This window comes from Papio anubis, chromosome 3, assembly GCF_008728515.1.
Source record: "Papio anubis isolate 15944 chromosome 3, Panubis1.0, whole genome shotgun sequence".
Lineage (NCBI taxonomy): Eukaryota > Metazoa > Chordata > Mammalia > Primates > Cercopithecidae > Papio > Papio anubis.
Window position 1 is genome coordinate 114,536,246 of NC_044978.1, and position 144,179 is coordinate 114,680,424.

Consider the following 144,179-nt stretch of genomic DNA (forward strand, 5'->3'; position numbering starts at 1 on the left):
CACCACACCTGGCCAGAATACTGGGTTTCTAACCCAGCTCCATCACTTAGTACCTGGGATTTGGACAAATTACTTGATCTCTCTGTTACTCAGTTTTCTCATCTAAAATGGGGATGATAGTACCTACTTTGTAGAGTTATGAGGATTAAGTGAATTAATGTATATAAAGCACTTAGAACAGTGTCTTTTAAGTGTTGGCTTATAAATGATAAATTAATATCTTAAGTTAGGGAGGAAAGGGTAGCATTGGATAAGCACATGAGTTACAGAAAATCTAGGACAGGGCAAAAAGAGAGGACATGAAGTTAGAGGTTGAAAGTATTTGGGCTGGGCATGGTGGCTCACACCTGTAATCCCAGCACTTTGGGAGGCTAAGGCAGGTGGATCACCTGAGGTCAGGAGTGCGAGACCGGCCCGGCCAACATGGTGAAACCCCGACTCTACTTAAAGTACAAAAACTAGCTGGGCATGGTGGCATGCACCTGTAATCTCAGCTACCCGCGAGGCTGAGGCAGGACAATCACTTGAGCCCAGGAGGCAGAGGTTGCAGTGAGCTGAGATTGCACCACTGCACTCTAGTCTGGGTGACCAAAAGACTTAGTCTCAAAAAAAAAAAAAAAGTTTTTGGTGTTCAACCGGGCATGGCAGGTACCTGTAGTCACAGCTGTCGGGAGGCTGAAGCAGAGGATTGCTTGAGCCCAGGAGTTCAAGGCCAGCCTGGGCAATATAGTGAGATTCTACAAAATAAATTTTTAAAAATTTTCAAGAAAAGTATCTGCTGTTTTATATCAAATCCCTGCTATATTCGGAGATTATATGGGGGTAGGGAGAGACAATAGATTGACAGATGGATTTGGTAAGAAAAAAATTATGTTTTGAAGGAAGAAAAATCTTCCATTTAGAAAAGTGGAAAAAAATATGTCATATATTCCTTTAGAGACATCACAATACTTTATAAATATTATTCATTTTGGAGTAGCTAGGATGTAGATGGTGCTATCCTATATTATAAACATAAAACATGACTTTGATGTGAGTTAATGGGAAAATAAGTTGTTGGATATAATATTTACATCTTTCAAAATTTGTTGTTTTTATTTTTTGAGATGGAATTTTGCTCCGTCGCCCAGGCTGGAGTGCAGTGGCGCAATCTCGGCTCACCTCAACCTCCGCCTCCCAGGTTCAAGCGATTCTCTTGCCTCAGCCTCCTGAGTAGCTGGGATTACAGGCTAGTGATGGGGTTTCTCTATGTTGGTTAGGCTGGTCTTGAACTCCCGACCTCAGGTGATCCACCAGCCCCAGCCTCCCAAAGTGCTGGGATTATAGATGTGAGCCACTGCACCTGGCTGTTTTTTTGTTTTTGTTTTTGTTTTTGTTTTTTTTGAGACAGTCTTGCTCTGTCACCCAGGCTAGAGCAGGCTAGAGTGCAATGGAATAATCTAGGCTCACTGCAACCTCCGCCTCCCAGGTTCAAGTGATTCTCCTACCTCAGCCTCCAGAGTAGCTGGGATTATAGGTATATACCACCACACCCAAGTAATTTTTGTATTTTTAGTAGAGATGGGGTTTCACCATGTTGGCCAGGCTGGTCTTGGACTCCTGACCTCAGGTGATCCGCCCACCTCGGCCTCCCAAAGTGCTAAGATTACAGGTGAGAGCCACTATGCCCAGCCTCATCTTTCAAAATTTGTATGTATATTTAACAAACATTTAAAGAGCACTGAGATGTGCTGGGTACTGTCATTGGTGCATGAATAAGTTGTTAACCAATGTGATAATCTTTGTAAAAATTCACTTTGTGAAGTCTGGAGAGCTTCATGGGTAAGAGTTCCAATAAAGTAGATTACCGGTAGCAGGCATCAGTGGAAAGCAACAACAACCTGTTAGTTTTATGGCAGTATATTAAATGATAGGCAGCTATGAAAAATACAAAATATTAAAAATTAAAGTAGAAGAAAACATCAAATTAGTGATCCACTAAATAGCTAGTGATGCACTTACTCTGCCACTAATCAGCTGACTGGCTTTGGGCCAGTCAATTTCTCTAAGCCACAGTTCTTACCTATATTCTTATCTACGAAGAAGTTAAATAAGATCAACATGCCACTTTAATTTTTGTGTAGAAATAGATTTTATTCACTTCTCAGACCTCTAAGAACTACCTAATGGTCAAAGCTTCTGGCAAACTGGAAAATTACTTTTTGTGATCTAAAAGATAAAATCTAGCTTACATAATTTGAATAATTAATTTTATTCACATATCTTACACAAAGTATTTAATATATCTGAAGAATGGATGGAGTTGCTATGAAATAAAAGAATTTTAAGTTAACATGTTAAATTATACAAGTTAATATTACCAGAATAATTCAGGAAAAGTGGAACTTAGTATGCTTTACATCTCGGAGATCACAATGATGAACAGGTATTGAACAGGAACACTGAATTATAGATGTTACCAAAAAAAATCATGTTTCTAACTAGAATTTGAAATCACACTGGGCCGGGTGCGGTGGCTCACGCCTGTAATCCCAGCACTTTGGGAGGCTGAGGCGGGCGGATCACAAGGTCAGGAGTTCGAGACCTGCGTGGCCAACATGGTGAAACCCCATCTCAACTAAAAATACAAAAATTAGCCGCGTGTGATGGCCCATGCCTGTAGTCCCAGCTTCTCAGGAGACTGAGGCAGGAGAATCGCTTGAACCCGGGAGGCAGAGGTTGTGGTGAGCTGAGATCGCACCACTGCACTCCAGCCTGGGTGACAGAGCAAGACTCTGTCTCAAAACAACAACAACAACAAAAATCACACTGAAAAAAAAAAGTTGCTTCAGCTAATCACATTACTTTTTTTATTCTTAAAAACAAAATTGTAATTTGCCTTTGAAAATTTAAAAAACAGACACAGGCAGAGTGCAGTGACTCATGCCTGTAATCCCAGCACAGCAGGAGGCCGGGGCAGGCAGATCACTTAAGGTCAGGAGTTCGAGACCAGCCTGATCAACATGGCAAAACCCCATCTCTACTGAAACAAACAAACAAACAAAAAATCAGCCAGGCATGGTGGTGCACTCCTGTAGTCCCAGCTACTCGGGAAGCTGAAGCAGGAGAATCACTTGAAACTGGGAGGCAGAGGTTGTAGTGAGCACTCCAGCCTGGGCAACAGAGAAAGACTCAGTTTCAACAATAAAAAAGAAAAAAACAGTATAGAAACTTAATACTCCCCCATCAACAAATATTAGTCTGTATTTTTTTATTTTGTTTAAGATACAGTTTCTCATAGCTGAGTTTTTAATTGGTAGTTACTTTAGCTATGTATTCCAGATGATATATTTTGATTCTTTCAGCTATTCTTAAAAAATAAAAACAATGATTTTACATTTGCTTCAAAGCAGTTTTAAATGACAGCAAGTATCAAGAATCAACATTTGTTAAACTGCAAAGCAAAAAGACATGGAGGAAACTAGTAAAATGTTCTGCTTTAAGAAAGCCAATAGGGCCGGGCGTGGTGGCTCACGCCTGTAATTCCAGCACTTTGGGAGGCCAAGGTGGGTGGATCACCTGAGGTCGGGAGTTAGAGACCAGTCTGACTAACATGGAGAAACCCTGTCTCTACTAAAAATACAAAATTAGCCGGGTGTGGTGGTGCATGCCTGTAATCTCAGCTACTTGAGAAGCTGAGGCAGGAGAATGGCTTAAACCCGGGAGACAAAGGTTGCAGTGAGCTGAGATTGCTCCATTGCACGCCAGCCTGGGCAGCAAGAGGGAAACGCCATCTCAGAAGAAGAAAAGAAAGGCAGTAAATGGAAGTGATTGGGAAAAGTTTAGCCTCCAGAGCCAGATTGAGTTCAAAGCCCTGTTTCACCCACGTACCATGTGTCTTTGGTCTACTTAACCTCTCTGTATCCCAATTTCCTCACATTGAATAATATATAATAGTTAATAGTTTAAACAGTTCATGTAACATCAGTTTAGAACACTTGACAGGTAGTAAGTGCTTCATGTTCGTTACTATTTTTTTAAATCCAATTTTGAAAAACTGGCCGGGTGCAGTGGCTCACGCCTGTAATCCCAGCACTTTGGGAGGCCGAGGTGGGTGACTTATCTGAGATCGGGAGTTTGAGACCAGCCTGACCAACATGGAGAAACCCAGTCTTTACTAAAAATGCAAAATTAGCCGGGTATGGTGGTGCATGCCTGTAATCCTAGCTACTCTGGAGGCTGAGGCAGGAGAATCGCTTGAACCCAGGAGGCAGAGGTTGCAGTGAGCCAAGATCATGCCATTGCACTCCAGCCTGGGCAACAGGAGCAAAACTCATCTCAAAAAAAAAAAGAAAGAAAGAAAAACTGCCAGGTGTGGTAGCTCACACCTATAATCCCAGCACTTTGAGAGGCTCAGATAGGAGAACTGCTTGAACCCAGGTATTCAAGCCAACCTAGGCAACATAAAACATTTAAAAAATTAGCTGGGCATGATAGCACACGTGCCTGTAGTACCAACTTCTTGGGAGGCTGAGGTGGGAGGACTGCCTGTGCCTGGGGAGGTTGAGGCTGGAGTGAGGCATGATGGCCCCACTACACTCTAGCCTGGGCTGCAGAGTGAGACCCTGTCTTAAAAAGCAAATTTACTCCACTTGAATGAGTTAATTTTTCTTTGGTTCTACCATAATGGTTCTTTTGTTTGTTTGTTTTTGTTTTTGAGATGGAGTCTCGCTCTGTTGCCCAGGCTGGAGTGCAGTGGCGCAATCTCGGCTCACTGCAACCTCCACCTCCTGGGTTCAAGTGATTCTCCTGCCTCAACCTCCTGAGTGGCTGGGACTACAGGCGCCTGCCACCACACCCAGCTGATTTTTGTATTTTTAGTAGACAGGGTTTCACTGGATGGTCTCGATCTCCTGACCTTATGATCTGCCTGCCTCGGCCTCCCAAAGTGCTGGGATTACAGGCGTGAGCCACCGCGCCTGGCCAACAATAATGGTTCTTAAACCAGAATCTCCAGGGGTCAGTTGGTAAGTGTCAAGTACAGATTCCTGTGCCCTACCTGCACAGATTCTGATTGAACTGTCCTGGTGTTGGGTCCAGTCATCTCTATTTTAACCAGTATGCAACATGATTCTGATCCAAATGGTCTACAGAATACGTTTTGGGAAACATTGCTCTGGGTTTTTCTCAGCTAATAACATTAGGCATATGAATGAAGTTAATTACAGGAGTGAAAATATGATGTGGCATTACCATGGGACTTCTTCTTGAGAATCTTAAAAATAATAAGCCTCCCCACACCCCACCCCAGAACCATAGCATAGTCCTCATCACATTTTGCATATGACAGTGGGTTCCTAGACTCCCTGAAGCCAGGAGTCCATGGACCTCAGTTAGAAAACTTTATGCTAGCCTGGGCGTGGTGGCTCACGCCTGTAATCCCAGCACTTTGGGAGGCCTAGGAGGGCAGATCACGAAATCAGGAGATGAAGACCATCCTGGCAAACATGGTGAAACCCCGCCTCTACTAAAAATACAGAAATTAGCCAGGTGTGGTGGTGCACTCCTGTAATCCCAGCTACTCAGGAGGTTGAGGCAGGAGAATCACTTGAACCCGGGAGGCGGAAGTTGCAGTGAGCCGAGATCGTGCCACTGCACACCAGCCTGGCGACAGAGCGAGACTCCGTGTGAAAAAAAAAGAAAACTTTATGCTAGAAGGGCTGTATCTTTTACCCTTGTGCATTGTTTTATATGGCCTGTTTTAATATATATAATAGGCAATTTTGCCATGGTGGGGTGAGGATTATTCAAATTAAGTAGATGGCAGAATTTAATTAGCACCTAAAATTTTTTCACATTTATTAAATGACTTCTTTTAGACATACTTACAGTTTTATTCACACCACACTTGAGCATACATAAAAAGGGAAATATAAATGTAAGCTAAATAAGTTATTCCTTAAGCTTCTTATTCAGTCCAGTTTTTCTAAATTGCTTTTATTCAGATACCCGATGGTCACAGAAAAAAAGAATTTTGATGTGATCTTAAGAAGAAAGAGTCTTACAAATAAATGAGGCTGGGCGTGGTAGCTCACGCCTGTAATCTCAGAATTTTAGGAGGCCAAGGTGGGCAAATCACTTGAGCACAGGAGTTCGAGACCAGCTTGGGCAACAGGGCGAAACTCTATCTCTACTAAAACTACATAAATTAGCTGGTATGATGGCGTGCGCCTGTGGTCCCCGCTACTGGTGAGGTTGAGGTGGGAGGATCACTTGAGCCTGGGAGGTCAAGGCTGCAGTGAGCCGTGATTGCGCCACTACACTCCAGCCTGGGGGACAGTGAGGCCGTGTCTCAAAAAAATAAAAAATAAAGTGAGGGGGGCTGAGAACCACTTAGGAATAGTACAAGGAATAAATAGTACAAAAAATAAATCTTTTATGCATTGGAAAAAGAAAAAATGATGCTAACTTTGGGAAGAGGCATAAATTCATTACAATTAAAGCAGTTAACTGCTTAAATAGGATGCTATGGGACCTCAAAAATGGTATGTACCTTTCTACATGGGGAGAGCAGAGAAAATATCACAGGTTTGTTTGAGTAGAGTTTGGGAGAGGTAGAGTAGGTACCACAATATGAATAAGGCTAGACATGTTAAGCTTAGCCAAAGGCAACAAGGGGTAAGACAAGATAGGAGGATAATATTGGAAAGATAGGAAGGGGTTAGATCATGAAAGACCTTACTAAGTAGTTAATGCACTTGGATTGTATCCCAGACATAAAGAAGTGAACCCAGGTTTTTAAGAAATGATGTAACATAATTAGGTGAATGTTCAGAAAAGTAAATTACTCATTCTAACTGCTGTAGAGCAGGGCAACTGGAATAGATTAAAACCAGAGGCAGGAAAACCAGTGAGGAATCCTTTGCAATAATACTGGCAAGAAAAGATGAAGCTTTAAAGCAGAGGACGGGCCAGGCACAGTGACTCACACCTGTAATCCCAGCAAATTGGGAGGCCATGGCAGGTGGATCATTTGAGGTCAGGAGTTCGAGACCAGCCTAACCAATATGGTGAAACCCCGTCTCCACTAAAAATACAAAAACTAGCCAGGCATGGTGGTGCACACCTGTAATCCCAGCTACTCTGGAGGCTGAGGCAGGAGAATCGCTTGTACCCAGGAGGCGGAGGTTGTAGTGAGCCGAAATCGCACTACTGCACTCCAGCCTGGTCAACAAGAGCAAAGGTCTGTCTAAAAAAAAAAAAAAAAAGAAGAAGAAGAAGAAGAAGAACCTGAAAGAGCATGAGAATTACTGGATACATTCATAGAAATCTTCAGCAACATTATTATTATTATTATTTTGAGATAAAGTCTCTCTCTGTTGCCCAGGCTGGAATGCAGTGGCGTGACCTTGGCTCACTGCAACCTTCACCTCCTGGGTTAAAGTGATTCCTGCCTCAGCCTCCCAAGTATCTGGGACTATAGGCACGTGCCACCATGCACGGCTAATTTTTTTATTTTTATTTTTAGTAGAGATGGGGTTTCACCATGTTGGCCAGGCTAGTCTCGAACTCTTGACCTCAGGCAATCTGCCCACCTTGGCTTCCCAAAGTGCTGGGATTACAGGCATGAGCCACCGTGCCCGGTTTTTTTGTTTGTTTGTTTTTTGAGACAGAGTCTCACTCTGTTGCCCAGGCTGGAGTGCAGTAGCATGATCTTGGCTCACTGCAACCTCTGCCTCCCAGGTTCAAGCTATTCTCCTGCCTCAGCCTCCCGAGTAGCTGGGACTACATGTGCATGCCACATCGCCTGGCTAATTTTTGTATTTTTAGTAGAGACAGGATTTCACCATGTTGGCCAGGCTGGGCTTGAACTCCTGACCTCAAGCAATCCACCCGCCTCAATCCTCCCAAAGTTCTGGGATTACAGGCCTGAGTCACCGCGCCTGGCCAGCAACATTATTACGATAAACACTAGCTGAGTCTGGTGGCTCACACCTGTAATCTCAGCTATGCTGTAGGCTGAAGAGTCCCTGGAGTCTCTTTAGACCTGTGGAAACAATGTATTGTCAGTGATATAGAATTAGGAGAAGTCTTCTTTCTTCAATTCTCTGATCCGTAATACTCAAAATAATTGACCTATAAGTATGATATTATTACAAACTAAATATTTCTATTTATGTCCAAGGACATTATTTTAATTAGAAATCTGATAGTAAGAATAACCTCAAATTTTGGCAAAGGAAATTGTAGTAGGAACTTGACTAGAGTTTCCGTCAATGATTAGGCTATTTGAATATTGTTCTTGAACACTGTTTTTGAATATCTTCACTAACTCTGGAGGCTGAGGTGGGAGGATTGCTTGAAGCCAGGAGTATAACTGCAGCCTGGACAACAGAGTGAAACCCTCCATCTCTAAAATAATAATAATAAACACTCAAAAAAGACACAAATATGATCAGCTCCTCTTGAACTCTATTTCTCCACAGTATATACAAGGAATACAACTTTGCTGTTAGGTCTTCATAAAAAATATATAATTATGAAACTATGAATCAAAATAACCCCTCAGTGTGTTTTATTTTCTATTTAAAAGCAACACATCCATTACAGACTACTTACAAATACAGAAAAGTAGAAAAATGGAAAAATGTATCCATATGTCTGCACCCAAAGAAAACTATCATGGATTGACCTAAATATATTATTTATTTTTTTCTTCATCCCACGCGAGGTAGATAAATATATTGTTTTTACTTCTTAAGAGTATCTATAATAAATATAGAGAGGAGATATAAATTGACTAGGTGTGTGTGTGTGTGTGTGTGTGTATATATATATATATATTTTTTTTTTTTTTGAGATGGAGTCTTGCTCTGTTGCCTAGGCTGGAGTGCAGTGGCACAATCTCAGTTCACTGCAACCTCCGCCTCCTGGGTTCAAGTGATTCTCCTGCCTCAGCCTCCTGAGTAGCTGGGATTACAGGCACCCGCCACCATAACAGACTAATTTTTTTGTATTTTTAGTAGAGATGGAGTTGCACCATGTACCCAGGCTGGTCTCGAACTTCTGACCTCAGGTGATCCACCTCAGCCTCCCAAAGTGCTGGGATTACAGGTGTGAGCCACCGCACCTAGCCTTAAATACATATATTTTAAATTTTCATTATTTTATTCCCACACTACAGTGTTGTAACTAGGTGTTTTTATAATGAATGTTTTGAAAAAATAAGTAATTAAGTTACAGTCATCAAAATTTAGTAATTCAGAAGAACAATGGACTCAGAACTTTCACAATAAGGCATTATATTAATTAGTATCAATACATTTCTACATTTATTAAAATAAGTTTAACACAAAGGCTTAAATTGACTGTTTTCAAATATGACATTTCCCAAGTGCCATACAACGTAAAATAAACAGCTCAAGAAAACCATTATTTTAAAATTACAATAAATCTATATACTATACTGAAAAAGAATATCAACACTTCTCAAGTGTTATCTTCCTTTTTTTTTTTTTTTTTTTCCTTTTTCTTTGAGATGGTTTCTTGCTCTGTTGCCCAGGCTGGAGTGCAGTGGTGCGATTTCAGCTCACTGCAACCTCCACCCGCTGGGTTCAAGCAATTTTCCTGCCTCAACCTCCTGAGTAGCTGGGACTACAGGTGCGTGCCAACATACTCGGCTAATTGTTGTATTTTTAGTGGAGATGGGGTTTCACCATGTTGACCAGGCTAATTTTGAATTCCTGGCCTCAAGTGATCTGTCCACCTTAGCCTCCCAAAGTGCCGGGATTATAGGTGCGAGCCACCACACCTGGCCTGATTCACAGCTCTTAAGAAGCTTATACTGTACTAAAAATATATTCTTGTCCATAACATTGATCTTTAAAAAGTTTTTAAATTTATTTTTAAGTATCCTTAAATCACCAAAGGATTTTTTTTTTCTTTTTTGAGATGGGGTCTCGCACTGTCACCCGAGCTGGAGTGTAGCGGCGCGATCTCAGCTCACTGCAACTTCTGCCTCCCCAGGTTCAAGCGATTCTCCTGCCTCAGTCTTACAGGCGTGAGCCACCGCGCACAGCCCACCAAGGGATTTTTTAAAAACCAAACATGGATAACTAAAAATAAAATGCAGATAAAGTTGAAAAGCACCTCCTGCTTTATTTCACAAGAAAATAGAGCTTGATTCTTAATTATAGTGCTTGGATGTTGTCACTTTAAAACAGTATAGGAAGATGCTCTGTGCATTCTCAAGAAGGAGCAACATGTTTAGGCTTGTTTTTATAATCTTGGCTTCCTTAAATGTGTATAGCAGCTGAATCAGCCCTTTATGTCACTAAAGCTAATGCAGAACTGTGATTATATTATTGATTCAAAAGCTAAAAGCATTAAGAAACTAGGAACTTGGAGTACCATCCACCTTTAAAGAAAAAGTTCATAAATAGCCTTGTCTATCAATTTTAAGAACTCATATTTCAGTTGATTTTCTGTATTAATTTTACTGCCATTTAATTAATTACATAAAACATAAATAGAACTCTTTTTAAAAATAGAGGCACAGTAATCTCTTCAGCAGCACATATACTAAAATTGGAATGATACAGATATTAACATGGTTCCTATACTAGGATGATACACAAATTCGAAAAGTGTTCTATATTTTTACAAAAAACTTTTTAAAAATAGAGGCACAAAAATCCAATGCACTGAATGATTAACAGCATGTCATTGTTTCTGTACCTGTAGGTATCTTGACTAATAAGAAAGGAGAAAGCTGGCAATTCAGACTAGATAATATTTCATATTTTAACTTGGTGACTTCCTTGGTTGATTATTGGCCTTTCTCAAGAATGATCTGTGAGGACTCTGCTCTCATTTCTTCTACCTGCAGTGGTTAAGTGTAGATTCTTGTCAAATTCTTTACCAAAACATTGCAAAACATCTCTGTGAAGGAACCTGATGAGAATATAATGTTATTTTGGAATTTCTGCATGTAAAAACAAGATAAAGGATCCAGTTAAGGGTGAATGTTAAAACCATATAATACATCCAATCTTTCAGTTTTTCTTTTTTTTAAAATTATACTTTAAGTTCTGGGATACATGTGCAGAACGTGCAGGTTTGTCACATAGGTATACATGTTCCATGGTGGTTTGCTGCACTCATTAACCCATCAGCTACATTAGGTATTTCTTGTAATGCTTCCCCTCCCCTTACCCCCACCCCCCAACAGGCCCCGGTGTGTGATGTTCCCCTACCTGTGTCCATGTGTTCTCATTGTTCAACTCCCACTTAAGAGTGAGAACAAGTGGTGTTTGCTTTTTCTGTTCCTGTGTTAGTTTGCTGAGAATCATGGCTTCCAGCCATCCATGTACCTGCAAAGGACACAAACTCACTCTTTTTTATGGCTGCATAATTCCAAGGTGTATATGTGCCACATTTTCTTTATCCAGTCTATCATTGATGGGCATTTGGGTTGGTTCCAAGTCTTTGCTATTGTAAATAGTGCTGCAATAAACATACGTGTGCATGTGTCTTCATAGTAGAATGATTTATAGCCCTTTGGGTATATACCGTTAATGGGACTGCCGGGTCAAATGCTTTCAGTTTTTCTTATGAAGGTATCATACAGTTAGCAATTCCTAAAAGACAAATATGTCTTCCTATTGAGATTCTCACCTGCACCAAGAGTTAAGGCCCAAACCACCTTAAAAATGCTAAAGATATAACGAAAAGGCTTTTTCCCCCAACTCAGTATGTTTTATTATTGTAGCTTAAATGCTATTTTGCCAAAATGATAAAATATCCCTAGTAATAATTATTTTTTAATATGGAACGCTTCACAAATTCGCGGGTCATCCTCGTGCAGGGAAATGTTAATCTTTTCTGTATCGTTCCAATTTTAGTTTATGTGCTGCTGAAGTGAGTACTACTACTACTAATAATTATTATTACTTATTTATTTTTGAGATGAAGTTTTTCTCTTATTGCCCAGAGTGCAGTGGCACAATCTGGGCTCACTGCTACCTCCTCCTTCCGGTTTCAAGCGATTCTCCTGCCTCAGCCTCCCAAGTAGCTGGGATTACAGGCGCCCGCCACGACGCCCAGCTAATTTTTTAAATTTTAAGTAAAGACGGGTTTCACCATGTTGGGCTGGCTGGTCTCGAACTGCTGACCTCGTGATCCACCCGCCTCGGCCTCCCAAAGTGCTGGAATTACACCGCGCCCGGCCTTAACAATTATTATTTACCCCAATGTTAAGTTGTATTTTAAAGGCTTTATTTCTATTTCTTATTTAGCCCTCACAGTATCTATGAATAATATAATCATTTTACAGAGCTGGACAAATAACTTATTCAAGTAGGTAGTAGGACTGGGATCAACAGGTCAGGGAAATGCCAGAAACCAAAAAGCTAAGACATTTTCTAAGACTGTTGAAGTTATCCTGTAAACGTTTCCTTTTTAAAAGCTTGGAAAAGACTCAGCGAAAAGTAGTATTGCAAGTCTCATGGTAATTGAGAGTAGTAATTTCAAGAGTGATTTACAGAGAATCACAACAGCAATAAAAATGTTTAATTTTCCTTTCAAAGAAGTACAACTTCCTCTACCTCTACACAAGGAAAGGCTGAACAGAGAAGAGGAAAAAGCAGGTGGGCAAAATGTTACACAACAGTGATTTTGAATTATGAGTCAACATGGCTTCTATGCCAGCATTAAACACAAGGCTAATCAGCTAGGAATTCAGGATAAAGAACCATGAGAGTAACTGGAAATTGTCTTTATTGCCGAAAGAAATGTTTACTTAAGGGAATTACTGGATCAGTAATCATTGATTCGAATACTCTAAGCAACGGTGGCTAATTACTAGCGAGACACGGGCACTGTGAAAGAGAGAACTGTCGACCTGTAATTGACATTTGTCGTATAAATTCTAAGCTGTTTGATTTAAAATGCACTCATGCGCACCCGCGGCACTAGAAAACCAGGGAGTTAAAGTCAAAGCAAATACAGGATTTCAGTACAGCGCACAAGACGGGAACAAAAGAGGTGGTGAAAGGAAGACACCCACCTTTGGTTTCTCACATAAAGAGCTCATTAATCAAAACAGTGAATCAACGGTTGAAGTTCCAGTGTGTGAAAGGCAAATGGTACAGTTTAATACCCGGGGGCACGGAGGTGCTTTTTAAAAATTAGCTTTCGCCTCTTCTTCAACCCAGATCTTTGTGCCTTCGTGTTACCGATAAAAGTTGGCGGTTACACGACAAAACGCCGCCAGGTATTTCGCCAGGTCTTCCACCTTTCAACCACCAGACACACCTGACCGCCTCAGAGGGCCGAGCGGGGGCGGGTAAGGACGAAGCCTAGGGCCGGAGGGTCGGGAGGGAGTCAGCCCCGCCGGAGGGAAGCGGAAGGTGAGGAGTGGGAGGAGGAGGACGCTGCCCCCTAGGGGAGCCGAGTCACAGGCTGGGGGCCGGGACGGGAGGGGCTGGAGTAGGCGGCCGGTAGCGAGGCCAAGCCGTCGGGCGGGGCGGTCCCTCCAGCTGGCTCGGACCCTGGCGGGGCGGGCTGTGGGCCGAGCGGAGCCCAGGCGCCAGCCCGTGGCTGAGGAGAAAGGTGGCGGTGGCGGTGGCGCGGACGGGACGGGGCGGCGGCTTCTCGCCCTGACCCTCTGCTCCCCTGCCCAGGCCCGGGCGCGAATCGGAGGCGGCGGCGAAGGAAGGAGTGAGCATGGCTGAGACCCCGCCGCCGCCCACCGCAGGTGCCGAAAGTTGCAGCGAGGAGCCGGCGAGGGGCGGGGAGTGGCGGCCCGAGGAGCTGCGCCGCGCTCCCGCCGGGGGCACGGACCGAGAGGGCGAGGTGGGGCCGCCGCCGGCCTCCCCCGCCGGGCAGTCGGAGCCCGATTCGCCGGTGGCCGCCCCCTTCTTCCTGCTCTACCCCGGCGATGGAGGCGCCGGCTTCGGAGTGCGCCCGCCGCCGCAGCAGCAGCGCTCCTGGAGGACCCCGCCGTCCCCCGGCTCCCCGCTGCCCTTCCTGCTGCTGAGCTACCCGAGCGGCGGCGGCGGCAGCGGCAAGCACCGTGAGTGGCGGAGGGGCATGGGGACGCCCGCGGGGAAGGGGGCATTCGGCTGGGGAGGGCCGTCCCGGCCTCCGCGGAGCTCCGCCTCCGGCAGGGTGACCCGAGCCGGGCGGCCGGGAGGCAGGGGCTCTAGGGGCGGCCCTCGGGAAGCTGTTGTCCTGAGGCGCCCGGTGAGGAGGCAGCGGGACGACCGCGATTCGGCCGCCGGATTCTACCTCCGCGTCTCCCCAGGCCGCGACTCCTGCCTGGCCTGGTCTCTCTCCCCTCTCCGGCTGGGCGCTGGTCTTTGCTGGCCTCCCACGTGCTTGGGCGGGGGCAAGAAGCGGCCCGCCTGCCCCTCTCCACCCGGGGCGCCCTGGCCCTGGCGCTGGCCCTGCCCCGGGTCCCGGGCTGGGAACCTTCCCCGAAGGAGTCGAGGAGGGGGCGGCGCCCGGAGACCCGGTGGTCCCTCTGCCCCTCCTTCTTCGGGCTCCCGGCTCCGCGGCAGCTGAGTAGGTGTGGTTGCTGTGCCGCCGCCGCCAGTGCGGCCTTAGTAATACTAGTAACTAATTTTTTACGAGCGTTCCTTCTGTGCCGGTAAATATGACAGATCCGTCCCCCGGAGTGGAAAGAGGAATCGGAGCGGTGCACGAGAAGACAGGAAGGGAATGTGTGGCTTTGGAAGGATACCTCCCAGGGTTATTTCGGTGATCGGGAAGAGGCCTCCACTTTTAAAGCCCCTGGCACATGGCGAGCGCTCTGAATACAGCTGACCCACACTCCTTGCTGTATTTTTTTTATTAGTAAACTGTTTACTGCTACTGGCAAATGAGTAGTCCCTAGAGTAGTCAATGAATATAAGGACTCTTAGAGGAGTGTTAAATCTAATTTTAAAATACAAGCTCTTGCAGTATGAAAATGTGGCTGACGATACAAGACATGCTGTAAATGCCAAATACTTTGCTGTATGAGTTCTGAAAAGGGAGAGAGAAACTTGCCTGAAGTGATGAGGGAAGGATCCTTCTCTCCCACCCTACACCCTATCTTTTTAAAGCACAAGTACAAATCTTTTAGCTGCTCTGCACTGCCAAGAAACCTTGACTCACCTTTTCTGCCCCAATCGGTCCCCTAGGAAAATGAAACACTTATTATTTCCTATGTGCATGTGCTGTGATAATCATGGTTAATACGTTTGTGTGAGCCAAATTGAAAGCCACTTTTTCAGATGAGGAAGCTCGATTTATCCCAAGTAACAGCTTAAGAGAAGGAATGCAGTTGACCCAGATTCCTTTTCTGCTAAACCCATGCTTTTTAATTTAACAAGAGATCCAAAACTGTGATGGTGGATGACAGGTTAACAGTAAGGGTCCATGGGATTCAGCTGGAGGTTGTCCAGTGTTCACGTCTCCTTATTACTGCGTAATAAGTCAGTGGGCAGACGCTGACCATTGACTGTCTTAGTGTAGCCATCGTTCGTATGTTGGAGTGGTTTACACTAATGTGCAGATGGATTGTCAGCTCATGGCAGAAGTGAGTCTTCCTATACAGGGGAGGCAAAGATAAGGATCTTCTCAAGGAGGCTTTGCTTTTGTTTTCTGAGGAATCCTTCTACTTTGTACTTTAAGCACCGCCTCTTTTTTTGGTTGTACTAAAAATGTTCTCTTTCTGTGTAATCTACATTTTAAGCATGCTACTATAGAAAGAAGACTGTCATTTCTCTGTAACAGTTATGGTACAAAGTTTGATGTAGAAGAACTTTTCAACTATTGAGCAGTATCAGTTGTGGGAATTACCTGAATTTCAGTTGATTGGACTCCCTCATTGTTAAGGGTTATCTTTATGTTCTTAATTATTGTAGAAAATAACAATATTTTGTTACTATTATCAGTTAATACTGTTGCTTAAGCATGATCAAGATCGGGACCAGAGGACTTAAAGCTAAAGTTTCATGAGCATGATCTCAGTCTCCACCTTATGATACTAGCGAATGTATGGTGTTTGTTTTTTTGTTTTTGAGATGGAGTCTTGCTCTGTGGCCCAGGAGAAGTGCAGTGGCCTGACCTCGGCTCACTGCAACCTCCTCCTCCCGGATTTAGGCGATTCTTCTGCCTCAGCCTCCTGAGTAGCTGGGATTACAGGCACCCACAGCGATGCCCAGCTAATTTTTGTATTTTTAGTAGAGACGAGGTTTCACCGTGTTGGCCAGGCCGTTTTCGAACTCCTGACCTCAAATGATCCACTCGCTTCGGCCTCCCAAAGTGCTGGGATTACAGGGGTGAGCCACCATGCCCAGCCAGTATGGTGTTTTTTGATAGCACGTAAGTTCTAATATTTCCTCATGGTCTTTATTTTTGAAATAGTTTGTTGATGTGTATGTGTTCAGAAAAGTTACTGGGAATGTGTACGTGTCCTACTTCCTCTGCTTTTAAAGATTAGTCACTGACAACATCTCATATTAGCGAAAAAAAAAATCACTGTTACATGTTTTATTTAAATATAAAATTGATTCAAAATAGTTTTTGCTTTGGACTGAGTTTTTGTTTTTACCTGTTATTTTTATATGTACTTCAGACCATAAGCATACTTACAGAAAGGAACACTCTAGATATGAATAAAAAGTTCCTTGTTACCCTGCAAAGTCCATGTAATATTGCTTTCTATAATGTAACTGGATACCAGAACTTTGATTCTCTTGACTACTCATTTAAGAAATTGGAGACCAGGCAAGGTGCTGGTGGCTCACACCTGTATTCCCAGCCCTTTGGGAGATTAAGGCGGAGGATCACTTGAGTCCAGAAGTTCAGGGCTGCAGTAAGCTATGATTGCACCATTGCATTCCTGCCTGAGCAACAGAACGAAACCCTGTTTTTAAAAAAATAAAAATAAAATACATGAAAACTAGAGACCAAACAGTTTTTGTTTTTTATTTTGTGTTTTTGAGACAGTCTCACTCTGTGCTCAGGCTAGAGTGGCTAGAGTGCAGTGGTGCAATCTGGGCTGACTGCCACCTCTTCCTCCCAGGTTCAAGAGATTCTCCTGCCTCAGCCTCCCAAGTAGTTGGGATTACAGGTGCATACCACCACCCCAGCTATTTTTTTTTTGTATTTTAGTAGAGACCATGTTGGCCAGGCTGCTGTCAAACTCCTAGACTCAAGTGATCCACCTTCCTCGGCCTCACAAGTGATGGGATTACAGGTGTAAGCCACCACACCTGGCCCCAAACAGTTTTTAAAAGACTTCTTAATTACGAGAATGGTACATGGACTCAACCTCAGTGCCTAGTGAATATTACGATAACTGGGGTCTGCCTCTTTAGCAACCCAATTTTTAACTCTCAGTAATGTGTTTGCCAAAAGTATATGAAATATAATAGCTTTGAAAGACTGTGTATTAAGATAGTATTATCTTTTTATTTTAGAAATATTGAGTGTACTTAGAGGTTTTAAAAATTAAATTTTACATATGAGTTCAGAAGTTCTGTTTTTAAATAACAGTGCTGAAGAATAGCAAAAATGTGTGCGACTTGAACAGTGGCTCACGCCTGCAATCCCAGCACTTTGGGAGGCCTAGGCGGGAGTATCACTTGAGCCCAGGAGTTGGAGACCAGCCTGTACAACATAAGCAGACTCTGTCTCTACAAAAAAAAAAAAATGTTTTTAATTAAAAATAGCTGGGCATGGTGCCACATGCCTCTGGTGCCAATTACTGAGGAGTCTGAGGTGGGAGGATGGCATGAGCTTGGGAAGTTGAGGATGTAATAAGCTATGATCACACCTCTATTCCAGTCATGGTAATAGAGTAAGACTCTGTTTCAAAAAAAAGTTTGTAAATAGAAGGTAGCCTAAACTTTTCAGGGTTTGTCACATGAATTGTTTTGTTGCAAAATCTTGCAGGATATAATATCCATGAAATCAGTAGGCTTCAATGCAGTGTGAAAGGAGACTTCTGATGTGCCCCGTTGGGGATTATGTCTCTTTCTGAGCCTTTGAGTGCTGGTAATCTGCTAGGTTTTTATACTTCTAACTTTAAATCTCAAAAAACTCTCTACCATGCCTTTTAAAATTTGATTTTATAAAAAGTACAAGTAGTACATGAATCTGTTCTCATTGTTTAAATGTTTCATGGTACAAAAGTACAGTTACAAAGTGAACTTTCCTCTTTGTGGCCCTCCAGCACCCTCCCCCCAGTTCCTTACTGGAGGATGCCCACTTTTGAGTTTGGGGAGTTTTCATCCAGAACTTTTTCAGGCATTTACAGACATGTATGTTTTTATATGTCATGGTGGCTTTATCCTCTTCGTGTATGTATGACCTTCCATGCCAGTTTCTCAGCAGCTACAATACGTCAGGAGGATCTGCTTGCATGCCATCGTGTAATACTTTTAATGCTTTCCTTTTCCGTCCTGCCATTAGAGATCATCTTGTGAACGGACAGGATAGACAAAAGATGGCTTCTCTTTAGTGTTGGATGGAAGAGGCACCCTGCTGTTTGCACAGTTACCAGCTTCTATTTAGTTATTCTTTTCTCCTTCCAACCCCCACAACTACGGCAAACACTGTTCAAGGCAATGCTATGCAAATAGCCCACATCCTTGCCCTTGTCTTTTCTCTCCCAGTTAAGGCAGTGTCCAAAAAAGTGTCCCACTCACCAAGTAGCACCTTTCTGTATTTTTAAGTGCTGGTTTGAGATAGGAGGAAGGCTAGAAGAGGAATAGAAGAAAAAGAATCTTGAAAAGGACTGGCAGCGTTACTATGACTACCCACTTCAAAGTTGAGTATACTTAACAGTGAGTGCCATGATTGAGCCCTGGATAGTGAAGAGAATGAGGTACCTAGAAGCCTTTGTCTCTGACAGATGCACTTGAAAAATCTATTGTGTGGGGAAGGAGGTTCGAAATATACATATAAACCCAGGCATTAGTATTTAAGGGGAGAAAATTTATGCTTGCACTTTCATTAACATATATACACACACAAGTATACAAATCTGTATATATTATATATATATTGCATGCATGGATATATGTATATGTAGACTGTATATGTGTTTGTGTAAAATATATATTTTTTTAGTTTATCCTCTGTGGCCATTTTTAATAGTACTCTAGAAAACAGTAAAGGCCGGGCACGGTGGCTCACGCCTGTAATCCCATCACTTTGGGAGGCCAAGGCGGGCGGATCACCTGAGGTCGGGAGTTCGAGATCAGCCTGACCAACATGGAGAAACCCCGTCTCTACTAAAAATACAAAACCAGGCAGGTGTGTTGCCGCACACCTGTGATCCCAGCTACTCAGGAGGTTGAGGCAGGAGAATCACCTGAACCTGGGAGGCGGAGGTTGCGGTGAGCCGAGTTCGCACCATTGCACTCCAGCCTGGGCAACAAGAGCGAAACTCCGTCTCAAAAAAAAATAAAAAAGAAGACAATATACCAGGTCAGGAGTTGAACACATGTTTTTTGTTTTGTTTTATTTATTAAAAAAAAAGAATTTATGTAAAGAGATTACACGCCTGTAATCCCAGCACTTTGGGAGGCCGAGACAGGTGGATAACTTAAGGTCAGGAGTTCAAGACCAGCCTGGCCAACATGGTGAAACCCCATCTCTACTAAAAATACAAAAAAATTAGCCAGGTGTGGTAGTGCACGCCCATAATCCCAGCTACTGGGGAAGCTGAGGCAGGAGAACCACTTGAACCTGGGAGGCAGAGGCTACAGTGAGCCAAGATCCTCCACTGCACTCTAGCCTGGGCCACAGAGCGAGACTCCGTCTCAAAAAAAAGAAAAAAAAAAAAAAAGTATGTCAAAGAAGAGCCAAAGTGAAAATAAACAATTTTTTAAAAAAAGAAACGAGGTCTCACTGTGTTGCCCAGGCTGGTCTTGGACTCCTGGGCTCAGGCGATCTTCCTGCCTTGGCCTTCCAAAGTGCCATGATTACAGACATGAACCACCATGCCTGGCCTCAAATACATGTTAACCAGTTCACCTGCTGTATGCTTCTTTAAACTTTGAAAAGGCAGAAGCACTTTATTGTGTTTTGTAAACATAGAGGCATCTGCCCACGCTGGAACATATGAGGGAAATGGTCAAACTTTCAGAACCCCAAAAGATTGGGCATGGTTACCTTCATACTAGTAGTTTTGGAAACAGCAGAGTGATGTGTGACTTTTTAAAACACAGATTTTCGGTATTTTCAATGTAGATCAGTGTCCCCATTTACCTTTCTGTGATTCATAAATCTGTTAGCCCTCTGCTCTTTTCAAACTGTGTTAAGAAAGTGAAGAACCATTTTCTGATCCATTAAGTGCCTTTTGTCAAATAGTAGATAAAAAGCACCCACCCACACACAAACCTCAGAAATGTAGCATCTTTCCAAGGATGTGTAACTGCCAGAGATCTGGAGTTTACGTGTTCAGTGTTTTGATGCAACTGGCTCCTTCCACACACAGCTGACATGACCTCAGACCTCCTGAGCTACTGAGGGACAGGTAGCTGGGTCATGCCCCCATTTCCTTCCTCATGACTAAACTCTGCATGCCTTCCTGGTTCTGCCTTTGTGAGCAGGGCTGCCTGAACTCTCACAGTTTTTCTTCCCAGCCAATTCTCCCCTTCTCTTCTGCCGCCACCTTTTTGTTGCACCTGTTCTTCTGGCCTGGCATTATCAAAAAGTCAAATCACCCTTTTTATTGACAGAGCAACAGTTTCAGAATATTAGATGTAATATTTGAGTCTTTCTTTAGTTGCTCCCCTTCTGACAGTCGTAGACTCATTCTTTGTAGACAGAGTTTTCTTTTTTCTTCTCATCTTAGTTTCATTCTGGACACTAGAGGGTCCTAAAAGGCTCTTCATTATATAACAATTTTTTTTTTGTAGTTCTGAAACCCAAACAATTACCAATAAAGGATGTGACTGTAAGATAATACTAATACTAGTGGCCACCATTTGTGGGATATTTTTGTGTGCCGTGCAGAGCTAGAAACTTCACATGTAATAGTACTTAGCAATTTTTTGAACTGAAGCCAGGGGATGAATTCATATTCTTCAATAACCTTCAAAGCGCGTGTTCTTAATCACTGTACGTTCCCTCACCACCAGGGTCTTAAAGAAGCTGGTTTGAGGGGAGAGCAGTAAATGTTGCTGGGTAGGAGGGATAGCAGAGGAAAGGTGGCAAAGAAAGCAACTTTGGGGAATAAAAGACAAGTATTGGCCTCAAAACATACTCACCTGACTATATTCTGTCTTGTATCTTTTCCCTTTTTTGAAAAATTTTTCATAGAAATCTACAGGTTAAAGAGGTAGGATTTATCAAGAAGCTAAGAGAACATATTTTTCTAGTATGGGCTATAGATAGTAAAAAGTCTAGATGTATGATGATGGAAGTATAGCAGAATAAACTGGATGAAATAATTTTTTTATTGGCAATATTTTTCAAAATTCCTTAAATAATTAAAAGAACTAACTAAAAAATGGGCTGCCCCTTTATCATTGCACAGTAGGCAACCTGTAGCCAACATAAATAAAAATAGAATCCCATTTTTAACGAATTTTACAGGATATCACACCTATTACATGTCTACCCAAGCCTTACTAATATTGAAATACACTCCCTACTGTGTGAAGTGGCTCAGGTTATGAGCTGTAAAATTTGTTGTGGGAAGTCAGTAGCACACTGTAAGCATTAAAAAATTGGTTTGAAGTTGCGTGAGAGGAAATTTTGTTTTGTTTTGCTTTTTTGAGACGGAGTTTCGCTTTTGTTGCCCAGTCTGGAGTGCGACGGGGCAATGTTGCCTCACAGCAACCTCCGCTTCCCAGGTTTAGCCGATTCTCCTGCCTCAGTCTCCTGAGTAGCAGGGACTACAGGCATGCACCACCACACCCACCTCATTTTTGTATTTTAGTAGAGATGGGGTTTTGCCATGTTGGCCAGGCTGGTCTTGAATTCCTGACCTCAAGGGATCCGCCCACCCCAACCTCCCAAAGTGTTGGGATTACAGGTGTGAGCCACCATGCCCGGCCAGGAAATGTTTTTAGAGTTACAAAGCAGTGGTGGTACTTGAGAAGGTAAGTGGCAATATGGCCATGCCCCCTACTGTATTTGAATAATTGTGAAAAGGTTCATAGTGCCCCTAAAACTTCTCAGGGCTGCTGGCCAAGGTGGTGTTCCTCTCTTTGCAGAGCCTTTTTTATCTGACATGCTCCCTACCAAGCGGACAAGACACTCAGCTATGTCACGGGGAGTGGTGGGGCGGAGGTGGGAAAGTTTGGAAGAAAGGTGTGTTTAGGGACTCTCCACAGGCATTTATCTACTTCTGCTGTCTTTTTCATGAACTTAGAAGATCTGATCACTTGAAGTGAATGCTTAGTAAAATTCTGACCTATCTCTCTTCCTTCCTCAAAATCTGAGAGACTACTGTAACCCTCTACTCATGTCTCCTTTTTACTTTCCTCTGCCTCTGTCCCATAAACATTTATCCTTACTGATTTTCATTTTATGTGTTGATAGGGTCTTTCCAGAACTCTCAAAGCAGAAGCACTTATTATAGTGCAGTTATGGTGACATTTACTTACTGTTTACTTTGTGCCAAGTGCCGTGCTAAGCGTTTAACTCCGAAATAGTTAATATTATTATCCACATTTTGTCAGTGTAGAAGTGGGTACAGAGAAGTAATTTGCCAAGGTTACTCAGCAGCTAAGTTGTAGACCTAGGATTCACTGTGAGCATGCTGACTCCAGAGTCCACATGCCCTGTCACACTCCTTAATTGCCTCCCATAACTGGAATCAGGTCCTAGATTGGAGGCACCTCTTCAGGCAACAGCCCTCTAGTTCCATATTCTACTCACTGATGCCCTGTTTACTAAAAATGAGTAAATTAATGAAACTCAAGAGTCATCAATCTGATAGAAAAAATAGTTGTATATGTAAAATATGCTGAATAGGTCAATTTATGACAGACATTAAGACTTTCCTGAACACCTAAAATTGTCAGTTTCTTGTCAATTGCCTTGTTATTTCTTCTGTATCCCTAGCATGTGGGAGATGCCCTGTACATGTTGAATGAATGAATCTGTTATGTACACATGAAAGAAGCCAGTGTTAGAATGACCTGTTTGTTGGGGCATAAATATAGTTTGATTTTATAGAATTTGGGGGTTTTCACAATTGAAGTAAAACATGAGGGTGGAAAAATGCCATTGCAAGGCTATATACATATCTATACCAGCAAGTGTCTATTGAGAGTCCAGTATTTGGTAGGTACTATTTTGAGTAGATATGTAAGAAGTGTGCAAAATGCGTATTTCATTGGTGGAGCTTCAGGTCTTTGTGGATCTAGTTATTTAGTTTCATTTTACAACTGAGTAAATTAGGGCAAGAGGAGGATAAATTTCCCAAGGTCACCTACTAAGTTTTTGATAGCTTTACATCTGTAAATTATTACCTACAGCCACTGAACCATGAAATCAGTTTTACTTTTCAGGGTAGAGGTTATTCTTAATCTTATGCTGGTTAATTTTAACAAGTGAAAAGATGATGCATTATAATACTTCTGGTGGTGTTTGTTTCTAACAAAGTAATGATAGCTCAACTTTTCAGGTATATCATTTTATAGTTATTGTTAACCTTGGTTAATATGTATAAAGTGACACCGAGCCTACCAAATGTGTGAACTTAAAATTGAAGAAGTCTTGAAATCAGAGGTAGACATAATAGATTGTGGTTCTGGGAAAGGAGGTGGAAGGGTGTACTGGAGCATGTGAAATAATCATGATCATTGAGTCGAAGAATCATATAATTTAACAGAAACATCTGGGCTTTCCACCAATGTCATCATGATGATGATTCATCAAAGATACCCTTTCATGGCTGGGTGCGGTGGCTCATGCCTGTAATCCCAGTACTTTGGGAGGCCGAGGCACGTGGATCTCTCAAGGTCAGGAGTTCGAGACCAGCCTGGCCAACATGGCGAAACCCCGTCTCTACTAAAAATACAAAAATTAGCCAGGCCTGGTGGTATGTGCCCATAATCCCAGCTACTCGGGAGACTGAGGCAGTGAGGCAGGAGAATCGCTTGAACCCAGGAGGCAGAGGTTGCAGCGAGCTGAGATCGTGCCACTGCACCCTAACCCAGGCAAGAGTAAGACTCTGTCTCCAAAAAAAGAAAATTTCCCTTTCATGCTAACAGCAACTAGTGAAATAGGGGGGAAATGAGATTTTTATTCTTAAATTATGAAACCGTGATTCAGGAAGCTGCCAAACAGAACTTTGTGAGCTTTACAAATTTAGTTGCACAACTTGACAAATTTTAGGAAGTTTCTATTCTGCATTATGAAAATCAGAAATAACCCAGATGCCCACCAACATGAAAATGAATCAGAAAGCCAGGCGCGGTGGCTAAGCCTGTAATCCCAGCACTTTGGGAGGCCGAGGCAGGTGGATAATGAGGTCAGGAGATCGAGACCATCCTGGCTAACACGGTGAAACCCCGTCTCTACTAAAAATATAAAAAATTAGCCAGGCATGATGGCTTGCACCTGTAGTCCCAGCTACTTGGGAGGCAGAGGCAGGAGAATTGCTTGAACCCGAGAGGCAGAGGTTGCAGTGAGCCAAGATTGCGCCACTGCACTCCAGCCTGGGCAACAGAGCGAGACTCTATCTCAAAAAAAAGAAAATAAATCAGAATGTGTGTGCGTTTTTTTGTTTTGGAGTTTTTTTGTTTTGTTTTGTTTTGTTTTTTTTGAGATGGAGTCTCTCTCTGTTGCCCAGGCTGGAGTGCAGTGGCATGACCTCTGCCTCCCGGGTTCAAGCGATTCTCCTGCCTCAGTCTCCCGAGTAGCTGGGATTACAGGCGTGTGCCACCATGCCCGGATAATTTTTGTATTTTTAGTAGAGACGGGGTTTCACCACGTTGGCCAGGGAGTCTCTATCTCCTGACCTTAAGTGATCCACCCACCTCAGCCTCCCAAAGTGCTGGGATTACAGATGTGAACCACTGCGCCCAGCCGAATCAGAAATTTTTTGTACATACGTTGGAACACTACCTTATAATACAGCAGCCAAAAGGACAAACTACATATACATACTACAGTTTGGATCAGCCTTAGAAAATACAGCATTGAAATCCAGGTGCAGTGGCTCATGCTTGTAATCCCAGCACTTTGGGAGGCTGAGGTGGGCAGATCACCTGAGTTCAGGAGTTCGAGACCAGCTGGCCAACGTGGTGAAACCCCGTCTCTACTAAAAATACAAAAATTAGCTGGGCATGGTGATGGGTGCCTGTAATCCCAGCTACTCAGGAGGCTAAGACAGGAGAATTGCTTGAACCTGGGAGAGGACGGGTTGCAGTGAGCCAAGATCACACCACTGCACTCCAGTCTGGACGACAAGAGCAAAACTCTGTCTCAAAAAAAAAAAAAAAAAAAAAATACAGCATTGAGTGAAAGGCTTAGAAAGTTTTATAGAGCATGAAACACTTTCTATAAGAAAGTTGAAAAAGACTGAAACTAAATATATTGCTTAGACCTTCATATATTTGTAACAATATTTTTGAAATAAGATAATGATTTACAGTAAATTCAGAAGGGTTGCCTTGAAATGAGAGGCAGGAGTTTAGAAGCTAGAAGGAGCACATAAGTACATGTGTTGGTCCATTTCTCCAGTTGAGCGAGGGTTTCAGGGATATTGGTTATATTCTTTAAGGATTTAAAATTATACATTGAGTTTGCTATTCTTAAAAAGTGCACAATGCGTCATTTTAGAAAATGATTCCCCCCATCATTTATCTTTTCTTATTTCAGAATGTATCAAGTGTTCTTCATTTGTCCAACTAGTATGTAAATGTGGAGGGAACTAGTGATAGAGTGGTAGTAGGGTGAACCAAGTACATAGTGGAAGCATTTGGTCTACCCTTCGTGAGCACGTGACAAAGAATCCATACTGGGTTCTCAGTTTGTCAGAATGTGCCCACTTACTAAAAGCCTGAACTAAATACGTAAGTTGGGGGGTCTGGAGGAAGATACGGGTTGTGCAGCATTAAGGTATAAAGTATGAAAGCTGATTTTAAAAAAAGTCTTCAAATCTTAAATTTGTTGAAACTCACGTTTAGGAAATTTCATGAGGAGACTTTGCCTGTGCGTATGTGTGTGTGTGCGTGTGTTTTAAATGTCTTTTTACTTTTTCTGAGTAAAATTTAATGTCCGGGGAGGAGGAAGAGTTAGGATAGAAGGCTGAAGTTGCAGAGTGTAGAAGGAACATGGACTTTGGAGGCATCTAGACAGAAGTAGCTTGGAATAACAGATCTGCTACTTGCTAATTGTTTGATCCTGGGCCAGTTACGTGGCTGAACTTTGGTTTCATTGTGTATAAAGAGAAGGTATCAGTCTCTACTTTGCGGTGTTTTTGTGAAGACTTGACATGGTATTTGTAAAGCACCTAACAGAAAATAGAAATTTAATAAATGATAGCTACTTTAAGTAATTTTTCCACAATATATAACAGAGACATTGAGGCTGTCAAGTTAATCTTTGTCTTATAGCAGCAACCGAGTACAAATATCCTTTAAGAGGAATGTAACTTCTGACTTTGAAGTGTGAATTTTATTTGCTTTGAAATCAGTCATAATGTGGAAAATACAGACTGTTTAAGCAGCTAGAACGTAGTATTTTTTGGATCTTCATTTTGGATTTGAACTTCACATAGGCCTATTAATTCTTTTAGGGTCACAGACTGAACTCCCACCTGCCTCACAACCGTCTTACAAATAGGTGCCATTACTCACAAATAGGATCAAATGAGAAAATAGTTCAATACAGCTCATACAGTAATTACTCTGTATATGAGAAAAAAAAATCAAGGTTTGAATATCTTACTGATGGCTTAACTTTATCTTTATATTCAAAGCTAAGATGTTTACTTAGTAAAGACCGAAATGTAAAAACAGTACTAAACAATATCTAGAATTTTTTTTTTTTTTTTGAGATGGAGTTTCGCAGGCTGGAGTGCAATGGCATGATCTCAGCTCACCGCAACTGCCGCCTCCCAGGTTCAAGTGATTCTCCTGCCTCAGCCTCCAGAGTAGCTGGGATTACAGGCATGTGCCACCACGCCCCCAACTAATTTGGTTTTTTTTTTTTTTTTTTTTTTTGAGATGGAGTCTCGCTTTGTTGCCCAGGCTGGGGTGCAGTGGCCGGATCTCAGGTTACTGCAAGCTCCGCCTCCTGGGTTTATGCCATTCTCCTGCCTCAGCCTACCGAGTAGCTGGGACTACAGGCGCGCGCCACCTCGCCTGGCTAGTTTTTTGTATTTTTTTTTAGTAGAGACGGGGTTTCACTGTGTTAGCCAGGATGGTCTCAATCTCCTTACCTCGTGATCCACCTGTCTCGGCCTCCCAAAGTGCTGGGATTACAGGCTTGAGCCACCGCGCCCGGCCTTGTATTTTTAATAGAGATAGAGTTTCTCCATTTTGGTCAGGCTGGTCTTGAACTCCCGACCTCAGGTGACCCACTCACCTCAGCCTCCCAAAGTGCTGGAATTGCAGGTGTGAGCCACTGCGCCTGGCTATAGAATTGTTTTTATAAGTTTCTACAAATAGTACTGTTTTCATAGTAACTTCATTGCCTATAAACAATGGATACCTGTTCGTGCTGAAGACTCAATGGTGTTTTACCTAAAGAACAGCGTAGAAGTACAGATTTTCTTGTCCACCCCTGGGTCTTATTTCTGAAATGGCTACTAACAACTCAAACTGGTAGATCTGGGAAATTGAAGGATACCAACACAGGCATGTTTTTCTTTCCTTGCCAAAAACTTTAGTTGTTTTGGGCTTGCCTCTCTGTGTCCTCTATCTGGAGAGAGGCAGGGTGGGATGTATCTTCTGAAGGAATGTTAATCAAGTTTCTTGCTTACTAACCTTGATGTTCCTGTAGTGTTGGTATGTTGCAATCAGTCGAGATCGGTTCAAGTTAGTAAATCCTTACTGGGGTGAAGAGATTGTCATGGTTTGTGACAAGGCCGAATTCAGGTTTTGGACCCCAGGCAATCACATGGCATTCAGATTTATTCATGTATTCCTTGTTCTATTTTAAGAACATATCAGTGATCTAGAGTTTTGATATCACACATACAGAGAGCTAGCTACGGCTGTTTGGAGTTGTGGTTCCAGGAATGTCCCATGTAATTTGAAGGTTTTAATGACTACTTACTATGTTTTGAAGTATTGCATGATATAAAGTGAATCTATAAACTGTTCCCTTTATTAATATATAATATGGGAATATTTTTGGCTAGAAAGGAATTGAACTGAATTAAATGAGAATGTGTTAAATGAAGGCTTGTTTTCAGTATTTGGATATGAAAACTCTGTTTCCTGGAAAAGGTGTTCCTGTCTTACTGCTGCGTGCCTAGTGCCTGGATCACTACCTGCCATGTGGAGCATCTCTTAGTGAATATCTGTTGAATGAATGAATGAATGGCTCTGGGTCTAGATGTAGGGTGATGATAAGAGAGAATGAGATAGATATAAAACCAGAAGTATTTTGCTTTCCTTAGTAACTTAATGATTTTCCCCAATTATAAATAAGCCTATATATATGCCTTCTTACATTGTGCCAGTATACCCTCCTTTTTTTTTTTTTTTTTTTTTTTTTTTTTTTTTTTTATTTTGAGACAGGGTCTCACTGTGTCTCCCAGGCTAGACTGCAGTGGTGCAATCTCGGCTCACTGCAGCCTCTGCCTCCTGGCCTCATGTGATTCTCCCACCTCAGTCTCCCAAGTAGCTAGGACCACATGTGTGCGCCACCATACCCTGCTAATTTTTGTTTTTGTAGAGACGGGGTTTTGCCATGTTGCCCAGGCTGGTTTCAAACTCCTGAGCTCAAGCCATTCACCCAACTCAGCCTCCCAGAGTGCTGGGATTACAGGCACATGCCACCATATCTGACTAATTTTTGTATTTTTAGTAGAGACGAGGTTTCACCATGTTGGCCAGGCTGGTCTCAAACTCCTGACCTCAAGTGATCTGCCCGCCTGTGCCTCCCAAAGTGCTGGTATTACAGGCATGAGCCACTGTGCCCAGCCATCCGGCCCCTCTTCCTAACAATGTGAAAATGCCAGTTTCTCTACAGAATTTGATTATTAGCATTTTTTTCTTTCAGTTCAGTCTCAAATTAGGACGAAGCATTTGAGATTTTAAGAATATTAAAGCAGAAGTTTTCTAGCTTTCAGAAATTAGCTAAATTAAGATGTCCCTCTGATAACAATCCCTAGAAAGGAATAAATAGTCTCAGGTCATATTTCTTGAATTTGTATGTTCCTCCTTAAAATTGAAACCCTTAAAGACAAAAACAAACACTTTCTTTCAAGTGTCCAAAACATTTTCAAAGAAAATTGTTATTCTTCTTCTAATTTATGTAGTTCATAAAGCAAGTACCTGCCCTTTTGCTACCAAGGTATAAATGCCTCATTGAATGATATAGGGCCGTGTGTGTGTGTGTGAGTTGATTTAAGAAAATATAATTGTCTTCAGTATGTTATTGAATGGGAGGATTTTTAAAATATAGCATGGTTTAGTCTTCTGCTTAGAAACATATTTCATGCTTAAGGCTGGGCACGGTGGCTCATGCCAGTAATCCCAGCACTTTGGGAGGCAGAGGCAGGTAGATCACGAGGTCAGGAGTTCAAGACCAGCCTGGCCAAGATGGTGAAACCCTGTCTTTACTAAAAATACAAAAATTAGCTGGGCGTGGTGGTGGGCACCTGTAATCTTAGCTACTCGGGAGGCTGAGGCGGAGAATTGCTTGAACCCAGGAGGTGGAGGTTGCAGTGAGCCAAGATCATGCCACTGTACTCTAACCTGGGCTACAGAGTAAGACTCCGTCTCAAAAAAAAAAAAAAAAAAAAAGAAAAGAAAAAAGAAAAAGAAAGAAACCTATTTCATGCTTGGTATAAACTTGGTAAATACAACAAAATCAAAAAGGGGGGAATTGCCATTAATCGGGGAAGATTTTACTTTTTTAACTTCAAGGTTTTTTTTACATTTCTGCCTAACCTAGAAGGTCAAGTTTTTGTACCTTGGAGAAGGAAATTGTAAATGCCCAAGAATAAGATATATAAATTGAAAATCTGCTTTAGCTTTTCATCTTTTTGTTTTTTTCCTTCTGAGAGCCTCAATTTTTTATGCTTTAGCTTTTCTTAAAACATAACGTTTAGCATAGTAAAGAATTTTAATAGCTATGTAGATAAGAATAAAAGAGATGAATTATGTGCTTGTTAAATTAATCTAACTGCCTCTTTCACCGTCTTTACTATAGATTATTATCCAGTATTGATTGTCCTCCTTTTATTCAGTCCTTGATCCCAAAGTAAGAGAAATTGATGAGGATATGTGCATTGTGTTATGTCTGATCACAGTTTGACTAGCAGAGTCTGGAAGTGGGTTGTACAGGATGAGAGAGAGAAGCCTAATTGCTCTCCCAGCATCAGCAGCATCTATAAAGCATCCTGGGAATTGCTTGCCCTACGTTCAGAGCAGCTGGTCACATGAGCCTGAATTTTCAGTTCAGTTCATTAGTCAGCCATTTTGGTCAACACCCTGCTTACTGCGCACGGCCAATCCTATGAGAACTCAGCATCCCATCTCATCTGAGCAGATCCTGGAAGTGATTTCTGCAGCTCAGGATTTTTTTTTTTTAAGCTACATTGAAAATATAGGTTTATTTTTTGTTCAGGTTTTTCTTTTATATTTTTTTCTGCACAAAGGAGGAGGATTTTTCACTTATTCTTATCGAGGCCAGATTTTTAAAGCCAGCTAAGGCAGCATCGGCTCTGCAGGATTTAAAGCCTATAGCTCTGCTGAAAAAAAAGGTGGGGGGCAGGGAAAGGAAGATAAAAGGAGAGGAAGCTGGGAGAAGACAAGCATCATCTTATTTTGCTATGTGGTAGGAACTGTCTATAAGATAGTGTAGAATTGTTTAGCTTGAGCAGTTTGTTCTTAAACTATAGGGTATTTTTCCTTTTTTTTTTTTAAACCTCCTCCACCCTTTTCCTGAAAGCTTTGTTTCAGAGCTTTGTATTGGGTTTTTTTGGTGAGGAGGTTGTATTTATTTTTGTGGGGTGTGTGTGTGTGTGTCTGTGTGTGTGTTGTGGTCCCAGCTGAGTCATCATGTCTGCTCTGACGCCTCCGACCGATATGCCAACCCCCACCACTGACAAGATCACACAGGCTGCCATGGAGACCATCTACCTTTGCAAATTCCGAGTGTCCATGGATGGAGAATGGCTCTGCCTGCGAGAGCTGGATGACATCTCACTTACACCTGACCCAGAGCCTACCCATGAAGGTATGGTCAGATCCTGCCCGCTAATGCCTCACCAGCATCTTCATTGTTATGGGGGAGGGCTGGGAGGATCAGGGAGAGGTAGAAAAAAACCTACACTCTCAACTGTTAACAGTCCTGAAAACCTTGCATCCTTACTTACTACCCAGCTCGCCTCCTCTTGCTCATGGGGGAAAAATAATTTTTTTCCTGCCCCTTGAGGTATCCTTTCAAAAGACGCTGGATAGTTGTTTAGAGTTCTTTGTCTTTGAGCCTCTAAAGAAAGCATTTGAGGTCACTTATCACATCTGATTCTAATCAATAAAGCTATTAATTTTGTTCATATATGAAAATGTTCATATATGAAATTGTAGTGATTTATAACACTAACTTAACACAACATGAGTATAATTATAGGATTGTACATGATGAATACAGTAGAAACACCAGGGTATCCTCACCATTATATGAAGATATAATGTTAAGCAGGTTATGACATCTAGGGAAGATTTGATAAAATATCTTTTTTAACAATATGGATTATTAGGTTAGATGAGAAAATAAGTTTCAGCATAATGCCTTGGAAAGGTTAAATATGATTAATATGGGATCCCTATATATTACAATAGAATGGTAATATTGGAATCTATTGGCCATTGCTTTTTATAAATTATTTGTGGTAACTCTTATGATCCATTTGAGATTTCCGCTGTCAGTACCTCTGAGATCTTTGTGGTCTCTTGACTTGTGACTTTTTTCCTGGACTTTTCCTAATTTATGAGAGGTTTTCTGCTTCTACCCTTTAATTCTCTTAATGCCACAGAAAGATTTATTTGAGTCATAGCTACAAATTATTTTGTTTTTAATACAGTGGCTTCTTAGCTAGGGTTTATTCTCTGTCCTTATACTGATGAAAACAAAAACGCTTGCATGTGAGGAGAAATTCTTTATAAACATCTGCCTGATAGTTAGGCACATCGACAAGACAAAGAAGACCATAGGTGAATTGTACCTAGCAGATGGGGTTAGGAAAGGTGATTCTCTGCCTTTGACCTTGAGTTGAAATCTTATCATGACTCAGAGTTTGCCCATTGTGTTTGATAAGGATTTTATCTTCCCAGTCAGCCTTAGCCTTGATAAAGTTTTAGGGATGGTTAATATCACAGAACACAAAGCAGTCATTTTGGGTGTGTCTTTAAGAACAATGTTTAAGTGATTTTTAAGACCCTTTGCATCTTGTAACAATTGGTTTGTTAATTGGACAGCTTTCTTTGGCTGTAAGTTTCGTTATGTGCACAAGTTATAAGACATCAGCTGAAATTCCATGCAATGCCAGTACTATTTATTTTTTATTATTATTTATTTTGTATTTTCATCAAAACATCGTTGCATCCAACAATTCCAGTACTACTTAAAACAGCCTCCAAAGCTTTAAAAGTCTTGACAGAAGAAAAATACAGTTTTAGAAGGCTACCAAGAAGTCTTCTGGCAGCTGCCTCAGTTTACATATTTTGTTTGAAAAAAATGTGTTCCCGTCCATTTTGAGAGTCATACAATATGAAATATTCCCTTTATTATGAAATCTAGTTTATCAGTGTCTCAAAAATAATTTTTAACAATTTTAGCACTTCGAATATATGTTTTTGCAGCAATATTCCTACGGATAAGCAAAAGTGAGCTGTTTGGTTCATGTAAGCGTTTGTAGCAGTGTCATTTGAATTCTTCATAGAGAAATCTGTAGCAACACATTTCTCAGTATGGAAAATGTGTGAGAGCTATAACCTAAGCAATAAATTGTATGTCTACTGATTAAAGAAATCATGAATACAGAGTTTCCAAGACCTTTAATCAACTATAGAGGATTTGGAAGAAAAGAGAGAAATGCTAATAGTGCATTTTAGAATTTTGCCTTAAATTGGGCAAGAAAGCCATTATTTTAAATAATTAGAAATGAAAATAAAGAAAGTATAGGCCCATGAAAGCCTATGAGTATTATTTTCTTGTTCCATTACCAAACTCTGGATATTTAAATAGTCATTTGGTCCCAAGAAATAATCCACTTTTATGTTAATACCACTGACAGTTATTATATTTAATTTATCTATAAGCATTTAAATGGTGGTCACCAGGCCTATGATTATGTGAATCTCACCTTGTTGACAAAATGAAACTCCTGATGTCTGGACGCAGAAGTATTCAGACTGCTTTCCGGGCTGATTCATAGAGGGAAAAACATGTGACCACCCAAATCCTAGAGTGAAGTCTCCTTACTCCTACAAAAGAAAATAGGCAAAAAGCATAATATTCCCTCTTAAAATGATGTAGACCGACCGTATGTACTCAGCAATAGAGGCTCTGTGGCTTCCACATTTTATTTTCTTAAAACCAGAGTTCCTGGCCCTTCACTGAGCAGTCCACAGTACAGGCCTGGACCTAGAGTTTCTGCCTACTTTAACCCTTAAATAAATGAGAAAAAAAGCATTCACTTCATTATCTCAATGCTTATTGGTGGTCAATGAGATTATCTCTCTTTTGTTTTATATACTTTTTTTTTTTTGAGACAGAGTTTTGTTCTTGTTGCCCAGGCTGGAGTGCAATGGCACGATCTTGGCTCACTGCAACCTCCGCCCACTGGGTTCAAGCGATTCTCCTGCCTCAGCCTTCCAAGTAGCTGGGATTACAGGCATGTGGCACCACACCCAGCTATTTTTTGTATTTTTTGTATTTTTAGTAGAGACGGAGTTTCTCCATGTTGGTCAGTCTGGTCTCGAACTCCCGACCTCAGGTGATCTACCCGCCTCTGCCTCCCAACGTGCTGGGATTACAGGTGTGAGCCACCACACCCGGTTTATATACCCTATTTTTAAAAGCCAAAAGCAAATCTACAACAAGTTTAATTGCAAATAGATTTCCCCTAAAGGGAAATCACAGTCCTGTGATTGATTCCACAGGAGAGGCTTCATTAAGTGAGACCTTAAAAGGTAACGAGGTGATCACCAGACCAACATAGGGAGGACATTTCAAACAGTACATAGTGAGCTGGCCCAGCCAGGGAATAGCAAACAGGAGCACAGTGGGCTTCTGTTTGGCACAACTGGGAGCAAGGCTGGAAAGATAAGCAGGGGCTTGACTAGAAATCTTCTTATTCATACTGAAAAAAGCCTGCATTTGATTCTGTAATGAAAAGCTACTGGTGCTTTATATCTGGGAGTAACATGAAATAAGATTTGTATTTGGAATGATCACTCTGGCAACAGTCTAGCGGATGGATCAGAAGAATATAAGCTCTCAGGGACCCCTAACTATAACTATTAAAATGGTCTGGGTAAGAGATGACAATCTCAAATTAAGGCAGCGAGAGTGAACACAAAAGGAACAATCCTTGGAAAAGTAGAATGTCCCCGATGACTGAAGGGCTGGGTGGCTAGAGAATGAAGGTGAGGCGGTGCCTGGGATGACTCTCCAACTTCTGGCTGCAGAAGCTGGGTTCCCTTTACCATTACAGAATGGAGAAGGAAGATAAAATTTGAGTTCTTGATGCTTAATAGATTGTGACTAACAAAAGCGCTACCATTATTCTTTTTTTTTTTTTTTCCTGAGACGGAGTCTTGCTCTGTCGCCCAGGCTGGAGTGCAGTGGCCGGATCTCAGCTCACTGCAAGCTCCGCCTCCCGGGTTTACGCCATTCTCCCGCCTCAGCCTCCCGAGTAGCTGGGACTACAGGCGCCCGCCACCTCGCCCGGCTAGTTTTTTTTTTGTATTTTTAAGTGAAGATGGGATTTCACCGTGTTAGCCAGGATGGTCTGGATCTCCTGACCTCGTGATCCGCCCGTCTCGGCCTCCCAAAGTGCTGGGATTACAGGCTTGAGCCTCCGCGCCCGCCCCCTTTTTTTTTTTTTTTTTTTTTGAGACAGAGTTTCGCTCTTAATGCCCAGGCTGGAGTGTAATGGCGCCATCTCGGCCCACTGCAACCTCCGCCACCCAGGTTCAAGCGATTCTCCTGCCTCAGACTCCCTGAGTAGCTGGGATTACAGTCATGCGCCACCATGCCCAGTTAATTTTGTATCTTTAGCAGGGTTTCTCCATGTTGTTCAGGCTAGTCTCAAACTCCTGACCTCAGGTGATCGCCCGCCTCAGCCTCCCAAAGTGCTGGGATTACAGTCGTGAGCCACCGCGCCCCGCCCATCACTCTTTCAATTAAGCCTTCCACAGGCTCCACAGAAGCATTAATCAGATTTACACTTTTCCAGATTACATATCCTGGCTTAAGTCTGTACCCTAATTTCCATTAAGAGTTGGAATCCTCACATGGAAAGGCAGGGGTGAGGATAAAAGGAGTGAGACTTAAATGGACATTCAGAGATGTGAGAATGTGGCTTACTTTCTTACTTTGCTTGTGCCATGTCAACACTAGAGGAGCAGCCTTGTTTATAGAAAAGTCACTGTGCATTTTCTTAATTTAGAGAAACATGTACCGCCATTGAAATGATCTCTGAGAGACTTTTTTTTTTAGTTTGTGAAAGCGTAGTGGGATTTCTTTTCTTCTTCTTCTTCTTTTTTTTTTTTTTTTTTTTTTTAACCAAAGCAATGTTGGAAGTATGTAGAATTTCAAAGTAAAGGAACTTTTAAAGCACCATGAAAATTTTAGAGAACATGTGTTCTCTGTTTTTCTCAAGAATGGAAGCAGAACACTTCAGTTAGACCTTTAAACATCATTATGTGAATTTCAGAAGTGGTATTATTACTGAGATAAAGTGATATGTTTTATTTTTGCCATTTTTTTTAAAGTCACATGCTCATATGTATCTGAATTTCTTGGAGTAACATTCTTAAAACAAGTTACATATAATTCTAGGATCAGGAAAATAATAACTTTTTTGTTTGTTTGTTTTTTGAGACAGAGTCTCATTCTGTTGCCCAGGCTGGAGTGCAGTGGCAAGTTCCCAGCTCGCTGAAACCTCCACCTCCCAGGTTCAAGCAGCTCTCCTGCCTCAGCCTCCCTAGTAACTGGGATTACAGGCAGGCGCCACCGCGCCTGGGTAATTTTTGTACTTTTAGTAGAGACAGGGTTTCATCATGTTGGCCAGGCTGGTCTTGAACTCCTGACTTCAAGCGATCCACCCACCTTGGCCTCCCAAAGTGCTGGGATTACAAAAAATTAGCCAGGCATGGTGGCAGGTGCCTGTAATCCCTGCTACTTGGGAGGCTGAGGCAGGAGAATCACTCGAACCCAGGAGGCAGAGGTTGCGGTGAGCCGAGATTGTGCCACTGCACCCCAGCCTGGGCAACAAAAGTGAAACTCTGTCTCAAAAAAAAAGATTTTTTTAAAGAAATTCACCAATACATGTTATGTATACACATGTCCACATACATGAAGGGCAGGCTATAGTATTACCTTCAATATTATTGAATGTTTAACAACAAAACCAACTATAGCTATGGCTCAGTTTATAACACATTTACCCTTAAAAAGTTTACCTAATTAGAAATGTATATGTTAGTAAAAGTTCTGACACTTTAAAGAGAATTTTTAAAGAATGAAATCCTGACTCATTTGTTGTCTCAAGTGATTACAGATTTCCTTTGAATTAAGATGGGGTTTTGTCCTGAGAAACTCATCCTAAGTTGAAAATACCATAAAATGAAAATGCATTTAATACACCTACTGTACCGAACTTAATAGCTTAAATAGCTTAGGCTAGGCTGCCTTAAACATGCTTAGAAGACTTAAGTTAGCCAACAGTTGCGCAGAAGCATCTGGCAGCACAGTACCCTGTAGCGTATTGGTTGTTTACCCTGATCTGAGGCTGATCGTGTGGCTGAGTAGGATGATGTGGCTGACCGGGAGATGCGGCTTGCTGCTGCTGAGAGAGGATCATGAGAGAGGATCACCTGGCATATTGCTAGCTCGGGAAAAGATGAAAATTCAGAATTTGAAGTAGGGTTTCTACTGAACTCATATTACTTTCTCACCGTTGTAAAGTTGAAATATCGTAAGTTGAATCCTCATAAGCCGGGGACCGTCTGTAAATTGAAATTAGCCTAAAAGACAGCAGTAGTATCGTATTTCAAAAGAGAAAATGTTATTTTGCATATATTGCCTTTACTCTGTAAAGTGTTTCAGACAGATTTTTTTTTTAATAGAATTTATGATCTAAGTACCATTCCTTGTTCTTAAACTAAATGTCCAGCTTTTGGTCTATTTTCTTTTTTATTCCACGTTCCTACTGTCTGTTATCATTTTTTCGATATTTATATGGTTTGAGTGGCAGGCAAGTTAAAAATTGCAATTTAAAATAATTTTTGTGTGCTTTTTAAAGTGAAGCTAAGTTGGATTTTTAAAATAAGACTTTTTTCCAATTACAAAAGGATATTTGTTGTGGAGATTTGGAAATTTCTTTTTTTTTTTTTTTAAATGAGGCCTTGAGATTTGGAAATTTCTAAGTAGAATTTTGACACAGAATTCAAAATGACTGAAGAAATCTGCTGAATACCTAATGAGTCTCTTTAGAGTTGGGTGGATATTAATTAGACTATGGAAAACTTGATCACTCTCAATATGGGATATATTTGAGAACAGTAAAGGAATTAGTACAATAATGGGGTTGATTGGACAATTGGTGTTTTAGCTACTGTGATGGTCGTTAATTTAGAGATAATATAGGATAGTGGTTAAAAGTATGGATTTTGTGGCTTGGACCTGGACCTGGATTCAGTTCCTTACCCCACTACTCAGTAGTCATGTGACGTTGCACTAGTTATCCCTTCATGCTTGAGTTGTTTTTTTGTTTTGTTTTGAGACAGAGTCTCACACTGTCGCCTGGACTGGAGTGCAATGGCGCGATCTCGGCTCACTGCAACCTCCATCTCCCGGGTTCACACAGTTCTCTTGCCTTAGCCTCCTGAGTAGCTGGGATTACAGGTGCATGCCACCACACCCAGCTAATTTTTTTGTATTTTTAGTAGAGATGAGGTTTCCCCATATTGGCCAGTCTGGTCTCCAACTCCTGACCTCAAGTGATCTGCCCACTTCAGTCTCCCAAAGTGCTAGGATTACAGATGTGAACCACCATGCCTGAGTTTTTCTCTCCTCTTAACTGGGAATATTAATGGTAACTACTTGAGAGTTTAGGAGGATTAAATGAGATAATTAATGTAAAGCACCCTGTAAATGGTAGCTATTTATATTAGTAGTTATTCATGAATCAGTAGCTGGAGCCACAGCAGTTTAAGCCATATTCTTAAATACATTGCCATTTTATTTTATATTTATTTATTTATTTATTTATTTTTATTTTTTTTTTTTTTTTTTGAGACGGAGTCTTGCTCTGTCGCCCAGGCTGGAGTGCACTGGCTGGATCTCAGCTCACTGCAAGCTCTGCCTCCCGGGTTTAGGCCATTCTCCTGCCTCAGCCTCCCGAGCAGCTGGGACTACAGGTGCCCGCCACCATGCCCGGCTAGTTTTTTATATTTTTTAGTAGAGACGGGGTTTCACCATGTTAGCCAGGATGGTCTCGATCTCCTGACCTCGTGATCCGCCCGTCTTGGCCTCCCAAAGTGCTGGGATTACAGGCTTGAGCCACCGCGCCCGGCTATATTTATATTTTTATATCTAACTTTATAGAGTAGTCTAAACAAGTTATTTATCAGACAGACTAAAGATGAACATTAGTAGTAGCTTAAACTCAAGTTTTAGCATTGTCCTTTCTTGAACCTCTATAAATAAGAAAATAATTGATTAAAAATCAATGAGTTATCAGTTATCAAGAAATATGTGTTTTTCTTTTCCTTTTTTTTTTTTTTTTGAGATGGAGTCTTGCTCTTGTCACCCAGGCTAGAACGCAGTGGTGCAATCTTGGCTCACTGCAACCCCTGCCTCCCCAGTTCAAGTGATTCTCTTGCCTCAGCCTCCCAAGTAGCTGGGATTACAGGCACCCACCACCATTTCCAGCTAATTTCTGTATTTTTAGTAGAGATAGGGTTTCACCATGTTGGCCAGGCTGGTCTTGAACTCCTTGAACCCGCCTTGGCCTCCCAAAGTGCTGGGATTACATGCGTGAGCCACCTCACCCTACCAAAATATGTGCTTTTCTATTAACCTTCTTTTAGGGATGAGGAATCTGACATTGAGAGGTGATGCACAGATGATCAGTTGAATGCAATAAAATATACATCTGGCCCAATTAGTTACTTTCTGCCAGGAATTATTTACTCCAAGTGTTAAAAATGTATTATCTCATTTAATTTTTACAACAATCTTTTGAGCCTAAGTATAGTTATTAACCCCAATTTACAAATAAACTGACATTTGGCCAGGCACAGTAGCTCACACTTATAATCTCAGCACTTTGGGAGGCCGAGGCGGGTGGATCACCTGAGGTCAGGAGTTCAAGACTAGCCTGGCCAACATGGTGAAACCCCATCTCTACTAAAAATACAAAAAAAAAAAAATGATTAGCCAGGCGTGGTGGCAGGTACCTATAATCCCAACTACTTGAGATGCTGAGGCAGGAGAATCGCTTGAACCCGGGAGGCAGAGGTTGCAGCGAGCCGAGATCGCACCACTGTACTCACTCCAGCCTGGGTGACAAGAGTGAAACTCCAACTCAAAAATTTTAAAAAGTAAAATAAACTGACATTCAAGGATGTAATAACTGGTAGAGGCAGGATTCAAACTCAGACAACCAATGGCTCAACTCATACACAACACTCCTGTCTCAGAATTCTAGAGTGCAAGTCCAACAATAGGCCTGCATTTAATAGGAGGAGTCTTCTTCCCAGTCTCTGATGACGTATTTCCAGAAGTTTTATACACAATTGAACACAGCATTGGCAACTTAAGTACAGTGAGCATCCAGATAAGGCCAAAAGCATCCCAGCTGGGACAGGCTTGGTGATTGCCATCTTGTTTGTTTGTTTTTTTTTTTTTTGAGAGGGAGTCTCGCTCTTATCGCCCAGGCTGGAGTGCAGTTGCGTGATCGTGGCTCACTGCAACCTCTGCCTCCTGGGTTCAAGCAATTCTCCTGCCTCAGCCTCCTAAGTAGCTGGGATTACAGGTGCCTGCCACCATGCCCGGCTAATTTTTGTACTTTTAGTAGAGAAGGGGTTTCGTCATGTTGGCCTAGGCTTGTCTCGAACTCCTGACCTCAGGTGATCTGCCCACCTCAGCCTCCCAAAGTGCTGGGATTACAGGCATGAACCACCATGCCCGGCCAGTGATTGCCGTCTGTTAAAGTGGAGACTGAGCTTTTTGTCCACTTGTTTTCTTTTTCCTCTTTTCGCTCACTTTTATAAAGTAAATGAAAATATTTACATAATTGTGCATATACTACCAAACAGCAAAAATAGTACACTGCTGAAACTGACCTGGCTGGCAAGTGACATCTCTATATGCTAAATTTAGCTTTCTGAAGCAGATGTACAAAAGCAATAAGAAAAGCAGTTTTGTTTTGTTTTTGTTTTGAGACGGAGTTTCGCTCTGTTGCCCAGTCTGAAAAGTGGCACAATCTCGGCTCACTGCAACCTCCGCCTCCCAGGTTTAAGCGATTCTCCTGCCTCAGCCTCCCGAGTAGCTGGGACTACAGATGTGCACCACCATGCCTGGCTAATTTTTGTATTTTTAATGGAGATAGGGTTTTGCCATGTTGGCCGGGCTGGTCTTGAACTCTTGGGCTCAAGCAATCACCCGCCTCAGCCTCCCAAAGTACTGGGATTACAGGAATGAGCCACCGCGCTTAGCCTGAAAAGCAGTTTGGGATAGCAGTAATGTTCGCCATTACAGATTGTTTGAAATAGTAGCTACTATTTCGTTACATTGTAATACATAACCATTACTCTTTTAGCCAAACATTCTCATGCCCTTCTTTGGATGTTTTTTTTTTTATTCAATGTTTTTTCAAACTCCTTTTCAGCATACTTACCTGTTCCAGTCAGACTGTGCTTCAGTAAAACCCTGATTATTCTTTTTGTTTTACTATTCCGACTTGTGATTCTTCATGCTAGTGTTATATCAAGGGTAATGGACCCCTGACTCCCTTCATCTACAAGTCCTTCTGTAACAGATCTCACACCTTTCATGTCCTGAATCAGAATCACTGGGTAGCGTCTGGGACATGTGTTTGAATATGCTGGGAATCATTCTCCAGTTATTTAATGTATGGGATTCCTTATTTCTGAAATTATATAGAAAGTTCTTCAGGGCAAACCTTTTCTTTGGCATTCTTCAGAAGGCCACATAGTACTGTGTACTATTTATGGTAGATATCCAACAAACTTCTGGTGAACTCAGTGATTCCCTATTACTCCATAAAACCATTTTAAAAGAAAGAATTTTCATGCTGTTATAAAGACACATTCACACGTATGTTTATTGCAGCACTATTCATAATAGCAAAGACTTGGAACCAACCCAGATATCCATCAATAATAGACTAGATAAAGAAAATGTGGCACATATACACCATGAAATACTATGCAGCCATAAAATAGGATGTGTTCATGTCCTTTGTAGGGACATGGATGAAGTTCGAAACCATCATTCTGAGCAAACTATCACAAGGACAGAAAATCAAACACCGCATGTTCTCACTCATAAGTGGGAGTCAAACAATGAAAACACATGGACACAGGGAAGGGAACATCACACACCGGGGATCTGTCGGGGGGCTGGGGGCTGGGGGAGGGATAGCATTAGGAGAAATACCTAATATAAATGACGAGTTGATGGGTGCAGCAAACCAACATGGCACATGTATACCTATGTAACAAACTTGCACGTTGTGCACATGTACTCCAGAACTTAAAGTATTAAAAAAAAAAAAAAAAAAAAAAAACTGAGTGCAGTGGTGGGCACCTATAATCCCAGCTACTCGGGAGGCTGAGGCAGAAGAATTGCTTGAACCCAGGAGGCGGGGGTTGCAGTGAGCCAAGATCACGCCTCTGCACTCTAACCTGGGCGACAGAGCGAGACTCCATTTCTAAATAAATAAATAAATAAATAAATAATAAAAGACTTTGTCTTCCTCCATTACACACAATTTAATTTATGGTTTCTAATGTTTTCTTTATTTTCAATTTTTTAATCTCATATTCTGGACCAACTATATATTATTTGGAAAATATAAGTTAGAATAATGTAATTTATGGTTTTAAATATATATATTAATAATATATAGTATTGATGACAATATGGGACGACTTGGGGCCTCTGCTAGTGAGAATGTGCATTGGTACATCCTTTATAGAAATCATTTTATCATTGTGAATCAAGGACCCTAAAAAAGTTAATTCTCAGTAATTGTACCAGACACGTATCCTAAGGAAATAATAAGAGGTACAAACAAAAAGTTTATGTATGTACTGTATATTTATCACAGTATTCTGACTTCCCGTAACACAATCTTGAGAGCAACTTAAATAGCCTAAGAGGAAAATTATTCAATAAGTTGTAGAACACCTTACACTAAAAATTATTGTGGAATGATATTTGATGTATAGGGTAATGTTTGGATATAACTTTAAAAGCTGTCTCTTAAGCTGCATATTTACTATAGTCACAATTTTTTTAAGCATAGGTATACATAAACACAAGTAAAAGGAAATATATCAAAAATATAAAAATTGATTATCTCTGGATAGTGGAATTACAGGTGATTTTTATAATATTCTTTATGTTTCTTTATATCTCCCAAATATTCTACAAGAGGACATATTACTCTAATATGAAAACAAATGCTCCTTTTTCAAGGGAAAAAACTCTATGAAAATTTAACGGGTGTGCAATCATCCATCCAACAGATATTTGTATTATATATCAGTACCTTCTATGACAGTTTCACACATCTGTGAGTGGGAACATTTGCCTCACAGAAGGGCTACTGCTTTAGATTCAATTTCCAATTTAATTTTTTAAGATTTCTATTAGGCATTTTATTTTGAGCTTTTTCACAGACCTGTGTTTATTTACTGGCATGCTTTGTTTTCTTAGCTGTTTAAAAGCTGTTTGCAGTGTATGGGGGGCCCCACAGTGTCTAGATTTAGAAGCATTTACAGCATTTGATTGATTCCTTTCCTAAGTGTTTGGAAAATAAAACCTGAGTCATTGGGATTCTCTTTTTCACAGAATTGTGTTATTATTCTTTGCTTTCACTGTGGCACACCCCCTTTTGTAATTGGCCCTTGGTGAGATTACAGAAACATTTGTTGCCACCAGTGCAGTCCGCCTTAGATTTACACCGTCAGGTTCTCCAAGCTGTGATTATGTGTTCAGAAGGCAGTCTCAGTGAACTTCTCGAAGTGAGAAGGTTGTAGCTTTTAATACAGTCTCAGAAGCCTATGGGACAAAGTTCTTGGACAAGGTTCATCCCTTCTTGTTGCTCTGCCCTGAAAATAACCTGGCTAGTCACCCTTTCAAGGTAAGTTTTACCGACTTAGCTTCTAGGATTTTGTAAAATTCTAAATCTGGGTGAGAAATATCAGTAGCTCTGTACTTGTATGCCAGTTCCTATCTAAACCACAAAAGAGCTGCATGTTGCCTCTGACCTGACCGTAACATACTCCGCATAAAATCAGTTTTTCCTTCCTGTTTCAGGGCTACTTTCAGTTTCTTCCTATCTCCTTCATACTCCTGCACTGGCGTTGGCTTCAGTGCACTGTCATTAACCATAGTGCCTTACAGTCTTTTCTTCTATTGGTGAGCCTTTTCTGAATTTTCGTGGAACAGAGCTTCTACTTTAATCTTTAATTTGTGCCCTTCATAACAGAACTCACATTAATTCCTCTTTGGGTTATCAGCTTCTAACACCCAAAAGTCGTTTGTCCTAAACTAATCACTGAAATATGAATCATTTTCCAAAAGGAAATGCTGTGCCAGATAAGATAACTGCCGCTCAGTGATAGAACTCAGAACAGAATTCACGTTGTCAGATTCCCAAGCCTGGGTACCAACCAAGATCTGGTTGGAAAGAGCAAGTGCTGTCGTTTGAGAGCATCCACAGTACTCTGTACTCTTGAGTAGCTTGTTCTGCATTTTGCTTTTTTGGTGGTGCCCCTCTTGAGGGGGAGGTGGAGAGTGTACAATTGGGCATGTTTTTTCATTGTGGTTCCTCTAGTCCCCACCAGTCAACTGTGACTACTATGAAGTGCTTTTGAGTGCAGGGCTATAAATACTAAAATCTGTTCCTTTGCAATTTTTGGTATTTGAGCATTTCCAGAGAACAAATAGAAGTATTTGATGAGCTTAGAAGCACATGTGTAGAGGAACAGTGAAAAAGACTTCTCCCCAAATGGCTGCTAAGTAATTATATATTTTTCATCATAATTAAATATTCTCAAAATTGTATGTCAGTGTGTTGAAAACAATGTTTTTGAAGAAAATATTGGCTGGGTGTGGTGGCTCACACCTGTAATCCCAACATTTTGGGAGGCCAAGGCAGGCGGATTGCTTGAGCTCAGGAGTTCAAGGCCAGCCTAGACATCATGGCAAAACCCTGTATCTACAAAAAAATTAAAAATTAGCTGGGTGCGACTGGGTGCTGTGGCTCATGCCTGTAATCCCAGCACTTTGAGAGGTCAAGGTGGGTGGATCACCCGAGGTCAGGAGTTTGAGACTAGCCTGGCCAACATGGTGAAACCCTGTCTCTACTAAAAATACAAAATATTAGCCAGGCGTGGTGGCAGACGCCTGTAGTCCCAGCTACTCGGGAGGCTGAGGCAGAAGTGCTTGAACCCAGGAGGTGGAGGTTGCAGTGAAATGAGATCACATCACTGCACTCCAGCCTGGGCAACAAGAGCAAAACTTCGTCTCAAAAAAAAGAAAAAAAAAATTAGCTGGATGTGGTGGTGCATGCTTGTGGTCCCAGCTACTCAGGAGGCTGACAGGGGAGGATGGTGAGATTACTTGAGCCCGGGAGGTCGAGGCTGCTGTGAGCTGTGATCCTGGGTGACAGAGTTGAGACCCTGTCTCAAAAAAAAACAAAGAAAGAAACGAAAAAATGTCTTTAACATTATTATGTATAGATATTTTTAATGAAGACAACTTTAGTTATAGAGCTGATATATTTGCATTGTAAGTCACAAGATACAGAAAAGTATAAAATACGAAATAATAGAATGCACCTACATTTCTAATACTCCTAGGGATAACCACTGTTAAGATTTAATATCAGATTCTCTTTTTCAATGTATACACTGAAGGTTCACTTGCAAAGTCACAAAATTGTATGTATGTAAGATCATACCACACCTGTGCTGTGACCTGCCTTTTTTCCTCTGCAATATCTTTCCATGTGGGTAAATTGAAATTTGTATCGTTTTGTTTAATGTCTTCAGTTGTTGGATGTGCCATAATTTCTTTTCTTTTTCTTTCTTTCTTTCTTTTTTTTTTGAGATGGAGTTTTGCTCTTGTTGCCCAGGCTGGAGTGCAATGGCATGGTCTCAGCTCACTGCAACCTCCGCCTCCCGGGTTCAAGTGATTCTCTTGCCTCAGCCTCCCAAGTAGCTGGGATTACAGGCGCCCGCGACCATGCCCGACTAATTTTTGTATTTTTAGTAGATATGGGGTTTCACCATGTTGGCCACGCTGGTCTCAAACTCCTGACCTCCCAAAGTGCTGGGATTACAGGCATGAGCCACTGCACCTGGCCTGAATGTGCCATAATTTCTTTGACTATTTCTTTATTACAGGCATTTTTTAGGTTGTTTCTAAATTTTTCTACCCAAGACAGTTTTGGAAAAATTGTTATGTGTATAACTTGAATATTTTACCAATTTTTAGTTTTTAATTTTTATACATATTGCCAAGCTACTTTAAACAATTAAAACAAATGTTGAAAAGCATGGTATCATAAACTTTCATGTTAGCTACTCATCAAAGCTTGGTTTTGTCTTTCCTGCTGCAGTTGGTTGCATTTTTCTCATGCTATATTAACATCTGAACTTTCCAAAGGATACAGTTGTGGTTTTCAAGACAGTTGGTTCAGCAGCTGAAAACCTCATGATACTACTTTCTCTACTTTTTTTTTTAAGCTAACAGTAGTGTTCTAAGCAGAAGGGAGTTTTTACTCTTAATTGTGCAATGAGAAACTGCATGCTTTTCTAAGATTGCTAGAATTTGCTTTTTGGGATGAAAAAGCTGCATGCGGGGATTTCCTTTTTCTTTCTTATAGAGATATAAAGCTAGGGTATATATGAGATATACTACATTTTGTCTGAGAATCCCACAGTGTCCAGTCCTGTGGACAGCAGCTTCCCAGCTAAAGTATCTTAGAGACGTTATCTCTGCCAGCATAGCCATTCCAGCATGAGAGCAAAGGGTCTACTGGTCAGGGCTTCCTTTCCTCATCCTTCACTCCCCGTCAGGCCTGGTCCTCCTTAGCCTTCTAGTGTCACCTAGCTGCTCACCTAAGAATCTGTTTTATCTTCACTTATGTGACTAATATTAATTCCTTTTTTTTTTTTTTGAGATAGGGTCTTGCTCTGTCAACCAGGCTGGAGTACAGTGGCACCATCTCAGCTCACTGCAATCTCCACCTCCTGGGTTCAAGCAATTCTCCTACCTCAGCCTCCTGAATAGCTGGGATTACAGGCACACACCACTACACCCGGCTAATTTTTGTATTTTTAGTAGAGACAGGGTTACACCATATTGGCCAGGCTGGTCTTGAACGCCTAACTTCAAGTGATCTGCCCACTTAGGCATCCCAGAGTGCTGGGATTACAGGCGGGAGCCACCATGCTCAGCCTATTAATTCCTTTTTTTTTTTTTTTTTTTGAGATAGGGTTTCACTCTGTCATCCAGGCTGGAGTGCAAGTGGTACAATCTCAGCTCACTGCAGCCTCCTCCTCACAGGCTCAAGCAATCCTCCTGCCTTGGCCTCCTCAGTAGCTGGGATTAGAAGCATGCACTACCACACCTGGCTAATTGTTTTTGTAATTTTGGCAGAGACAGGGTTTCGCCATGTTGTCTAGGCTAGTCGCCTCCTGGACTTAAGCGATCTGCCAGCCTTGGCGTCCCAAAGTGCTGGGATTACAAGCGTGAGCTACCACGCCCAGCCTTAATTCCTTTTAAACCTTGTGTCATAGTTATTTAGATCTCAAGGGCATTGTCTATGGGTTTTTCTTTTTCTTTTTTTTTTTTTTTTTGAGATGGAATTTTGCTCTGTCACCCAGGCTGAAGTGCAGTGGTACGATCGCGGCTCACTGCAGCCTCTGCCTCCCGGGTTCAAGCAATTATCCTGCCTCAGCCTTCTGAGTAGCTGGGACTATAGGCACGCGCCACCACACCTGGCTAATTTTTTGTATTTTTAATAGAGACAGGCTTTCACCATGTTGGCCAGGATGGTCTTGATCTCCTGACCTCATGATCCACCCGCCTCGGCCTCCCAAAGTGCTGGGATTACAGGCGTGAGCCACCGTGCCCAGCCGGATGTTTCATCTTTTTAACTTCTATTGCCTTAGTAAAGTCTTTTGCTCACCATAAATGCTCAATAATTTTATTTTATTTTTATTATTTATATTATTTTTATTATTTATATTATTTTATTTTATTTATTTTTATTTTATATTACTTTATTTTTGAATCTCACTCTGTCAGCCAGGCTGGAGTGCCATGGCATGATTATAGCTTATTGCAGCCTCAAACTACTGGCCTCAAGTGATCCTCCTGTTTCGATCTCTCAAATAGCTTGGTCTCCCTATATTGAGCAGGCTGTTCTTACACTCACGGGCTAGGCAGTGTTCCACCTCTGCCGTCCAAAGTGCTGAGATTACAGGCATGAACCACCACACCCAGCCTCAGTAAAATTTAAATGGCTCAAGTGTTAATGACTTAATGTGTTACCTTTTCTAGGGCTATTTGTCGTTTTTTGTTGTTGTTGTTGTTGTTTTTTGCTGATATTTTGGGGGAGAAAGTAGGCCTTGGCCTAAATTACTAGATTATTAGAACAAAACCTCAAAGCATTTATGAAAATTAATATATGACAATTGCTTTGTTACCAAACTAATAATACTATGGTTAGTTTAATAGCACCTCAGCTGTTAACTTGTCATTTGGTTTTTTTAGGTCGACTTATTTTTTTTCCGGTTTTTAATATTTAGCTTAGCTGGCTTTTTAAAATTCCATTCACTTTATTGTCTTTGAATAATTATGGCAAATATACTTACAGAAATCCAGTTGTAAGTGTAAAGTTGACATTGAGTACCTATGATTTGCTAAGTACTTTAAATGTATTAGATTTTATTTTCACAATAGCCCTTCAAGGATGTATGTGATGTATCTGTGTTTGGGGCTTCAGAAAGGTGTTCCCTTAAGAAACTAATACAGCTCTAAAAATTAACACTGTAAATCAAAGACACTTTGTCTCAAGGGGACAAAATAACCCCCAGGCCTTATAAAATCTGTCACTTGGTTGCCTATAGCAATACTGCTAGAGAAAGGCTACCTCGAGAAGAGATTTCACAACCATGGATACATAAACAAAGGGGAAGCATTTTTTGAGCCCATTCAAGCACTTCTTTGTAGAAAAGGAGCTTCATTCAGCCAGTTGCCTCATCCAGAGAAAAAAGAAGTACAAGAGGGGCAAGGGTCCCGTTCTACCAGACGAGACTGTTGCCATCATTGAGTCACTATGTACCTTAAGGGTAGATGTTTACAGTGCCACCTGCTTAAATCTTTTCAGAGCTACATAATTAGTCTATTGATTTTTTCATTCTTAGACCTGAAACAGAATGATAGTCAAGAAATTAGTTAAGTAAATCTTAAATAAGCTATGCTTCCTAATTCAATGCCATTATACAATTCCAGCCTTGTGTCCATCTGTATCTCTCTCCCCCCCTCCTCCCTTAAAGAGATGAAGTCTCAGCCAGGTGAAGTGGCTTGCGCCTGTAATCCCAGCACTTTGGGAGGCCAAGGTGGGAGGATTACCTGATGTCAGGAGTTCAAGACCAGCCTGGCCAACATGGCGAAACCCCGTCTCTACTAAAATTACAAAAATGAGGCGGGTTCAGTGGTGTGCGCCTGTAGTCCCAGCTACTCTAGAGGCTGAGGCAGGAGAATTGCTTGAACCTGGAAGGTGGAGGTTGCGGTGAGCTGAGATCATGTCACTGTACTCCAGCCTGGGCTACAGAGCGAGACTTCGTCTCAAAAAAAAAAAAAAAAAAAAAAAAGGCAAAATCTCAGTATGTTGTTCATGCCAGCCTTGAAACTCCTGGGCTCAGATAATCCTCTTGCCTCAGCCCACCAGGCCTGGTTTTGTCTCTCTTAACTCTTGACTGAAAAAAAAAAAACGATATTTGTATGCATCTCAAAAATACGGTTACCAAATTTTGTTGGGTACAGCATTTTAAACCATTTAATCCAGGCTTTTGGAATGAAGTAATGGTCGCAATCTTTCATGACCAGTTGCTTGGCACTATACATGCTACAGTCCACTCAGCATTTCTAAACTATGTTGTTTTAATAATATGAACATATTCTAGAAGGCACAATTTTTAAAAATCTTTCACAAATCTTTCTTTGAGGTATAAAAGAATGGCATGATACCTATTGTAGTAAAGTCCTGAGCATGGCAAGGTAAAGTGGAGAGCAACTTACATGGGAAAGATAGACCTTTTACTTTCTAGGGGAGAAAAGTTCGCTTAAATCAATTACATCACTCTGATACTTAAAACTTTAATCTCTGTTTTAAGAAGAAAACAGAAAATATGTCTGGTTGTAACAGAAAAATGCTCTAGATGGGACATGCCCAAGGAAAAATCAGAGATCCCTGGTATCTACCACACATTCCTACCTGGAAATTCACTTTCCAGAGCATTTTTCTATACAAATCTTGTAGGCTCTTTATATATATATTTTTTTGCTTTAATAAGGTAGGCTTTTATCTTAGTAGGTGACAAATAGAGTTTCTAATTAAATACAATAAAGAACTAAATGAAAATATTCCCTCTATTGACTTTTGCAAGGTCACAGCAAGTCTGTAAAGTAATAATGTGAATGGTAAGAGTCCATTCTCATGAATCTGTAATCCTACACAGTATAGATTTGTGGCACATTATATTGGCAAAGGATTGTACCTGAAAATGACTTGTGCAAATATGTCTATATATAATGTATTTCAGCACTAATTTACTATAAAATAATAGTAGCCAACTCACAGTATTTTTTTTTTCTGTATGAGACACTTGCCATTTGGTTTACATATATAGATACCTAATTCCAAAAAAAAAGAAAAACTCTGGAAATGAAAAGCATTTTTCATAAATTTGTCTGAACTTATTTGGTGATAAAACATGATGTGAATTTACTTGAGGCTATTTATAGACTTTATTTTACTTAATCTGAATATTTATTTCCTGCAGAAATATTAATGTGATTGTAGGTCACTGCCTCAGATCCTGCTAGTTCTGTGCGTTGAATAAACATCTGACTTTATTGAATTCTATGTGATTTATTTTGTGTATCTTCAAACTTGGGGAAGGAGAATTGGGGGAGGGGGAGTTGGAAAAAGTATTTGGATTTTTTTTTTTTTTTAAGAAAAGTCACTAGTTTGCATCATAATATTTGTCCTCAATCTAAAAGAAATATATTGCACATACGTTTCAGTTCCCTGAAGTGATCAAAATAAATGTTGAATTAGATTAATGTTGCCTACACTTAGAATACAAAGAGCCGTTGATTTTCAATAGGAAAAAAAATCTGTGTTGCTTTTTAATAGGATGTGCATCTTTGTTTCCCTTTATTTGAAACCTTGAAATTACTAATCTTAGCTTTGAAACATATTTAATAACCATAGTTGCTATCTCTGCTTATTTGGTTGTAGTCCCAGCCCTTGTCACTGTTAATCGCTGTGATAAGTAGAAAGAATTCTAGGAACCTCCCTTTCAGTTATCCCTATGGAAATCTTGTTTTTAATAGCACTTTTCTTTCTGGGCTTGCATGACATTTTATCTTTCTTTTCCTTTCTTTTTGCCGTTTGCAAAGACTCTTGGGAGGATTTGACAGATTTGGTGGAGCAAATGCGCGATGATACAGAAGGTGCGTGCCACACCAACATCTTTCAGCTTTTTTTTTCCTTGCTTTTTAAAATTTTCTAACCACCTTTTAATTGTTTTCCATAAGAGGAAATGTCAGTTTTAGGTTTTATTTCCCATGGCAATAAGTGGGAAATCTTTATGTTTTGGTTCCAAGTAAAATAGTGTCAATGTATGTTTATGTTGCTTTTTAAAGATATTTGCTGATAACATGTTTAAAAGGGACATTATTTCAAGATTACATCGAGCTTTTGCTATGGCTGTTTTTTCACTTGTTGAGACAGTGTAAATTTTATTACTCATATAAATATATGTATGTGTATTTCTGTGAATTTCACAGCAGCCAAAAGCAAACAGATCCCAGGAATCTAGTGTTTAGCCTGGAATGTTGCTCTGATTTGTAGATTTCCATGACATTACACACTTTCAGCTTTGTCATGTAATAGCATTCCTTTCTGGTGTAATTATTTTTTGTTAATTTTTTCTTCTTCATGCAAAAGACTGAAACGTGGAATGGTGTGATTATCTTTTTAAAGTAGCATGTATGTTCTAATGTGGAAAGGTTCCCCAAACCAATCAGTGTTTCTTCTGTATCAAGGCAGCTAACTGTAGGGAGCTCAGGGTGATTTAAACATTTTATACTAAAAATAGAAAAATTGAGATTTGGCTCTACTTTATCATTTTACATGTTCCCACTTTGCTTTAGCACACACACCCCTGACACATACACATCCACCACTCTGCCCAGACTGACCTTTCTCTGCCCACGTCCTCCTCTCCTACTTTGTTCCTATGACATCTCATGTATTTACACCCTTCCCCCTCCTGTGCCTATGGCAGGTGTGCCACCTGCTAACCCTTCAGTCCTTATAGGATTTCCACAGTTTACTCTTTGACAGCTTTGGCCCACATTCTTTTCTCCATTCACTTGCTCCTGCAGAACTTGGAGCTTAATGAAGACTTTTTACTTATTCTCTAATTCTTGTGTGTTTATCAACCTAGTTGAAGGGTAAACTCCTTGAGAACAGAGATTGTCTTAAACTTCTTGATATCCTTAATCAGACCCAGGATAAGTACTACCCTCAGTAGGTCTGGTCATACCAAACAAAATCAAGGCAGCTTTCCCCTCTGTTGATGCCCAAGAGTATCTTCTTCTTCAGCAATTGCCTTTGAATGTGTGAATTCTGAAATCCTGAGTGTCATCTCTTTTCCTTTTGTCAGACTATTTTTATGCCATCTTTGATTCTGCTTTTAATATAACTGATTACATATAATTCAGTGAAAGAACAAATCAGTATTGTCTAGTTAATTGACAGTTCACAGACAAGAAAAAAGAGAAGGGTGTTGATTCATTTAGTGTGTAATGTTTACTGTTGTGTTGGCTGCTATTATTATTTTATTTATTTATTTATTTATTTTGAGACAGAATCTCACTCTGTCGCCCAGGCTGCAGTGCAGTGGAGCGATCTCACGTCACTGCAAGCTCTGCCTCCTGGGGTTCAAGCAATTCTCCTGCCTCAGCCTCCCAAGTAGCTGGGATTATAGGTGCATACCACCATCCCCAGCTAATTTTTTTGTGTTTTTAGTAGAAACAGGGTTTCAGCATGTTGGCCAGGCTGGTCTCGAACTCCTGACCTCAAGTGATCCACCTGCCTTGGCCTCTCAAAGTGCTGGGATTATAGGTGTGAACCACTGTGCCTGGCCTATTATCATTATTATTATTAATAGTTATTGGCTAGGCACCACCAGGTTTAAGGCTTTAATTCCTTTGATAGACTAGATATTAAAGAAAAAATGCTTCATAAAATTTATCCCCTTCTTAAGAACTTTACCATGACTCATCACAGGCAAGATTCTATTTCTTTAATACAAAGTATTAATAACGTAAGAGTCAAGCCTACTGTGAGAGTCAGACTCCTTTTTTAAATTTTGTTTTTGCTGGAATTTTTGTGGATGGTTATTATAGGTGAACTCCAAAAGGGAGAGGAGATGAACTTTAACAGTATAGTACATAAAATATCCAGAAAATGTTGATTATGTCAGTACCTTGATGATCTTAATAGATTTCCAGTCAAGTAATATATGGTAATGTTGATCAAGATCCTCTTTACAGAAAAGTCTTTCTGAAATGCAGTGTGAAAAAAAATGAGAATGGGGAGAGGGAGATGACTTCACTTCAACTCTTTAGATCATTTCATTCTTCTTGATATCCTTCTCTACTTTTCTTGCCTCATGGTCTCAATCACAGTTATGTAAAATTCCAGCATTTCACACAACTGTATTACATAACTTGGAGATGTTATAAATAAGTGCTAGTACCAAGAAGAAATACGTTATGGAGTATTACCTGCACATAACACACAATAGCAATTCAGGGTCTGGGGAGAATCCTCGTTTCAGACTCAGAAAAAGCTGATGATATATGCAGGCTTAGATATTTTCTGGAGACCTTCAACTGCTAAGCTGTTTTCAATTCTGTTTCTCATCTGTTATTGTAGATGTGCCATAACAGTTGGCTTTTATTTCCTTTTATTTTTTTGAGAGGAGGTATAACTGTGTTGCCCAGGCTGGAGTGCAGTGGCATGATCATAGCTCCCTGCAGCCTCGAACTCCCGTGCTCCTTCCTCAGCCTCCTGAGTAGCTGGGACTGCAGGCCATGTGCCATCACACCTGGCTAATTTTTATGTATGAATGTATGAATGTATGTATGTAATGTATGTAGAGCCAGGGTCTCACTTTATTGCCCAGGCTGGTCTCAAACTCCTAGGCTCAAACGATCCTCCCACTTCAGCCTCCCAAAGCACTAGGATTGGAGGCTTGAGCCACCGCACCTGGCTATAGTTTGCTTTTTAATAGATAAAGTGTTAACACTGGCTTCTGGCCTCCTAAAAATTTTTAAAATAACAGACTCTAGTGGGTTGCAGATTTGAACTGGTACTTGTTTTTTTTTGTTTTTTGTTTCAGTTCTGTCACAATTGAAGCTTCTTTTTTTGTTTTTTTTTTTTTTTTTTTTTTTTGAGATAGAGTTTCACTCTTGTTGCCCAGGCTGGAGTGCAATGGCATGGTATCAGCTCACTGCAACCTCTACCTCCTGGATTGAAGCAATTCTCCTGCCTCAGCCTCCTGAGTAGCTGGGACTACAGCCACATGCCACCACATCTGGTTAATTTTTGCATTTTTAGTAGAGACAGGGTCTCACCATGTTGGTTAGGCTGGTCTTGAATTCCTGGCCTCAGGTGATGTGCCCACCTCAGGCTCCCAAAGTGCTGGGATTACAGGCATGAGCCACTGCGCCCAGCCCTTTGGAATTTTTTTTTTTTTTTTTTTTTTTTTTTAGGAGACAGGAGTCTCACTCTGTTGCCCAGGCTGGAGTGCAGTGGTGCAATCTTGGCTCACTGCAGCCTCCACCTCCCGGTTTCAAGTGATTCTTCTGCCTCAGCCTCCTGAGTAGCTGGTACTACAGGTGCATACCGCCATGCCTGGCTAATTTTTGCATTTTTAGTAGAGATGGAGTTTCACTGTGTTTGCCAGGATGGTCTCAATCTCCTGACCTCGTGGTCCACCCGCCTTGGCCTCCCAAAGTGCTGGGATTACAAGTGTAAGCCACCACGCCCGACCTGAACTATTTTTTACAGTGATGATTAGTTTCATATTCTATGTGTTTGTAACTTACATCTACTAGAATATGAAATGTCTTCTTAGGGTAGAATTGTATTATGTACAACACCTATTATATTGCATCTCCTTTCCTTATATGTTAGTAATTTGTGTCTAAAATGCTTTGAAACTCACTAGGGAAATTATGAACATTAAATTAAATAATAAAAGGCACATAGCTTATTACCTTTCATTTTTCAATAAATATCGAATTCCTGTCTGTACTCGTTACAAGCCTTTTGAACAGATTTTGTAAATTTGCAGTTGCCCGGATTACTGCCCGTCACTCTGAGGATTAAAATGGTCAGGACAGTACTTGAATTTAGGCAATAATATACCTGTGTAAAATTTTACCTACCAAAATTGCATACTGGTTCCTTAACATTTGGGGGTAGAGGGTGTTAAGACTTGATGCATGTTGAAAAACAGAAGAAACATATCTTAAGAGATTTTATTAGCTTCTAGCACTGTGCCACATCATCATTCAGTAAGCTTATTAAGTTAAATAAAAGTGTTAATAATGGCTTGGAGTGGTGGTTCACTTCTGTAATCCCAGTACTTTGGGGGACCGAGGCAGGTAGATTACTGGAGCTCAGGAATTCGAGACTAGCCTTGCCAACATGACAAAACCCATCTCTACTAAAAATACAAAAAATTACTGAGGCAGGAGAATTGCTTGAAACTGGGAGGCAGAGGTTGCAGTGAGCTGAGGTCGCGCCACTGCACTCCAGCCTGGGCAATAGGGTGAGACTCCCTGTCAAACAACAACAACAAAATTGGTGGGGCATGGTGGCTCATGCCCATAATCCTAGCACTTTGGGATGCCACGGTGGGCAGATCACCTGATGCCAGGAGTTCAAGGCCAGCCTGAGCAACATGGTGAAACTCCGTCTCTACTAAAAATACAAAAAATTAGCCAGGCATGGTGGCAGGCTCCTGTAATCGCAGATCCTGGGAGGCTGAGGAATGAGAATCGTTTGAGCCAGGGCGGCAGAGGTTGCCATGAGTCAAGATCATGCCCCTGCACTCAAGCCTGGGCGACAGAGCAAGACTCCTAAAAAAGGAAAAAAAAAAAAGAAAAAATTAGCAGGGGTGGTGGCACATGCCTGTAGTCCCAGCTACTCAGGAGGCTGAGGCAAGTAAATCACTTGAAGCTGTGAGGTGGAGGTTGCAGTGAACTGAGATTGCAACAGTGCACTCCAGCCTGGGTGACTGAGCAAGACTGTCTCAAAAAAAAAAAAAAAAAAAGTTATGTATATATGGAAGACCATAATAATTGCAGTACCTAACAACTTTTTTCCTTAGTATATTCCAAGCACTTCTAAATGCTTACATATAAGAACTTGTTTACCCTTCAGAACCCTGTCACCATTTCATAGATAAAGAAAGTAACGCATACAGAGGTTAAGAAAGTTTCCCAGTGGAATACTACTCAGTTGTAAAAAGGAACAGACCATTGATACGTGCAACAACCTGAATGATTCTTCAGAGAATTATGCTGAGTAACAAAAAGTCAATTTTAATGGTTACGTACTATATGATTCTATTTACATAACATTCTTGAAGAGATAAAACTATAGAAATGAACAGATTAGTGGTTGGCATGGATTGAGGATGGGGTAGGGGCAAGGAGGGATGTGGGCATGGCTATAAAATGTGGGCATATATATCAATATGGGGGATCCTTGTCGTGATGGAAATGTTCTGTGTCTTGACTGTAATTCAACATCAGTATCCTGGTTGTGATAATGTACTACAGTTTTGCAAGATACCCTTGGGAGAACTAGGTTAAAAGTACATAGTATCTCTCTATATTATTTCTTACAATTTCATGTGATTCCTCAATTATCTCAAAACAGAAAATGCAACAAGAGAAAAAACTTTTCCCAAGGTCACCCAGCTAGGGAAGAGTTTGAATAGAGTTCAAACTCCCACAGGCCAGCTTTAGAGCTTGTGCTGTTAACCACTACACCAAAGTTCTTTAAACTTATTTGACACAAGAACCACTGTAAAAATACATCTTCATCCAGAACTCAGTACACACATCATTTATTTGTATGTATCTTAAAAGTTTCCTGAAACAATACATAACCTTACTATATAAGACATAAAATTGATTTTGTGACCCACTAAAGGGTTGTGACCTTTGTTTGAAAGACACTCCAGTATCCTGTGCTGCCTCTCTGGTATATATCCATTTGTACTCTAGCCACTATCTAGGTGTGGGGAAAAAAAAATCCTGAAAGGACTGTTTTGGCTCTGTTTCCAGCCTGTAATTGTGGGCATACTTTAAAGGCTGGGCTAGTAACCTTGCATACTTCTATTTCTCTTTAAAACATCTCCTTGTTGGCCTGGCGCGGTGGCTCAAGCCTGTAATCCCAGCACTTTGGGAGGCGAGGCAGGGAGGATCACCCCGAGGTCAGGAGATCAGGAGACCATCCTGGCTAACACAGTGAAACCTGGTCTCTACTAAAATACAAAAACTTAGCAGGCCAGTGCTTGAAGCCTGTAGTCCCAGCTACTCGGGAGGCAAGAGGCAGGAGAATGGCGTGAACCCGAGGTGGGCTTGCAGTGAGCTGAGATCCGGCCACCACTCCAGCCTGGGTGACAGAGCGAGACTCCATCTCAAAAAAAAAAAAAAAAAAAAAAAACATCTCCTTGTGAAAGCATCTTTTCTCTTAATTGTTATTATTGTCCTATGCTGATGACTCTCTAACTCCAAACTTCCATTTGCGTTTACAACTATGTGATCAAAAATATCTTGAAAGCTGGGCATGGTGGTTGCATTCCTGTAGACCCATCTATTCAGGAGGTTGAGGTGGGAGGATTGCTTGAGCCCATGAGTCCAAGTCCATCCTGGGCAACACAGTGAGACCTTGTCTTTAAAAATGATATGTTGAAAATCTTTCCACATAAATATCCTTTATGATATCCAAAACCAAGTTTACTTTGCCCTTTACCTCCATAACAGTTACTCACCTTTGTCATTTCCCTTTATAGCACACTGTTTCAGTCTCTCAGGGCAAAAACCTTGGTGTTATTCTTGACCCCTTCATTTCCTTTCTCTCTTCTAATGACTGTCTAAACTTGAATCACTACAATTCTTCATGGCAGATCATTTTGATTCTCTTCCCTCAAATTCATTTTGCATAATCTTCTCAGATTAATCATCCCCAAACAGAATTTTAGTTACGCTGATTCCCTGCTCAAAACTACAATGGTTCCCATTGCTTCCTTCATTAATATCCAAGTCTAGTTTCAGAGACCTCTTTATCTGACTCTACCCTACCTGTGTTTTCCAGTTCTCCCCAGTGAGAACTCCCCATTCCACTCTTATTTTCTCCACCTGACCTCGCACACCCATTCCAACCACTTGGAATACTGTCCTTCGCGTGTTCTGTGATACCACAACATTTAGGATCTACCTCAAGTACTGCAGTATATTGAGATTTATCATGCTTTTATTCATATTACTTTTGGTGTTATCTCATTTGGAGTACAAATGTACAGTATTCCAGGGAGTTAAACTAAGGACAGTGATTATTCATGGTTTTTGTCAGATCTGAGGTTTACGTGCTTTAGCAAACTAATAAAGCCTCTTACTGTTTCTTGGATACTGGCAAAAAATACAAGACTCCTAGGTCAGAGGCAAAGGACTTTATTACTTATGACAATGCAAGCAGCCTAAGCATCTGCGTATCTGTGCCAGTTCCTCTTGGACCAGAGTCCCATTGGGTGACACTGTATGACTCAGTGACATGCTCACACGTGGTAGGTTTGTGTTGCAGATGAAGAAGGCCAAGTTGGGAGAACCCATTGTTTTTATAGGAAGCAGTAGGAAAGCCTCCTCTCTCATTATCAGCTCCATAAATGGCCCAGGAAAGAGTGGTCAGGGCCTTATAGTCTTGATATAACCCAGTAAGAAATGTAGGCACACAAGAGGTGGAAGGAGGATTGTCTCCCCCAGCATTTTACAGATGAAACGGAAGAATGAGAATTTCCCCCAACATCACTCAGGGAATGTGAGAGAGACAGATCTAACCCTTCTAGATCATAGATCTAACTGCGAGATTGTATCATGGCCCTCTCACATCCATTTAAATTGTTTCTTTTTCTTTTTTTTTTTTTTTTTTTTTTTTTTGATACTAGGTAAAGCCCAAAACATTTAAATTATTTTTATGCAATAAATTGAGCAAAGCAAGGAAAAGCAAGGAACTCTTGGGTTGTATTTACCACCTAAATTTCTTATGTTGTATCAAAACAAAGAAGGTTAACTGTTGTCCTAACTTCTAAATGTTTCCAGAAATCTAGGTATTCTTCTGCAGCATGGAATGCTCAAGTAAAGGAAACTGAAGAAGTCTGGGAAACTTTCCAAAACTAAAATTGTTATATTATGATATGGGAGCCCAGTGAAGAAGAAATCAGTGTGTTTCCTAGGGAGCTCTTGTGCAAGCTAGTATTTTTTTTTTTTTAATCTATTAAAGATTAGAGAAATGTACACCTAACCAAGAATGAGTAAGAGTATATAAAAAGAATGGTTTTGGTTAAATAAGCTAACTCATTTCAATGCTAAAGCCCATCAAAAGGGTTTTTTGTTGTCATTGTTGTTTATATACACAGGTAGAAGAAACTACAGTAGTTTCTTACAGGAGGCCAGCAGCTAAACCTTGACCTGGAGCAAGAGAAAGCAGAATGTCTTTTTTCTTTTCTTGTTTTTTTCTTTTTTTTTTTTTTTTGAGACAGGATCTCACTCTGTTGCCCAGGCTAGAATGTGGTGGCACAGCTCACTGCAGCACCCACTTCCCAGGCTCAAGCCGTCCTCCCACCTTAGCCTCCCAAGGAACTGAGACCACAGGTGTGTACCACCACACCCAGCTAATTTTTTCTGTGTTTTATGGAGAGAGGGTCTCACCTTGTTGCCCAGGCTGGTCTTGACTCCTGTAGTCAAGCTATCCATCTGCCAGCCTCAGCCTCCCAAAGTGCTGGGATTACAGGAGTGAGCCACCGTGCCCAGCCAGAATTTTACTTTTACTTTAAATTTTTTACTTGTTTAATTGTGGAACTTTTTTTTTTAGAGACAGAGTCTCAACTCTGTTGCCCAGGCCGGAGTACAGTAGCATGATCATAGCTCTCATAGCTCACTATAGCTTTGAACTCTTCCTGCCTTACCTCAGCCCCGAGTAGCTAGGACTATGGGTGCATACCACCATGCCCAGCTTAATTACACAACTTTTTATAGTACGTAAAAAGAATAGCTTAATGAGCTCACATATCTCCATCACCAGCTTCAGTAATTATTGCCAATCTTATTTAATACCTCCATGTTTGTTTCTGGAGCATTTTAAAGCAAACTCCAAACATTACATCTCAGCACCTGTAAATCCTTCAGTGTCACAACTAACAAAATTGACAACAAAGTCTTATAGTGTCTCAACCCATTTTCAAAATCTGTTGATGGTCTCAAATATGTCTTTTTTTAGTTGGTTTATTTGAATCAAGATACATACAAGATATATATTATTATTACATCTAAAAACTTTAGTTTTTTTTTTCTAATAATAGCCTTATTGAGGTACAGTTCATATACCACAAAGGTTATCACTTTAAAGTGTACAATTCAGTGGTTGTTAGTATAGTCAAAAAGTTGTGCATCCATCACCCCTCCCTAATCTGAGAATATTTTCAACACCTTTTCTAAAAAGAAACTCTATACCCATTAATAACCACTCTCTATTCTTCCTCCTCCCAGCCACTGGCAGCTGCTAGTCTATTTTCTGTCTCTGCAGATTTTTTTTTTGAGGGGCTTCTTCAAGTATTTACATATGTCTCTCTCCGTAGATTTGCCTATTCTGGGCATTTTATATAGACAAAATCATAAAATATGTGGCCTTTTGTGTCAGGCTTTTTTCACTTAGCATATGTTTTCAAGGGTTATCCATGTTGTAGCATGTATCGTAACTTCATTTCTTTTTATGGATTAATAATATTTTATTGTATGGGCATATCTTATTTTGTCTCTTTATCGGTTGGTGGACATTTGGCTTGTTTCACTTTGGGGCAAATTATGAATACTACTACTGTGAACATTAATGTGTACATTTTGTGTGGATATATTTTTAAAATAATTTCAGCTTTTTTTTCGCTTCAGGGGCTACATGTGCAGGTTTGTTACATGGGTATATTGTGTGATGCTGAGATTTGGGGTATGATTCATCCTGTCACCCAGGTAGTAAGCATAGTACCCAACAATTAACTTTTCTGGTTCCCTTCCACCTCCCTCTAGTAGTCTCCAGTCTCTATTGTTGGCATTTTTATGATGTGTGGACATGTTTTCATATTGAAAATGTTGAATTGCTGGGTCAAATAACTCATATGTTTAATTTTTTAGAGAACTGCCAGACTGCCAAAGCAGCTGGACAGTTTTACACTCCTAGAAGCAATGCACAAAAGTTTCCAGTTTTCCACATTCTTGCTAATATCATTTCCTTCAATGAATAATAATTATTATTGTTATCCTAGTGAATGTGAAAAGGTATCTCATAATTTTGATTTGTATTTCTCTAATTAGCATCTTTTCATATGCTTTCTGGCCATTTGTCTCTCTTCTCTGCAGAAATGTATATTTCAAGCCTTTGCCCATTCTTTTTTACTAGGATTATTTCTCTTCTGTTGTTAAATCATAATAATTCTTTATACATTCTGGATATTGGATCTGATTTGCAAATATTTTCTGCCATTCTGTGGGTTGTCTTTTCACTTTCTTGATGATGTCGTTTGAAACACAAATGTTTTTATTTTTGATGAAGTCCACTGTACCTGTTTTTTCTTTTGTTGCTAAACCATTGTCTAGTCTATGGTTATAAAATATTTAGACCTGTGTTTCCTTCTAAGAGCTTTATAGTTTTAGCTCTTACACTTTGGTCTCAGATCTATTTTGAGCTTTTAAAAAAAAATTATTTTGCATTTGGATATCCAATTATCCTACCACCATTTTTTGCAAATATTAATTTTTGTAATTTTAGTAGAGATGGGGTTTCACCATGTTGGCCAGGCTGGTCTTGAACTCCTGACCTCAAGTGATCCACCCACTTCAGTCTCCCAAAGTGCAGAGATTGCAGAAGTGAGCCACTGCGCCCAGCCTGATCTTTTAAAATGTCTTTCAGCAAAGTTTTGTAGTTTTCCATGTACAAATCTTGCACTTCTTTTGTTACGTTTATTGGTAAATATTTTTCTGGTGCTATTATAAATGGAATTGTTTTTAAATTTCTTTTTCAAATTGTTTGTTGCTAATGTATACAAATGTAATTAATTTTTGTGTGTTGATCTTGTACCTTACAACCTTGCCAAACTGATTTTATTTACATACGTTGTGTGTGTGTAGATTCCTTAGGATTTTTTATATATAAGATCATGTCATCTGCAAATATAGTTTGACTTCTTCCTTTTCAAACTGGATGCCTTTCATTTCCTTTTGTTGCCTATTTGCCCTAGCAAGACCCTCCTATACAATTTGGTTAGAAGTAGCAAAAGTGGGCATCCTTGTCTTCCTGATCTTTGAGAAAGCCTTCAGTCTTTTACCATCCAGTCTTTTGCCATCAAGTTTGTTAGCTGTGAGTTTTTTGTAGATGCCCTTTGTCAACCTAAGGAAGTTCTCTTCCTAGTTTGTTGAATGTTTATATCATTAACATTTTTGTTATATTGGCTATTGGAATTTGTCAAGTGCTTTGTCTGTTTCTAATGAAATGACCATGTGATGTCTTTCTTTACTCTGTTAATTTGGTGTATTATATTGATTGAGTTTTGTGTGTTGGACCGACCTTGCATTCTGTGATTAATCCCACTTGGTCCAGTTATATAATCCTTTTTATATGTTGCTGGATTTGATTTGCCAGTATTTTGTTTAGGATTTTTGTGTCTGTATTCATACGGAGTATTGATCTATAGTTTTCTTATGATACCTTTATCTGATTTGGTCTCAAGGTAATATTACTGTAATAGAATCAGTTAGGAAGTTCTCTCTTCCTATTTTTGGAATAGTCTGTCAAGGATTGGTGTCAATTCCTTAAATGATTGGTAGATTTTAACAATGAGGCTCTGGTTCTGGCCTCCTCTGTGTGCTATTTTTTTTTTTTTTATTACTAATTCAGGATCTTTACTTGTTGTAGGTCTCTTCAGATTTCCTATTTCTTATGTCAGTTTTGGTAGTTTGTGTCTTTCTAAGAAATTGTCCGTTTTGTCCAGATTATTTAGTATGCTGGCATACAGTTGTCCATAGTATTCCCTTATAATCCTTGTTTCTGTAATGTCAATACTACTGTCCCCTCTTTCATTCCTGATTTTGGTAATTTGAATCCTCTCTCTTTTCTACTGATCAGCCTAGCTAAATGTCAATATTGTTATCTTGTCAAAGAACCAACCTTGGATTTTATTGATATTTCTCAGTAGTTGTTTTTGCTGTTTAATTTTTTTCTGATCTAATCTTTATTATTTCCTTCCTCCTAGGGCTTTCTACTTATATACATGTATGTTAGTTGCCCTTGATGAAGCCAACTGTGAAATCATGGCATTATAATATGCTAGCTAGGAGAGTGATCTAGGTCAATGCTTCTCAAACTTTAATGCACATACAGATTGCCTGGGGATCTAGTAAGAGTGCAAAAACCTCTACAGCTTCCCATGTCTAAAAGCTTTCATGGTGATGCCAGTGTTGATATTCCGAGACCAGAGAGTAGAAAGGATCTAGTTCATTTGGTATCAGTCATTTGTGGGGTTTTCCAAACAGAACATGTCATTTCTGTGGTTCCAGGTATATTAATATGTCTCTCCCTTTGAGAATCAGTGCTCTATATGTGATTATGACTGATATGAATGTGCATGGTTTCCAAGGGAAAAAACTGAACAAGCCCAACCCTCTCATTTTACTGATGAGGAAATTGAGGCTTCAAAGAGGTGAGATTTCTTGCCTGAAGTCATGTAATAGTTTAATTGACTCCATAGATTAGTATATTAATCCTTTCTGATGACAAGTCCTAACTCAGTGAAGTTCATCATTGATTATACTGTTACCAAGAAAAGGTAGCAATGAGGACAAGTAAATTTATGGTTAATTTTTTTTTTTTTTTTTTTCGAGACAGAGTTTTGCTCTTGTCGCCCAGGCTGGAGTGCAGTGGCACAATCTTGGCTCACTGCAGTCTCTGCCTGCCGGGTTCAAGTGATTCTGCTGCCTCAGCCTCCTGAGTAGCTGGGATTACAGGTGCCCAGCACCACACCCAGCTAACTTTTGTATTTTTAGTAGAGATGGGGCTTCCCCGTGTTGGCCAGGCTGGTCTCGAACTCCTGACTTCAGTTAATTCACCTGCCTCGGCCTCCCAAAGTGCTGGGATTACAGGTGTGAGCCACCACGCCTGGCTGGTTAAATTTTTTTTGACTAACCCCTTTAACAGATTTCAATCCAGAGAAAGTGGTACTTAAGTAAATTTTCTTATTTTTGAGTAGAAATATGATACCTGAGATGCCATTAAGAATAGATAGATATAGAAACACACCTGGCCCCTAAAGTTGAAGGAAAAATAGGGAGCCAGGTCAGATACCTTTCTCCTATGCATATTCCCCTGGTCTCCTGTATATGCCTTTGTTGGAGTTCTTACTGCAGTGTAGTTGAATTACTTCTCAGTCTTCTCCACAGAAGTGTACCCAATGTCAGAGGAAATTGTGTTATGCTTACAGTCTGCCTGGAACCCTAAACTAATGACATATCAATTATCTTAGTTTTAAGAAATATAGAAAACTAACATTTCCATAGAATAGGTTTATGTCATTTAACAACAACAACAAAAAAAAATTTAATTAGCTGGGCATGATGACCCATGCCTGTAATCTTATTACTTTGGTAGGCTGAGGTGAGAGGATCACTTGATCTTAGGAGTTTGAGACCAGCTGGGCAACATAGGGAGACCCTGTCTCTACAAAAAAAAAAAAAATTAGCCGGGCATGGTTGCACACACCTGTTTATTATCCCAGCTACTTAGGAGGCCAAGGTGGGAGAATCACTTGAGCCTGGGAGGTTGGGACTACAGTGAGCTGTGATTGTGCCACTGCACTCCAGCCTGGGTGACAGAGCAAGATCCTGCCTCAAAAATCAAAACAAAACAAACGGAACATTTAAAATTATTTGTCCTGGGCGAGACGCAGTGGCTCACACCTGTAATCCCCAGCACTTTGGGAGCCCGAGGCGGGTGGATCACTCGAGGTCAGGAGTTCAAGACCAGCCTGACCAATATGGTGAGACCCCGTCTCTACTAAAAATACAAAATTAGCTAGGCATGGTGTCACATGCCTGTAATCCCAGATACTTGGGAGGCTGAGGCAGAAGAATCGCTTGAACCCTGGAAGAGGAGGTTGCAGTGAGCCAAGATCATGCCATTCAGCCTGGGCAACAAGAGTGAAACTCCATCTGAAAAGTTAAAAATTTAAAAAAAAAATTATTTGTCCTGGAATAAAATTGATCTTTGTTAAATATGATTACGTTTATGCTGAAATTTCAGGTGTTTGCTGTACACTGCCCTATTTGTTCTCTATAAGTTTGTATTAACCAACTTTGATAAATAGTAAGCACTTTGATGGCAGGGACTAAGTCTATTATTACCTCTGTTATTTCTAACATTAAACACAATATCTAACACATAGTAGATGTTCAATATGTATTGACAAAATAATTGCATGAAAGTTCTCTATTGGAATAATAGTGTTAAATGCCAGTGTTGTGAACATTTTTAAATTTTAAATCATTTTACTCACAGGAAAAGCTTGACTGATGATATCATGAAAGTCGTGCATGTTTTAAAATGGCTTTCTGGCTTATACAATATAACAGAATCTTTTTTTACTTTATATAGTTAAAAGTACAAAATACACAGAAAAGAATCCTATGTTATAAGTATTCAGCTCAGTACAACGTTACACACTCAACATGCTCACGTAATAAACACCCACCAACAAACAGAACTTGACCTGCCCTCAGAAGCCCCTCCATACTCTGTCAGGTCATTGCAGCCCTTTTTAACAGGATAGGTTAGTTTTGCAAAATCATTTTATACTTGAATAGGATTTAAGACAAGTAATGTTGAATAGAAAATATTCTGTAACAAATCAGGTTAATGATTTAATATTCATTATTAGCAACCAACATTATTTGTAGGCCAGGTGTGGTGGTTTATACCTTTAATCCCAGCACTTTGGGAGGTCAACATGGGAGGATGGCTTGAGGCCAGGAGTTCAAGACCAGTCTGAGCAACATAGCAAGACTCAATAGCCATACTTTTGTATACTATTCAGCACAAAAATGTCAATAATAAGCATTAAATAATACTCATTTTAGCTTTTGTGTTAATTAACAATGAGCAATAAATTCTTTTTTAAATTTTTGATGTGTAATAATTGTACATATTTAGGGGTACAGACTGATATTTTGGCTCATGTATACAATGTAATGATCAAATCAAGGTAATTAGCATATCTCTTACCTCAAACACTCATTTGTTTATTTTGGGAATATTCAAAATCCTCTCTTCTAGCTATTTGAAAATATTTTAAAAATTATTGACTATAGTCACCATACAATGCTACAGAACACTAGAACTTACTCATCTTATCTAGTTGTAGCTTTGTATCTGTTAACCAACCTCTCCCTATCTTCCCCTCCTCCATACTCTTTTCATTTTCTAAAAACCACAATTCTACTCTCTACTTCTATGAGCTCAACTTTTTTAGCTTCCACATATGAATGAGAGCATGTGGTATTTATCTTTCTGTCCCTGACTTATTTCACTTAGCATAGTGTCCTTTAGGCTTATCCATGTGGCCATGAATCATAGGATTTCATTCTTTTCATGGCTGAATTTTGTGTGTGTGTGTGTGTGTGTGTGTGTGTGTGTATACCACATTTCTTTATTCATGTTGATGACACTTAGGTTGATTTCATATCTTGTGAATAGTGCTGAATTAAACATGGGAATGCAGATATCTCTTTGTCATATTGATTTCCTTTCCTTTGGATAAACATCCAGTATTGGGATTGCTGAATCATATAGTAGTTCTATTTTTAGTTTTTTGAGGAACCGCCATATAGTTTTCCATAAAGGCTATACTAATTTACATTCCCACCAGCAGTGTATAAGAATTCCTTTTTTGCTGCATTCGCACCAGCATTTTTTATTTTTTGTCTTGTTGGTAATAGCCATTCTAACTGGAGTGAATTGTTACTTTTAAGCTCTTATATCTAACCATCAAATTACTATAACAGATTTTTGTTTGACTTTTCATTTGTTTAGATTAGTAGTTCTCAATGTAGAAGGACCTGACTTCATCTCCCAAAGATTATTTGCCAGTGTCTGGAGATGTTTTTGGTTGTCTTAACCCACCAAAAACAGCTGTCAGTGCTACTGACATCTAGTGTTACCCACAACTGGGTTGCTGTGAAAATCAGTTTTCAGAACAGAGCCCCGTAAAAATGAATTATCTAGCTTAAAATGTCAACAGTGCCAAGTAGTGTTTTTTAAAGAATGGGTGGGTTGTTTGTGTTTGATGGAAGTTAGTTTAAATAGATTATAGCGCCTTACTAATGGAGTCCATGGTATCAGAAATTTAATTCCCATAGACGCTAGTTAACCTGTCTGTAGTTCATGCACTCCAGACCTCAGCCAGATGTCTTAAACATTTCTGCTGCAGATTATAAGAAGAAGAACATGAGAAAATATAGATGGGTTGGTATAAATCTATCACTACTTCTGGAAAAATGTCTCAATATGATATTTTTTACTTAACCCAAGTCTATCTCTCCCCCACATGACTAGTTCTCACTATGTTGGAATCAGCTTATAAACTTTGACTAGCAGCATTGTTTAATCTTGTTATAAGTTCCTGAATTAATGGTCTACAGGCTTGAGGCAGAGTGAATGCCTCAGAGTTACATTATGGGCAGGCAGTTATCTAGCACCAACCATAGTCTCCTGCCATCTACTGGAGATGTTAGGTGAGAAGGCTTGTAGCCCTCTACACACATTCATACCCACACCCCTGCTCTATTCCTTTTTTCGAGTAGTTATAGGAGGTCAGAAACACTAGAATGTACATACATGCTGGTAATAAATAGAAATTATCTGATAGTTGTTCTTCATGGCTGTCAGGGCATAGTTTTCCATGTATTTTACTGTCCTTTTGTGAGAATACTACCCTTGACAAGTTGATCTATCATGAACAAAGAAAGCCACATTTAAGCTATGACCCTAAAACATTTGTTGTTATGCAGGAAAGAATTAATGGTAATGTATACCAATTCTGACTCTCACATAAAGTGTTTCTCCAAAAGTAACCTCAGACAACATGACAACAAACCAAGATTTATATAGTTGGAATTTCAAATCCACAAGTCCTTAAACTGAATGAGAAGATTAATTTAGAATTTGACCATTTGACTCTGCTCATTTAACTTTGAAAGCAGATATAAATAAAAACATTGTATGAAGAAAATTGCTTGGGATAATTTGCATTAAACAGTCTGTTTTTTGTTAAGTGACTTATTTGTATTATGAAACCATGGCCTTATTAGTATTTTTAGTCTTCCTAAGAAGAAATGGAATATGTCATAGAGCTCTAGGCCTTCTTTAGTTTTCAGTACAAATTTGGTATATTTGGTATTTGGGAGGATACACATGGCATAAGGTAAAGAGAGCGTTAGCTTTCATGTCAGATCCAGGTCCAGATTCTGCCACTTATAAACTGTTACACCTTGGTCCACCTAACTCTTATGGGCCTTTTTTAGCAACGGAAAGAAGGGAGAATACCTAAATATGATGAGAGAGTAAGTAGGTAAAATAATCCTATAAAAGAATGGTCAGGAGGAGTCTGGCCTCTGGCTCTGTCATTGATTACTGGCTGTGCCCATGGACCAGCTGCAACTATTTGAGTGACCTAAAATGGGATGGTGACTTGCCCGAGGTCATACAGTGAGTCAGGGCAGAGCAGTTGAAGCTTTACTGTCTAAGTCTCATTTTCCTTCCCTGTAAAATTGTTGTATTGGTGACTGTCTCACAGCATGTTGTAAGGAGAGATGGAGATCATAAGTGTAAGAGGCAGCCCACAGTGCTGGCACAGTGTAAGCACCAATAAATGAAGGTAATGAGTACAATAAAATGTGTCACTTAGCCTCTTTCCCCAAATAGTTTGTCTGTCTGGTTGATGAGAGCCATACACACTGTGTGCTAAGACTTAAAAATGTGGGAGTTGATTAAGTTCTAGTACTGCATTATACTAATAATGCTAGTGCATAGTTTAAAGAATAATAAAATACCATAATGCAAAGTTTGTTTAAGCCCTTTACCCTTTTCTTCCTCCATTGGGACTTTATTTTTAGAGCACGTCACAAATTATGCAGAGAAGAGAGGGGTAGGCAAGAATGGAAGCAGAGAGAGCAGTGTGAAGGTAGTACAGTAGGGAGTTATGACACCCTCAGGTTAGGGTGATAGCAGAGGCCGTGGTGAGAATATTAAAAGACTACTCAGCCAGGCACGGTGGCTTACGCCTATTATCCCAACAGTTTGAGAAGTTGAGGTGGGAATATCGCTTCAGCTCAAGAGTTCAAGACCAGCCTGGGCAACAAAGTGAGACCCTGTCCTCTACAGAAAATACAAAAATTAGCCAGGTGTGGTGGTGTGCGCCTATGGTTCCAGCTACGTGGGAGGCAGAGACAGAAGGGTTACTTGAGCCCAGAAGGTTGAGGCTACAGTAAGCTATGATCATGCCACTGCATTCCAGTTTGGGCGACAGAGCAGGACCCTGTCTCAAAGAAAAAAAGAAAGAAAAGACAACTAAAGGCTTGAGATTTGATAAAATAGTTCATTTTACCACTTCATTGAGGCTATTCTTAAAGGAAACTAGCATTTTTTTCACAGTGAGTACATGGTGGAGAAGAATACAATACTGAATTTTAAAATGTGCTATTTCTAGTAACCAGGCTTCATCTTCTTCCCCTTTGACTGCAGATCCTAATTATCTCATGGCTAACGAACGCATGAACCTCATGAACATGGCCAAGCTGAGTATCAAGGGCTTGATTGAATCAGCTCTGAACCTGGGGAGGACTCTTGACTCTGACTATGCACCTCTCCAGCAATTCTTTGTGGTGATGGAACACTGTCTGAAACATGGCTTGAAAGGTAGGCCGTCGTCCCAAAATGCTAATATGCATGCAGCTGTTTTCTAGCAATGCATACTATAGAAGAAAGCATTCTTTGTAGAGCCAAAGAATAAGAGGCTTGAATTAATAATATTGATCCATTGGAATGGAGTCTATATAGGAGCAGGGTTATGATTGACTCAGTGGACTTATAGGGCTTTAAAAATACAGATCATTAAATGTTACAGTTGGAAGGGCCATTATAAGTAATCAAATCCAGTACAGTAATTCTGTTTGACAGGTGGAAATAGGCCTGCCCAGAATGAGACATGACTTGGTCAAGGTCACACATTGAGTTGTGACAGATTAGGTGCTAGAACTCAGGTCTCCCGACTCTTGGTTCAGTGTTCTTTCCACTTAACTATAAGCTTTTGAGGGCAGTATCTGGTCTTGTTCACCCCTGTTTCCTTTCTTGCTGCCTTCTCAATATTCTTTTCCTGTTATTTTTTGTTTGGTTGTTTTTTTAAAATCTGTGTGCCTATGCTTACCAACTTCCCAATATTCCATAGCCTATTTCTGGATTACATATTCTTTTCTATTGAGCTGTTTTCTTCATTAATACCACACAATTTTAGGCACTAAATTGTTAAAATGTTTTATTATATAATATGGCTAGGCCACAAACTGTTCTTGAAAGAAGAAGGGCTGAGTCTTGGGAAGTAGAAAATTTTTTATTTTCACAAAATATTATCTATTCTACAAGCATGAATGAATCTAAAACCATCTTATAACCTGGGACTGGTTTCCTGAAAAGTTGTGTGTGTGTGTGTGTATTGAGAGAATGCTTATGTTGTAAAGAATATTAAAATACTGTTTTATTTTTGTTGCCTTAGCTAAAAAAACTTTTCTTGGACAAAATAAGTCTTTCTGGGGACCTCTAGAACTGGTAGAAAAGCTTGTTCCAGAAGCCGCAGAGATAACAGCAAGTGTTAAAGATCTTCCAGGACTTAAGTAAGTCTAAGGTTGAATTCCATTTCTCGGGAACAGCATTCTTATTAACTATCCCTTGAAGAGCAAGACTTCCAATCCAGAATGCATGATGTCCTGAATAGGTGCTGATATGAGAGAATTGGTATACAGAATATTAAGAAAATTGTGTTCTTGAGGGATAATTATTCATCTAAGAGAGGTTGTCTTTTTGTTGAAATGCCAAACATTTCCTTATTTTTTAAAGCACTTGGGGGAATCACTTAGTGTGTCTCAAGAAATTGTATCTAAGGGGGTGGCATGCTGGACTTGACTTAGGGAAAAAAGCTATTCAGTGGGTTTGAGAGTCAAGATTAAAACAACTGTCAAATTAACCTGAAGAGGTAGTGACTGTAGCCTGCCTTAGAACTACGAAGTAGTGACCACCTTCCCAAATGAGACTGGTTTAATTTTAATCAGATAGAGGCCTAGATTGCCTGTGTCCACATTCATGCTTTGGACTTTTATATAATCCACCTGAATTTATAAGGATTTGCTATTACTAATCTGATGGAACATTTTTAGTTGGGTCTCCCAGAGGCTGAGTCTTCAAATTGTAGTTACATTCAGTAATTCTTTTTGAAAGCATTTGTCCCAAACACCCCCCTGGGTCGCATTAGCCCACACACAGAAATTCCTTGCCCAGGAATATGGTGGGAGAGGTCCTAAGGAGCACCTCAGTGTGCTTGTTACACTGTAACACCATTAGCAAGAATAAGTGAACTGATTCTGCTGTAGCCTTTGCTTCTGTTGCTTGTATTTTTAGTTGTTTGATTTCTGTGTTTTTGTAGGACACCAGTAGGTAGAGGAAGAGCCTGGCTTCGTTTGGCATTAATGCAAAAGAAACTTTCAGAATATATGAAAGCTTTGATCAATAAGAAAGAACTTCTCAGGTATGAACACCTTGAACTTTCTTCTTTCCTTGGTATGTTCTACATCGTATAAAGTCAAACCATGTAAGTTCACCATTTTTGTGGATCAGAAACAGTTGACTCATAATAGCTTCACTGATACTTTCTCTCATACCTCACACACATATACTCCCAAATGGATGATTTATGTTATGTGTGTTCTGTCTGTCACTGTGGTATATATTGGTCTTTTCCAGGGCAGGCCAAGACTTACCTCCAGAAAACAGAAGGCACCTTAGCATGTGCCCAGGCTCAATAAGACAGGAACTTGATATGTAGCATTAAATTCAAATATAGCACAAAATTGGACGGGTGCAGTGGTTCACACCTGTAATCCCAGCACTTTGGGAGGCCAAGGTGGGCAGACCACTTGAGGCCAGGAGTCCTATATGGCGAAACCCTGTCTACTAAAAAAATATAAAAATTAGCCGGGCTTGGTGGTGCACACCTGTAATCCCAGCTACTTGGGTGGCTGAGGCACGAGAATCGCTTGGACCCGGGAAGCAGAAGCTGCAGTGAGCCAAGAGCGTTCCACTGCTCTTCAGCCTGGGCGACAGAGTGAGACTCTGTCTATAAAAAATATATATATATAAAATATCACAAAATCTTCCAGATGGATCATAGATACAACTGGGAGAGGCAAAACAGCATTATTTTATTTTATCCATCTTTATTATATGAATCCATTGTATAAAGGTCAAAAATAGGTAAAATCAATCTATGGTGATAGAAATCAGGATAATAGTTACCTTGGAGAAGTGCGGGTAGAGATTGGAAGAGAGAAAGAACTGATTTCTAGGATTCCAGTGATCAGGATAGTGATTACACAGATGTGTTTTTGTGAAAGTTCATGGAACTGACATTTAGTTAGCTGAGATTTGGAAATGTGTGAATGTTGGAATTCGGCCATATTCCGCTTCTGACCAATTCATAAGGTGAGGCTTTTGGGACAATAAACTGTCAAAGAACCTTGTTCATTCCAGTTCTACTCAGTTTCCTTCAGGGGCTATCAAAGAACAAATATAGCACGTGATCAGTTTTTGAGAGAAACGGTAAATTTGCAGCTCATTCATGTACTGTTTTTATGCTATTTTGTCATTTGTTAATATCTTTTTTTTTTTTTTTTTGAGACAGAGTCTTGCTCTGTTACCAGGCTGGAGTGCAGTGGCAGGATCTCCACTCACTGCAACCTCCACCTCCCGGGTTCAAGCTATTCTCCTGCCACAGCCTCCCGAGTAGCTGGGACTACAGGTGCACACCACCACGCCCAGCTAATTTCTGTATTTTTAGTAGAGACGGGATTTCACCATGTTGGCCAGGATGGTCTCGATCTCTTGACCTCGTGATCCACCCACCTTGGCCTCCCAAAGTGCTGGCATTACAGGCATGAGCCACCACACCCAGCCTGTTAATATCTTTTAGAGAGAATCAGAAAATAACTAAGGAACTAATATCAGTGAATTATATTGATTATTAACAGTGATTGAGGTTGACCTTTAGTAGTCCCAGGTAACTTGTTGAAAACAAATTGATTGGCCGGACACGGTGCCTCACGCCTGTAATCCCAGCACTCTGGGAGGCCAAGGCGGGCAGATCACAAGGTCAGGAGATCAAGACCATCCTGGCTAATACAGTGAAACCCCGTCTCTACTAAAAATGTAAAAAATTAGCCGGGCGTGGTGGTGGGCACCTGTAGTCCCAGCTACTCAAGAGACTGAGGCAGGAGAATGGAGTGAACCCTGGGGGCGGAGCTTGCAGTGAGCCAAGATCACACCACTGCACTCCAGCTTGGGCGACAGCAAGACAACGTTTTAAAAAAAAAAACACAAATTGATTGCAGTGTTGTTTCAATCACGTCAAATTGACTGAAAATGAATACTTCAAGTCACTGGGTTTTTGGTTTTTGTTTTGTTTTGTTTTAAGTGAGTTGCGCTCTGTCGCCCAGGTCAGAGTGCAGTGGTGCAATCGCAGCTCACTGCAGCCTCCACCTCCCAGGTTCAATCGATTCTCCTGCCTCAGCCTCCCGAGTAGATGGGACTACAGGCATGCACCACCACGCCTGGATAATTTTTGTATTTTTAGTAGAGACAGGGTTTCACCACGTTGGCCAGGGCGGTCTTGAACTCCTGACCTCAAGTGATCCGCCTGCCTCAGCCTCCCAAAAGTGTGGAGTTTACATGTGTGAGCCACCACGCCCGGCCTGTTTCGTTTTTTTTAAAAAATCTAAAATACTATTTTTTAGAGTGGTTTTAAATTTATAGCAATATTGAGTAGAAGGTACAGAGATTTTTCATATATACCCTTCTCCCCTGCACAACCTCCCTCATTATCAACATCCCACAAGAGTGGTGCATTTGTTACAATTGATGAACCTACATCGACACATCATTATCTCCCAAAGTTCATAGTTTACATTAAGGTTTACTCTTGGTATTGTATGTTTTATGGATTTTGACAGATGTATAATGATATGTATCCATATGTCATTATACCATACAAAATAGTTTCACGGCCCTAAAAAATCCTCTATGCTCCGCCTATTCATCTCTCTGTCCTACAACCCCTAATAACCACTGATCGTACTGTTGAGTGTACTGTGGTTTCCAGGGGTTTACTGTCTCTATGGTTTTGCCTTTTCCAGAATGTCATGTAGTGGGAATCATACAGTATATGGCCTTTTCAGACTGGCACCTTTCACTTAGTAATATGCATTTGTTTCCTCCGTGGCTTGATAGCTCCCTGTTTTCTTTCTTTCTTTTTTTTTCTTTGAGACAGTTTCACACTTGTTGCTCAGGCTGGAGTGCAATGGCACGATCTCAGCTCACCACAACCTCCGCCTCCCAGGTTCAAGCGATTGTCCTGCCTCAGCCTTCCAAGTAGCTGGGATTACAGGCATGTGCCACCATGCCCAGCTAATTTTGTATTTTTTTTTTTTTTAGTAGAGACAGGGTTTCTCCATGTTGGTCAGGCTGGTCTCGAACTCCCAACCTCAGGGTATCCACCCGCCTCGGCCTCCCAAAGTGCTGAGATTGCAAGCGTGAGCCACTGCACCCAGCGATAGTTCCCTTTTTTAGTGCTAAGTCATATGCCATTGTCCATTCATCTACTGAAGAACATCTTGGTTGCTCCCAAATTTTGGCAATTAAGAGTAAAACTGCTATAAACACATGTATGCAGGTTTTTATGTGAACATAAGTTTTTAACTCATTTGGGTAAATACCAAGGAATGCAATAGTTAAATCATATGAATTACATCACTGGTTTCTTTGTGTGTGTATTAGTAATTTAGGTGCATTATAAGCAGTATTTAATTATCTATGGGTCTTCACGAAATTTTTTTTTTTTTTTGAGACACAGTCTTGTTCTATCACCCAGGCTGGAGTACTGCAACCTCCGCTTTCTGTGTTCAAGCAATTCTCCTGCCTCAGCCCCCTGAGTAGCTGGGATTACAGGCATGCATCACTACACCCAGCTATTTTTTTGTATTTTTAGTAGAGATGGGGTTTTACCATGTTGGCCAGGCTGGTCTCGAACTCCTGACCTCAAGTGATCTACCTGCCTCGGCCTCCCAAAGTGCTGGGATTACAGGCGTGAGCCACTGTGCCCAGCCAATAATTTTTATCCATTCAGATTTTTTTTTTGTTTTTAGTAGAGATGGGGTCTTACTATGTTGCTCAAGCTGGTCTCAAAGTCCTGGTCTCAAACAGTCCTCCTGCCTTGGCCTCCCCAAGTGCTGGGATTACAGATGCGAACTACCACGCCAAGCTACCAAACAAATACTTTAAGATGCATAAAAGATTGCAAAATCATGTGACGGTACATCACAAGTACAAATATGTCAGAAAAGTCTGAATACCTGCTTCAACCACAACACTGTTCAGTCACATGTCTTTCTGCGAGACTATTATCTGAAGAATCTATTCATGCACCTATTATCTTTTTTCTTTTAAAAAAATTTTTCTCCAGTTCCACTTGCCAACATCCACCTATTATCTAAAAATAAAATATTTATTAAAGCCTTTCTTTTTGTAATTTTTTAACTATTTTTGTAGATGACTATAATCAACCATGAAGCAAGCGTTTTTGTCCTTGTCTCATGATTACGTCACTGGATTTTTGAGACTTTTGTTACAATAAGGAATTCCATGGATTTCTCTTACAGTGAATTCTATGAACCCAATGCCCTCATGATGGAAGAAGAAGGAGCCATAATTGCTGGTCTGTTGGTGGGTCTGAATGTCATTGATGCCAATTTCTGTATGAAAGGAGAAGACTTGGACTCTCAGGTATGGGAAAGAGACTCATTACCATGGGTGTCACTCTGAGTTCTGGTATCTCAGAAGTGGATTTGATTAGGTTATAGCAATCAAATTAGGCCATACTGTATGTGTCATGAACAGGATTTCCTTCCATTTTGATGGGAATATAAAAAAATAGGTTGTTTTTCCTTCCAGTTTGGCGCATTTATACGTTACAAATGTTTTTCAGATTCTTGTCTTGGTTGTACTTTCTGTTAAAAGTATATATATACACACACATACATATTTACATACACATACATACACACACAAACACGGGCAAACCCGAGATATTGCAGGTTTGGTTTCAGATCACAACGATAAAGCAAATATCATAATAAAGCAAGTCACATGCATTTTTTGGTTTCCCAGTACATGTAAAAGTTTGTTTATACTAGGCCAGGTGCGATGGTTCACACCTGTAATCCCTGCACTTTGGGGCGGGAGTATCACTTGAACCCAGGAGTTTGACACCAGCCTGGACAACATAGTGAGACCCCATCTCTACAAAAAATAAAAAATTAGCTGGTTCTGGTGGCTACTTGGGAGGCTGAGGCAGGAGGATCACTTGAGCTTGGGAGGTCAAGGCTATAGTTAGCCATGATTGTGCCACCGCACTCCAGCCTGGGTGACAGCGAGACCCTGTCTCAAAATAAAACTCTAAAAAATTTTTTAAATAAAAAGTTTGTTTACACTATTATTAAGTATGTAATAGTGTATGTGTAAAAAATAGTGTACATACCTTAACTTAAAAATACTTTATTGCTTAAAAAATGCTAACAATCACCTGAGCCTTCAGTGAGTTGTAATCTTTTTGCTGGGAGAGGGTCTTACCTCAGTGTTGATGGCTGCTGACTGAGCTTGGTGGTTGTTGAAAGTTGAGGTGGCTGTGGCAATTTATTAAAATAAGACAACAGTGAAGTTTGCCACATTAATTGGCTTCCTTTACAAAAGATTTCTCTGTAGCATACCATGCTGTTTGACAGCATTTTACCCACAGTAGAATTTCTTTCAAAATTGGAATCAGTCCTCTCAAATCTTGCTGCTGCTTTATCAACTAAGTTTATGTAATACTCTAGTAAACCATGCTGTAAACAGATGTGCTGTCTTTGCTGTACCCGTTGTGTTTTTGGTTTTTGGTTTTTGTTTTTTTGAGACAGAGTCTTGATGTGTCACCTAGGCTGGAATGCAGTGGCACCATCTCAGCTCACTGCAACCTCCACCTTCTGGGCTCAAGCAATCCTCATGCCTCATTCTCCTGAGTAGCTGGGACTACAGGCATGTACCACCACACCCGGCTAATTTTTGTATTTATAGTAGAGACGGGGTTTTGCCATGTTGCCCAGGCTGATCTCAAACTGGTGGCCTCAAGTGATCTCCCTGCCTTGGCTTCCAAAAGTGCTGGGATTACTGGCTGAGCCACCACGCCCAGCCTGCTATTCCACTTATAGAGCATAGGCAGAGTAGATTTAGCATCATTCTTAAGGGCCCTAGGATTTTCAGAATGGTGAATGAGCACTGGCTTCAACTTAAAGTCACCAGCTGCATTAGCCTCTAACGAGAGAGTCAGTCTGTCCTTTGTAGCTTTGAAGCCAGGCATTGACTTCTCATCTATAGCTATGAAAGTCCTAGGTGGCATTGTCTAATAGAAGGCTGTTTTGACTACAACTAAAATCTGTTGTTAAGTGTATCCACCTTCATCAATTATCTTAATTAGATATTCTGGATAACTTGCTACAGCTTCTATTATTTACATCAACGCTTGCTGCTTCAACTTGTACCTTTATGTTATGGAGACAGTTTCTTTCCTTAAACTTCGTAAACCAGTCGCTGCTAACTTCAGGCTTTTCCTCTGCAGCTTTTTTACTTCTCAATCTCCATAGAATTGTAGAGCATTAGGGCCTTGCTCTGAATTAGGTGTTGGCTTAAGAGAATATTGTGGCTGGTTTGATCTTCTATACAGACCACTCAAACTTTATTCCTTTCAGCAATCAGGCTGTTTTGCTTTCTTGTCATTCATTTGTTCATTGGAGTAGCACTTAATTCCCTTCAAGAACTTTTCCTTTGCTTTCACAACCTGACTGTTTGGCCCAGAAAGCCTACCTTTTGACCTGTCTTGGCTTCCGACATGCCTTCTTCACGGAGCTTTATTTTTTCTGACTTTTGATTTAAAGTAAGAAATGTGCAACTCTTCCTTTCACTTGAACACTTAGTGGCCATTGCAGGGTTATTAAGTGGCCTAATTTCAGTATTGTTGTGTCTTAGGGAATAGGGAGGCCAAGGAGAAGGGAGAGAGATGGGGGAACGGCCAGTAAGTAAAGCAGTCAGAACACACACGTTTATGGATTGCTTGCCATCTTATATGGGTGTAGTTCATGGAGCCCCAAAATAATGTTGATAGTAGCATCAAAGATCACTGATTACAGATTATCACAACAAATATAATAATAATGAAAAAGTTTGAAGTACCGTGGGAATTACCAAAATGTGAAACCCAGACATGAAGCAAGCACATGCTGTTGGAAAAATGGCACTAATAGACTTGCTAGACGCAGCGTTGCCACAAACCTTCAATTTGTACAAAGTGCAATATCTGTGAAGCAAAGAGCAATAAAATGAGGTGTGTGTGTGTGTATACTAAAATATATACAGTTGACTCTTGAACACTAGAGTAAGGCACCACATGGTAGAAACATCCCACATAAGCCATGGTGCCCGGCCTATTGTATATTTCATATGCTGTATTCTTACAATAAAGTAAGCTAGAGAAAAGAAAATGTTATAAGAAAATTACAAAGATGAGAAAATATATTTACTATTCATTTAAATGAATGAATTATCATAAAGGAACCAGATCATCATAAAGGTCCTTCACACTAACCAGGTTGACGAGGAGGAAGAGGAGGGGGTTGGTCTTGCTGTCTCAGGAGTGGCAGAGATGGAGGAAAACCTTTATTTTTTTCTGCCTGGATGACAGAGTGATACTTTGTCTCAAAAATATAATATAATATAAATATAAATACATATTTTATATTGTGTATATATAGTATATAAGTGGACTTGCACAATTCAAAGTCTGTTGTTCAGGGATCAACTGGACAGTTGTCCTTCAGTTTCCAAAGGAGATTGTTTCCAGGACCTCTGTGAATACCAACACTCACAATGCTCAAGCCCCTTAAAGTCAGCCCTCTGTGTCCCTGGGTTTTAGGACTTGCTGATAAGGAGAGCCAACTGTACTAAAGGCCATTAAAGCATGGTAGTTAAGAGTAAAGGCTCTGAAGCTAACTGTCTAGTTTTGGATTCTGGCTTCCTCATTTTCTAGCTGAATATATTTTATAATTACTTAGTTTCTTGTTGTTTCAGATTTCTTGATGTAATGCAGTTAGAACAGGGCCTAGTATACATTAATTGCCCAATAAATAATATTTTCACTTTAATTACTTCTCACCCTTTCTGTATGAAATTCTATCACAGACTTCTGTTATGTTTTATTCTGGTAAAATAGAAAGGGAAGTACGATATTCTTGGTGTGGATTTTTTTTTTTTTTTTAGATGGAGTTTCGCTCTTGTTGCCCAGGCTGGAGTGCAATGGCGAGATCTCGGCTCACCACAACCTCCACCTCCCGGGTTCAAGCGATTCTCCTGCCTCAGCCTCCCGAGTAGCTGGGATTACAGGCGTGTGCCACCATGCCCAGCTAATTTTTGTATTTTTAGTAGAGATAGGGTTTCTCCATATTGGTCAGTCTGGTCTCGAACTCCTGACCTCAGGTGATTCACCCGCCTCGGCCTCCCAAAGTGCTGAGATTACTGGCGTGAGCCACTGTGCCTGGCCTTTGGCGTGGATTTTTAAAAAGAAAGAAGCTAAATCATAAAATGGCAATCTTGAAAAATGAAGATGTGTACATCAATGAAAGTTTGGAGGAATAGACACCAAAATGTTAGCAATGGTCATCTATGGTGGTTGGGATTTAATATTACTTCCCCTTTTGTTTAGCTGTATTTTCTGAAACTTCTACAGGGGAAATGTGCTAATTTTTAAAAAGTTATTTCTAAAAATGAACAGGGATTCAGTAGCGGAATACCCGAAATAAGCAAAAGAGAAAGAAACTTTAGACCTTATTTATATTAAGTATTCCGTTGACTGTCTTAGTTGTGATCTGGTCTTCTAGTCTTATTGACATAATCTTGATTCTTTACTTCCCACCCTTGTTAATTCTTGATTAAACTGAAAGTAAAACAGTAAATTTTTAATCATACATTCCTAATAAGTGTCAGGACTGTATTACTGTTTTGAGTGCCTAGAAGGAGATATTGTGTTATGTCTTGTAAAGAATATCTAATTTTATATTAAAACCTGAAAATTCTCTCTGTAGGTTGGAGTTATAGATTTTTCAATGTATCTCAAGGATGGGAACAGCAGTAAAGGTACTGAAGGGTACGTACCAATAAAATTAGGTTTCTTTTCTCCTGATGTAGTATTTTTTTTCCTTTGGTAGTATTTAAAGTTTACAACAATACTGTTTTAACAGACTTGCTGAAAGAATTTCTGATCATATAGCTTTAATAAAGTCTTGCCAGAAATATCTGACTATTATGCCTACCACTAAACCCTAAAAGGGCTTTTTTGTTTGTTTGTTTAATGATTTTCCTGCTATGTGGTTCAGGGGCAAAGAAAATAAAAATTTTCTAAAGGATTCCAATTCTCTATGTCTTATAGTAGGGTTTAAAAACATGGTCATTTTGACCAGAGGAGTTGCAGTCTCAGTTTGCTTAAAATTGGCAATATGAAATATGCACCGTGAGGTTATGTAAAATGTTGACATTAGGGGAAACTGAGTGAAGGTACGTGGGAATTCTGTACTGCCTTTATACCTCCTCTTGTAAATCTAAAATTATGTTAAACAGTTTTAAAATATTCATTAGGGTACTTAGTAATTAGAGATCAGAAGCACATCTATTCTCTTTATAAGTGTAGCCATTGAAAGCATAATTAGTCTGATGTTTTTGATTTTTGACACAGAGCTAAGATTGTCTCACTGTTCTTTTGGTAGTTGTATAAGTTTGGGGCCTTAATTTTATCTGTCAGCTGAAAAATCTGGCTGTTTATCTTTTGTCACTATAGATTAGTTGGTTGTAGTTGCCAACCTCCTTTATCCAGTTTTTTTTTTCATGTAATAATAAACATTTGGGCCGAGTATGGTGGCTCATGCCTGTAATCCCAGCACTTTTGGAGGCCAGGGCAGCCAGATCACCTGAGATCAGGAGTTTGAGACCAGCCCGGGAAACATGGTGAAACCCCATCTCTACAATAATATAAAAAAGAAAATGAGCCAGGCATGATGGCAGGTGCCTGTAATCCCAGCTATTTCGGAGGCTGAGGCGGGAGAATCACTTGAACTCAGAAGGCGGAGGTTGCAGTGAGCCGAGATCACACCATTGCACTCCAACCTGGGTGACAGAACGGGACTCCGTCTTAAAAAAACCAAACCAAAACAAAAAATCCATATATATAATATATATGAAATATTAAATATTAAATATTAAATATACATAATATATATAATATTAAATGTATGTAATATATATAATGAACATTTGATCTTTATGAAAGCCTTTTTAACCATTCACTTTAAATGTTAAATAGCACTTACAGACAAATATTTAGCCCTTGAGAACAGCTATATTATATCAGAGTGAGCTTAATTCAAGTCCTATGACGATTGGAAATTGTTACTATTAAGTACTACTACGAAGCTGAAAAACCTATTAACAAGAAAATTTTTATCCTTTAAATGCGTCTAATAGATTGCAACATCATACCTGTGACCTAAATTATTAATACTAAGGTTTGTAAGCTACAACAAGAGCTTTATTAGTGTGGGGTTTTGTCATTTTTAAACTCCTGACTCTTGTTAATATGTCAATAGGGTTTTACATCAGATCTGTCTTATGGTTCAGTGTATCTGTGCCACAATTTTTTTCTTATGTTTTATGAAAAGATGGGGTGAGGTGGGGTTGGGATCTTGGTATTTCTTATGTTATTTAGTTTATTTCTCTTTTCTTCCCCTTCTCCCAGAGACGGTCAGATTACTGCAATTCTGGACCAGAAGAACTATGTAGAAGAACTGAACAGACATTTAAAGTAAATAATGAATAAATGTATTACTTTACTGGGGAATTGTTGAAGGAGAAGGGAAGAGTAAGATGATGAGCAGTGAGGATAAATTCAGACAACGTTCAACAAATATTTGTAGAATTCCTGCTTGCCAGGCACTGAGTTAGGCACTAGATAAATAAAGAGCATTTAACAGTTTTGGTGACCTTTAGTGAAAGGCAGTATATAATGTTATATATAATATAAAATAACAGTATATAATATTATGTACGTAATTATAACTCTAGTGATTAAATACATAAATACATTCAGTTAAGAATTTTTAAATATGTGACATACAGTTGAAATGGGTGGCTTTTTCAGTTGAGTAGATGTAGCTGCATATTTCAGGGCTGATCTTGTGTAAACCACTCGTTACATTAGTACCTTTAAATTAATCATATCATCCAGGTGTGGTGGCTCAAAACCTGTAGTCCCAACACTTTGGGAGGCCAAGGCGGGAGGACTGCTTGAGCTCAGAAGTTCAAGACGAGCTAGGGTAACATAACAAGACCTTGTCTCTATTAAAAAGTTCAATAAAACTAGCTGGGTGTACGCTTGTAATCCCAGCTACTTGTGGGGCTGAGGTGCGGGGATCACTTGAGCCTGGGAAGTTGAGGCTGCAGTGAACCCTGGTCTTGCCATTACACCCCAGCTTGGGTTACAGAGCCAGACCCTGCCTGAAAAAAAAAAAAAAAGATACATACTTTGCTTCCCTGCATTTCTCATTTGTACATTGAATTAATAGCATTAATTTAATATATAAATTAAATTTCTTTGCCATTATTGCAGTTAATTCACCAAGTAGTCACAAAGTACAGTAGTTCCCGCTTATGTGGAGGGGATACATTCTAAGACCGCCAAAGGATATCTGAAACCACAGATAGTACCAAACCCTGTATATACTATGTTTTTTCCTATACATATATACCTATGTTTAAGTTTAATTTATAAATTAGGCAAGGTAGGAGATTAGCAACAATAATAAAATAAAACAATTTTAACAATAGACTATAATAAAAGTAATATGAATGTAGTGTCTGCCTCAAAATCAACACATCCTTTTATTTCCTTTTCATTGAACTTCTTCCTAGTTTTCTCAGGTTTTTTTCCCCCTTCAGTTTTCTGTATTTATATTTATTATTGTCTTTAAATGACTATGGCTATTCTGTGTCTGAGCACAGTGAATAAAACATTAAAGTTTAATTAAAAATTAAAGAGGCCGGGCGTGGTGGCTCACGCCTGTAATTCCAGCACTTTGGGAGGCCCAGGCGGGTGGATCACGAGGTCAGGAGATCGAGACCATCCTTGCTAACACGATGAAACCCCGTCTCTACTGAAAATAACAAAAAGGTTAGCCGGGCGCGGTGGCGGGCGCCTGTAGTCCCAGCTATTCAGGAGGCTGAGGCAGGAGAGTGGCGTGAACCCTGGAGGCGGAGCTTGCAGTGAGCCGAGATCGCGCCACTGCACTCCAGCCTGGGCCACAGAGCGAGACTCCGTCTCAAAACAAAACAAAACAAAAATTAAAGAAAGAGAAGGAACGAGAAAGAAAGCATTAGAAATACCAGTTTCAAGATTTTGTGCATTGAGAAATCATTATTTCCAAAAGATTTTCTAAGGGCCACTGTCCTTATGACAATTCAGTGTTGTATATATGTTCACTTTTTTTTTTTATCTTAGGAGAAATAAAAATCCTTACTGGATAATCCTTATTTATGTGTGTTTTTTGAACATACTCAGACTTCCCTCTATTGTTTGTTTCATAGAGAGCACATATCAGATTTGGATATCTTATCTGGGATTTAAACAAAATGTTTATACATGAGTCTATCCAAATCCTTATTTACATGTAAGAAAAAAATACATGCCCAGCTTTGCCCAAGAAAGTCACAGAGGGAGAATAGTAGCTTATTGTACTATTCTTACCTATTTTTGAACCACAGCTGAGTGCAGGTAACTGAAACCACAGAAAGCAAAACTATAGATAAGAGTGGACCACTGTATTTTCAGAACTTTCCGGAACATAAAACAGTTTCCTCTCGCCTGAGGAGAGCTATCCAAAAGCTATTGGTATTCTCAAGTACTTTGATGTTCTTGTTATGTTAAGACTACTGAATAATTTTGAATAATAATACATTCATTTATTATTATCTTGGCCGGGCGCGGTGGCTCAAGCCTGTAATCCCAGCACTTTGGGAGGCCGAGACGGGCGGATTACGAGGTCAGGAGATCGAGACCATCCTGGCGAACACGGTGAAACCCCGTCTCTACTAAAAAATACAAAAAAAAAACTAGCCGGGCGAGGTGGTGGGCGCCTGCAGTCCCAGCTACTCGGGAGGCTGAGGCAGGAGAATGGCGTAAACCCGGGAGGCGGAGCTTGCAGTGAGCTGAGATCCGGCCACTGCACTCCAGCCTGGGCGACAGAGCCAGACTCCATCTCAAAAAAAATAAAAAATTATTATCTTGTTTGTAGTTCTCTTATGAAAAATAGACATTTTTAATTTAAGTAAAACTTGTGATTATACTATCAGTAAAGTTTTAAGTAGTCTTGGTTCCACCTAGCAAATTCAAAACAATTTAAGTACATTTTCTCTGGAGACCAAGAACTAATATAATGACTTTAATGAACTATGCAGATGTTAGCCAAGCAAAGACATGGTTACAGTTCACAATGAAATATAAACAATGGCACTATTATTTACTCTTTCTATGCCTTAGTTTCTTTATCTGTAAATGAGAATACCTAACATAAAGGGTTGTTGAAAGGAATAAATGCAATAACGCAAATAACATAATTTACAAGACGGTTTGGTGCATGTAAGCATTTAATTCTTATAGCCTGTTATTATCATATGTAGATAAACCTTAAAGTTTACTCTGTAGGGAATGAACTCTTTTATTTCATTGAATAAATACTTATTGAATTAAAACTCAAATGCCAAAGATACAGCAGTTAAAGCTGATAACGCCTTTTGTAAGCTTAGAGGTCAAGATTTGTGAGCATTAAGACCTGGCTCAGTGGCTCATGCCTGTAATCCCAGCACTCTGGGAGGCCAAGGCAGGTGGGTCACTTGAGGTCAGCAGTTTGAGACCTGCCTGGGCAACAGGGTGAAACCCCATCTCCACCAAAAAATACAAAAATTAGCTGGATTTGGTTGTGCATGCCTGTAGTCTCGCACCACTGCGCTCCAGTTTCGGCGACACGACAAGACTCCGTCTAAAAAAGTAATAATAAAATAAAATTTAAAATTGTGAACATTAGACAGTGAAGGATAAGTGTGAAGCGTTTAAAAAGGAAGGTACGGGGTATTGTCTGTTTTTCAAAAGTGATATTTTTTTTTTCTCTTTATAGTGCTACTGTAAACAACCTTCAGGCAAAAGTAGATGCATTAGAAAAATCCAACACTAAACTGACAGAGGAGGTAAGTTTTGGAAATTCTTTGATTGACTTATAGAATTTAATATGCATTAGTAGAACTAATACTTTTTATGTAACCTTGGAAAGAAAGAACTTGACTTTTCAAAGAATATCAACTGTAGTACGTAACTCCTTATTCTTTTTTCTTTTCTTTCTTTTTTTTTTTTTGAGACGGAGTTTCGCTCTTGTTGCCCAGGCTGGAGTGCAATGGCACGATCTTAGCTCACCGCAACCTCCGTCTCCTGGGTTCAAGCGATTCTCCTGCCTCAGCCTCCCGAGTAGCTGGGATTACAGGCATGTGCCACCACCCCTGCTAATTTTTATTTTTCTAGTAGAGACAGGGTTTCTCCATGTTGGTCAGACTGGTCTTGAACTCCTGACCTCAGGTGATCCACCCGCCTCAGCCTCCCAAAGTGCTGGGATTACAGGCGTGAGCCACCGCGCCCGGCCCATAACTCCTTATTCTGACTAGAATGGCCAGTTGGCTTATTGCAGGATCTCATTTACCCAATTAGACTGTGTAGGGGCATGTTGCCTGGTTGATGGCGTATCTTGGTTCCTTTTGTGTGCATGTTTTGTCTGGGCTAGCTTAGACTAAATGCTTAGCATATAGCATATTCATCATTTATTCATTCAGTGAACATTTCACACACTGTTTATGTGCAAGAGCTAGACAAATATTTATATGTGCCAGACATTGATTTATGTTCCAAATTGGCAAACTCCCCACTCCCTTTGTCCTTGTTTTCTTCCTGGAACAGTTACATAGATAAGGTAAAGAGTACTGCTCAGAAGATCTGTAATCCCTGCCTACAAATCATGCTTATGTAACTTATGTGCTCCTGAGTAAGTCAGTCACTTGACCTCCAAGGGACTCAGTTCCATCACTGGAAAATGAGTGTTTACAATATACTTCCTTTTCAGCCTCACAATTAACTCTGAAGATCAGATAAGAATATGAAAACTCTTAGAAAAGTCCCTAAAATAAGAACAGAAAAATAACCTCATGTTTTACTTCTAATAAAAAGATTTTTTTCCTTAACTTGCCAAAGCCTTAGCTACAGATATTTTTTTCTTTAAATAGCATTATATGTTTTTATGAAAAATACTAAATAACATTGTCCAGATGGCAAAGAGTTTACCTTCTTTATTTCTTTTTCTTTTTTTTTTTTTTTTTCCTGAAATAGGGTCTCACTCTGTTGTCCAGGCTGTAGTGCAGTGGCACAATGGCTCACTGCAACCCCTGCCCCTCAGGCTCAAGTGATCTCCCACCTTCAGCCTCCCAAGTAGCTGGGATCACAGGCATGCACCACCACACCTGGCTATTTTTAGTAGAGAGGGGGTCTTGCCATGTTGCCCAGGCTGGTCCTGAACTGCTGAGCTCAAGCAACCCGCCTGCCTCGACTTTCCAAAGTGCCAGAAGTATAGGCATAGCCACTGGGCCTGGCCCACCTTCTTTATTTCTAATTGTAATGATGCCCTTACACCCCATGGGATGAATTTAGTTTAAATAAAATCAAATTGAAGCACTAGTCAGGAAGATGCTTTTAATCGGTTTTTCTTTAGAATGAACATTTTCATTATTATAGTTTTAAAATACCTTTTTTATTACTCAGCTCTGTGGCCTTCACTTCTGGACAAAAATTTTTAAATTTTATAAATCTTAAAACTTTAATTTGTGCTTATGGTCCTTAGAATCTTATCAGATAGACTTTTGGAATGTTCAGTGCAGACTTTTTACTGTTATTCTGTTGCTACTTTGTTGAATCTGTACAGCATAGCAATTAAGCATGCTCTGTAAAGTTAGGCTACTTGGGTTCATGTCCTGGCTTTGGCACTTGCTAGTTTTTTGGGGGTTTTTTGTTTTGTTTTTGTTTTTCGTTTTTTGTTTTTTGGTTTTTTGGTTTTTGTTTTGTTTTTTTTTTTTTTTTTGAGATGGAGTATTGCTATCTCACCCAGGTTGGAGTGCAGCGGCGCCATCTCGGCTCACTTTAATCTCCGCCTCCTGGTTCAAGCAATTCTCCTGCCTTAGCCTCCTGAGTAGCCGGGACCACAGGCATGCATCACCACAGCTGGCTAATTTTTGTATTTTTGTAGAAACAGGGTTTCACCAGGTTGGCCAGGCTGGTCTTGAGCTCCCGACTTCCGGTGATCCACCCACCTCGGCCTCCCAAACTGCTGGAATTACAGGCATGAGCCACCGCACCCAACCACTTGCTAGTCTTCTAATCCTGGGCCAATTACTTAAGCTTCTATTCCTTGATTTACTTATCTGTAACATGGAAATAGCAATAATAACATTTTGTGAGATTGCTGTGTGAATGAAATGATTTAATACATGATTAGGGCTTAGAACAGCACCTAACACATCATAAGCACTCAATAAATATAGTTGTTAATTTTATTCTCTCAGTCATAAGACTTGTCTTCCTTAGAGTTATATTAATACTATGTATTCATTTACTTATTTATTTTACCAACAACACTTACTTTCTTAAAGAAAATATGCTGTAAGAAAGCAGATGGGATTAGTTCTGCCTTTTGCCATTTCCGTTTTGGGTTTAAGAGAGCCAGTAAGGCCAGGCACGGTGGCTCACGCCTGTAATCCCAGCACTTTGGGATGTCAAGGTGGGTGGATCGCTTGAGGCCAGGATTCCAAGACCAGCCTGGGCAACATGGCGAAACCCCATCTCAAAAAAAAAAAAGGCCAGTCAGAAAGATGGCAGCCCTCTTTTCCCCTCCTGGGTTTTGAATCTGAATGACAGACTAAGAAGAATTAAGCAGATGCAGATATAAATATCTACTTCAGGCCGTGCATGGTGACTCACACCTGTAATCCCAGCCCTTTGGAAGCCAAGGCAGGAGGATCATTTAGGGCCATGAGTTCAAGGTTAGCCTGGGAAATATAGTGAGACCCCATCTCTACACCAAAAAATTTAGCCGGGTGTTGTGGTGCACACTGTAGTCCCAGCTACTCGGGATGCTGAGGCGGGAGGATTGCTTGAGCCCAGGAGACCAACGCTGCAGTAGTCAAGATTGTGCCACCACACTCCAACCTGGGCAACAGAGGGAGACCCTGTCTCAAATAAATAAATAGATAGATAGATAGATAAATAAATGTCTACTTCATTTTTGGTAAAGATGAATTGGAAAACCTCCTGTGATCTGCAGCCATAATCAGGTTGCCCAATAGTTTCTCTTAAATCAAGATTTTGGAACAACCTGCCTGAGGGCATACTTGGATCTAGAGAGGAGACCTACTTGCCCAGAATTGGTTTCTTGTACATTTTTAGGCCACAGGATCTGAAAGAGAACTGGGTTTTCAGGCCTGCCCCCAGAAAGCGTGAGCTTCTCTGTGCTTACCATGTTAGTACAGGAACTGAACAAAGCCTGAACCTATTGCTAGTGAGGAGACAAGAATTGAGAAGGAGACTAGCCTGGCTGAGAGGAGCCTGCTTGGTTATTCCTCCCAGCCTCCTGCAGGCACCTTCACATTCTCTGGGAGTTTAGTAGATGCAGAGAAGGAAAAAGTGTTTCCACCTTACTTTTTCCTTCTAAGAAAGAGATATAAATGTTTCCCCATAGCAGTTTACTGCTAATAACATTACCTGATCTTTTTAGGTGTTGAAATGAAAAATCTCCTCAATGCTTAATGGGATTTTTAGCATGAGAACTTTGGAGTTCATGTCTTTAATCTTTTAAGAAATCATCTATAAAAGATCTTATAGAAGGTTTGTCACATGGGTTCCATGGTGTGACAGGACCCCTTTATTAAACATTTTAGAAATAGACGTTCTTAATAAATATATTTTTTTCTTACTAAATATGTGTATATCTATAAGAACACTCTTGAGATCATCTTAAGGCGCAGTGGCTAACGCCTATAATCCTAGCATTTGGGAGGCCGAGGTGGGCAGATCTCTTGAAGCCAGAAGTTCAACACCAGCCTGGCCAACATGGTGAAACCTTGTCTCTACTAAAAATACAAAAATTGGCTGGGCATGGTGGTACATGCCTGTAGTCCCAGCTACTTGGAAGGCTAAGGCATGAGAATCACTTGAACCCAGGAGGCAGAGGTTACAGTGACCCTAGATCATGCCACTGCACTCCAGGCTGGGCAATAGAGCAAGGCCCTGTCTCAGAAAAATAAAGAAAGAAAAATATTTCTCTTGAGTTCCTATAATAACATTTTTATTGGGTTATAGCTTGCTTGCTTTCTAAGAATATCCAAGCCCGAGAATTACATCCTAGCAGATTGTGAATTATCTTATACTATGTTAATTTTAAAAACATAAAGGATTATTTTTAAAATTTTATCCACAGCTTGCAGTTGCAAACAACAGGATCATTACCTTACAAGAAGAAATGGAACGAGTTAAAGAGGAAAGTTCCTACATACTGGAATCCAATCGGAAGGTTAATCTTACTGGATTTATAAAATATTCATTGAGAGCATGTCAACTTGTTAGTGGTAAAGGGGAGTCTCTAAAGGACTATTTTAATCAGCTGGCCTGTATCAAGTACACTTTTTATTTAGACTCCATGCATGTGTGATGAAGGTTGTGGGAGGGTTATGCGCCTTTTCCTACAAGATGCTTCTTGGCTTCACAGCCACCTACATCTGTTTAGAGACTTCACAAAACAGTCTAATTCCGTCTCTTGTTTTTATGTACTAATGATTCATACAGTATTTAACAATTTGTTATGTTAAATATACTATTACTTTTACACCATGTTACTGTTTTATAAGAAGTGACACCTCATTTATATATCACTGGGAAAGAGCTACCATATAAATGTATTTTCTAGATAACTTAATTCCTTAAAGCACCAAACTTTTTATACATGTCTGATTAGAATTTTGTAAACCTTTATGTTTTGTACAATTCCGAGCCTTCTTAATTAAGGACATAATTTAATACATTTAGCCCTTTATGATGACTGAGGATCATAATTACCAACATTGACAATTCTCTGCTAAATTATAATAGTGCCACTTTAGGAGGCTATTGAAATTGATAGAGCTTCTGACACCTACACTTAAATATTCCCCGATTTCTGTGGATGGTTTTTTTCCCTATCTTTTTTGTATTCACTAGCATCTCTTACTTTTTATTGATGCTTAGTGTTGTTATCTCTAGGATGATCTCTCTACTTCCTTTTATCTTCATGCTTCTAATCTACTGTCCCTAGGAATTCAAATCCATAGTTATTAAAATTGTTCTTAAAGAGTTACTAGGCTCTGCGAGGGGACAAAAGCAGTTTTCCATGAGTAAAGTGATTGACTTTAATGCATGGACTTCATGACTGCTCAGAATAATTTTTTTATGACCTGCTTGTTTTTATCTGTGATCTCGCTGGATAGTTGAAGATACGAGTTGTGAATTCTCTGGAGATTGAATGTATTAACATTTAAACCTATAGCCCCTGGGCTGGGTGCGGTGGCTCACGCCTGTAATCCCAGCACTTTGGGAGGCCAAGGGGGGCAGATCACTTGAGGTCGGGGGTTCGAGACCAGCCTGGCCAACATAGTGAAACCTTGTCTCTACCAAAAATACAAAAATTAGCCAGGCATGGTGGCACACGCCTGTAATCCCAGCTACTCGGGAAGCTGAGACAGGAGAATCACTTGAACCCAGGAGGTGGAGGTTGCAGTGAGCAAAGATTGAGCCTCTGTACTCCAGCCTGGGCGACAGAGTGAGACTCCATCTCAAAAAATAAAAAAGAAAAACCTATAACCCAACTCTTATTTTGAAATGAATACTATGTTGTTTTTAGAGGCTGATTTTTAAAACTTCTACCATCTGGTTTGATAACCTATTTTAGGATTTTAAATAAAGTGTCAGGAAACCCCCAATTCAGCTTAACCTTTAAAAATATACTAGACTTCTTCAATTTCTTTGTTGTGTTTGTTCATTATTATACCTGCTTCTGTATGATCTTTTTTTCTTACTAAGTAGCAGTGTTAGTGTCTATTAATTCTGTATAGATCAAATCCTTAAATATGTACAATGTTATTTATCTTTTCGAGGGTCCCAAGCAAGACAGAACTGCAGAAGGGCAAGCACTAAGTGAAGCAAGAAAGCATTTAAAAGAAGAGACACAATTACGATTGGTAAACTTTGCTTAATTTCTAATAGTTCAGGAATATATTAAAAGGTAACTGCCCACTTACACGTTTTATCATACAGACTAAGATTAGAAATATCAGTAGTGTTCTAAAAAACTATAGATCCTATAAAATGGTTTATCTCTTTTTAAACCACATTCCTTATCATATTTTCTCAATCTTTTTCTGAGTATTCTCAACAATAAGATTTTGTTAATTTTTATTTTTTTGCTTTTGTAGTTTGTATTACAACAATATTAAGTATACAGAACCTACTTTTTTAAACTATGCAGTCTCAATCCTACCTAAGTCCTCATCCCTGCAAAGATTCTTGGAGTGGTGGCTCCTCTTTTCTTTACAAAGAATCGTTAATGTAGGATTACTCTATTTTATTTTTAGCTGTTATTTCTGATTTATTATGGTCTTAGATATAAATGGAAAACTTATCATCCAGTATTAGTCTTAAGATTTTTTAGAAATTAAAAAAATACATATAAATATATAGTTAGAGAGTATATCACCTCACTCTAATCAGAATGGCAACTATCAAATTGAAAGATAAGTGTTGACAAGGATGTAGAGAAAGAGAACCTTTACACGCTGCTGGTGAAAATATAAATTAGTATAGCTACTATGTAAAACAGTGTGAAGGTTGTCTTAAAAAATTAAAAATCGGGCCAGGCACAGTGGCTAACACCTGTAATCCCAACACTTTGGGAGGCCGGGCAGATGGATCACATGAGGTCAGGAGTTCGAGACCAGCATGACCAGCATGGTGAAACCCTGTCTCTACTAAAAATACAAAAAAAAAAAGCCAGGCATGGTGGTATGCACCTGTAATCCCAGGTACTTGGGAGGCTGAGGCAGGAGAATTGCTTGAACCTGGGAGGCAGAGGCTGCAGTGAGCCAAGATTGTATCCCTGCACTCCATCCTGGGTGACAGAGCCAGACTCTGTCTGAAAAAATAAAAAATTAATTAATTAAAAATCAGTCTAGCATATGATCCAGCAATCCCACTACTGGGTATATATCCAAAGGAAATGAAATCAGTATGTCAAAGAGAATCTGCACTCCTATGTTTATTGCAGCATTATTCACAGTAGCCAAGATATGGTATCAACCTAAGTGTTCATCAACACGTGAATGGATAAAGAAAGCATGGTACATAAACACAATGTGATGCTATTCAGCGATAAAAAAGAATGAAATCCTGTCATTTGTGGCAACATGGGTGAACCTGGAGGACGTTATGTGAAGTGTAATAAGCTAAACACAGAAAGAGAAATGCCATATGATAACACTCATGTGGAATCTAAAACGTTCTCATAAAAGTAGAGAGTAAGGTGGTGGTTACTACGGGGAGAGGAAGCAGGGGATAGTAAGAGATTGGTCAACAGGTACAAAGCTATAGTTAGATAGGAGGAATAAGTTCTGGTCCTCTGTTACATAGTGTGTGGTGACTAGAGTTAATATTAGTATACATTTTAAAATAGTTAGAAGAAAGGTTTGTTGTTGTTTTATTGTTGTTGTTGTTGTTTTTATTGGTGCATAATAGATATACATAGTTCCAGGGTACATATGATAATTTAATATACTCATGTAATTTGTAAAGACCAAATCAGTGTTCTCGAGATACCCATCACCTTAAATATTCGTCTTTTCTTTATGCTGGAAAGAAAAGAGACTTTTGAATATTCTCATCACAAAGAAATGATAAATGTTTAAGATAATAGATACGTTCGTTTCTCTGATTTGGTCATTACACAATTTTTATATTATCGAAGCATCATGTTCTACACCATAAATTACTATGTGTCAATCACACTTTTTTAAAAAAGAATTTATAATAAGGGATACTGTTCCTATACTGGATTTTCTCCAGGTGCTAGTGTTATTATATTAATAACCCCTGGTTTTCACATATTAACTCTTCCTGGAGTTTAGATAGTGTAACAAACACAAGGAGCTCCCCAGAAAGTCTTTAAGAATAAGGAGGAGCCTGAAAGTAAGGAGTGACTTAACTTGTACTAAAAAATTATTACAGGCCAAGCGCCATGGCTCACACCTGTAATCCCAGCATTTTGGGAAGATCGCTTGACCTCAGGAGTTTGAGACCAGCCTGGGCAACATAGGGAGACCCTATCTCTACAAAAATTACAAAATTAACCATGCTTGGTGGTCCATGCCTGTATTCCCAGTTACTTGGGAAGCTGAGGAGGGAGATCACCTGAGCCCAGTGAGAGGCAGTTGTAGGATTGGCTCACTACACTCCAGCCTGGGTGACAGAGGGAGACCCTGTCTCAAAAATATATATATGTTACAAATTGACAGAATATAACAGAATTTTAGATTTTTTTTTTTTTTTTTTGAGATAGAGTCTTGCTCTGTTGCCCAGGCTGGAGTGTAGTGGTGCAATCTCAGCTCACTGCAACCTCCACCTCCCGGGTTCAAGAGATTCTCCTGCCTCAGCCTCCTAAATAGCTGGGATTACAGGCGCCTGCCACCACACCCAGCTCATTTTTATATTTTTAGTAGAGACGGGGTTTCACCACATTGGCCAGGCTTGTCTCAAACTCCTGACCTTGTGATCCACCCACCTCAGACTTCCAAAGTGCTGGGATTACAGGTGTGAGCCATTGCACCTGGCCAGAATTTCAGATTTTTTTGAAAGCAAAGTGGCATTATTTTAACATCCTTAAAATACTTAGCGTTTGCCTTCTATGTGTTTGTGACTGAGATCTGAAAATGTAATACTTTTCATAAGAAAGGTCGCAGAAATAATATATGTCAGCATTTTAAGAAGGGGTATGATTCGTTTTCTATAATGCTAATCATGTAAAACGAGAATCTCAGTGAAGTGGCACATAATAAAAATCTTAAAATTTCTCACATCCTGGCTGGGCACGGTGGCTCAAGCCTGTAATCCCAGCACTTTGGGAGGCCGAGACGGGCGGATCACGAGGTCAGGAGATCGAGACCATCCTGGCTAACACAGTGAAACCCCGTCTCTACTAAAAAATACCAAAAAACTAGCCAGGCGAGGTGGCGGGCGCCTGTAGTCCCAGCTACTCGGGAGGCTGAGGAAAGAGAATGGCCTAAACCCGGGAGACGGAGCTTGCAGTGAGCTGAGATCCAGCCACTGCACTCCAGCCTGGGCGACAGAGCGAGACTTTGTCTCAAAAAAAAAAAAAATTCATATCCTTTTATCACAGTAAGACAAATGTTTGTTAAGAAGGAAGGAAACTAAGAAAGTAGGCGAGGTCCTAGGTGAGCCCAAGGCACAAGACAGATGCAGAAGATCCTCATGTCTTTCTGTCTTTGATCACCCAAATAATGTTGCAGTAATAATGGTTGAGACAAAAAGAGGTATCATGTTAAGTGAACTAAAAATTCTGTTAGCGGCTGAGCGCAGTGGCTCACGCCTGTAATCCCAGCGCTTTGGGAGGCTGATGCAGGCGGATCACGAGGTCAGGAATTTGAGACCAGCCTGATCAACATGGTGAAACCCTGTCTCTACTAAAAATAAAAAAAATTAGCCGAGTGTGGTGGCGTGCACCCATAGTCCCAGCTACTCAGGAGGCTGAGGCAGAAGAATCGCTTGAACCCGGGAGGTGGAGGTTGCGGTGAGCCAAGATCGAGCCACTGCACTCCAGCCTGGGCGACAGAGCTAGACTTCATCTCAAAAAAAAAAAAAAAATTTCTGTTAGCCTCTTAACCATACTAGTCATCCTCAGTAATTGCGATGTTACCCCAGGGACCCAGATGGTCCTCTGGGTTCCCTGGGCTCTTGAATATATCAACAACATCACATTTAGGAGGATTGCAACTGCTTCATTTTGTGCTGACTGCTGTAATCCTGTATGTATATTTCTATAATAAGATATGACCATCAGTTGTCTTAAGGTCTAATGAAGTGTCTCAAATATGTGTATATTTTAGACATATTAAATAGCACTACCTTTGGCTTAGCAGGTTTTTCAGATTTGTACATTATTGGGCAAATGTTATTGTGTATTCTAATTATTGTTCATTATCAATTAATTATTGTTAATGTTTCTGAAAATGAATGGTAGCTTAAGCTGTTTTGCTAGAATATTCGACCTGAGAGTTTTGGTATACTTTTTCCTGTGAAATATTATGGTTTGTACTTAGTTGAAGAAACAGAGTGTAAGCAATTTACTTACCTTTGGGGGCAGGATGTTGAAAAAGAGCTGGAGATGCAGATCAGCATGAGGCAGGAGATGGAATTGGCTATGAAGATGCTGGAGAAGGATGTCTGTGAGAAGCAGGATGCCCTGGTATCTCTTCGGCAGCAGCTGGATGACCTCAGAGCTCTCAAGCACGAACTTGCCTTTAAGTTGCAGGTAGGGGAAGTATGAGGAATAGACTCACTGGCTTTCTAAAATCCTGGGGCTCCCCTTCTCCCATCTTATCCTCCAGAATCACACTTTAATTACAAGAGGAAAGAATCACATCTCATTTTAATGCTAGCTGCCAATAAACTGCTTTCAGAATCAGACCGTCATGGGATCCTGTATGGCTGTTATAGAAAACCATGACCACTTTTCACATTATAATAGAGGGTGAGGGTCTTTTTTATCCTATAGTATAATTTCTATTCTGCAGTCTACTATGCCAGCTGAGTTACATATTCTATTAGCTTTTACACTGGAAAGTGATACATTGATGAACTATTACTGTGATAACCCTGCAAATAACAGTACTAACTTTAGATAAATTGCTTTTTTTTCCATTTGAGGATTAACTGATATCGAAATATATGAACATTTCTGTTTTCCCACTTACCATTAGATTCAAAAGGCATGTGTGGTTGTAATTTTAGGATTTATGTTATACAGGTTGTTTATCATTATTTTCCATAACAGAGTTCAGACTTAGGAGTAAAACAGAAAAGTGAACTAAACAGTCGCTTGGAAGAGAAGACTAATCAGATGGCTGCTACCATTAAACAACTTGAACAAAGGTAAAAGTCCTGGTTCTTTAATGAAACACTTTGGGTTGTCAGTGCTGATAGTGAAGAGAATGTGCTGTACATTTGCAAATAGAAAATATATGAAATTCTTCCAAATTAGCATAAGACATTCTGGTAGAAAAAAAAAACCAATTAAATATTATGTGTGTTTTCTAAGGTATGACTGAAATGTTTTTAGGAAATGTCAGTTACTTGACTAGCCTTAAAAAAACAAAAAAAAAAAAAGGAAAGGTCAGCCTTTGATGACTGTTTGGAACATCAGAACTCTTAACCCTTATCAGAATCATGTGTTAGGGGAAGGATACTTAAAAGCATGAAAGGACTCTTAAATATATGTATGTAATTCTGTGATTTTATTGTTCATCACTAAAGTCTTTGAATACTTGGATGCTGGGGTATATAGAGGCAGTGAGAGATAGGTGTCCTCCAAGGATCTATTCTGGATCTTTCCCTTCTTTAACCCTTTTCTCTTTATCTCCCTTTTCTTTCTCCTGGGTAGTTCTGTAGCTTCCACTGTCACCTCCAGTGTGCTTCCCCAGCTTTTACCTTCATCTGGAGACCAGTCTTGAGTTTTCATCCTTTGGGCAGCTATCTTTCACCAGTATCTACAATTTAGGCTGCCCAAAGCACATCTTCTTCCTATGCTACTCTCTTTCTCTGTTTGTGTGAAACCACCATTTTCTGTCTGGCAGCTCAGCAGCCAAGAGAAATGGCTGAGTCTTCAAGATTGAATGTGGCATGGCACCCAAGGTCATTTGATGTTTCTACCTTCTTTTTTTTTTTTTTTTTTGAGACAGAGTCTGGCTCTGTCGCCCAGGCTGGAGTGCAGTGGCCGGATCTCAGCTCACTGCAAGCTCTGCCTCCTGGGTTCACGCCATTCTCCCGCCTCAGCCTCCCGAGTAGCTGGGACCACAGGCGCCCGCCACCTCGCCCAGCTAATTTTTTGTATTTTTTAGTAGAGACGGGGTTTCACCGTGTTAGCCAGCATGGTCTCGATCTCCTGACCTCGTGATCCGCCCATCTCGGCCTCCCAAAGTGCTGGGATTACAGGCTTGAGCCACCGCGCCCGGCCGATGTTTCTACCTTCAACACCTGTTCGTCACCCTTCTTGCACTTGAGCAAAACTAAACTACTGGTCCCTGGACGTACTTCCCAGTTTTCTCATTCATTTCTTTCCCAATAGTTCCACCAATTAGAAATGTCCTAATTCTTCCCACTCCCTTATTCTTCATTTTTAAGTTTAGGCTCAAATGCCACCTCCCCAAAGTTTCCTCTGATACCTCTTTGCAGCTAGAAATGATCTGTCTTTCTGGGAATTCCCATAGCTTCATATTCATATTTATCTATACTGTTTATGGCTCTTCTCACTGTCTACTTTACCTTTTAACCCTTTATATATGTGTCCTCCAATGCGAGCGTAAGCTCCCTGAGATTAGTTAACTAATCTTTTGAGTTCCCTCATTAGATCTGTCACAGTGCTTTGAATATATAAGCATTCATTCAGCAGATATATGAATGAATGGATTAATGGGTGACTTCTTATATTCAGATGATTCTTAACTAGTAAGGGTCCTGAACAGCAATGCATATTAATGTTTACTCAAAACTTAATGGCAAATTTGTAAATAAGCCTGAAACCTCTTATATAGCCAAATAAAAATGTATCAGTCTTACCTAGGAAAGACGGTTATATACTTGCTCATACATAGTTATATGTTTATGATTTAACAAAATGATTTTACTGTTCATAAATTGTGCTTTTGAAGTGAAATGTATCAAATTCGTTTTCAATGATGCTTTGACTTGGAATTTAAAGCAAACAGAAAGAAAAAATGACATCTCTTTGAATATTAAGCTGACCTATTCTCTTGCTATTTTTGTGTTTCCTGTTTATCCATTTTCTCATTCCCCTTTCACTTCATTGTCATTTTTATTTTATTTAGTGAAAAGGATTTGGTGAAACAGGCAAAGACCTTAAATAGTGCAGCAAATAAACTGATCCCAAAACATCATTAGGCATTTTTCAGTTGGCACGTTGCAAGTCTGATATCACAACTTCATTGTAAAAGGAAGAAATCTGAAAGCTATTACATTTAAGCTCTGATTCTCTCTAAAATGTCACCAAAAAGTTGACTTTGAATTTGTTGGACTTTTAAAAAACCATTTGGAGATGTAGGTTGGGTGTTTTTCGTATTGTTTTCTCCCCAGGGTTAGAAAAATTGGTATAAGTTCCTAACTAAAAGCTGAGTAAACTTTGAGAAATTATTTCTGAGTTGACCAATAAATAAAAATACCACTTTTTTGAAAAAGCCTAGGGAATTGAAGCTCTGTATATATATTAATGATGCCTTTACAACCCAATCGTTGATAATATCAGATTCTCGGTGCATTGTTCATGTCTGTATCTGCAAGCCTGTTCTGCCATTGCAGTGTAATGAACTAGAGGTAACTACCACATGAACTCAGACTCTTCTAAAATAGTTCTGTGTCTCTTAGACCATGACCCCTTTTCACTTTTGTTATGTAGGTTTAATCCCCAAGACAAGGATAGTACTTAGTATTTCACTTTCACTACACTTCTATTCTCAGTAACCAAGATTGCTTGCAACTTTTTTTGCCTTAGTGACTTTTGAAAAAAAAAAAAAAGAAAAAACAGCATCCTTATATTTCTTTAAAATATATAGAGATGAAGTTAGTAATTAGGTAACTTATGATAACATAATAATGTGGACACTTGGGGAAACCCTCCTTATGTTTGTCATCTTCTACCTCTGCCATTTTCCTGCAGTTCTGCTTCCTACTTAGGCAGTTCAGAGAGAATGATTATAATAGAAACACTCCTCTCGTATTAAAAAAATGATGCAGTACCCATTTTTCATATCCTGCTTTTCTTATTGGAATAAAAAGGACAGGGTATAGACATGAATGTTGATATTCTGCCTGGCCTGTCATTTCTTACCTGGAAACATTTACTTAAAAGTTTCTGTTACTTTTTGTTCAGATGGAGGTTTGCTAAAGGTTCTGGGAAGCTAATAATTGAATTATTAGAAGAACATTTCAGAATAGGAAATAAATGATAAACTTACATTCTTTATTATTATTTAGTACAAAAATACAGATTCCCAGTAGATATCCACAAGCAATATTAGCAGGGCTTCTATTTATAAGTGACCACAGACTAACCCTCTCTAGGCTTTAACATTGTAAATGATCCTATAAATACTTTAATTTTTAAGATGATTTTTGATTTGAAGAGATGGGCTTTACATAAGCCTTCATTCCTTCAAAAGGTCCTAACAAAATATTTGGGTTTTTTTCTCTCTTTTTTTTTCCTTCTGGTATGCTTTGCAGCATTTCAGCTGCTTAGGTGGGGACACAGATAACCCCTTCGCTTCCAGCTCTTAAAATTCTTTATCTTTTTCTTGGCAAAACCAGAATTAAGAGTGTACGATGGATTCCATGTGTGCTTATATAGGTCCCTGCACAGATTGGACTTGAACCAAAATCAAGTCAAAGAACATATGTTTAAAACAACTTCATGGAAGTGGAAGATCCTGTGCTCTTGAACTTATTTTAATTCTTATAATTTGCACCTATATAAACAAAGCTCCTACTATATTCTTCTCCTCATCATCCTTTTGTGGTGATGGGTTGCCTTTTCTATGAGCATTTGGAAGGAATGATCAAATACCAAAATTAAACTTTCTAAAACCTACACATAGCATGCTTCTAAATTCTATCATATAAAGCCCCAAGTGTTTTACCTTCTAAAACATGCTTCTGTATAGGTGCAAAGTTATAAGATATTTAGAAGAAAACATCCATCAGAATCTTCTAGAGAATATGGTCAGAGTCTTAAACAGGCCCAGTGCTGAGTTCTTTGTCCACTTAGTCACACATCTTTTGTGGGAATGGGAAAGGAAGGAGACAGCCAAATTCTGACAAAGGCTTTTCCTTATAGAATAACCCAAAGCCTGGGTGAGGGTTGATATATAATGTCCCATGATTTAATATATGTGGTTTGGGGGAAAGGACAAGAAAAAACTATAATTCCACATATAAGAAGGTAGTTGCCCGTTTACAAGTTCCAGTTATGTGTGTAAAACAGAAAAATTAAGTACCAAACCTATTAGGAAATTTTTTTAAAAAGTGGATTTAACTTAAATTACTGTGTACTTGAGGTTGGCTTTGGATATGGATTTTCTAAAAAGTGATGTTTTATTGTTTATCATCTAATGGCTGTAAACTGTAGTACTAGAATAAAAAAAAAATGGAAAATCAGCTTTTCCTCTGCCTGGTTCACCTTCATCTTACTTTTCTTTAGAATTTGTTTCTTTTCCATCTTCCCCCCCTCATAATTTCTTTGCCTGTGTCCTGCAAAGTTTTTTTACTCTCTCTGTCTCTCTGTGCATTCTTCCTTGGGTTATTTTATGTTGTGTTGTGAACTTGGTCTTTCTCCCCACCATGGCTTTTGTTTTTTATCACAAGTTCATGTGGCTCACATCCAGATTGCGCCAGGCTGAGCGAAGCCGCCAGTCTGCTGAGTTGGACAACCGGCTCTTCAAACAGGACTTTGGAGACAAGATCAACAGTCTGCAGCTGGAAGTCGAGGAGCTCACCAGGCAGCGGTGAAGAGGGGGCAGCTTGAGCCGACAGGGTGGTCATGGGTAATTCTTAGGGTAGACAGCAAGAAGAGGGGTCTCATGACTTACAGCCAGGTTGGCTCTGTCTTTGCAATGTCCCTTCTCTGGAATTGGAATTCAGAAAGCTTCACGTACTTCAACATTCCCCAAATCCAATCAACATGCTTTGTGATCAAAGAATTAGAAACTTAGAGCCCAAGATCCCAGATAAATAGTAATTATTAGCCAAAATAACACTAATAATAATATATAATATTTCCTGAATTCTTACTGTGTGCCAGATACTTTACAAAGCACTTCACATGCAAACTCTCATAATATCTTCATATCAACCCTATTAGCGATATTATTGCCTCCACTTTCAGATTAAAGTAGAGCTTAAGGCTGGGCGCAGTGGCTCCTGCCTGTAATCCCAGCACTTTGGGAGGCCAAGGCAGGTGTATCACCTGAGGTCAGGAGTTCCAGACCAGCCTGGCCAAGATGGTGAAACCCCATCTCTACTAAAAATACAAAAATTCGCCAGACATGGTGGTGAGTGCCGGTAATCCCAGCTACTCAGGAGGCTGAGGCAGAAGAATTGCTTGAACCTGGAAAACGGAGGTTACAGTGACCGGAGATCATGCCACTGCACTCCAGCCTGGGCGACAGAACAAGACTCCGTCTCAAAAAAAAGTAGAGATTAGAGATGTTAAATGTGTCCAGATTCACATAGTTAAGCTTAGAAGTGGCAGCATTATCATTTAAAAACTTGTCTCTCTGACAACAAGCCCTTACCCATTTTTAATTACTGCACTTTAAAACAAGGGGTTGGCATTCTTTAGAGAATATGTCTGTATAGAATTCCAATTTTTCATCCTTTTCCTCTCCAACTTACTCAGGAACCAGCTTGAGTTAGAACTAAAACAGGAAAAAGAAAGAAGATTACAAAACGACAGGAGCATCCCAGGAAGGGGTTCCCAGAAGCCAGAATCCAAGATGGTAATATTTGCTATTCCCTTGTTCTTTTACTTAATTTCAGTTTAAATTTTAGAGGCTACCTTGATAGGCCTGTCAGTTTTCCTTTACAGATCACATACTTAGTGACTGTGTCCTTAAGTATATGGATAGCAAACCAGTAATTGTGTGAACAGATGAAAGCTTGATTCTGGGTCTGCCTCTACGATACTTTCTCTAACTTGATTTCATTTGGAAAGGGGGATTTTAATAATCACAGGGACCCTGTTTCCCTTTTAATAATTTTTTAAGTAAGATTATTTTGATGTCTTAACAAAAATATATGTTTCTTGGATTTCTGCTAAATAATAATTTTAATAAAATAGTATAATAATCCCTCTCCAACCCTGAAGTCCCCTTTAACAATTTTCCACAATATGGATTTGCTTCTGTATATCTTTTTCAAATCATGAGGATTTCACTTTGAGTATCCTTAAGGAACTTCTCATGGGAATAATTAGAGCGGGAACTAGGCTTGAGGAAGGGAAGGTAATATAGAATAAAGAGCAAAAGTAGAAATTTCCACATAATAATCTTAGAAGGAGAGATCTACAGTGGTGAAGGAGCTAAAATTGGGTAAAAGCATCTCTGGGGCCCAGGAAATAATGAAATCAGCAAAACATGAAATAACTGTTTATGTGACAGACAAACAGTGAAAAAATTGCCTCCTGTGTATACTTACTATTCAAGGGGACTTCAAAAAGATCTTGGGAAATGGAATTAAAAGGTAAAAATATATAAACTTTATTTCTCAACCTAAGTTCCATCAAGGTCAAGAGACTTTTGTAAGTGATGATACCAGTCATGATACCATCCCTGAAGAACTGAGGCTCCTAGGAATTGAACCATATCAATATAATCTTTTCACATTATTAACTGAAGAAAAATTGGTGCCCTTTAATGATGTTTTAAGATTAGGAAACAGAAATCAGAAGAGCCAACTCAGGACTGTAAAGTGGTTGCCTAATGATTTCCCATCATAACTCACAGAATTGCCCTTGTTTGATGAGAGGAATGAGTTAGGAGCATATTTCTAGTGGGATAGGACTCTCTGTTGAAGCTTTCCTGGGCATTTTTATGCTAAAGCGTTGGCTAACTTTCTCAAAACAGACTCACAAGTATTAGCCGAGTGTGGTGGCATGTGCCTCTAGTCTCTAGTCCCAGCTGCTTGGGAGGTTGAGGCACGAGAATCACTTGAACCTGGGAGGTGGAGGTCGCAGTGAGCCAAGATCACACCACTGCACTCCAGCCTGGGTGACAGAGCAAGACTCTGTCTCAAAAAATAAAAAAAATTAAAAACACTCTCACAATAAGCAGATGTTGGCATTCTCTGGCCTTCCAGAAAGTCAACAAGCAAAGTGCCTTCAGCATCCCTAAAAACTGTTGCCATGACCTTTGCTCTTGACCTGTCTGCTTTTGCTTTTATTGCACCACTTCCACCTCTTCATAGCCATTGCTTTGATTGTGCTTTGTCTTCAGGATTGTACTATGAAGTTGTTACATCTCCTATTATAATTTCTCAAACAAATGCTTCAGGTTCTTGATCCCACTTGTTTATAATTCCATTGAAAGCTATACTTTTGTCTGCAGCTGATATGGGCACAACAGTTTTGGCACCCATCAAGTAGAAAGTTTACTCGACTTTAATTTTTCAGCCAGAATTGTATAAGCCGAACCAATTGAGATATCTGTGGTATTGGCTGTTGTTTCTACTGTTAATCGTTGTTCCTCTTTAATTAGAGCATGAATAAGATCCTCACAAATTGATGTGGATAGTCTGCTACTGCAGACTTCATCTTCAACATCATCTGGCCCCTTCTTAAAATGAGTTATCGTTTTGTAAACTGCTGATTTCTTTGGGGCACTGTCCCCAAAAGCTTTTTGTAAAGCATCAGTAATTTCACAATTCTTCCATCCATGCTTCACCATGAATTTGATGTTTGTTCTTGCTTCAATTTTAGCAGAATTCATGTTACTCTGATAGGGGCTCTTCCTTTTTTCTTTTCCTTTCTTTCTTTTTTTTTTTTTTTTTTTTTTAAGACAGAGTCTCACTCTCACCTAGAACAGAGTACAGTAGCACGATCATGCCTCACTGCAGCCTCGATTTCCCAGGCTCAGGTGATACTCCCGCCTCAGCCTCCCGAGCAGCTGGGACTATAGGCACACACCACAATGCTCAGCTAATTTTTGTATTTTTTTGGTAGAGTCGGGGTCTTGCCATGTTGTCTAGGCTGGTGTTGAACTCCTGGGCTCAAGCGATATGCCCACCTCAGCCTCCCAAAGTGCTAGAATGACAGGCATAAGCCACCATGCCCAGCCAGGGGTTCTTTTCAAACTGATATCTTATCCTTTTTAGTGACTCAAACCAAATCCTGGTCAGATATATTAAAATAAGTTAGTACAAGTTTATTTTGCCGCAAAAAAATTTTTGAAGTCCATGCACAGTCTTTTTGTAATATGCATTTTCCATGAACTTTTTGAATACCTCTAGTATACAACAAAGCAGGAAGAGTTCATAAACTATTTAAAATTTCTAGAGAGTGAGCTGCTAATTTACTGGCAAGTAGAAAACGATGGTATGTGGAAATTTATTAAATAGTATCACTACTAATAATTTAAAGTGTACAAAGAACCACTCTAGGCCAGGCACAGTGGCTCACACCTGTAATCCCGCACTTTGGGAGGCCGATGTGGGCAGATCACGAGGTCAGGAGTTCAAGACCAGCCTGGCCGACATGGTGAAACCCCGTCTCTACTAAAAATACAAAAATTAGCTAGGCATGGTGGTGGGCTCCTGTAATCCCAGCTACTCGGGAGGCTGAGGCAGGAGAATTAGTTGAACCTGGGAGGCGGAGGGTGCAGTGAGCCAAGACCATGCCATTGTACTCTAGCCTGGGCGACAGAGCGAGACTCCATCTCAAAAATAAATAAATAAATAAATATAATTAAAATAACCACTCTCTGTAGCATGCTATCTTTATTATTTTAATTTAGTGAACATAAAATCTAAAAGGCTTACAAGAGTTTACTTAAAATCTTGACCTATCTCACCCTATTTTTCAAGTGAGGTTTTAAGTTTTTCAATCTCCAGTTGTTACTTGCAGTGGCATTTCCAGGAGGATAAGTATTGACCTCTCTTCCTTGATACTTGAGTGGTGTAAGAACACACGTTTCAGCTGGGTGGCTCACACCTGTAATCCCAGCACTTTGGGAGGCCGTTGGCATGAAGATTGCTTGATCCCAGGAGTAAGAGACTAGCCTGGGCAACATAGGGAGACCTCATCTCTACAAAAAAATTTAAAAATTATCCAGGTGTGGTGGCTCGTGCCTATAGTCCTAGTTGCTCAGGAGGTTGAGGTGGGAGGATCACTTGAGCCCAGGAGGTCGAGGCTGCAGTGAGCTGTGATCATGCCACTGCACTCCAGCCTGGGCAACAGCATGAGACCTTGTCTCAAAAAACAAACAAAAAGAATACACATTCCACTTTTGGATGCACATAGGCAACAGTTGAAGGCAAGCAGCAGTGGGTGTGTGTGCCACAGAAAAAAATGTAGCCCTAAAAACTGCCCAGCACCTGGCCAGGCTCTGTGGCTTACGCCTGTAATCCCAGCACTTTGTGAGGCCAAGGTGGGTGGATTGCCTGAGCTCAGGAGTTTGAGACCAGCCTGGACAACATGGTGAAACCCCATCTCTACTAAAATACAAAGAAGTATTCGGGCCTGGCAGCTGTACCTGTAATCCAGCTACTCCTGACGCTGAGGCCAGAGAATCGCTTGAAACCAGGAGGAAGAGGTTGCAGTGAGCCAAGATCACACCACAGCACTCCAGCCTGGGTGCCAGACTGAGACTCCGTCTCCAAAACAAACAAAAGTTGCCCAGGCAGAGCCTAAGAGTATTGGTAGAAAAACAGTTTGAGGCTGGGTGCAGTGGCTCACGCCTGTAATCCCAGCACTTTGGGAAGCCAAGGCGGGCGGACTACCTGGATTGGGAGTTCAAGACCATCCTGGCCAACATGGTGAAACCCCGTCTCTATTAAAATACAAAAATTAGCCAGGGGTGGTGGTGGGCATCTATAATCCCAGCTACTCAGGTGCTGAGGCAGGAGAATCGCGTGAGCCGAGATCACGCCACTGCACTCCAGCCTGGGCGACAGAGCAAGACTCCGTCTCAAAAACAAAAAAAGAAAGAAAGAAATGCAGTTTGAAACTTTACATCTGTCCTGCCAAGTAGAAAACTGCTTGAGTTGAACAGGCTATAGAGATGGTGGCACTGGGTGGTTCATGCCTGTAATCCCAACACTTTGTGAGGCCAAGACAGATGGATCACTTGAGGTCAGGACTTTGAGACCAGCCTGGCCAACATGGTGAAACCCCGTCTCTACTAAAAATACAAAAATTAGCTGGGCATGGTGGCGCCTGCCTGTAATCCCAGCTACTCGGGAGGCTGAGGCACAAGAATAATTTGAACCTGGGCGGATCACTTGAGGTGAGGAGTTCGAGACCAGCCTGGCCAACATGGTGAAACCTCGTCTTTACTAAAAATACAAAAATTAGCTAGGCATGGTGGTGCACACCTATAATCCCAGCTACTCAGGAGGCTGAGGCACAAGAATCACTTGAACCTGGGAGGCAGAAGTTGCAGTGAGACGAGATGGCACCACTGTACTCCAGCCTGGGTGACAAGAGCGAGATCCTGTCTCGGATAAAAAAAAAGTTGTGGCCCTGGGGCATCAACTTGATTGAACATCCAGAGGATTATAGTCTGATGGATATGGCCATCCTTGGTTTTACCAGTTTTTCAGAGCTCAGTCTGGGGGAAAGAAAAAAAAAAATTATACTTCCTCTAAGGAGTAACTGATATCTTGAGCCAACTTTGCAAGTAAATAGAATACATTCTGAATTTTATTTGAATCTCAAGAATTAAAATATCTACTTTGAAAATCATTTGTCACAAACTATCAGAATAGTTAAGAAACTACTTAGAGCAAAGAATGAGGAAACATAGCTTGAAAGTTAGATCCCTTCCCTGATAAAAAAAAAAGAAAAGTTACTTAGCTTTATACCCAAACTAAGGCATTGCAGAAGAAAATATGTGCGATATCATCGTTGTTTAGCATTCTGAATAATTAATAAATTGGGCTGTTTTCTTTTGGCAGGATGGGAAGCACAACATGCAAGAGGAAAATGTTAAACTAAAAAAGCCCCTGGAAGAAAGCCACAGGTGTTTGTTAATCAAGTATTAACTAAGATGTAAAGTTATTCTGGGGTGGTGGGAAGGGGGGAGTTTTTTATATACATAGGCATTGACACCGACCAGACACTGACTTATAATATTAATATGCCAGGAAGACATTCGAAGTGGAAGTTAGTAAATAATAAACCATATAACATGTATTAAACCAAACCCATTAGGCCATTTCAGAGGAAAGGATGATCAAGCTGTCCTCTCTCTCTTCCCTGATTAATTCCCAAGCTCAAATGATCACTTAAGAGGTTATTTCCCACCTTTACTGAATTGGTTTCCCAGGAGAATAAAGTATAAGTCATACATAGCATTTCTTAGCTTCTTAAATATATTTGAGTATGACTTGTTTCTACCTATGTGCTAAATTTCAAATAAGTGGCTGGGCGCAGTGGCTCATGCCCATAATCCCAGCACTTTGGGAGGCCGAGACAGGTGGATCACCTGAGATCAGAAGTTCCAGACCAGCCTGGCCAACATGGTGAAACCCCGTCTCTACTAAAGATACAAAATTAGTCAGGTCTGGTGGTACCTGCCTGTAATCCCAACTACTTGGGAGGCCGAGGCAGGAGAATTACTTGAACCCAGGAGGCAGAGGTTGCAGTGAGCCAAGATAGCGCCACTGCACTCCAGCCTGGGCAATAGAGTGAGACTCCATCTCAAAAAAATTAAAAAAAAAAAAAAGTACTCTGATTTCTCTTATCTCTCATCTCTCATTTTTTCTTTCTCTTGAGAATCTCAAACAGCTTAACTCTATTCCTTTTTCCTAACTCTATCTGATTTGCTCACGATGAAGAGCATACGATAGTTTCAAGGAAGCTGACTTTTTGTAGTTATTTTACCAGGTTAGAAATATAATTAAATATTACATAGTGCCACTGCATTAAAAAGTGAAGGAGGTCCAGTTATATGACATTCTGGAAAAGACAAAACTATGGAGACAATAAAAAAAAAACATCAGTGGTTGCCAGTGGTAAGGGAAGGGAGGAATGAACAGGTGGAGCACAGAGGATATTTAGGGCAGTGGACTACTCTGTATGATACTGTGATGGTGGGTACATGTCATTATACATTTGACCACACCATAGACTATAGACACCACCAAGAGTGAACCTTAATGTGAACTGTAGACTCTGGGTGATGATGTTGTGTCAGTGTAGGTTCATCAGTTGTAACAAATGTACCACTCTGGTGCAGCATGTTGATAAAGAGACCAGGGATGGGGCAGGAGGCATGTGGGAAGTCTCTGTACCTTCTACTCAATTTGGCTGTGAATCTAACTGCTCTAAACATAAAGGTCTACTTTAAAAGGTGGAGGAAGCAGTTAGTGATGAGGAAGGATACCATAGTGGGGTTTTGAGAGAACTATACAGCTGTCCCTAGCCAGGCTGTGTCACCTTAAGAATGAGGTAGTGGCCAGGCGCGTTGGCTCACGCCTGTAATCCCAACACTTTGGGAGGCCGAGGCGGGCGGATCACGAGGTCAGGAGATCGAGACTATCCTGGCTAACATGGTGAAACCCCATCTCTGCTAAAAATACAAAAAATTAGCCGAGCGTGGTGGGGGGGGTGCGCCTGTAGTTCCAGCTACTCGGGAGGCTGAGACAGGAGAACGGCGTGAACCCGGGAGGTGGAACTTGCAGTGAGCCGAGATCGCGCCACTGCACTCCACCCTGGGCAATGAGCAAGACTCCATCTCAAAAAAAAAAAAAAAAAAAAGAATGAGGTAGTGTGTCATCTGGAGCAAAAGTAGCTGCTGGAGAAGAGAAATTACACAGTCCAGTTTGCAGGTGCTTGGCCTAAATGCCCATTTCTTGCCTTAAAGGCCAGAATGATTCCAAAGTCTTTAATTTTGCTCCCAAAGAGCATGGTTTGATCCAGAGCTAACCTTAAACTGTCACCCATCTCACATTACAGATAGGCATAAGCAAAGAGAAGGGAACTAGAAGGGCCATAAAATTAACCTGGGCTTCCAGGTGCCTTTCAGGGTCAGCCTCTTTCCAAACTAACATCAAGTCATTTACTTGAGCAATCAGGAGTGTCTATTAAATGCCAACTTCTGATTTAGGTTCTGAGAATATAGAATAGTGCTTCCTTTTATCTGAATTGAATTGTGCTCTGCAACTTAGAATTTGTTTTACATTCATTATCTCCTTATGATTTAATATTCCTTACAAAACTGTCTAATGCAACTTTACAGATGAGAAAACTGAGACGCACAGAGAGGCTGAGTGACTTATCCAAGTTGCTTCTGTTTATCATGTCTACTGTTTTTAAGTGCTTTGGCTCTGCACTACCTATTAGCAACTTCCAGGACTTATTCTGGTCATAGCTGCAATCGTTAGACATACCAGGCTTCCTGGGATTATGATGGCAAGGAACATCAGAAAATCTGGTCACCCCATGGTGTATGTCTGGTGGTCACACTGCTACTCAAGTGAAAATAGGAACCATTGCAATCTGTAGTGCATTTTCCCTGTAACCAAGAGCGGGCTTTGCTTCGCCTCTCATTTAGGCTCTAGTCTGTGCTGGGAACATCAGAGTTAGCTCAGCTTAGTCTCATGAAGAAATATTTCAACCTGAATGGGTTTTCTGGTAACAGTCTCATTCATTTCCCCTTCTTGGATTAATTTGCTAAAGCTCACATCTTAAGAATATTTAGGACTAATATATAACATGTGATAATGGATAATGTATAGATTTCCATAATATCAGATAGAAAAAAAGCTACTAAAATATATGGCCAGTGAACCATTGGAGTTTTACACATTGGGAAGTTTTACACATTGGAGTTTTACACATTGGGAATATTTTGATAGCAAAAAGGAATGTAAAATATAACTTCATCTGTTTTTAAATGGGAACCCTAATATAATAAGTCAATGGTCAGATTCTAGTGATTCATTTTAAGAAGCAAAATTTCCTCTCCTTGGAGGTCAAAATTAATAATTATGTTGTTCTTAGTAATATAAAAGACCTACAGTATTTCTTGTTTGAAAAAATGTTTGTATTCTGAGCTTTTTATTGAAATGATAGAAATGGAAATATAAAGTTCCTATTTGTCACGATTTTTTACTTCTCCATTGTAGGCTGCAACCCCACCCTATGGATGAACAGGTAACACAGCCTCCTGTTTCAAAACATCTTGTATAAATTATGAAGTTGGTTGAACCGTGCCTAGCCAGCAAATAAGGTAGCATGGGCGGAAGATGCGTGAATACAGTGTACCATCCTTCTAACAATACCCTGAACAAATACGTATTGCCTGAAGCTCGCACAGGAAGTAGCACAGCTCTGAACAGTTTACTAAGTAAACATCCGTTCTCACATTTTAAATTATCCCTGACATAAGACCTAGGAGAGTTCACTTTACATCCCTTTCCTCTAGTTTTCTTTTACATAAAATGGAGAGAAAAAAGATGCTTTGATCACTTAGAAATAAGCTAACATAAATGATTATAAAACACTTTGTGAATCTAATAGTTTATGACAAGCCCACGAGAAAGACAGTGAATGCTACTATGTCTGAGTCACCCTGTCATTTACCTCTCAGGTTATAAAATAAAATAAATCCTACTGCTATCCTTTTTTTTTTTTTCTAAATGGAGATAAGGTCTCACTCGTATTGCCCAAGCTGGGATGCAGTGGACGATCTCAACTCACTGCAGCCTCGACTTCCCGAGCTTAGGCAGTCCTCCCACTTCTGCCTCCCGAGTAGCTAGGACTACAGAGATAAGGTTTCATCATGTTGCCCAGGCTGGGCTCAAGTGATCTTCCCACCTTGGCCTCCCGAAGTGCTAGGATTACAGGTGTGAGCTTCCATGCCCAATGCTGCCATTCTTTTTTTTTTTTTTTTTTTTTTTTTTGAGACAGAGTTTCACTCTGTCACCCAGTGTGGAGTGTTGTGGCACAATCTCAGCTCACTGCAATCTCCACGTCCCAGGTTCAAGTGATTCCCCTGCCTCAGCCTCCTGAGTAGCTGGGATTACAGGCGCCCATCACCATGTCCAGCTTTGCTTTTTTTTTTTTTTTTTGTATTTTTAGTAGAGATGGAGTTTCGCCATGTCAGCCAGGCTGGTCTTGAACTCCTGACCTCGTGATCCACCCACCTTGGCCTCCCAAAGTGCTGGGATTACAGGTGTGAGCCACCAGGCCCAGCCCCCAGTGCTTTCCATTCTTGATGGTAGAGTGAAGCAAGAGGAATGGGATGGTGTTAAAACTTTTTACTCTATACTTGCATGTGTTGGATTTTCTTTTTAGAAGTAAAATCACGTTATTATAAAAACTAAGAGCTGGAAGCATAATGATGGGATTCTCCGAGTGGTATTATGGTGGTAGGACTACCTATTCGTAATTGGTTTATTTAGTTTCCAGATAGTCTATAGTGTGATTATATTAATACTGTAGGTAAAAAAGGCATATTCTGAAAGTACTAATATTTCTGGCACTAAGAAAAACTAACCGCTCACTGTGTGGTTTAGGATCAGCTGCTGCTCTCTGGAAAGCCACAGGTGTGTCAGCTATGTCAGGAAGATGGCAGCCTAACAAAGGTAACTGTGGTGAGAAACGGACAGGTTTTTCATAGGAATGTCTACAGCACCCCCCAAGTCCCTCCCCAGGAGTAACAGGGACTTTGCCGCATGGAGTGCAGAGTGCATGCTCACAGTGCTGGGGGTGAGGTGAAAAGCAAAAGCGGCAAGCATTCACTGGGTACCTGTTATTTTTTCAGTCATAATAATTCATGTCAGTAAATTTCCGTTAAAATAAACATAAATAGCAGCCAGGCGCAGTGACTCATGCCTGTAATCCCAGCACTTTGGAGGGCTGAGGTGGGTGGGTCACGAGGTCAGGAGTTCAAAACCAGCCTGACCAACATGGTGAAACCACATCTCTACTAAAAATACAGAAAAAAAAAAACCAAAAAGCCAGGTGTGGTGGCGGGCACCTGTAATCCCAGCTACTCAGGAGGCTGAGACAGGAGAATCGCTTGAACCTGGGAGGCGGAGGTTGCAGTGAGCCGAGATCGCGCCATTGCACTCCAACCTGGGCAACAGAGCAAGCTGTCTAAAAATAAATAAACAAAAAATTATGTAATTTAAAGCAAATAAGCAGATAGAAATGTATAAGTAAATATGGAGTGCCTGCTGTGTAGAATGTGCTGGAGAAAAAGTAATGAACAAAGTAGACCAAGTCTCTGTTCTTTTCAAGCTTATGTCCTTCATAGCTGTCATTTTATAAATGGAGAACGTTGAACATCTAATGCTAACTATATTTCCCAAAGTTAAGTCATAAGTGATGAAGCCCAGGTTCCAACCTAGCTTTAGCTCCAAAGTCCACAGTCCTTTCAGCACTTTATCCTGCTCAGAACAGAATATGAACTCTCCCCGCTAGACCACTTGTTTTCCACCCGATCTTCAAGGGTGTCTGCCTGAGCACCTTCCCAGTTTGTTACTCTAGGGTTGGCAGAGTTAGGGAAGTATTCAGAAAGAACGAGTGCCCTTGATAGCTGGACCTGTGTCTTGTTCACAGAATCCCCCAGCATCTAATATGGTATCCAATCCATAGGAGATGCTCAAGAAAAGTTATGTACAAATGAACGTGTGAAACACGTGCTTGGAAGAGATACAGGAAACAGGCTCAAATTCTGGATCACGACCTGCATAGCACCATCTGTGATCGTGCCAAATTTTAACAAATGAAATTATAGTATGACCTCCTCTTAAATTCAGAGTCAGAGAACAGACAAACTGCCCTTATAGAACTGGAAGTTATAATTATAGAAACATGTTACAAAATAGAAGAAACTGTTCATTCTGGCTTTCCTCTTCTAAGCCATGCAACTTTAACTTCTGTGTGTCAGACAAAAATTCTCAGGCTTTCAAATGAAAGCAACCCCCTACTCCTCTCACCCTCAGGAACATGAATTATTTGACATGAAGGTAGCACTTCATGGGAGAAATTATTCTTCACAGCTTTTTATATAGGACGCTTGGAGCTTTGTGTATACCACCCTGTCACAGCCTTACTGCTGACATTGCTATAGTGACTTCTTGCTCTCTCAGTGCTTGACCATTAAAGATGCAAAATGTTTAGGAAAACCAAACAATTTCCTATGAACAAGATGCAGGAAGCTGTGCTCCTGCTGCACTTATAACCCAGCGGATGTGCTTAGAGCACCAGAGATCACAGGAAAGCATTAAGCACATCAGTGTATTAGGAATTATACTTTCAGTTCGTACTCAGCACCTTTTTTAATCCTAGCCTGTTCACTCAATCCATTGCTCTTTCACTGCCTTATTTGGAGTATGCACAGGTACTTGCAAACTAATTTTAAAACTAACCTACCTCAAAGTGAGTATGGGGAACAGATGTGTGAAGTATATTCTAAATATAAGTGATTTTTATGTTACCTGTTTTTATTTTTAACTCTACGGCACTGCTTCTTTTCATTTAAATCTAAAAACTAGACTGAATGTTTTTGTAGATTGGGCCTGTGTTCAGATACTATCTGGCACATAGTAAACATCCAGTCATTATTTGATTAGGCATGGAGCATTTGCCACATTTGGCTTTTTATATCCCATGAATCCTTATGCCTTACACCTCTTCTATTCCCCGCCTAACCTCCTCTTCTCCTCATAGAATGTGTGTAAGAACTGCAGAGGAACCTTCTGTGATGCCTGTTCAACAAATGAACTGCCTCTTCCTTCAAGTATCAAGCCTGAGCGAGTTTGCAATCCCTGTCACAAGCATCTGATGAAGCAATATTCCACCAGCCCATCATAAGACTGAAGGCCAAGACCTGGACCAAAACGTTTATGCAGGCTCTTCTGTACCGGTGTTTTAGCTGTCAGGATGTCATAGAGCCCAGTTCTTAGAGTCAACTAAAGAGTTGATAGGAATTAACTAGGTCCAGGGAGAAAAGGCAGTGGTTGGGGTTACTGGAAATTTTGCTCATTTTCCCTAATGACTGTATGAATAAAAGTGAACTCACTTGAGCCTTTCTCTTCTAAATCTAAGCAACCTGACATTGAGGGTTTGCTTTATAGCATATCTTTGGAAGGGCAACTCATTTTTATGATTAGTGATACTGGGGTGGATGTAATAGGAGAGAGTCCAGGCAGATAAGAATAAAAAGGAAAATGATCATCTCCTTCTGTTGCATTTGCAGATTCAAGGGGGAGAGACAGATGCTGAGATCAAAATGACAGATGTTACTTATTTTTCCAGGTGCTGTTAGCATAAACATTGTTTCCTCTTCACCCCTACTAACTACCTCTTTAAAGTATTTCTACCAAACTGTGAACCCAATCTCAGGGAAAAGAAATTAAAAAGTAATATAAATTCTGAATGTACTGAAAACAATATTGTAATATATTATAATTTCAGGACTAGAATTTTCTGGTCTTTACCTACAAGGGTTTTCATTATCAAAAAAAAGAATATTTGTTTTTCTACTTAATGACTTCAAAGTAAATAACTGCCCTTTTCAGAATCTCCTTCCACAAAATAAGCCAACTCTTCCCAGTTCCCGCCATCTTCCTCTCCAAGTCATAATGGAAATTGTAAGGAGTTTTCAAAATAGGGTTTGGCTTTTGCAAATAGAAGATATTGATTAAAGCAAAGTCAAATATAGAGTAAAATAAGTTTGTTTTCTTGAGACAGGGTCTTGTTCTGTTGACCAAGCTGGAGTGCAGTAGTGCAATCACAGCTCACTGAATCCCTGTTCTCCTGGGCCTCAAGCAATCCTCCCACCTTAGCCTCCCAAGTAGCTGGAACTGGCTTTTTTTTTTTTTTTTTTTTTTTTTTAGTGGGGTCTCATTGGTTGCTCAGCCTGGTTTCAAACTCCCGGGCTTAAGCAGTCCTCCCACCTTCACTTCCACAGTGCTGAGATTACAGGCATGAGCCACCACACCTGGCCAAGTTTAATTTGTTGATGGCTGAGAACAGTTAGCTCGGAATACTTACGTTTGAATAAGGAGTTCCTTATTCTGAGTCATGAATGAAAGGTGATAGATGCTTTCTTGGAAAGGGCAATACAGTCATCCCTTGGCATCCATGGGGGTTTGGTTCCAGGAACCCAACTGGATATCAGAATCCATGGATGCTCAAGTCCCATTATATAGAATGGGTTATATGGTATTTGCATATAACCTACATACATCCTCCTGTGTACTTTAAATCATCTGAAGATTACTTATACCTAATAAAATACCTACACATCACTTCATTTGCATGGATTCAACATAGTGCTGGGTGTTCGGCAAATTCAAGTTTTGCTTTTTTGGAACTTTGTGGAATTTTTTTCTTCTGAATATTTTTGATTGGCGTTGGTTGAATCCATGGATGCAGAACCCATGGATATGGACGGCTGACTGTACTTACACATCTTTGAGTAACAAACTCTTTGGGGGAAAAGAGAGAAGTGTATTGAGCAAGAGAAGGCAAGAAACATTATATACTATTTTGATTCTGTTACATGTGTCTATAGATTGTTTCATTCTAATCAAGACCTAAGAAGGTATGATTCTTTCTGTGACTGTTTAGAATTCTGGGGAGGAAATATCCTGGAACCATGTTTTTTAATAAATTCTGTCTCTTGGAAAGAGTTAACAGCTTGGGAAAGAGTTGTTATTCCAAAAGTCAGCCTGTTACTTGGTGAAGCTGAAGTTTAACAGTTCTGGGGAAAAATAAAATCTAATAATTCTAGCCTAGTTTGTTGATTGTCTTTTTTTTACCCTAAATAACATTTGTGTTTTGAGTCTTTATTTTTTGGCCACCTACATGAGCCAGCACTCTTATAGGTGCTATACATAATGTGGAGAACAAAATGGACTAAAGGAGTGTTGCCCTAAATTAGCAAAAGTTATTTTATAATTAATTTTAAATTAATTTGAAAAGATATTTGTAACACATAATATAAGGAGGAATAGTCACTTGAGACTTTACTTAGAATTACACATAAATACTAGCTTTTAAAAACATTTTTTTAGGCTGGGCACGGTGGCTCACACTTGTAATCCCAGCACTTTGGGAGGTCAAGGCAGGCGGATCACTTGAGGTCAGGAGTTCGAGACCAACCTGGCCAACGTGGTGAAGCCCCGTCTCAACTAAAATAAACTAAATAAATAAATAAATGCAGAAGTTAGCCAGGTGTGGTGGCGTGCGCCTGTAATCCCAGCTCCTGGGGAGGCTGAGGCAGGAGAATCGTTTGAACCCGGGAGGCAGAGGTTACAGTGAGCTGAGATCACGCCACTGCACTTCAGCCTGGGCAACAGAGCAAGATTCCATCTCAAAAAAAAAAAAAAAATGTATACAGCGTCCCAAAGATCTTTAGTTATTAGTGCAGCCTCCCATAAAAGCAAGGAGACCAAGTCATGAATACCATGACTTAATGGTATGCCTATCTTCCTTTAAAATTGTGCTTTCCATCATTTACAATAGTATAAACTGAACCAAAGAGGCCAAGACTTGTACATTGAAAACTTCAAAATGTTGCCATACAAAATTAAGACATAGAAGTATCACATTTGGCAGGGCACAGTGGCCCACACCTGTAATCCCAGCACTTTGGGAGGCCAAGAAAAAAAAAAAAAATGTATATTTTCATGGAGACAAAGACTTAATATTGTTAAGATGTCAATACTACCCAAAGTAATCTACAAATTCAATAGTCCCTATGAAAATCCCAACATTTCTGCAGAAATAGAAAAATCTATCCTAGAATTCATACAGAATGTCGAGACCCCCCCCCAAATAATCAAAATAATCTTGAAAAAGAACAAAGTTGGAGGTCTTATACTTCCTGATCTCAAAGTTTAACACAAAACTACAGCAACCAACAGTATGGTACTGGCATAAAAATTAGCATATAAACCAATGGAATAGAAAAAGAGCCTAGAAGTAAATCTTTAATATGGTCAGATGATTTTTGACAAGGGTGCCAAGGCCATTCAGTGGAGAAAATAGGGTCTTTTCAACAAATGGTGTTGGGAAAATTGGATAGCTACATACCAAAAAACAACAACAAAAGTTGGACCCTTACACCATATGCAAATATTAACTTAAAATGCATCAAGAACTAGCTCCATCCACTAAGGTTGGAAGAAAAACAGAGCTAGAATTATTAAATTCTTAAAAAGAAGAAAAAGAATTATTGGCCCAGCATGGTGGTGCACGCCTGTAATCCAGCACTTAGGGAGGCCAAGGCAGGTGTATCACCTGAGGTCAGGAGTTGGAGACCAGCCTGGCCAATAGGGTGAAATCCCATCTCTACTAAAAATATGAAAATTAGCCAGGTGTGGTGGTGGGCACCTGTAATCCCAGCTACTCAAGCGGCTGAGGCAGGAGAATTGCATGAACCTGGGAGGTGGAAGTTGTAGTGAACTGAGACTGCGCTATTGTACGCCAGCCTAAGCGACAGAGCAAGACCCCGTCTCAAAAAGAAAAAAAATAAATAAAGGAAAAGCTTCATGACATTGGATTTAGCAGTAATTTATTGGGTATGATCAAAAGCACAGCCAACAAAAGGAAAAATAGATTGGACTTCAGCAAAATTAAAAATTTGTGCATCAAGGGACACTATCAGCAGAATGAAAAGGCAACCCAAGTTGTAAATAAGAAATCCTACAACAATAAAAAGCCTGAAAAAATGAGCAAAGTACTTGAATAGACACTTCTTGCAAAAAGATGTAGAAATGTCCAATAAGTTCACGAAAAGCTCAACATCAGTAATCACTGGGGAAGTGTACAAATCAAAACCACAGTGAGATACCACTTTATAAACCTATTAAGGTGGCTATTATCAAAAAAGTAGAACAAGTGTTGACAAGGACATAGAGAAACTGGAACTCAGGTACACAGTTGGTGGGAATGTAAAATGGTACAGCAGTATGGTGATTTCTGAAAAAAGAAAAAAAAAACAATTGCCATACATAATCCAGCAAACCCATTTGGGTATACACCCCAAAGAATTCAAAGCAGGAACTTCTATAGATACTTGTACACCTGTGTTTACAGCCCTATTATTCAAAATAGCCAAAAGGTAGAGACAACCCAGGTGTCCATCAATGGATGAATGGGTAAACAAAATTTAGTATATGCATACGATTGAATATTATTCAACTTTAAGAACAAATTCTGACACATGCTACGATATAGATGAACCTTAAGGACATGATAAGTGAAATAAGCCAGTCATACGTAGGACAAATATTGTATGACTCCACTTACACTAAGTACCTAGAATAGTCAAAAGCATAAAGACAGTAAAATGATGGTTCCCAGGGGCTTAAGGAAGAGCAGAATGGGGAGTCAGTGTTTAATAGGTACAGTTTGTGTTGGAGGAAGATGAAAAATTCTGGTGACAGATGGTGGTAATGGTTGCACAGCAATGTGAATGCACTTAATGCCACATAAATGTACGCTTAAAAATGGTTAAAACAGGCCGGGCGCGGTGGCTCAAGCCTGTAATCCCAGCACTTTGGGAGGCCGAGGCAGTGAGATCCGCGAGGTCAGGAGATTCAGAGACCATCCTGGCTGACCACGGTGAAACCCGTCTCTACTAAAGTAATCTAAAAACTTAGCTTGAGGTGGCGAGCATGTGATCCCAGCTACTCGGAGGCTGAGGCAGGAGAATGCGTAAGCCAGGAGGTGGAGCTTGCAGTGAGCTGAATCAGCCACTGCCTCCAGCCTGGAGTGACAGAACTCCCGTCTCAAAAAAAAATGGTTAAAACAGCAGGTTTTATGTATATTTTACTAGTTTTTTAAAAAACTGCTTCCCAGAAGAATTCGGAGAGTAATTACAATTATGTGTGTATATTTCAGTTACTACACATGCATATATCTCTGTTCACTGAGAGAGCCTAGCAGCAGACATGCCAGCAGCAACGGGTACATCCAATGCCCAGATCTTGTTTTCTAATACCGTTCTCCAAGAAAAGGAATCAGGGCTCCCTAGAGAAATGGCTGATTCTCCATCGAGGGTATCTTGTAGTGCCAGAAAGTAAAGAAGTGTTCCACAAACAAGGATGTAGGTATGTGAAAGGGGCACGGGAGCCAACTGATAGAATGCCCAAGGGCCAAAGATGAAACAAATCTCAGCAACAAAGTAAATAATGCAGCTTAGGATTATAACCCAAAGGATAAAGTAAGTACCCATGAGTCCATATTGATATAAATGACCTGATGAAGGAGCAGTAGCATCTCTCCTATACAGAAAAAGCCCAAATAATTATGTAGATACCGCCTCCCCCACTTCAAGGAGATGGAGCTTAACTCCCCACCTTTCGAGTACGGATTGTGCTTAGTCACTTGCTTTGAGTACAATATGTAAAGAGGAAAAAAAAATTGTATAGTAACCTGGCAAACACTATCTTGGCCAGGTGATCAACATTTGTATTAATATCATGAGTGATAAGCCCTATTAATAACAGGTACTCTTGATGTGATGAAAATGCCCCTTTTTGGTCTTCCTCCTAAGACCAGAAGGAAAACAATCAGAAAACTTCACAGACATTCTACAAAACCAACTAGTACTCCTTAACACTGTCATGGTCATCAAAACCAAGTCTGAGATCCTTCTGTAGTTCATAAGCATGATGACTGGGCTTTCACACTTCTGTGTTAGATGTGCCTCCTTCACACCTTGTTACATCAGGACATTACCCATCTGATGTGAAAAAAAAAGGTTGGGAATCTGAAGTCATTAAAAACAAAACTATCTGAAGTGGTTAAATGAATGTAATTGTGGGATCCTGGAATGAAAAAAATATTTGGAAAAAAACTAAAGATCTGAACTGTGCAATTTAGTTAACAGTAAAGTATCAAAGTTGGTTGCTTAGTTGTGACAAATATCCTGTAGTAATGCAGGATACTAACAATAGGTATACAGGTGGGTGAGGTGTATACAGGGACTCTACTGTTTTTGCAATGTCTCTGCATATCTAAAACTATTTTTTTTTTTTTTTTTTTTTTTTTGAGACGGAGTATCACTCTGTCGCCCAGGATGAAGTGCAATGGCACGATCTCAGCTCAGTGCAACCTCTGCCTCCTGGGTTCAAGCAATTCTCCTGCCTCAGCCTCCTTAGTAGCTGGGATTACAGGCACGCGCCACCATGCCTGGTTAATTTTTTGTATTTTTAGCAGAGATGGGGTGTCACCATGTTGGTCAGGGTGGTCTCGAACTCCTGACCCCATGATCCACCAGACTCGGCCTCCGGAAGTGCTGGGATTACAGGCATGAGCCACCACACCCAGTGACCGAAAACTACTCTAAAATAAAGTTTATATATTAAAAAATCGTGCTTTCATACTCAAAGTCTAACCCAATAGAACCTGACTGAACTCATCCCTAAATGCAGTTTCAGTTCTTATTTATTTCCAAATAGACTCCAAATTTTGCAAGGTTGATAAGCAGATCGGAACTATGAGAAAGTCTTTAGTTCATTCACTATTTGTAAGTCAAGTTATAAAAACATATAATGAAACTCTTAAAGGAGATTTAACCCTTCTGTGAAAGAAGGCTCTCCATTACAGCCTCATTTCAGTTTTGTTCACCAAAAAATGAGGGCCCTTTTTAAATAATTATATTTCAGTAGTTTAATGGTCCTGTTTTGATTTACAGCAAAACTTCTTTCAAATTAACTTAGCCTAATGTATTACCCAAAATGTTATACCAAGTCAAATCTTAATAATTCTTAGACAATAGCTGGTTTGGGAACTATCATCGATGACTGAGGTCTCCTATGCTAAGAACAGGTTAACTTTTTATTTATTTATTTATTTTTTTTGAGATGGAGTCTCACTCTATCGCCCAGGCTGGAGTGCAGTGGCATGATTTCGGCTCACTGTAAGCTCCGCCTCCCAGGTTCACGCCATTCTCCTACCTCAGCCTCCTAGTAGCTGGGACTACAGGTGCCCACCACCACACCCGGCAAATTTTTTGTATTTTTAGAAGAGACGGGGTTTCACCGTGTTAGCCAGGATGATCTTGATCTCCTGACCTCGTGATCCACCCGCCTCGGCCTCCCAAAGTGCTGGGATTACAGGCGTGAGCCACCGCACCCGGCCGAGAACAGGTTAATTTTGATGTTAACACACTACTATGGTATAAAGATTCTTGTAAGCATGTCAGTCAGTATACCAAATCAGAAACCACGTATCTGACAAGCATAATTTCTACACCTAGAATAAGTGGCACAAACTTTAGTCAGTGAATTATCTTGAAATGTAAAATTAATTTAAAAATAGAACCAATAGGCCAGGCACAGTGGCTCACACCTGTAATCCCAGCACTTTGGTAGGCCGCGGCAGGCAGATCACTTGAGGCCAGGAGTTCAAGACCAGTCAATGTAGTGAAACCCCATCTCTACTAAAAGTACAAAAATTGGCTTGGTGTGGTGGCGCATGCCTGTAATCCCAGCTACTCGGGAGGCTGAGGCAGGAGAATCGATTGAACCCAAGAGGTGGAGGTTGCAGTGAGCCAAGATTATTGTACCACTACATTCCAACCTGGGCGACAGAGTGAGACCCTGTCTTAAAAAAAAAAAAAAAGAACAAGCAAGTGGTTGTAAGCATCACTGAGGATATCAGATCCCTAAGACTTAATAATTAAGCATGGGAAAGAAGAAGTAACTCAGGCTTCCAAAGGGCAAGGGCAAGTAGAGTGAAAAAGCTGTACAAGTCTCCAGAAAGCAGTAATGACTTAGCATTCTGGATGCTGCTTTATGGCACAAAAGTATCATTATGGAGTGTGCTGGTGGAAGGTAAAGTTAAGAAAAGAAAAAGTATCATTCATATTCAATTACAACATCTATCACAAATACTACGTTCTTCTAGCATAACATTGCTTGTATTCCGCAATTTATTTTTGTCTTGCTGTCACCCAGGCTGGAGTGCAGTGATCCCAGCTCACTGCAACCTCTGCCTCCCTGGTTCAAGCAATTCTCCTGCCTCAGCCTCCCAAGTAGCTGGGATTATAGGCATGTACTACCACACCCGGCTAATTTTTGTATTTTTAGTACAGACGGGGTTTCACCATGTTGGCCAGGCTAGTCTCCGACTCCTGGTCTCAGGTAATTCACCCACCTCGGCCTCCCAAAGTGCTGGGATTACAGGAGTGAGCCACCAAGTCTGGCCACAACCAGGTATGTTTTCAAATCACAGTCTTTGAATAAACTTGTTAAGTTTTGCCTGTGGGCTTCAAATTAAGATTCTTAAACTACCTTGGTGATCCTTGTGACCTTCAATGAGTCCATTCATATTCTAGAGTCTACCTTGGTTATACACCTTCATGCTTTATCCCCAAGTGCTTTCAGAACCATTTCACTGAGATGTTCCTAACATTGACATAAAACCTTGAAACTATAAAAGGGGAGATTTAAGAATTCAGTCATGTAAAAATAGCTTCTGCCATGATGAGCAAACAAAGAGGACAAACTGGGGGGGAAAAGGTATTTAAAGCTCACTATAGGAACAAAGTACTCCTGCAGATTAGTTAAGACCAAAGCCAATAGAAAAGCGGTTGATAAACATCACACAAAGGCAATCAGCCAAATTCAGATTATGGAAACCTACAGGTTAATCTTATTTCTTCAGCAAATAAGAAACAAAAACAAATAAATGAATGGCAAATCATCCTGAATAAGAGAAGAAACAGACACTTCAACTTTACTAAAGATATCCAAATGGCTAGTAAGCTTATGAAAAAGTACTATTCATTGTCAGGGAGAGCAAATTAAAACCAGAAGATACCACTACACACACAATGGCTAAAATTATAGACTGACAACAGCAAATGATAAGGATGTGGACCTACTAGAACTCTGGGAATGTAAAACAGGATGATCATTTAGGAAAAAGTTTGTCATCTTCTAGTAAAATTTAAAATACATCAACTTAGGATATTCCCACTCCTAAGTACTTATCCAAATTAAATTAAATTAAAATGTAGGTTCACAAAAACGTTGTACATGTTCATACCAACTTTATTCATGATAGCCCCAAACTAGAAACAGCTCATTGTTCACCAGTTGTTCACCTAACAGGTGAAACATTAAAATGTGGCATATTCATACATAGAATACTGCTCAGCCATAAAAAGGAACAAAGCTTAAACACACTGATGAATATACAAACATGCTGAGTAAAAGGAACTTACAGAATACATACTGCATAAGTGAGTCCATTATATGAAGTTCTAGAATAGGCAAAATTAATCTACAGTGAACAAAATCTTAACAGTAGCTGACTGCCAGGCAAGGGAAGAAAGGGCAGGAGAGGTGCAGGAATTGACTAGGTGAAAAAAAAAATTCAGATGTAATACAAATGTTCCAAACTTAGGGGTTTGAGTTACATGCTTTTACATCAAAACTCATCAAATGAGTCTGGGTATGGTGGCTCACCCCTGTAATCCCAGCACTCTGGGAGGCCTACATGGGTAGATCACTCAATGTCAGGAGTTTGATATCAGCCTGGCCAACATGGCAAAACCCCATCTCTAATAAAAACACAAAAATTAGCTAGGCATGGTGACAGGCACCTGTAATCCCAGCTACTCAGGAGGCTGAGGCGGAAGAATCCTTTGAACCCAGGAGGCGGAGGTTGCAGTGAGCCAAGACTAGGCCACTGTACTCTAGCCTGAATGATATAAGGCTCCATCCCAAAAAAAAAAAAAAAAAAAAAACCTCATCAAATGATACACTTAGCATTTATTCATCTTACTGCAAATCTCCCTCAAAAAAACTCCAATGACGGCTGGTGTGGTGGCTGATGCCTGTGATCCCAGCACTCTGGGAGGCTGAGGCAGGCAAATCACTGGAGGCCAGGAGTTCCAGACAAGCCTGGCCAACATGGTGAAACCCCATCTCTACTGAAAATACAAAAATTAGCCGGGCGTGGTGGTGCACATCTGTAACCCCAGCTACTTGGGAATCTGCGGCACGAGAATTGCTTGAAACTGGGAGGTGGAGATTGTAATAAGCTGAGATCATGTCACTGTACTCCAGCCTGGGTGACAGAGAGACTCTGTCTCAAACACAAAAAACAAAAACAAACTCCCATGACATGTATGCTGAAAGGATTAAAAGTGAAAAATGTCTACAACTTACTTGGACACGCATATAGAAGAAAAGATGAGACTGCAGGAGGCAGGCTATGTGATAAAGCATGGCAAATGCTACTTGTAGAATCTAAGGGATGGGCATTGGCATCACCAGGATTTTATATACTGACAGAAAATCATCTTTAGGGTATTTAGGTGGGAAAAAAGCCAAAATATAAAATAGCACATATAGTATAATTTACATTTTAAAAAGAAATGAAAACATCCATTAACACTTGCTTATAAATAAAGTAAAAGTCACAGGAAGCTTACACTAGTAACTGATGACAGGGCTGTGCGAGAATAGAAACTAAACAGCTGAATTACAGGATGGGAAGGAGAATCTTCACTACATACCCTTTGTATCTCTTTAAGTTTATTGCCTTCAAAAAATAAAATATAAACAACTTTAAAATGAGCCTATTTTTCTGAGACAGGGTCTCACTCTGTCACTCAGGCGGGAGTGCAGCAACGCAGTCACGGCTCACTGCAGCCTTGACCTCCCAGGCTCAAGCAGTCCTCCCACTTCAGCCTCACAAAGTGCTGGAATTACAGGTGTGAGCCACCACACCTAGCCTATTCTTGGTTTTCATATCATCAGGCTTAAGACAGATTAAACCTTCCTTCCTATACTTCCTTTCTAAAAATAAGAAAACCACTCGAACTAAAAAACTGGGCAAAAAACCCAGACACCTCACCAAAGACGATATATACGGATGGCAGGTTAAGTATATGAAAAGATGTTCCACATCACTATGGGATTGGGAATTAACACAATGAGACCACTATTCACCTATTAGCTAAAATGTGAAAGAGTGACATCACCAAATACTAGTGAGGATGAGGAGCTACAGAACTCTCCTTCATTGTCAATGGGAATTCAAAATGGTCATGTTGGAAGAGTTTGGCAGTTTCTTCCAAAACGAAACATACTCTTAACTTACAATCCAGCAACCTGGTTCCTTGGTATTTATCCAAAGGAGTTGAAAACAAGTCTACATAAAACCCTGCACACAAATGTTTATAGTAGATTTATTCCCTTCCTACAAACTTCAGAGATTCTCTTCTAATTTGCTGGACTTGGGGGATGGGAGGGTAATGTATTTCTAACGCGTTAGAGCAACTTGGACTGGAACTCTACTGCTGATATATATATACACTATTCTCCATACACATGTCCTACCAATTCAATGTGAGTGCCTTCACATAATTTAGGGAAAGTCTCAGAACAATGGAGTTTTTTTGTGTTTTGGTTTTTTTGGTTTTGTTTTTGAGACAGAGTCTCGCTCTGTTGCCCAGGATCCAGGATGGAGTGCAATGGCACAATCTTGGCTGGCTACAACCTCTGCCTCCCAAGTAACTGGGATTACAGGCGTGTGTCACACGTGGCTAATTTTTGTATTTTCAGTAGAGGCAGTTTCACCAAGTTGGCCAGGCTATCTTGAATTTCTGACCTCAAGTGACCCACCATGGAGTGTTTTAAATTCTAAAACAAACAAGATGTAACACCAAAAAATAAATTTCCAAATGAGAACTGAATAAGGGCTGTTTAGGGCAGAGGACATTAACAAGGCATGTTGATTAATAAGCAGATTCATGGCACACGATGTTGCCTTCCAAGTGGGTTCCTTATGCTTCCCCCTTCACATAACACAGAAGTAGTGAGAATTTGGAGCCTTCCTCCCAGGGAAGATTCGGTCCCCCTTCCCACGTGACAGAAGCTTCAGTTACCCACGCATAAAGGGACACACACTCTATTTCTGCTTCACTGTCTGGTGTCAATATTTAGATAAGACCACAATATTCAGCAATGAGCTTCTTGGCATTTACATACTGCTTCTGAGAGTTCTCCCTTGCAGCTCCTTAAGCAGCAGCTAGGCTAAAGCAGGATATGAGCACCCTGATCATATACCCCACTCCCACTATTCTTCCTGATAGCTTTACCACAAAGGAAGCTATAGACACAAGGAATCCAAACAGAAGAGGGAAATTCACCATCAATGCTTCCTTCAAAAGCAAACAGTGATGCAAAACAGTCTTCTCAAATGTGGGGAGACAGTACTGTCTTCCACTTGCACGGAAATAAGATTACTTTTGCTCTATTATGTGCTTCTCTTCCTTTCCCATAACTACATTCACCTTAGCAATCACTTACGTACTAGCCTACACTATGAACAAACACAAAACGGAGCATTCAAATACATAAGATGACTTCCCAATAATAGCCACCTTTTGTACAGAAAACTCAGCCTGTAGTGTGGCAAGAAGATACACCCGTTCAACCTTACCCATCATATAGCATTTTAATGCTTTGCTTGCATTCTTTTCCCACAGATGTGCAAATAAAACTCATTAGCTTAAACCAATTGCAAATGAATTCCTCACTACCCCAATCACAGTAGACCCCACAGATCTTTTCCACAGCAAATTAGATACCAAATGTGAAAGAGAAACAAAGATCACGTTCTAACAGTTCGTACAACTACGGATGCCAGTTCTCAAGGCTTGGCATATTCAACCATATATGAAAACGCATTTCCATCTAAGTAGTACTACTGACAATGTTAAGCTGGTTAAGTCACGTTCACAGGATTTAAAAGAACACACACGAAAATTAACCCTTACTACTTATATTAATATACCAGGACTTGAGGTAATAATATATTCATAGTTGACTCACACACTCCAATAATACTCTTAGGTAATCTTCAGCCTGAAACAAGTCTTCATTTATTGACTACTTACAGTACAGTGATTTTGCATCTTAGCTGGTAATCAAAGACGGTTCTGTATTAAGAGAAGACATAGTCTCTCTTCCAGATATCACCTGTCAGAAATCTGGGCAAATTTAATTTTAAGAACTAGAATTGCATCTCCTGGTGGCAGTCGTCACCCTGAGAACAGGAACAAGGCAAAGAAACTGTACAGGATTTTGATTCTCCCACACAGGTGCACATAGTTTATTAACGACTATATTTTGAAGCCAGCCATTTTGTCCAATATTTAAATTACAAGCTGTTTTAATATTAAAGCAGAATGTACCGCCACATTGTGACAAAAGTACAGCTTTATCCATAAACCCTTCACACAATTATACATTAAATGCTATTATTTAAGCAAGGCACCCCTACTTGTTCTAAAATATGGGATGTACTACTCCATTAAAAAAGCAAATGAGGAGACTGGTTTTTTTCCTATCTAAAGCTGGTTTAAATTCAAGTGAAGCCATTAATTTTCTTACCAGTCTGGACTGTTCTGACATGTCACTTCACAGTTTTGAGACTAACAAACACCCTTAGGTTTACCCCACACCAAAAAACGCCAGGGCGGGACAGTTCAGACAACTTCGAAGACTAGAATGCCCCCTAAGTAGATAGGCACCAACGTTAAACGCCTTTAGCACAAGGCTTAGAAAGGCAAAACATTTCTAAAGACATAAAACCACCAAATTGTCATTTACACTCACTAAGTTGTGGTATTTATTTTTTGTTTTGATTTTTTAAAATTCCTATCTCTAAGTAATCAAATACAGCAAAATTTAAAACCATTCTGCCAAACCCTACCAGTTCAAAGGTCTGAAACCCTTCTTTGCTTTGGTGAATGTTTGGTTAAAATAAATCACTGTTTTATCCCATGAGAAGTTTTACATCAGAGCACTCAATTCACAGGCGAAAAAAAAAAAAAAAAAGTTACTTTTTAAATGAAAGTGTTTAAAGAACACTGCTGAATATGTAGTCTTTACAATGGGTAACATATCATCTATGAAAACAAACCATTTAATCATATAAAACAAAGACCATATTTTTAAATCAGATTCTGGACAGTTTAAACAAAAATTTTAATTTGTGGTTTATTTCATAATCCCAAACTGGATCTTTCATTTCTTCTTCTAAGCAGTCCACTATGAAACTTTTCTTAGAAGCAATTAACCCAAAACACCAAAATCATTTCCCTAGCAGTTGCCGCTAATAAACCGGAACTGGATATCCCACGTCCAAGAAAGATGTGCAAATGAAATGCTTCTTGCTTCACCCTAAAAATAAAACAAAAAATGTTGCACATTTAGTCAAGATGAAAAAGGACAGCACACATTCCCATACCATTTAAAACTGCAAATTCAAATTTTTCTCCTTTCTAATTTAGTGCAAGTTATCTGATAAACCAAGTTACAGTGAGGAAAACTAGTTAGGCATTAGTGTTTACAGGCTGGTATAAAAAACACAGTTTCAGAATATATTTTAAATAGATTTTAGCTATTATAAGTATTTAACATCACAGAATTGTGGGACTTCATATCCAAAAATAGCAATAGAAGAGGCCGGGTGCAGTGGCTCATGCCTGTAATCCCAGCACTTTGTGAGGCTGAGGTGGAAACATCACGAGGTCTGGAGATCAAGACCATCCAGGCCAACACAATGAAACCCTATCTCTACTAAAATACAAAAAATTGGCGGGGCACGGTGGCTCAAACCTGTAATCCCAGAACTCTGGGAGGTTAAGGCGGGCAGATCAGCTGAGGTCAGGAGTTCGAGACCAACCTGGACAACATGAAGAAACCCTGTCTCTACTAAAAATAAAAAATTAGCCGGGTGTGGTGGCGCATGCCTGTAATCCCAGCTACTCCAGAGGCTGAGACAAGAGAATCACTTGAACCCAGGAGGCGGAGGTTGCAGTGAGCCGAGATCCTGCCATTGCACTCCAGTCTGGGCAACAAGAGAGAAACTCCATCTCAAAAATAAATAAATAAAATAAAATAAAATAAAATACAAAAACTTAGCCGGGCATGGTGGTACACGCCTATAGTTCCAGCTACTCGGTAGGCTGAGGCAGGAGAATCACCTGAACCTGGGAGGCAGAAGTCACAGTGAGCAGAGATCACAGCCTGGGCGACACAGTAAGACTCCATCTCAAAAACAAAAAAAAAAAAACAAAAAAAAAAACAAAAAAAACCTAATAGAATAGGATATAGTAATAGAATGAATGCCCGTGTTTTTTTTGTTCCTTTTTTTTTGAGACAGAGTTTCATTCTATCATTCAGGCTGGCTGGAATGCAGTGGCACAATCTCAGTCACTGCAACCTCCACCTCCCAGATGCAAGTGATTCTCCTGCCTCAGCCTTCCCAGTAGCTGGAACTACAGGTGTGCACCACCACATCCAGCTAATTTTTGTATTTTTAGTAGAGACAGTGTTTCGCCATTTTGGCCAGGCTGGTCTCGAACTCCTGACCTCAGGTGTTCTGCCTGTCTCGGCCTCCTGAAGTAATGGGATTACAGGAGTAAGCCACCACACCCGGCCCCATGTGTTTTCAAGAAATCATTACAGGTAAGTGTCTCAAAAGAGTGAGTCATTACATGTAGAAAAGTGACTGCAATACATCAGTAATACTTAAAATACTTCATGGGAAAAAAAAAGACACCATATATTTAATTGAGGGAAGGAACATCAAGATGTATTAAGCAAATCTCATGTGTAAGTTAACACTATAAAATTATGTACCTCCTACGGCACAAAAAAAAAAATGCCATCTTAGGAAAAGGAAACAGTGACACATTAACTGTGTTTAGGGATGATACACTTTATCCCTACACTGATATACTGTGTTTAGGGATGATACACTCTGGTTTCACATATATCCTTTTAAAAATACCTTAAACCAGAAAATGCCCGGGCGTTGTGACTCACGCCTGTAATCCCAGCACTTTGGGAGGCTGAGGCTATCGGATCACTTGATGTCAGGAGTTCGAGACCAGACTGGTGAAACCTCATCCCTACTAAAAATACGAATATTAGCTGGATGTGGTGGAGACTGCCTGTAATCCTAGCTACTTGGGAGGATGAGGCAGGAGAATCACTTGAACCCGGGAGGTGGGGGTTGCAGTGAGCTGAGATTGCGCCACTGCACTCCACCCTGGGCAAAAAGAGTGAGACTTCATATCAAAAAAAATAAAAATAAAAAAAAAACCTGAGAAAATGGAAAAGGTGTTTAAATTTAAGTGGGAAAATAAAAAGCTAATGCAAGTCATATATCCAGTCTACTACAATTTATAGCTACTAAAGGCAGCTATTTTTTGGCACATAGCATGATGGATGTTGGAAATTATGCATAAAAATTCTACATGGAGACAATGCTCAAAGCTATTATACAAATCATAAGGAATTATGGCTGGGCACAGTGGCTCACCCCTGCAATCCCAGCACTTTGGGAAGCCAAGGCAGGTGAATCACTTGAACCTAGGAGGCAGAGTTCACAGTGAGCCGAGATTGTGCCACTGCAATCCAGCCTGCTCAACAAAGCAAGACTCTGTCTCAAAAAAATTAAAAAACAGGCCGGGCCGGGCGCGGTGGCTCAAGCCTGTAATCCCAGCACTTTGGGAGGCCGAGACAGGCGGATCACAAGGTCAGGAGATCGAGACCATCCTGGCTAACACGGTGAAACCCCGTCTCTACTAAAAAATACAAAAAACTAGCCGGGCGCAGTGGCGGGCACCTGTAGTCCCAGCTACTCGGGAGGCTGAGGCAGGAGAATGGCGTGAACCCGGGAGGCGGAGCTTGCAGTGAGCTGAGATCCGGCCACTGCACTCCAGCCTGGGCGGCAGAGCGAGACTCCCCCCCAAAAAAAAAAAAAAAAAAAAAAAAAAAAGCAAGAAAAAAATCATAATTAATTATATTTCCCAGGAGAATTTTTTTTTTTTGCCCCCAAATCTGAGAAGCCAGAGTGAGAATTTTCATTCCTTATATTGACACTTCAATTATCATTAGTTTGATCTTTATTAAAAAGGAATGGTGCCAGGTGGGCTGGTCACTCTTGTAATTCCAACACTTCGGGAGGCAAAGGCAGCAGGATCACTTAAGGCCAGAAGTTCAAGGCCATCCTGGGCAACATAGTGAGACCCCACCTCTACAAAAAATTAAAAAATTAGCTAGGCAAGGTGGTACACACCTGTAGTCCCCACTACTCAAGAGGCTGAAGTGAGAGAATCACCTGAGCCCAGAAGGTTGAAGCTGCAGTGAGCTATGATCGCACCACTGCTAGCCTGGGCAACAGAGAGAGACCTGGTCCCTAAAAAAATTTGAAAAATAAAAAGAGAATGGTTTCCACCATATTATAAATTAGTGAGTGGATGATTATTAGTTTATCAATACAAAATAATTTCCACGGTTGTACCTCTTTTTTTTTTTTTCTTTGAGTCTCATTCTATTGCCCAGGCTGGAGTGCAGTGGCACAATCTCAGCTCACTGCAACCTCACCCTCCTAGGTTCAAGTCATTCTCCCACTTCAGCCTCCTGAGTAGCTGGGAGTATAGGCACCGGCCTTCATGCCTGGTTAATTTTTGTATTTTTAGTAGACAGGGTTTCACCATGTCGGCCAGGCTGGCTCTAACTCCTGACCTCAGGTGATCCACCCACCTTGGCCTCCCAAAGTGCTGCGATTACAGGTGTTGAGCCACCGCGCCCAGCCCACAGTTTTACCTCTTAAATTTACCTTATTATCTGGAGCCCCTGAAGTCTTATTTTCCTTTTGGACATGAATTCAGGAACAGTTCAATATACCTATGATCTGAGGATAATGAGAAAGATTAGTTTTAAAAAGTTGAAAAGGGAGATCAATTTTACAGCCATTTTTCTCACAGTTCAGACAACAATTCAAACGCTTTGCCCTTTCCTTTCCCTAATTAAAAACAAAATTTAGGCCGGGCGCGGTGGCTCACGCCTGTAATCCCAGCACTTTGGGAGGCCAAGGAGGGAGGAACACCTAAGGAGTTCGAGCCAGCCTGGCCAATATAGTGAAACCCCATCTCTACTAAAAATACAAAAATTAGCCAGTTTGGTGGCAGGTGCCTGTAGTCCCAGCTACTCAGGAGGCTGTGGCAGGAGAATCATTTGAACCCAGGAGGCAGAGGTTGCAGTGAGCCCAGATCACACCACTGCACTACAGACTGGGTGACAGACAACACGCCGTCTCAAAACAACAACAAACAAACAAAATGTAGAACGGACAAACAGGCTGGGTGCGGTGGCTCATGTCTGTAATCCCAGCACTTTGGGAGGTTGAGGCACGGGGATCATTTGAACCCAGGGGTTCGAGACCAGCCTGGCCAACATGGCAAAACCTGTCTCTACTAAAAATACAAAAATGAGTCAGGCACAGTGCTGGGCACCTGTAATCCCAGCTACTCAGATGGCTGAGGCAGGAGAATTGCTTGAACTCAGGAGGCGGAGACTGCGGTGAGCCGAGATGGCACCACTGCATTCCGGCGTGGTTGGCAAAAAAAAAAAGAAAGAAAGAAATCTGCAGGATAATTAGCAGACAAATAAATGTTTTTTAAATTATAGTGTTTTTATCTGTTACGTTTAATTTACTAGTACTAAAAGAATACAAATTTTCCAAGGAAAAATTCTACAATCCCAAAACAGAAAGAGATACTTATAAGCAAAGACAAGCATCAAAAATGACAACGAAAGCCAAAGGCAGGACTTACGAACGTGGGACCGATCCTTGAGCATTGCTGCAACAGCATCCTCATGGGTCTCAAAGTGCACATCAGCTTCTCCAGTGGCCTTCCCGCTGGAGCTGTATTCCATGGTGATTCTAACAGGCTTGAGTGGAGCGAAAAACTAAACGACAAAGGTAGTCAAGAGGAACATGATGGATGTAAGTAAACCCGCCTAGAAGTCTGGTGGCTCATCTTTCTTTCAGACTTTGATTCATACACTTGATACATTTGTTTTTAGGAAATTCCTTTTTTAAGTAGTAACATATTTATACATCTAGTATGTCTTCTGGCTTTTCTACTTTTTCTCAGAACTCAAAGTGACATTTAAAGTACCTGCTCTCAGCGAGCACAGTGGCTCGCACCTGTAACCTCAACACTTTGGGAGGCCAAGACGAGTGGATCACTTGAGGTCAGGAGATCAAGACCAGCCTGGCCAACACGGTGAAACCCCATCTCTACTGAAAATACACAAATTAACCAGGCATGGTGGCACGTGCCTGTAATCCCAGCTACTCGGGAAACTGAGGCGGGACAAATGCTTGAACCCGGGAGGCAGAAGTTGCAGTGAGCCAAGTTCAAGCCACTGCACTCCAGCCTGGGCGACACGGCAAGACTCTGTCACAAAAAAAAAAAAAAAAGAGGCCGGGCGCGGTGGCTCAAGCCTGTAATCCCAGCACTTTGGGAGGCCGAGACGGGCGGATCACGAGGTCAGGAGATCGAGACCATCCTGGCTAACACGGTGAAACCCCATCTCTACTAAAAATACAAAAAAAAAAACTAGCCGGGCGAGGTGGCGGGAGCCTGTAGTCCCAGCTACTCGGGAGGCTGAGGCAGGAGAATGGCGTAAACCCGGGAGGTGGAGCTTGCAGTGAGCTGAGATCCGGCCATTGCACTCCAGGCCGGGCGACAGAGCGAGACTCCGTCTCAAAAAAAAAAAAAAAAAAAGAGAGAGAGAAAAAAAAGTAATACCAAGCCACATTTTTCAGCTACAGGAAAAGCAGCAAGCCTTGCAACCAGGAAGATGCCGTCTTACTATCCAAAGATAACACAGAAACACTACGTATTTTCTTCTCTACCATCCCCAAATTAATACAAGTTTCATTTTAGAACTTTTGTTCAAATCTATTGAGACTCAGTATCTTACTGCCACACACGTTTATAATGTCTTGGGCATTGGCTTGGAAAGGTAATCCTCTCATGTGGACAAAATGCAGAGAAGACATAGTTCCAAAATCAGCAGCCTCTGGAAGCTTTTCTGGCACCTCCTTAGGCAATTCTGAGAGGTGGAACAGAAAGCACTGTTAAAACATAACAGCTTCAAGGGTTATTAACAGATTCTAATTAGGTATGACTTCTATGTCCAAATCCTCAATTCCTCTTAAGAGCTTTAAAAGCCAAAATGATCTGAAACTTCTGCCACTTAACAAATATCACCTGAACACCCATAAGCACTGAATGCCTCAGACCACTACCAGTTTAAGAACTTACCCCTTTCTGTAACAACAGAGAGCAGATAAAATGATTATGAATTAAACCCTAAAAGAGACTTTCTAGATTATAGGTACTAAAAAGAAAAAAAAGGAACAAAGGCTGGGCATGGTAGCTCACACTTGTAATCCTAACACCATGAAAGGCTGAAGTAGGAGAATCACTTGAGCCCAGGAGTTCGAGACCAGCCTGGGCAACACAGTGAGACACTGTCTCTACAAAAAAAAAAAGACGCCGGGTGCGGTGGCTCACGCCTGTATTCCCAGCACTTTGGGAGGCTGAGGCAGGTGGATTACAAGGTCAGGAGATCGAGACCATCCTGGCTAACACAGTGAAACCCCGTCTCTACTAAAAATGCCAAAAATTAGCCAGGTGTGGTGGCGGGCACCTGTAGTCCCACCTACTTAGGAGGCTGAGGCAGGAGAATGGCATGAACCCGGGAGGCAGAGCCTGCAGTGAGCCGAGATCCGGCCACTGCACTCCAGCCTGGGCGACAGAGCAAGACTCCATCTCAAAAATAAATAAATAAATAAATAATTAAAAAAAGAAAAAGAAAAATAACTTAGCTGGACATGGTGATGCATGTCTATAGTTCCAGCTACTCAGGAGGCTGGGGTGGAAGAACTGCCTGAGCCCAGGAGTTCAAGGTTGCAGTGAGCCATGATTGTGCCACTGCACTCCAGAATGGGCCACAGAACAAGACCTTGTCTCAAAAAACTATATATATACATACACACACACACACATATATATATAGTGACAAGATAATCCCAGGGTACCAGTTTAAAAAGCATCTATCAAACTTAAAAGATTCCAAATGTTGCTCTGAGTTAGGAATCAAAGAAATAATTAAATCCAGAAGCAAACAAAAATCCTTACTTCTGGTGGGCACAGTGGCTCATGCCTGTAATCCCAGCACTTTGGGAGGCAGAGGCAGGCGGATCCCCTGAGGTCAGTAGTTCAACACCAGCCTGGCCAACATGGGGAAACCCTGTCTCTACTAAAAATATAAAACCTAGCCGGCCACAGTGGCAGGCACCTGTACTCCCAGCTACTTGGGAGGCCGAGGCAGGAAAATGGCGTGAACCCAGGAGGCGGAGCTCGCAGTGAGCGGAGATCTCCCCACTGCACTCCAGCCTGGGCGACAGAGCAAGACTCTGTCTCAAAAAAAAAAAAAAAAAATCCTTACTTCAGTCAATATTCCTGCTCATTACCCAAATCTTCCCCCATCTTAATTTAAATATTGACATTTTACTTCCTTTTATCACATTTTTACTACCCAGCTTTTGATATAATAATAAAAATGATTAAATTAAAAACCTAGCAAAATAATTAAGTCTTTCTGCATATACTCAAAGCATGTACTATACTCAAAGACCTATTAAATCTGTAGGCCTGGTGTGTTGGCTCACACCTGTAATTCCAGCACTTTAGGAGGCTGAAGCAGGTGGATCAGTCGAGGTCAAGAGTTCCAGACCAGCCTGGCCAACATGGCGAAACCCTGTCTCTACTAAAATTATAAAAATTAGCTGGGCGTGGTGGCATGCACCTGTAGTCCCAGCTACTCAGGAGGCTAAGGCAGGAGAATCGCTTGAACCCGGGAGGTAGAGGTTGCAGTCAGCCAGGATTGCACCACTGCGCTCCAGCCTGGCAACAGAGTGAGACTCTGTCTCAAAAAAAAAATTTTTTTTTCGCAAAATCCAAAACATTCAAGATAGAACCAATGAGTCTCAAGAAGAGACAGGACCTTACCTATTTCCTTCTCATTTTCAAAAGCTGTCATGGGTCGAATATCCTCATTTACTTCATGTTCTTCAAAGACCATTTCTGGCTCAGTTATATACTTAGCAGTAGGAGAAGATGCGATTTTCTTTCCCTTATGAGAACCAACATGTGTTCGAACTTCATTCCTTCTGCTTGGAAATATCTCGATGTATCTATGTCAAAGAAAAAGTGAACAGGCACAAATGGTGCAAAGTAACTTTATACTGAACTCACTTAAAATAAACATGTATACATTATATTTCCAACAGCTTATGAAACACAGGTGTCCACACAGGTGTCCAAAGATAACAGGTAGGGAAAAGTAATAATGGATGCAGATAGTAGCCCATGAAAACATAAAACAGTAGGTCACTGATTTAAGTTTTTGCACCAAGGTAACACTTTTTCTTCATACACATTTTAACAATATTTTCTACTCTGTTTTGCTTCATGAGAACTATGCTTACGTTAACTGTGTACACAGAGAAAATTAATCTCATAAGGGTTTTTTAAACAGCTGGTTAACAATCTCTTGAAGCCTTGAAATTCAATTCTGTGCAAATTAATCACATCTGTATAAGATATTAAAAGTCACAGTAAAAGAAGAGCTAACTTCCCAGAACTTCACTAAAAGGCTAATGAGAATTCAAGAACTAAGTATCAATTATGACTTGCTATCACTGTGGAGGGGACTATCTATTAAACCCAAGCTTCTGGAACAATTTTTTTTTTTTTTGAAACTTGGGTTTCTTGCTGTCACCCAAGATGGAGTGCAGCGGTGTGAACATGGCTCACTGCAGCCTCAACCTCCTAGACTCAAGTGATCTTCCTGCCTCAGCCTCCCAAGTAGCTGGGGACTACTGCCGCCTGCCACCACACACTGCTACATTTTGTATTTTTTATTTTTGTAGACATGGGTTCTTGCCATGTTGCCCAGGTTGCTCTTGAACTCCTGGGCTCAAGTGATTCTACCCACTTCAGCCTCCCAACGTGCTGGGATTACAGGTATTGGCTACCACACCCAGCACAGTTTTCTTTTTCTTAACATGGCTTTCTAAACTAAGAGTTATAAAAATAGCTTGTGTTTACAAATCTATAAAGATTAGATGTGCACTACTTCTTTAAAAAAAATCTTTGAGCCTGGACAACAAAGTGAGACACTATCTCAACAAAAGTTTTTTGTTTTTTTTTTAATTAGCCAGGAGGCCAGGTGCAGTGGCTCACACCTGTAATCCCAGTACTTTGGGAGGCTGAGGCAGGTGGTTCACTTGAGCTCAGGAGTTTGAGACCAGCTTGGGCAACACGCAAAACCCCGTCTCTACAAAAATACAAGAATTAGCTGGGTGTGGTGGCATGCACCTGCAGTCCCAGCTACTTGGGAGGCTGAAGTGGGAGGACTGCTTGAGCCCAGGAGGCCACAGCTGCAGAGAGCTGTATCACTCAACTGCACTCCAGTGAGGTTAACAGAGTAAGGCTCTGTCTAAAATTAGCCAGGCATGGTGATGCATGCCTGTGGTACCACCTACAAGGAAAGCTGAGGTGGGAAGACTGCTTGAGCCCAGGAGGTCAAGGTGTTTGTGCCACTGCACTCCAGGCTGGGTGACAGAGCAAGATCCTGTCTCAAGAAACTAAAAAACCTTTGAACCACTTCTATCAGTAGATCCTGAAACACTGCCTTTGGAATGGCTATTTTGTTTACTTCAAAGGAGCTGATTTAAAAGGCCAGAAAACAGCAAAAAAAGTAACCCAACAGTGATTTAACATTTGACATTTTAAACTGTACCTCCAAAACTAAAGTTAAAATACAAACGAACCCACTTATCATCATGTGCATCATGATGTGATGTCAACATGAGATACTGTACAAGACAACTGATCTAATTTCTTCAAAAGTCAATTGCTTTTAAAAAGAGGGAGGGAATAAGTAAGGGGGATTTGCTCTAGTTCAAGAGAATCAGTGGTCAGGTGCAGTGGCTCACACCTGTAATCCCAGCGTTTAGGGAGGCCAAAGTGGGAGATCACTTGAGCCCATGAGTTTGAGGCCAGTCAGGGCAACACAGCAAGACCCCACCTACACACACACACACACACACACACACACACACAGAGCGAGGTGTGGTGGCACATGCCTACAGTTCTAGCTAGTTGGTAGGGTGAGGCGAGAAGACTGCTTGAGCCCAGGAATTCAAGGCTGTAGTGAGCTATCATCATGCTACTGCACTCCAGCCTGGGTGACAGAATGAGATCCTGTGTCTTAAAAGAAAAAAATACACAGAGAACTATGGACATAACAATCAAATGCAGTGTGTAGACCTTATCTGGATTCTGTTTCAAAAAAGATATTTTTGTCCGGTGTGGTGGCTCACACCTGTAATCCCAACACTTTTGGAGGTGGAGGTGGGTGGATGACTTGAGTCCGGGAGTTGTAGACTAGCCTGGCCAACATGGTGAAACCCCGTCTCTACTAAAAATACAAAACTTAGCTGGGCGTGGTGGCGCATGCCACTAGTTCCAGCTACTCAGGAGGCTGAGGCAGGAGGATCACTTGAACCTGGGAGGCAGAGAGAGGTTGCGGTGAGCCAAGATCACGCCACTGCACTCCAGCCTAGGCAGCAGAGTGAGACTCCGTTGCCAAAAAAAAAAAAAAAAAGGATATTTTTGGTATAAATGGAAAAATATTATGAACTGTTATTAGATAACATACTATTGATAACGGTGTTAGATATAACATTGAAATTATGTAAAAAAAATTTTTTTTTACAGATGTATACTAAAAAAAACCAGATGAAGCAAATATAACAGATGTTATATTTTATATATAAATGTGTTAATCTAGCTGCTCTAGGTACACTGTCTATGGGTTAGTCCTGCTCCACAAGGAGCAGTCAAAAAAAAATTGTTAATCTAAATTATGGGCATTTGATGGCTCACTACACTACTCTCTCTACTTTTCTATGTTTGGATAACTTTACAGTCATATTACAGCACATTCGTCAAAATGACTTGATGTGTGACACTTGTGCATCATTAATATCTGCTTTACTCACCGATTACCAATTTCTTCCCTGTGTTTCAACAGGGCTTGGTTGGCCATTTCTGGTTCTTCAAATTGCACATAGGCTTCCCCTGTTTTTCGTCTCCCTCTGTAGTCCATCACAAAAGTAATGTCAACTATATGCAGTCCTAGAACACGAAAAGAGTTTAGTGCTACTAGCAGGTTTTTTTATCCTTAGAATTAACACCATCATTCAAATACTAATAAAATTTTTATTCTGTTTTGCCAGTCCCAAAACTGAATACATGCTTGATAGGAAAAAATTTATTACGCAGTCAAAAGTCAGTAACACCTACATACCCATATCTCCAGAATAGGTAGGGTCCAAGAAGCCCACTCAAAACATACAATTCTCCCCATCTTTTTTTTTTTTTTTTTTTTTTTTTTTTTGCTGTTAATTATATACTAGGAAACAACAGAAATCATAGACTTCACTGTTAATGGTTCTAGGAATTAGATAATACCTTTAAATTATATAAATTGTTATTGTCTTACACAAATATAGCCAATTATGAGAAGTTACTTCCTTCAATAGTAAAACCCTCACAAAATTATTTTGAAATCTGACTTCCCTCCTAAAATCTGCCTGATAGAAAACACATATAAAATCTATAAATATTAGAAATTTAAGTGAAGAGCTCTCCCCTAAAGAACCTAATATAACTGCATGCTATTGCCCAGAAAGAGGCTCATCTCAGATATAGAAGATAACAAGGGGAAAAAGATATGAGCTCCCAAGCATAATATAACTGCAAAGTACCTGCAAAGAAATCTACAATGTCTTTCTCATTGCAACTGTAAGGAAGTCCTCTCAAACGAACCACACCATCATTTACCACAGGTGAAGATTTGACCTGCAAGCTCTTCATTAAGGCATCCACATCTTCATTGTTTATCTCATACACTACGAAGAAAAAACACAAAAGGGATGAAAATTTACATAACAAAGGAACAAACCCATTTAAAAATATCATTACAACTTGGTGGGTTATCCAAGAATTCAAAAACTAATTCTTTTAATCTTTATGCACTTCTCTAGAGAAAATAACAAATGACATTTATCGCATATTTACCATGCAGGCATAACTTCTTTAATTCTCACAGCTTGTAAGATACTTGTCAGCCGGGTACAGTGGCTCACGCCTGTAATCCCAGAACTTTAGGAGGCCAAGGCGGGTGGATCACCTGAGGTCAGGAGTTTGAGACCAGCCTGACCAATATGGTAAAACCCCATCTCTAATAAAAATACAAAAATTAGCTGGGTATCATTTGCCTGTAGTCCCAGCTACTTGGGAGGCTGAGACAGGAGAATTGCTTGAACCCAGGAGGTAGAGGTTGCAGTGAGCTGAGATCACGCCACTGCACTCCAGCCTGGATGACAGAGCGAGACTCCATCCCGAAAAAAAAAAAAAGATTAACTTGGTCAATATTCTCATAAGAAAGTTTATCTATGTTTTATTCTCACAACCTATAAAAGAATGCATTCATACAATCTAAATACTTCATTATTAAGGATCAAACAAAAACTGCCTTGAAAAGTATAAAACCTAATGCAATGAACCCAAAATGTCAAAATCTGACTTCACATACCTTCCACATACCGCTGGCCCATGTACATGCGGTGCTTCTCTAAGGCTTTCTGCACATCCTGCTCTGACTCCATTTCAATTAAGGCATCACCCCTTCGTTTCCCATCTCTATTTAGGAGGAAATGTATTCCATTCTCACCGTTGCGGATTCTGCAGTCTAAAAGTGTATGAGCAAAATCAATTGAAAACAGAAATCAAACTTTTAGCTCAATTATGTAAGTCATGAGAATGCAATTTTCCAACAAACCAGGAAACAAGTGTCATATTCCTTACACAAATCCCCATCTCTTAAGCCATCCAAACACCAATAAGAATTTAGTCTCTAAAACCTTCCAAGTAGAAAAGATAAGCAAATCTTAGCACAGAAGCTTATGATCTCCTTCCTGATCTTTAAATGGCAAATAAGGATAGGCCCAACACAAAATTCATTATTTCTATTCCAATGTTTCTACAATCACTTAAGGAAATACAATATAGTTAAATTCATACATAAGTGTCTTCCTTTAAAATCATATCCATAGGACTCTAAAGTATTTCCTCTAAGAATAATTTTATTACCATAATTTAATTTTTTTTTGTTTTTGTAGAAAGGGGGTCTCATTTTGTTGCCCAGGCTGGTCTTGAACTCTTGGGCTTAAGCAATCCTCCCACCTTAGCCTCCCAAAGTGCTGGGATTACAGGCATCAGCCACCACGCCTAGCCTTTTTGCCCTTTTCATACTGCATACTTTTTATAATGGGAGTAAGTCCAAGATATAAGTGGCCAAGAGGCTTTAAAAAATGTTTGACCAGGCTCACTCCGGGCATACTACCTAGGAGTTACTCCTGCTCCACAAGCAGCAGCTAACAAAATGAATGAAATAGCCAGGCGTGGTGGCTCATGCCTGTAATCCCAGCACTTTGGGAGGCCAAAGTGGTGGATCATCTGAGGTCAGGCGTTTGAGACCAACCTGGCCAACATGGCGAAACCCTGTCTCTACTAAAAATACAAAAATTAGCCAGGCATAGTGGCAGGTGCCTGTAGTCTCAGCAACTCAGGAGGCAGAGGCAGGAGAATCGCTTGAACCCAGGAGGCGGAGGTTGGAGTGAGTCGAGACTGCGCGAGACTGCACTCCAGCCTAGGTGACAGAGCGAGACTCCATCTCAAAAAATAATAATAAATAAATCATAGTCAGATACAGAAACTAAAAAAAAATCCCAGATACATAAACTCTCCAAACATGGTACTAAGAGAACTTTATTCCTTGATACTAAGTGACCTTCTATTCTAAATGTCTGTATTACATAAATAGTCACTCTTAATTCCATATTTCCACTGACAGGCTTGACTTTTTGATATGTATATGTTAATACCACAGAGAAAAATAATTTCAAACCATGCAATTTTGTTTTTTAACTTTTTTCAGTACATGTACAGGACTGTTACACAGGTAAACCATGTGTTACAGGAGGCTTGGTATACAGATCACGTAGTTACCCAGGTAGCAAGCATAGTACCCAATAGCTTTTATTTTTCTTTTTGAGAAGAGTCTTTATCTCTGTCGCCAAGACTGGAATGCAGTGGTGTGATCTCAGCTCACTGCAACCTCCTCCTCCTGGATTCAAGCGATTCTCCTGCCTCAGCCTCCCGGGTAGCTGGGACTATGGGAGCGTGCCACCATGCCTAGCTAATTTTTTTTGTATTTTTAGGAAAGATGGGTTTTCACCGTGTTAGCCAGGATGGTCTCGATCTCCTGACCTCATGATCCGCCTGCCTCGGCCTTCCAAAGTGCTGGGATTACAGGCGTGAGCCACTGCACCCGGCCCCGATAGGTATTTTTTAATCCTCTCCCCCACCCTCCAGTTGGCCCTGGTGTCTGTTGTTCCCCTTTATGTCCATGTGTTCTCATTGTTTAGCTCCCACTTGTAAGTGAAAATATACAGTATTTAGTTTAATGTTCCATGTTAGTCTGCTTAGGATAATGGTCTCCAGCACCACCCACATTGCTGCAAAGGATATAATCTCGTTCTTTGTTATGGCTGCATAATATTCCATCATACCAGCCAGGCGCAGTGGCTCAGGCCTGTAATCCTAGCACTTAGGGAGACAGGCAGATCATGAGATCACCAGGTCAGGAGATCGAGATCATCCTGGCTAACACGGTGAAACCCCGTCTCTACCAAAAACACAAAAATTAACCGGGCATGGTGGTGATCGCTACTAGGGAGGCTGAGACAGGACAATGTCATGAACTCAGGAGGCAGAGCTTGCAGTAAGCCAAGATCGTGCCACTGCACTCCAGCCTGGGTGACAGAGCAAGACTCTGTCTCAATAAATAAATAAAATTCCATTATACTATGTAGTCTTAACATTACATATTATAAATTAATATATAACATTAATTATATTATATATTTATATATAATCATATATTATATAGTATTAACTAAACATAATTACATATAATTATATATTATATAATATAAAACTTATGTTGCATATAAATATTAACATATCACTAATAATTATATAATTAATTATATAATAAATGTATAATTATTAATATATTAACATATTAATATATTAAAATACAAATTATATGTATGCTATATATAATTATATATATTATAGGCCTGAGCCTGTTATATATGTAAAAGTTAATAAATTATATATTATATTACATATATTAACTAATTATAACGTTAATATATTCATTAATATGTTTATATTAATT

General features: G+C 40.3%; 2 protein-coding genes and 3 non-coding genes across 25 annotated transcripts in view; 3 read left to right on the forward strand and 2 right to left on the reverse strand.

Moving 5' to 3' along the window:
* The first annotated feature begins 10,536 nt into the window (after window positions 1-10,536).
* On the forward strand, window positions 10,537-10,640 carry LOC116274286. The gene has a single exon (XR_004182919.1). It is a non-coding gene; the product is annotated as a U6 spliceosomal RNA (small nuclear RNA).
* Window positions 10,641-11,800: 1,160 nt separating this feature from the next.
* On the reverse strand, window positions 11,801-11,906 carry LOC116274271. Its single transcript, XR_004182906.1, has one exon. It is a non-coding gene; the product is annotated as a U6 spliceosomal RNA (small nuclear RNA).
* A 1,557-nt stretch (window positions 11,907-13,463) lies between these two features.
* On the forward strand, window positions 13,464-116,682 carry RUFY3 (RUN and FYVE domain containing 3). Of its 20 annotated transcripts, none has more exons than XM_009206974.4 (19): window positions 29,911-31,359; window positions 51,310-51,363; window positions 70,055-70,228; window positions 71,082-71,199; window positions 72,006-72,107; window positions 76,288-76,411; window positions 80,797-80,858; window positions 82,500-82,565; window positions 85,930-85,999; window positions 90,319-90,411; window positions 92,027-92,110; window positions 96,301-96,468; window positions 96,991-97,088; window positions 101,606-101,725; window positions 102,619-102,718; window positions 107,889-107,953; window positions 111,063-111,090; window positions 112,455-112,523; window positions 114,616-116,682. In XM_009206974.4, the coding sequence occupies exons 1-19, from the start codon at window positions 31,182-31,184 to the stop codon at window positions 114,757-114,759; spliced, it is 1,917 nt and encodes a 638-aa protein (XP_009205238.1). In that variant the 5' UTR covers window positions 29,911-31,181; the 3' UTR covers window positions 114,760-116,682. The 20 variants fall into 20 exon arrangements, 15 of the variants coding, with proteins under 15 accessions (XP_021794244.2, XP_021794245.2, XP_021794249.2 ...); XM_009206980.4 differs by lacking the exon at window positions 29,911-31,359 and adding an exon at window positions 42,531-43,747; XR_002522086.2 differs by lacking the exons at window positions 29,911-31,359; window positions 51,310-51,363 and adding an exon at window positions 13,464-14,053 and having other exon boundaries at window positions 101,586-101,725.
* A 3,866-nt stretch (window positions 116,683-120,548) lies between these two features.
* Window positions 120,549-120,649, forward strand: LOC116274361. Its single transcript, XR_004182987.1, has one exon. It is a non-coding gene; the product is annotated as a small nucleolar RNA U13 (small nucleolar RNA).
* Window positions 120,650-127,786: 7,137 nt separating this feature from the next.
* The window catches only part of GRSF1 (G-rich RNA sequence binding factor 1), a 20,555-nt gene continuing 4,162 nt past the window's right edge, over window positions 127,787-144,179 (reverse strand). For both annotated transcript variants that reach the window (XM_009206972.2, XM_009206973.2), the window contains exons 3-10: window positions 141,468-141,623; window positions 140,638-140,781; window positions 139,870-140,005; window positions 136,811-136,995; window positions 134,725-134,846; window positions 133,556-133,691; window positions 132,559-132,633; window positions 127,787-129,107 (exon numbers count right to left, since the gene is read on the reverse strand). In XM_009206972.2, coding sequence (XP_009205236.1) covers window positions 132,584-132,633; window positions 133,556-133,691; window positions 134,725-134,846; window positions 136,811-136,995; window positions 139,870-140,005; window positions 140,638-140,781; window positions 141,468-141,623 — 929 coding nt within the window. In that variant the 3' untranslated portion in view covers window positions 127,787-129,107; window positions 132,559-132,583. The remainder of the gene's footprint in view (window positions 129,108-132,558; window positions 132,634-133,555; window positions 133,692-134,724; window positions 134,847-136,810; window positions 136,996-139,869; window positions 140,006-140,637; window positions 140,782-141,467; window positions 141,624-144,179) is intronic.

Bases quoted from the DNA above. Each gene is read 5' to 3' on its own strand.
- RUFY3 (XM_021938552.2), top strand. From the start codon at position 13,705: ATGGCTGAGACCCCGCCGCCGCCCACCGCAGGTGCCGAAAGTTGCAGC. The intron at 96,469-96,990 runs GTAGGGGAAGTA...TTTCCATAACAG, and splicing joins AACTTGCCTTTAAGTTGCAG to AGTTCAGACTTAGGAGTAAA. The intron at 101,726-102,618 runs GTGAAGAGGGGG...CAACTTACTCAG, and splicing joins GAGGAGCTCACCAGGCAGCG to GAACCAGCTTGAGTTAGAAC.